Source organism: Caloenas nicobarica, chromosome 14 (assembly GCF_036013445.1).
Source record: "Caloenas nicobarica isolate bCalNic1 chromosome 14, bCalNic1.hap1, whole genome shotgun sequence".
Classification (NCBI taxonomy): Eukaryota; Metazoa; Chordata; class Aves; order Columbiformes; family Columbidae; genus Caloenas; species Caloenas nicobarica.
In genome coordinates, this window is record NC_088258.1 from 1,066,999 (window position 1) to 1,181,353 (window position 114,355).

General features: G+C 59.4%; 8 protein-coding genes across 9 annotated transcripts; 5 read left to right on the top strand and 3 right to left on the bottom strand.

Moving 5' to 3' along the window:
* Window positions 1–7,717: 7,717 nt before the first annotated feature.
* GRID2IP (Grid2 interacting protein) lies at window positions 7,718–44,142 on the bottom strand. Of its 2 annotated transcripts, XM_065645102.1 has the most exons (24): window positions 44,065–44,142; window positions 39,500–40,071; window positions 36,754–36,908; window positions 27,561–27,815; window positions 26,956–27,041; window positions 26,513–26,582; window positions 25,137–25,231; window positions 24,014–24,197; window positions 21,256–21,430; window positions 20,350–20,359; window positions 19,397–19,498; window positions 17,796–17,893; window positions 17,224–17,341; window positions 16,565–16,890; window positions 15,936–16,349; window positions 14,635–14,722; window positions 13,402–13,479; window positions 12,481–12,677; window positions 11,497–11,652; window positions 11,076–11,162; window positions 10,426–10,555; window positions 8,988–9,106; window positions 8,357–8,521; window positions 7,718–7,933 (listed from the first exon to the last, which is right to left on the bottom strand). In XM_065645102.1, the coding sequence occupies exons 2-24, from the start codon at window positions 40,061–40,063 to the stop codon at window positions 7,862–7,864; spliced, it is 3,744 nt and encodes a 1,247-aa protein (XP_065501174.1). In that variant the 5' UTR covers window positions 40,064–40,071; window positions 44,065–44,142; the 3' UTR covers window positions 7,718–7,861. The 2 variants fall into 2 exon arrangements, with proteins under 2 accessions (XP_065501174.1, XP_065501175.1); XM_065645103.1 differs by lacking the exons at window positions 36,754–36,908; window positions 39,500–40,071; window positions 44,065–44,142 and adding an exon at window positions 30,700–30,734.
* A 613-nt stretch (window positions 44,143–44,755) lies between these two features.
* ZDHHC4 (zinc finger DHHC-type palmitoyltransferase 4) lies at window positions 44,756–52,346 on the top strand. The gene is made up of 7 exons (XM_065645116.1): window positions 44,756–44,824; window positions 45,229–45,358; window positions 47,980–48,053; window positions 49,063–49,241; window positions 49,342–49,467; window positions 50,105–50,349; window positions 51,351–52,346. Exons 2-7 carry the CDS (start codon window positions 45,236–45,238, stop codon window positions 51,633–51,635), a joined length of 1,032 nt encoding a protein of 343 aa, XP_065501188.1. The 5' UTR covers window positions 44,756–44,824; window positions 45,229–45,235; the 3' UTR covers window positions 51,636–52,346.
* A 72-nt stretch (window positions 52,347–52,418) lies between these two features.
* On the bottom strand, window positions 52,419–60,612 carry E4F1 (E4F transcription factor 1). The gene is made up of 14 exons (XM_065645111.1): window positions 60,454–60,612; window positions 59,866–60,017; window positions 59,630–59,726; window positions 59,040–59,245; window positions 58,714–58,834; window positions 58,306–58,458; window positions 57,871–58,037; window positions 57,323–57,547; window positions 56,890–56,995; window positions 56,163–56,380; window positions 55,596–55,794; window positions 54,229–54,389; window positions 53,402–53,464; window positions 52,419–53,231 (listed from the first exon to the last, which is right to left on the bottom strand). The coding sequence occupies exons 1-14, from the start codon at window positions 60,608–60,610 to the stop codon at window positions 52,884–52,886; spliced, it is 2,373 nt and encodes a 790-aa protein (XP_065501183.1). The 5' UTR covers window positions 60,611–60,612; the 3' UTR covers window positions 52,419–52,883.
* A 490-nt stretch (window positions 60,613–61,102) lies between these two features.
* On the top strand, window positions 61,103–64,431 carry PGP (phosphoglycolate phosphatase). Its single transcript, XM_065645119.1, has 2 exons — window positions 61,103–61,743; window positions 62,187–64,431. The coding sequence occupies exons 1-2, from the start codon at window positions 61,119–61,121 to the stop codon at window positions 62,510–62,512; spliced, it is 951 nt and encodes a 316-aa protein (XP_065501191.1). The 5' UTR covers window positions 61,103–61,118; the 3' UTR covers window positions 62,513–64,431.
* Window positions 64,432–65,213: 782 nt separating this feature from the next.
* On the top strand, window positions 65,214–70,135 carry BRICD5 (BRICHOS domain containing 5). Its single transcript, XM_065644990.1, has 6 exons — window positions 65,214–65,349; window positions 66,904–67,007; window positions 67,595–67,747; window positions 68,334–68,441; window positions 69,439–69,592; window positions 70,041–70,135. Exons 1-6 carry the CDS (start codon window positions 65,214–65,216, stop codon window positions 70,133–70,135), a joined length of 750 nt encoding a protein of 249 aa, XP_065501062.1.
* A 253-nt stretch (window positions 70,136–70,388) lies between these two features.
* Window positions 70,389–75,854, bottom strand: MLST8 (MTOR associated protein, LST8 homolog). Its single transcript, XM_065645118.1, has 8 exons — window positions 75,584–75,854; window positions 75,396–75,447; window positions 75,157–75,319; window positions 74,988–75,063; window positions 72,446–72,598; window positions 72,161–72,285; window positions 71,549–71,712; window positions 70,389–71,053 (listed from the first exon to the last, which is right to left on the bottom strand). The coding sequence occupies exons 1-8, from the start codon at window positions 75,710–75,712 to the stop codon at window positions 70,935–70,937; spliced, it is 981 nt and encodes a 326-aa protein (XP_065501190.1). The 5' UTR covers window positions 75,713–75,854; the 3' UTR covers window positions 70,389–70,934.
* A 4,436-nt stretch (window positions 75,855–80,290) lies between these two features.
* LOC135994530 (hexosaminidase D-like) lies at window positions 80,291–83,846 on the top strand. The gene is made up of 13 exons (XM_065645115.1): window positions 80,291–80,400; window positions 80,542–80,779; window positions 80,929–81,038; window positions 81,352–81,439; window positions 81,512–81,676; window positions 81,772–81,955; window positions 82,159–82,230; window positions 82,322–82,526; window positions 82,605–82,687; window positions 82,920–82,998; window positions 83,187–83,288; window positions 83,411–83,500; window positions 83,592–83,846. Exons 1-13 carry the CDS (start codon window positions 80,306–80,308, stop codon window positions 83,773–83,775), a joined length of 1,695 nt encoding a protein of 564 aa, XP_065501187.1. The 5' UTR covers window positions 80,291–80,305; the 3' UTR covers window positions 83,776–83,846.
* Window positions 83,847–86,564: 2,718 nt separating this feature from the next.
* On the top strand, window positions 86,565–113,603 carry CASKIN1 (CASK interacting protein 1). The gene is made up of 20 exons (XM_065644994.1): window positions 86,565–86,658; window positions 99,746–99,797; window positions 101,564–101,661; window positions 101,778–101,923; window positions 102,006–102,101; window positions 102,306–102,436; window positions 102,509–102,617; window positions 102,838–102,946; window positions 103,065–103,159; window positions 103,231–103,348; window positions 106,933–107,040; window positions 107,180–107,298; window positions 108,243–108,330; window positions 109,708–109,805; window positions 109,986–110,096; window positions 110,188–110,289; window positions 110,782–110,920; window positions 110,998–112,505; window positions 112,557–113,100; window positions 113,203–113,603. Exons 1-20 carry the CDS (start codon window positions 86,565–86,567, stop codon window positions 113,601–113,603), a joined length of 4,266 nt encoding a protein of 1,421 aa, XP_065501066.1.
* Window positions 113,604–114,355: the final 752 nt, after the last annotated feature.

The following is a 114,355-nucleotide window of genomic DNA, read 5'->3' on the forward strand; positions in this document are numbered from 1 at the left end:
TGACCTCTTCCTTACAAGGGTTCTCAAAACCGTGGCAAACACTAGAGCTGAACAGCTCTCCTCTGGAGCGGTGAGGACGCTTCCCCAGGCTGAAGTGAGGAAAAGAACCTGTAAACTCAATCTTTCCGCTTGTTCGGTTGAATCCGGTGAAGTACAGCTGGATTCAAGCCAAAGTAAAATAATTTGAGGCCTGAACAGCCGTATTTTTCAGTATAACAGTGCGTATACAAAAGCTTTTAATGATATCTGCTTACCCACAGCCCAACTGCAAGGACAAACACGAAGTAGAGCACGAGGACAGCGATGTCGATGGACTCCAGCGTCTTCTGGGGAAACACGTCCCACGGGGGGGTCACAGAGGACGGGGCGGTGCCGGTGGGCTCCATGGTTTCTTACGCAGGCTGAGCGCTGCTTTGTCTTGATGCATATATCTGTTAAAAAATGGGTGACATGGTTAGGAGACCACGTGGCAGCACTGTGAAGGTGCTTATTGAACTGTTCAGGGGTTATCGGCTCTGTGGCTCTGGCTTTGGTGCTGCTCATGCCGGAGCTGCGGAGAAGGCTCTTGGCTCTGGCATTTGCCTTTGTCTGTGAGTCCCATTCCATGGTGGGAAGATGCTGTGAGCTGGTCGGATTTCCTTTGCGGTGGATAATTGTCTAACTGGTGGGGAAATTGGCACACAAGAGAGGATGTGTAAATAGCTGAAACAGCCAGAGGAAAGGACCGGGACGTGGCACAGCCGGGGATGACAGCCCGTGGGTCCCAGTGCGGCAGCACCGTGGGACTGGCCTTGGTGAGAAGCTGCCGCCAGAAACGTGCCCATGAGGAGCCGTCGCGATGCGAAGACACATGAGCTGCTCCAGTGACGGTGGCGTTTTCCTCCTTGGCCACGGTGAAAGCTGGAGCCTGGGTGCCGGGAGTGCCTGGGGCTCCTCCTGAGCGCGGCTCCACCAGGAACGGGTGCCGGCGCTGTCATCGAACAGAGGGACAGATGTACGGGGCAGCGGGGATGAGCAGCGGGTACCGCGGGCAGACGGTGCGGCCGCGTGGGACCAGCACCGAGGAGCCGGGGCTCTCTCCTGCACACCAGCCCGCAGGGGCATTTCATGCGGGTGAGATACCCATGTGCTTCCCACAGGAATAAAAACTCGTTTTCTTGTCCCAAAATGCCTGATGAGGCGACGTGGCAGCGCTGAGGGAGCCCTGCGAGGGCTGTCTGGAGCCCTCCGGAGCACCCCGCGGTGCCAAGCTGCTGCCCCGCAGCAGAAGGGGCGGGATAAAGTCCACCCAAGGAGGTTGGTCGGGTATCCAAATTAATGCAGTTCCTCCTCGTTTCCTCCTCCTCCCCTCGCCCAGGTTTGGCCCCGCGTTGCGAGCGGTACAGGAGGCGAGTGGCAGCCCCGGTGCGGCCGCGGCAGGGACAGGGCTGGCTCGGGTGGCCAGTGTTGGTCACTGGGGATTCCCGGGCCAGCACCTCAGTGCTGCGCTCCAGCCGCGGAGCAGGTTCGGGGTTATTTCTCTCACCCTCCTGAGCCGAGGAGACGGTTCCTCCGAGGAGGGGCAGAGCCGGCACTTGCCGTGGCCTCGCGGCCGCCCCAGCTCTGGGTCCAGCCCCGGTGTCACCAGGATAGCTGCGTTCGGTGTCTGCTGGTCCTTGTCCCCGTCCTGCCTCTGCAGCTGGCCAGGTCCCTTGGCCTCTCTTGCACTTGTAAAGCAACACTTATAAGCTCCCCACTGCAAAAATCTGGAGAAGGTGGGGCGAAGGATGGCCTGCACCAGCCCGGGGCTCCTGGCGTGGATGGTCGGACAACAAGTGGTTGAACAAGTTCTTCCTCTGCACGCAAAGCGCAGACCGAAACAGCCGCCCCATCCCTCAGTCGCGTGTTTCACAACCACCACCGGCTTCACCCCTTTGTCGATGTGTCGAGCTGCAGCTGGAACCTTCCCGTAGCAAACCTGTGGCCTGAAGAGTTCCCTGAGGGCACGGGGCTGCTCTGGGCACCGGGGACACCGCCGGCACTGCGAGCGCACACAGAGCAGAGGGAATGGAGTCCCACGTGCCGCGGATGCCGCGACGTCCCCTGCCGGGCACTGGTCGGGGGACAAGCCCTGCCCCATGTCCCGCTACGCCCCGTCCTGCAGCACAGGGCTGCCGGGCTCCTGCCTGTGCGAAGAGGTTGGACAATAAATAAGGAGATTTCCAGCGGCAGGTACCATCCCGTCACCCGCCTTCCACAGCTGGGGGTGCATCCAGCGTCATCATCACCATCAGCCTCCAGCACAAGACCTGAAGGTGGTACAGAGCCCTGTTCTGGTGGGGTGGCAGCGCCAGGCTGGGACCGGGGACTTGCAGCACCTTGGCGGAGCCTCTTCTGTGCCTTGTAAAGCTCCTGGATCCCACCGAGTTCCTTGGGAGCTTCTGCCTTGCGAGGATGCGTGACACGGACAATCAGATCAGTGCTGTCTTACCTCTTTAAGAGCCAATATATCTTGGCTGCTGCTGAGTTTTTACTGGCATGCTTTAACCTCTAACTAGGAAAAGAAAAATAGGGTGTGGTATGCCAGCCTTGGGAAGTTGCTAACCCCGCTCTAACTCCTGCTTTCTCTTTCCCAGCTAAGGTATCGCTGGTTCTTTCCATCCCGAGACCCTTCCCACCCCAGAGCCCACAGAGGGGATCAGTACCAGCTGTACAGCCAATGCTATGGGCTCCATACATTCCATCTCACATGGGATTCAGCCATGCACGTGGGAGAACCTTGTATCTGTCCCTGCAAAACGCATGCAGATCTGGGGCAGAGCTCTGCAGGCGTTTGTCATGCTTGTCAGTTAAAAAAAAAAAAAAGGGAAATGTGGAGGGGAAATTCCCAGGGCTGAATTCAGGTGCCTGGTTAAAGCTCCTCCTGTGGCTCCCGGGCCGAGGTGTGGTTGGCCATAAGGAAAAATGCAGCAGAGTCGGTTGCTCTGATTTCAGATCCTAACTCTGCCCCGGCCCAGTGGAAATTTTGCCCGTTTTGTGAATTCAGCTCACAGCCCGGTCTCTCTCGGTTCCTGGCACAGGCGGCAGCGCTTCCCTCGCCAGAGATTGTGCGGAGGGAACATCCGTGGCATTGAAATGAAGCTGCTGAAGCCAGCCCTTTATCAATGGTCCCGGCAGAGACGCAGCCCACGTGGCTCTTGAGCAACCCGTCCGGACTTTATCGCCCTAAATGCCTCCTCAACGGGGTTTTTTTAAAGCATTCCCAGGTCCGTCCACCTCCTAAAGACAGCGGGGCTGACACAGCCCGGCATCGCCCCGAACGCGCGGATCACCCGGGGATCCCCGACTCGAGGGAGAAGCCGAAAGGGAACTTACTGCGCTCAGCTGGGTCTCATTCTGCTCCTGCGCCGGGCACCACCGAGCCTCTGCCAACTGACAGGCAGCTTAAATATTGCCAGAGAATTGGGATTTGCCAGCGGAGCTGTTAACAGTGTCACAAGGAATGAGAAGGAATATTTATAGTCAAAGTTAAACTAATTGCCCGAAGTTACTCTTTCGGTCTCCTGTGGCTCTGGTGAGAAGTGTATTATTTTCATTATCAGGGCTCATGGGTCAAACTCCATGGAGTGCCATTCTCTTAAGCAATCTGCACAGCTAGAGAAGGGACAAGTAACAATAAAATATCTGTGCTGGTGTCCTCTCAGGCTGACAGCCTGTGACACGGGGGAGCTGACAGCCAGTCCTGTCTCTGTGCTTGTGCCTGAGCCTTACAAAGGGCAGAACCCGTCCGTGGGCTGGGTTCAGAACTCACTGCTGAGGCCGCAGGTTAATCCCAGAATCACGTCTGCTTCTGGGACCCAGCTGGAGGTTTTGCCTTCAGCATCATCTGTCTGAAAAACCCCACAGTGGAGTTAGCCATCTGAATTTTGCTGTGCAGGATCCCCTCAGCGCACGTTTCACCGGCGGGTTCTCGGGTCTCTGTGATGCCGGGGGGACGTCCCAGCAGCGCCCCTGGGGAACGCGGGTCCTGCATCACCGGCTGGTCCCCAGCCCATCTCTGAGCGCAGGTGCTGCGTCTGTCTCACTCGTCATTTCATGTTGCAACTAATTGTGCTGCTTTTACCAAAGGTTTTGTGAAACTTTCCCCCTTCTCTGACAATCTCAGCTCTCACTTCACTTTTGAGTTTTCTAGGTTGACAATGAAGGCAAGTTAAATAAAGGCACCCCAGAGCCTAAGAAACCAGAAAGCCAAGTAGGAAAACCCAGTATCTGTATTTTACCTCATTGTTTCACACTTGGCTCACAATTCTTACAGACATAACTAAAGGTCTTTGAATTTCGTGATTGGAGATGCTTTAATTTGTTCCACTAGAATTTGGGAAAGCCAGATTTTTCTGAATTATGTTAGAAGAATGCAGATCTTCTAGGGCTTCGAATTCAGCCTCCAGGTGCCTTGCGCTACCTCCCAGTCTGTGCCACTTTCTCCCGACTTCCAGCCCTTCCAGTCTGAAACTGAGACTCCTGTTTCTCTCTTTGGCATCTTTCATGGCACCTAGAAGATAATTACAGATCATGGCCCTTCAAATCCTTACCGAAGTACTTAGAGGGAGGGTTCATACGTGGTTCCACTTTGGCTTAGAGATGCCAGCCTGGTCCTATTTTGTCCCAGTCCACCAACTGGCACTGTGATTGTGCCTTCACCGTGACTTTACTCAAGCTCTCCATTTTCTCTTTGAGGGCTTGTTTCCCCCACTCCTTGCAGGCAAGAGTGAAAATCCTTAAATAATCTGAAATTTGCAACGCAAACTGGGATCTTCAGGGTGATGTTTGCCCGCCTCTGTCGGGATGGCCGTGGCGCAGCCCCCTCGCCGGGCAGTTCCCCGCGCTGCCCCTGGCTGCAGCCGAGCCGAGATCTCCTCTCCAAGGACGGGCTTTCCTGTGCAGACGGAGGCTGACACGGACATTCTGTTCAGGCTGGGCTGCGCAAGGCTGAAGGAGAGCACCCAGCTGGTACAGTGGTGCTGGGGAAGAATTACCTCCTGTTTGCGGTTGTCAAGAACCAGCAAAACAAGCGTGTGCAGTGACCGATGCCGATGTGTGCCCTTGTTTCTGAGCTGGTTTATGGACTCCAGCCCCGGCTGCGCTGGACCGAGCGCTGTGAGGTTCGACAGCCGCACCGGGCAGCTTGAGATCCCCAGGGCTGCAGAATCACAGAATCGTTTTGGTTGGAAAAGACCTTCAAGCTCATCGAGTCCAACTGTGAACCCAACCCTGGCACTAGCCCATGTCCCAGAGAACCTCATCTCCGAAGAGCCAGGCTTAATCGGCCAGGAGGGCGAAAGTAACATCAGGAGGGGTTCAAGGACTTTAAATGCACGTGCCCAGCGAGGGATTTCTACATGGAACACTTCTGTTAACTCTGTTCGGAGCTGTTTTACAGTCGCCGGTGCCGTGGCCTCCAGGGAGGACCCGGCGATTGAGCAGCTGCTGTAAACAAGCTAAACTACAACCAGGAAATCTGATACGAACCCGGCCCCTATCTATCCGCTGTTAGTGTGAAGGGAGATAAATTGCTCCAGGGACATAAACTCAACCTCAGCCAAGAATTCCTTTTCAGAGGGAAACAATTCACCGACTCACACGCTCACTAAATGTTTTCTTCTGAAGGCTGCAGAAAAATCCATACTATTTTAAGAATTTGCTGCTCATGTTCACCACACTGGCAGGCAAGCAGCTCTCTTCACAATTATGCAGTTATTTTCCCCATTGCAGCCCAAATCCCAGTCCAGATCCTGCATCTCCTGCAGGGGTAAAGGGCCGATATTCAGAAGTGCAGTTGCAGAAGTGTTGGATGCAGAATTCCTCACACCTTCACCTGCACCTCTTGTTCAAAGCAATTTCTGACAGAACACAGAGGTACTTGCAGTCAGGAGGCAGAAAGCAGTAGCTTTATTTTAGGAATAGCACATAGGCATTGGGTAGAGACTGAACTGTGAATATACATAGTCTTGTTATCAAATAATATAATCATATGTCAGAAGTTCTGGTTCTTTTAAAATATTCACATAAAAATACCAAAGGGATTGGAGTTCTAACTATTTTGGAAAGTTACAACATGTAGCAAAATCTATGTACAGCATTGTCACATTTGTAATGACAGTTTCAAAAGAACCTCCAGTGGTTTAAATATTTAATATGTTTTTGGGGAAAAAAAAAAAAAAAAAATCCACTGAATGCAATGTGCAACATCCAAAATGGAAAGAGGAGCAGAGCGAGCGTTGCCCTGTCACGGCCGTCGGGCCGGAGACAGGGCTGGACCGCGGGGAACACAGCGCTAGAAACTACCTGGCACTTAAAGCTGTATAAACTGAGAACACTTGTGAAAAATATACTTCACTTTCTACAGCGGGGGGTTAAAAAAAATACTGAAAACCGACGATTTGATGGTCATAAGGTCTCCCATAAATAATGCACCGGTCGGTGATCCTGTGTGTGAGCAGAGGCTGCGGGACGAGCTCGTGCTCTGGCAACGGCTGCTGCGGCGCGTCACGGCGCGGGATGCTGAGCGGGTCGGTTCGGAAGGCAACGGGTGCGTTTTGCACAGAGCGATGCTCCCCACGGTAACGCACGTGGGGTTGCTGCCGGAAAGCTCTCGGGCACCGTGTCGCCCGGAGGCGCGTGCGCGGGATGCTGCTAGCCCTTTTGTCCCAGGGACGTCCTGGAGGGAATGAAGCCACCTAAATAACGATCAGACGCTGCTGAAGGATGGATGTGCTCAATTCCAGAGTGCCCTGGGGATACTCGGCATGAACGACTGGTCACACAGTAACAAAGGAGGGCAAGGGATGTGTTTCTCGCTGGTCTCTGCGTGGCCTGGGGTGGCACTTGGGGCTGCAAAGGAGCCCCACTCATTTTTAGGCTACCAGGGGCTCTGTACCTTCCAAGGAGGCACCAAAATGCTCATGGATTTATGTCTCCTGGCGAGTTCAAATAAGCCTCGTGCTGCTGATGTTAAACTCTTGGGAAGATCTTGAGACCTGCCAGTCTCTACCCCACCATTCAGCAAAGCTGGCGGCCAGGAGGGACTCGGGGCTTTCCTCACCCTCCAGCGCAGCCGGGTGGGACCAGACTGGGTCCGGATTTGGGACCACACGGTCCCAGAAGCGTTCCGCAAGGTCCTATTGCTTTCCACCGGCACTGGCTGGCAAGGGCGGGGGATTAAAGCCTCCGGGCCACATCCAGCGCCGTCCACTCCACTGTTGTGGTCTGTTCGGGTGCAGCTCCAGCCCAGGTGCTCTGCCCAAGGGCAGGAGGGCTTGGAGAGGGAACCGGGAGGAGCTCAGCAGCATCGCTCCTCGGTGCTGGGGATCTGGAGACAGCCTCATCCCCCAGCTCCAACGCCGCATCCCCAGGGAGCCTGTGCCGGGGCTCTGACCCCAGCCCCGGGGCTGGCGGGACAAGCGGTGCCCCCTGGGGACAGCTGTGTCCTGCCAGGGCAGCCCCCTCACACAGGCACCAGCTGTGGGGACACGGGGACGGTCTCCAGCGACTGCTGGTGCCAGTTATACATGTTCTGGAAGCGTGGGAGAGTGGGGTTTTACCCAGGAGTGTCTGAAATCCTTTACTCAGCCATACGCTGGAAGTGGAGGATGCTAAGAAGCTGCTGTCAAGACCAGCATGGTGTTTACCTTCTCGTCCCTGTCCCCTCGCACCCACCCACCACCACCTGTGGTGCCTCTTCAGCGTCCAAACCGCCCGACCCCTCGGCCCGTGGTTCTGCTTGGTGGCAGCAGGTGACAGCAGCGTTATTTACAACCAAACTCAGGAGGAGCAAATTGCACTTTGTTGGCAATATGTTGTTGCACCCGGCGCTGCTGCGGCGTCACCAGGCGAGGGGGGACGTCACCCTGGGGCTGCGCTGGCTCTCACCCGCCTGCACGTCGCTGAGCGCCCGCTGCAGGAGAGAGCAAAGAGCAGGGGCTGAGGATCAGGCAGGGCAGCTGCTGTGGACAGGGAGGGCATTTCAATGCTGCTGGCCACTACAGACTCAATTCTTCGCCGGCTTCCCGCTGGACAAGCCCTGCCAGTCCCCGTGCCTGCTTTGTGCTGCCCAAACCCAGCCCTCGTTACCCGAGAACGTCCCACGATGACAACGGCTGCTTTACTCTCCACGGGGATGGTGCTTGGACCATCAACCCTCGTGTTGTCCTCCTGCACCGGCCAGCCAACTCGCATATTAGAAAAACTGCGCTTTACAGACACTGAGGTGCACGTGCTCACAAAAACCTCGTCTCAGTCCCACAGCTCAGATGCAAGTAAAACGCTTCACTGACATCTAACAGGAAACGCCTCGCTGGCTTTGCAAAATGCAACTCACCTCAAACTTGCTCATGAATTCTGCAAAAATGCCAAAGAAGGCTTCAGAAGTTGTCATTTTCGAGTCTTCCCCGAAGAAGGACAACACCTTGCTGAATTCCTCCATGGCCTTGTGCTGCAGGTCGTCCAGGGACCGCATGGCAGGCTGGGCGCTCTCCAGGAAGGACTGAGAGAAATGATTTAAGGGAAAACAGCCGCGCTGTGGGTCTGGCACAGATCAGAATCACTTCTACTTATCAAACGGCTGCGTTTCATCTCGGAGCTAAGGAAGGACCTGCTGCAAGTGCAGGTGAAGGGCACGAGCGAAGCGAGCCCGCTGGCACGCTCAGCCGTCCCCAGCAGCCCCTCTCGGGAAGGACGGACCCCGGAGAGCTTTCTGGCCTTGTGGCACTGGGTTTCTGCCACGCAGGGGCATGCGGACCGGTGGGCACCGCAAAAGCTGTTCTCCACGCCGGCTGGGAGCGAGTGGAGGGTGGAGGTTCCCCCTGCGCTCCCACCAAGTGCTCAGATGGTCCTTTCCCACGCGCCGGTCGCAGCCCTGCTGCTTGCCAAGGAGGCACAGCGGCAACCGAGTGGTTTTACTTCAGGGCAGGAAGTCGCATTGGTGTTTTGCCCCTTTGACAGAAGGATACGGTCATCACGATCGCAAATCTGTCCTCTGCGGTCGCTGGCATGTTGTGACAGGCCATCTGGATGTCACTGACGGTGGTGTGCAGGTCCTTGAGGTCGGCCGTCAGCGTCCTCTGATTCACTGCGTGGGAAGAGAGGATTCAACAGCCTGAGGAGACTTCGGGCTGGCTCGTTCCCCGCAGCAAAGCGAGGGCGGCGAGCACGGGCCACCGGTCAGGGCGGCTCAGGCTGTCTGCACAGCCCGTCCGTGGTGTCCAGGACGTGGGGGACAGCCAGACCTTCTGCTTGGCCCGAGCAGGGCCAAGAGATGCCAAGAACCTCAAAAGGAGCCTGTGCCAAGTGCAAGGAGCGTGCAGGACGCGGTGACACAGGGCAGTGATGGACACACGGGTCCTTGGGAAGGGGATGGAGTGTGCAGGATAAGGGATGATTTCCAGGCTGGCATCTCATCACAGCACCAGCGTTCAGAAGAGCGATGAGCAGGTCAGAGCCTTTGCTGTCCTGGGCGGCCAAGCCTTGGCTCTTGCCCAGGTGAGGGGAAGGGGAATCGCGGCATCTCCGAGGGGTTTGGGCTGCGTGCTGCAGCCGCGGCACCCTGGGTCTGTGTGAGAGCAAAGCTGGGCAGCCCTGGGTAGCACCTGGCCTGAAATTGGGTACAAACTGGCAGGATTTGGGCAGCAGGGAGTCTTCAGTGACAGCAGTGTTAGTTAACAGGCCAGATACAAAATCCAGCTGGGAAAGCTACAGGTACAGACCTTCACTGGGGCAAAGTTACATCTCCAGGCTTGAATTTTCTCCTGTATTTATCTGCTGTAGCACTAATTCCCAAGGGAATTACTGACAAACAACAGGGGATGATGTGCAGCAAGAACGCAGCCCATGCTTTGTGTGCAGCCAGCCTGTTGTGACACCATCAGCACAAGCAGGGGGTGACAGACCCAAGATCTATGTGACATTTTCTTTTATTGCAGCCAACAGAGCTGTCTGATCCTCAGTCAGCGTGCCGTACGTGCGGCTGGGCTGTGAACTCACGGGTGCTGCGCTCTGTGTCACCCGCGACGGCGGCGGCACCAACGCTGCACCTGGGATGGAGGGAGCAGAGCAGCTCCCGGCACCTTCCTCTTCTGTGCCACATTTGCACCAACAAGAGAGCTCTGAGCTTGGGAACCACTTCTTCAAGTCAGAAGGAAGGTTGGGGTCGGGGATAGAGCCCTGTCTGTGCGCTCCCATGTGCAGCAGCACGGGACGGGTGGGACCTCCCCTGTCACTAACCTCATCCCTTCCTACCCCCATCCTCTTGCTCAGGACCACTCCTCACTTGTTTGTGCTGCCATCCTGCTCCTGCCAATGTTGTGCAGCTCATGACTGATCCCAGACCCGTGCAGAACCAAAAGACAGTGCAAGGAGATGCAGAGCTTGCAGATGCCTTTGTCCATTTACCTTTGGCAGCAAGTGGCACTGTAGGGAGATCCTGGGCAAAGCCCAGGAGCTCAGGGAAATGTTGGCTGAGTGATTTGGCAAGAATGTGCAGGAAGGTGGATTTCCCATCGACAGTCTTGGTTGTGTTCAGCTGCGGCAAAGCAAAACAAGTAAGTAGATCCCTATGCAGGGGAGAGCGGGTTTCGCCAGGCACCACACACGCAGGGGCTCCCCTGTGCTGCTCGGCTCACCCTGCGTTCACGTGCGTGGCAATTCCCAGCCATGCCATGTGGATTAATGTTTAAATAGAACTTTTAATGTTTATACAGCGTGTTACACCCAGATCAGCGGCATGGAGACGCTAAGCAATGCCTCCCTGCCCCAGGGCAGGGCTGTCACCCCGTCCCCCACCGCCAGGACTCCCCCAGAGACCCACATGCGATACAGACCCTTGTTTTCTCCCCTTGCAGCCAGAACGCCGTGGGCTCTGGCAGCACCTGAGTGCAGGTATCACACTGAAGGAGCAGATCTCTCTGAGGTCAGGCCTGTGCACCATCCTGCCTCCCACCCCCGCTGCACGGGGAGCCTTGTACCAGCACACACCGTAAACCAGCACTCGGAGCCCCCGGCAGCGGTGCCTCCTGCCCGGGAACATGCGTGCTTTGCCTTACCTCCGTGAGAAAGTTGATTTTAAAGCCTGTTGTTTTGCTGGTCTTGGGCTGCCCATTGTTCAGATAGTTTCCCATCGCCAGCACAAACTGCGAAGAGAAACCTCAGTGAATGACCGGCCAGTGACCTCCAGCACTTATCCCATCTCCCATCACTTGTACCCACTTTTATGTCACAGAGCCCAATGATGTGGTAGGAGCAGAGGTAAGAAACCTCCCTCTGTCTACAGGACAGTGGGACAGTTTGCTTTTTTGGTGCCAGATCACTTCTGCTAAGGGGCCTCATACATGTGCTCATAGATTATCGTTAACAAAACCTTATCGGTTCATTCAGAGGATTAGATGAGCGGCTGCGCTGCCTGCAGTGCTCCCGTGGGTGCTGCAGACCGCGGTGGCTGTCACCAGAAGGAAGGGCTGTTCTCACCTCCAAGATCTTAGCCAGCTTCTTGCTGCTTTTCAGCTCCAGCGAGGCCTTGCAGATGCACTCGTAGCTGGCTTTGATCTCCTCTGTCTTCTCCTGCAGAGTGGTCTTAAAATGCAGGCTGCGCAAACGGATCTTGTATTCAGGTACTGACAACATCTGAGAACAACAGGAGGAGAAATTTACTGCTACCACCATCAGCTGTAAATCACCACTAGCTGTAATCCCTCCTATCTGGTGTTTTTCCTGGCATATTGCCCTGTACATGGAAGCAGTGGGCGCTTGTTAGCGCAGGTGACACTGTGGAGCAGCTGGGACGCGGCTGAGGCTCGCAGAGCATGGCCAGGTTGCTGCCATAGGATGGGAGGTTTCATGGCAACATCCCCAGTGACTTTGTTAACAGAAAGTAAGTCAGAGTTGGGCAAAGTCACTCTTACAGTGGAGTGAACATCGTGGTGTGCTTCGGCTGTAAAACAGCCACCGTGGGAGCTGCCAGACACCCCGGGCATCAGCCCGAGCGTTGCTCGCTGGTGGTCCCTGTGACCAGTGCCACCAGTTCTTCCCATAGAATCACAGAATCATCTTAGTTGGAAAAGACCCTCAAGATCATCAAGCCCAACCATTAACCCAGCCCTGGCACTGCCCCATGTCCTGAGAACCTCATGTCCGTCTGTCCAACCCCTCCAGGGATGGTGACTCCAGCACTGCCCTGGGCAGCCTGTTCCAATGCCCCACAGCCCTTTGGGGAAGAAATTGTTCCCCAGATCCAACCTCAACCTCCCCTGGTGCAACTTGAGGCCTTACCAGGGCAGGAAATTTTCTCTTCACACCTTTACCCCTGGCCCCAGGGAGGCAGCAGACTCTCCAGAGCAGACCAGGTCCTGCCTCCACTCTGCCCTGTGTTCCCTGCCCTCCAGCTCGCAGCAGGACGTCCTGGGGACACCAGGGACCTCCTCGCTCCCAGAGCACATCTCTGCCCGCAGGTACCTGCAGCACGAACTGGTCGGGCTCGCTGAGCTTGCCGGGGTTCTCCTTGTAGCTCTGGAAGCGCTGGACCTCCTCCCCGTCCGGGGCGTAGAGCAGGAGCTGCTTGATGTGGGAAGGCTCCAGCCGGTCCGTCTCCATCGTCATGAGGATCTGGCGCAGCTCCATGTGCGAGAGCTTGAGGTGGGCAATCAGGATGGCTGCGGGGAACGGGGGCACGTCACTGGGGAGGGGAGGAGGACCAGACCCCGGGGGTGGCTGCGCTGGGACAGCACGGGGCCAGGAGAGGAAGATCAATCTCTCCACAGTGAGTGGAGCAGACTTCTCCATGTGCCCACAGCGGCACAGGGTCAGCCCTGGGGGCAGGAAGGGTTTTCCTTCTCCAGGGCCCTGCAGAGGGTGCACAGGGACCCAGGGATCGCTCTGGTCCTGCAGAGCCCCCCAGGTATTGCACCATGTGCATCATATACATCACCAAGGCATCGTGCTAGGATGCTGGAAACGACCCCCAGTGCCTCCTCCCCTCCCACGTTCCCCATGGCCAGGGGCTCGCAAGGTCCCCCCGAGCCCCCACCCTCCATCCCAGCACAGCAGGTCCCGGAGAAGCAGCAGCGACCCCTCCCGGGGGCCCCGCACCCCTCTCTGCCCCATGGGGCTGTGCCAGCTCTTCCTCTCACCCTCCCAGGCCCATGAGCCACATCCCATCCCCGTCCGTCCTGTAAAACCTTCTTCTCCCCGCTGCCCGGGGCCGAGCCCAGCCCAGAGAGGCTGCAGGAACAGCCCAGACCAGCAAAGCTGTGCTGGGGTTGTGCCCATGGGATTGTGCTCATGGAGCCTCTTTCCTTTTACCTTTCCAGTTCTCTACATCCCCGGTCCCATTTCTGGGCTGGTTTTGGGGCTACGTTGACTGTGACATTTACTTACATGTGTTGTAGGCCTTTTTGTGGGACAAAATTTCTACCACGTCTTTCTTTTTAAAGTTTTCAGGCATGAGAGTTGGCTCTGGAAGAGAAACTGAAAGATTTAATCATGGGTAAGGACAGGCTCAGCTGGCTCCAGCAGGAAGAAAACTGTCCTGAAAACAGGGAAACCATGAATGAAAGAGAGGAGAAATGATGCTTTGCACACAGCAATGGCTCCGGGAATCCTTGAATTCTGCGATTCAAAGATCTCCTCAATGGAGGACTCAGTTGGAGCTGAAAAAGGTAAAACAAGAGGTGAAACACACAGAAAATCCCAGACACATCCCAAAAAAATATAGCCCCTGAGAAGAATCCCATTTAATCCCACTTCCACTGCCAACCCCACCTGTGTCTGCTCCTTGCAGGAGGGCTCAGACATCTCGCGGGCATTTTGCTTTTCCCAGTGTAAATGCAGCAGCTGCACTGCCCCACGGGACGGGACCGCCTCGCTGCCACCCCGAATGGCACCACCCCGGCCGGCACCGCCCGGCACCCCAGCCTGGACCCGCTCGCTGGGTTTGCAGCACCCAGAGCCCGGGGGCGGGGGGTCCTGGGGGGTGGGTCTGCAGGACACCCCAACTCAGGAGCCATGGGAAGGCTGTGCTGCCCTACGGACCCCACATGTGGGTCTTGGGGGAAAATAACTTAATATATGTATAAAAGGTGCTGCCTGTGATGCTCTCAATGGGCACAGGAATGTTTTCATGGCTTTTTCAGGGCTGAGTTCTCAAAGCAACTGAGCTGCAATTGGCTTCCTCGCTTGCAATGGCTGCTGCTGCTGCTGCTGCTGCCGACGCGGCTGAGCGCCCCGCTGCACAGACCGCAGCAAGCAGGGCACAAACCACTAAATATGGGGTGCGGGTTTGGGCTTCTGCTCATTGCACACCAGGCCGGGAAGCAGCACTGAGGACAACGGGGAGCGAAACCCTCCGGCTGAGTTTCACTGCCCTGATCGACTGAAATGCAGAGAGAAAACAGATAATGGCAGCGAAGAAAATTAAGGGAGATAGGGAAATAATCTCCACCTTAATGATCTGCTGTGCCACCAGTCACAAAATCCTGAGGATGCAAGAATTCTGTGCCGTGGGGTGATGGCAGGACCTGGCATCGCCTCGCTGCCCACCGAGCCCCAGTTCCTCCCAGTGCCGCGGTCTCTGGCCGGTACCAGGACCTGCTCTGTGGCTCAAGTACTTACTCGTAGGTTTCTGCGTCCCGAAGTGCAGCTCCAGGTCGAGGTATTTGACCATATCACTCAGCTTGTCATAGTCCGAGTCTTCCCCGAGCTGTGGGAGGAGGAAGAGTCAGGGGCTGTGGTGGCACAGGGGACAGCCCGACACTGCCCGTCCGCGCTCGGCCACCGTCACCCCGCACCACACTGAGGCCTGTGTCCCCACAGGGACCCCAGATGGGTTGGTGGCACCGTCCTGTAACTGGAGACTCGGCCACCATAAACCCTGTGCAGAAAGCAGAGCCTGGTGACCCGCTCACCTCTGGGGGGGGCAGTTTCTGCATGGGTCACTAAGCCCATCTGGTGGGATCCGTTCTCATTCCAGAAGAAAAGGAGGAAACCGGAGATTCGCCCCATCAGCATTTCCCTGCACCCTGCAGCTGGCGGCACTGCCCTGCGGGTTCATCTGACTCCTGCCACAGCTGGAGTCCTACAGAGCCCTGCTGCTCTTCACTTGCTGCTCGGCCGTGATTGCTTAAGTCAAGGACAAAGTGGGAATTCCACAAACTTCAGGGGTTTTTGCATACAAAAACATCACCAGGAAGAATCATCTTGTTCTCCAGAGTGCTGGGGAGAGGGACCTGCAGGATTCCAAGTGCTTGCTGCGGGGTGGGAGCCCGTGGGGCTGGAAGGTGATCCCACAGCTCCCCTCTGGCTGCTCAGGACACGAAGAACACGGCACGTCTGAACACAGGAGGTAAACTCCAGCGAGGCAGCTTCTCACTACCGAGACTCGAATCCACCTCCAGCATTCTGCATCTCCTCCAGCCCATGGTGCCCAAGGATTATCACATCCAGTCTCAGCCTCGCTTCTGCTTTCCCTCTCCGGTGTCCTCCCCTGCCTCCCTACTCTCCCCATGGCGCTGCTTTCAACCAGCCTCATGTTTTTTAAGTGACAAAGCATCTTACAGCTACAGAACGTGTGTGAAGGCAGCTCCTGCCTATGTCAACCCACAGAGCGCAGGAAAGCAAGCGCTCCGCAGCGCGCTGCAGGAAAAAAAACACATTTCAGGTGCTTTCCGGAGCCTCTTCTCATCCCAGCAGATTTGCTCCGAACAATTAAAGGGATGAAAATAAATATGAGGCTTTCTGTACCATGTCACCTTCAGAGTTCATGGAATGCGTGGCCCAACAAGAGGTGAGGACACGATGCTCCGGGAGGGGACAGGCCCCCCCGCACCCACAGACGTTCCCGCGCAGCCTCGGCAGCCGCTCCCCCAAGCGCGGTTTGGACCCTCATCCCCCGGCTCCCCGCTCGGGGGCCGTACCTGTCCCCAGATGGTCCCTTCCGAGTTCTCCACCTGCTCCCAGCGCAGCCTCTTGACGCTCATGTGGTTGGACTCGCTCCGGCGGTGCAGCAGCCCCCGGTGCAGGGGGGGGGCACAGGGCACCGGGGGAGGGGGCGGGGGGGGCGGCGGGGGCGGGATGGGGTGCAGGTGGCTGACAAGGGATTTGGGGGCAGGTGACGTGCTGGCCTTGGTGGCCTCTGCCTTGGTGGGGACGCTCTGGGGGTCATGGAACTGCAGGGGGGGTGGAGGTGGTGGGGGGCTGAGCGGTGGGGGGGGGATGTGATCTGAGAGTGTGGAGTAGGTGAGGGAGCTGCCCTCGTCGCTGCTGCTGATGTACTCGCTGCTGCTGACATCGTTGGTGACGTAGCTGCCCTGGTCATCGTGGAAACTCATCTGGGAGAGGGAGAGGCCAAAGGTGGCACCTCATCCTCCACCCAGCCAGCCCTGGGGGGGTCCTGCCCCAGAGCGGGGTGGCCCTTGTCCCCCTCCACCACCGCAGAGCCCCAGGACGTGTCCCCAGCAGCTCTGCCCGCATCCTGGTGAGATGCAGGCTGCGTGATGGGTGCTCCATGGCCAGCACAAAGACCATGCACCTGCAACACGCTCACCTCCTCATAGTCGTTCTCAGGAGTGAGGAAATCATCCACGATGGTGACCCGGTGTCCCAGCTGCTCACTGAGGGCGTCCAGGAACCGGTCGGTGTCGCGGCTGCGCGGGGGCCTGGAGAAGGTGAAGAGCTTCCTCCGCCGCGACAGCGGGCTGAGCGGGCAGCGGCGGTGCTGGGGGGACGGGGCCGGGCTGCTGTCCAGGCTGACGTAGGGGTTGGACTCAGTGCTGCTCGGGGAGGCCACGCTGCTGTGCAGGCGGTAGTAGCACTGCTGGGAGCCCAGAGCCTCGCTCGGCCACGAGATCCCCGACCCCGGCTTGCGAGCACCTGCGGGACAGAGCGATGCCCGGGGTATCCTGCACCGGCTGCTCCCCGGGGCCCCCCACCCGTGACGAGCCCCAGCGCCCCCCAAATGCCACGTGAGACGACGGTGCAGCCAGCAGAGAAGAGCACGGGAGGCCCGTGGGATTTGCCATCCCGCGCACTCCACTGCCCTCCTGCCGATGCAGCTTTGCAGGAGCCATCGCTGGGCTCCCACTGTCACTGCTTCATTATAAAATAGCACCAAGTGAAAGGTGTTTTCCCCTCTGTCTGCCTGGGCAGCACCGTCCGCCATCACCTGAGACCCCTCCAAAACTTCTGTGGGAAGCTGGCCCCTACCTGCAGCGTGTGGCAGCTCCGGGGCAGGGGGCGATGCTCTGTGCCGGGCAGCATTACCCATCTTGCCAGCAAAGCTGCCAATCAGGCGATTTTCTAACTCTGCATAGACAGCTGACATCTGGAAAAAAAAAAGGAAAAAAGAGCTGCTGTTGATGCCCGAATCGAGACAGGGCTTGTGGAGAACCCAGAGACCTGCAGCGTCCTGGGGACAGGACAGCCACGCCAGCCCCCAGGCTCTTACCCTTTACAGGAGGGCTTCACCCTAAGCCAAGGCTACCCTGCTTTTTCTGAAGCTCCCAAGAGCCTCTCCAAGGCTGCAGCAGACGCTGACAGACACCCGCTCTATTAAAGCTGACTAATTGCCCCGGGAAGCGATCTGGGTGACGAGCTCTGCGGCAGGGATGCTGTCAGCCACCAGCAGGTATTTATCCTTCCCCCATTCCCTTTTTTCCACTTTCCTGCATGAACATGAAAGGACTCAAGTTCTCCGCCCTCCCTGTGAACACGACGGTCCCGCACACATTGACCAAGTGCTTCCCAAGGCTCGTCCCCACAGCCCCAGGAGGTCGCACCATTTTGGGGTTGGGTGTCTCCGGGAGGGATGTGCCATCACCAGCCTGTCTCTCTCCAGGGATCAGGCGAACTGGGACCTCCACAGTGTCACTCTGACCTGCCGGGGAAGGAAGGTACAAACCAGTCAGGATCCCATCCCTCCAGCTCCAAAGGAAACCCCCTTTTTCCAGTTACATCCACGGAGAGCTTCTGCTCGGAGGTTAATGGCTGGAAGAACATTGTCTGCTTCTTATAATTTAATGGTTTGTGCAGGGAGGTGAATGAGGATGCGCCCCAGAGCCGCTCAGACTCGGCTTGAGGTTAACAAGAGAGGTCGCAGGCTCTGCTCTTTCCTCAGGGCAGCTGAGGACACGGCTGCTCCCTGCAGCTGGCAAACATCTGCCCGGGCCAGCGGCTCCCCGGCGAACGCAGCTGTCGGCCACTCTCCTGCTGCAATCACAGCCAGAAATGCTCCTCGGAGCCGGGTTAGAGAATCTTCCTTGGGGAAATGTCCTGGAGTTGACTGGCCCGACAGCCGGGGAGCACAGCGCTCCGGGGGGAAGCAGGGAGGAAGGTGCAGCCGAGGGGTGGGGAGGTCATGGGCAGAAGCTGTAAGTGCAGGTCGAGTGCCCCTCGCAATCAGCTAAGAGTGATGGAGGAATAATAATTATCACTTTCTGCAACTGCCTGCTCCTGAAAGGAGCTTGGAGCCAGGGGGGTCGGGCTCTGCTCCCCAGGAACAAGCGCCAGGACCAGAGGAAACGGCCTCAAGTTGCGCCAGGGGAGGTTGAGGTTGGATCTGGGGAACAATTTCTTCCCCAAAGGGCTGTGGGGCATTGGAACAGGCTGCCCAGGGCAGTGCTGGAGTCACCATCCCTGGAGGGGCTGGACAGACGGACATGAGGTTCTCAGGGACATGGGGCAGTGCCAGGGCTGGGGGAACGGTTGGACTCCATGATCTTAAAGGTCTTTTCTAGGCTGAACAATTCTGTGATTCCATGAATAAGCAGGATGCCTTGTCGCGCCATCCGGGAGAGGAGGACAAAGACCCGAAGGACTGAAAACACAACCAGCAAGCTGGGGTGCATCTGGAGGAGAGGGTTGGAGATCTGGGGGCTGTGGAAATCCCTGGGGCAATACAAGCTGGTTGGGATTTTCAGAGGAATGGGGAGATACGGGGCTTCTCTCTGAAAAGATGGTTTGTGCCCCGAGTGCAGTTCATTGGGAGTGTCAAAATGGCACTGAACCATGGTCACCTTCCTCACATGGATTCCACAAATGCTGCTTTCCCTGTCGATTTGGTGGTGTCCAAGAAAGTTCACAGCTGAAACTGTGCACCCCAGAAGGGAGCGCTCAGACCAGCATCAGTTCACGTCTGAGCAATGGACTGGAAACGACACCCAGCCTCAGCCTAAGTGGGTAATTATCGGAATGGCTCATTTCAACTGCTTGTGAAAATGGGGATTTCGAGTCACAGCCTCTGCGCTGGCTCTGTACCTGCGTCCCTCCCCACCACCCACGCTGAGGACCAGGTCGGGGTTTGTTTTGTGGCAGAGCAGATGTACAGCTCAGGCACAGCCCCCAGCCCCGCTCCCTGCAGCGGGACCCCCCGATCACCCACCTGCTGCCCCCCCCTCATCGGGGCGGGGGGTCCGCAGGCTCCCCCGGCACAGGGATGCTCCTCGGACGGAGCTGCGGTAGCGATCCTCCGCGTCCGGCTCGGCTGTGCGGAAAACACCCTCCGTCAGGCTCGGCCGGTGCGTGCCGGGCCCCGCGGCTCCCTGCTCCTCCTGCCTCACCCCTGGCACTCGCAGCTGCTCTCTGAGCCCTGCACTTGGCCGTGGCCCCGCGACAGCTGCCCGTCCCCCCCGCAACCCCCACACTGGGGCCAGAGAGCGGAGCAGGTCACAAACACAGGGCAGGGGATGGATGCCCAAAGATGAGACATGCAATTGCTTTTTCCAGCAGGATTGGCATCCACCAGCTCACGGTGCATGTGAAAGCCCAGCCCTGAGGCGGGCTGGCCCAGAGGGATGCAGCTCATACCTTCCTGCCCTCAGGGGACAAGGTGGGAGTGGGGACCAGCACCAAATGCTGCCTGGAAGAGACATTGTCTGACGGGCTGGTTCATGTGCAGTTTGGTGCGACAGCTCAGAGCGGCTCAGACCCACAGCAGGATGGAGATAGCGGAGCATCAGTCTCCGTGGTATTCAACAGACCAATGCTCAGACAGCCCGATACACACAAACATCTGAGATCACCACCGAGTTTGGAAGAAGCCCAGATGAAGGACTAACCCAAATTCAGAGATCTCTGGCCGTCACGCTTCCACGCATAGACACACACATAATGCACCAGAACAACCAGAACTTCACATGGTCGGAGAAAAGCTGAAAGGAGCCAGGGAACCGGGAACAACAGCCCCAAACGGTCTGGTCCCAGGAGATTCACTCCCGTGCTCTCCTCCTCTGCCAGGGCTGGAGACACCTGCCTTGGACTCCCGAAATACAGCTGCAAACTGCAAATACATCAGCTTCTCTCTGAGATTTTCTAAGGCTTATGAGCTAATTTAACGGTCTAAGTTCTTAGGAATATGCAACGTGTTAGGCGGGTTGAGCCGTGATTCTGCACACACAAAACCAAAAACTGAGAGTACAAATTAGGTGAGCAAATACCCAACAGGAGTACTTGCACCAGAACTTTGAGCTGTTTCTCTCTGTGAGGAGAAAGGCTGTGCTAAAACAACTGTGTTCCTCCAAAAGTCAACCAACACCTCTTTCATATGGTTCTACCTACAGAATCTAAAATAAACATAGCAACACAACATAGAAGAATTTGAAAGTAATTAAGAAGCCCAAATCCAAAGATTAAGACATTTCAGTCCAAATTTGCCCTCACTTTTCTGCTGCCTGACTGCAAAGCCCCTAATCCTCAGCAAACCACAGCTGGTTTTGGTGTTGCCGCAGCCCCGGTGATGGCGAGGGGGAGAACCCCCAACCGCCTGCCGGGTCCCTGCTCCCCAGCCTCCAACCACGGACACCTGCGCACACCTGGCTGCTGGGGACATCCCGAGGGACACTCCGTCACCGCTTATCTTCCCCCTCTGCTCTGAACGCTGCCCCTAAGCCATCCACGTCCTTTCCAAACCTCTAACGACCCAAGCAGCTTCCAAAAACCTTCGCTCCCAGAAGCATCACCTGTCCTCTCAGTGCAGAGTTTCCTTCCAAAACTCCACAGCTCCGTGGTGCACAAAAGATAACCTGCCTCCTGACGTTTACAGGTCAACCTCATTGGTAACAGGAGCCGGAATCTCCTGTGTGCTGCTCGACACCCCGCACGGCTACCAGCTCCGTGCAGGCAGCGTGCAGGCAGGAGCCAGGCAGGGCAGAGCTGCCTGCTCCCTCGTCACCCCAGCCTGCGCCCAGTGCCGCTGCCGAGGTCCCCAGGGACTGGTGGGACATGGTGTGTCCGTGCTGGAGCGCAGCGGTTTTTCCTCTCACCTGCCAAGGACTTGTAACCAAGAAACCTGGCAATCTTTTGGTGGCAGTGCTCCTGCTCTTCGTACGTCAGCAGCTGGTAGATAAACTGCCAAATGACTTGCTTGGCCGGTGTGTCCAGCACCGGATACACATCCACAATGAGAGTGTCAATATTCCTGCAAAATCGGAAAGAGAGGGCTGGCAGCGAGCGCATCCCTGCGGCACAGCCCCGCCACGCCGTGTCCAGGGCTCCGGCGCTTCCCTGCGTCCCAGCTGCTGGGTTTGGCTCCGAGTCCTTGGCACAAAGAGGTTATTTCGAAGCAGAGGTGCCGGGCTGCGAGCAGGGGACGGAGCCCTTTGGGACATGGAGATGTGCAGCTGGTGCTAACGGGGAGAGCAAATTCCCAGGGACCAGCAGCACCTGCCAGCCAGGTATAAAACCTGGTTCGTGAGTCCGCCAGGGCGTCTGGGGAGCAAGAGGGGCAAGGGAGCACTGGAAAGCAAAGAGAACCCTGGAAAGCCTGAATTTTAGCCAGCAGCAGGTAAGCAGGCTCAGGGAGAGAGGCAGTGGAGAGGGTGGCTGGGCTGGCAGCCTCAGCGGGCTGAAGGCTCGGCCTCGTTTTGTTCTGCGGTGCGTAGAGATGGTGAAAGGGCTGTTGCGAACAGCAGGGCTGAGCACCTGATTCGGGGAGGAGGATGAAGCAGCCTGGGGGAGGAGGGCTGTCCTGGGGAGGAGGGCTGAAGTCAGTGCTGAGAAACTGAGGCAGAGATGTTGGGTTAAAGCTCGTTGCAACTATTGCATCCTTAATGTAGCAGTAATAGTAAGAACTTCTTATAAGAGCTAGGAGGAAATTGCATATGTAGAACCAAACCTGTTGTCCTGCTGTTAGCTGAAGGGACCATCAGTGCCCTCCCAGGAGCAGGGGGAGCGAGGGGTGAAGAGGCTCAGAGGCTGCAAGGGCTCCATTAATGAAGTGTCCTGGGGACCTCGGAGGCCAGGAGGGATGAGAAGCAGCAGGAGCCATCCAGAGCCTGCCAGCAGCTACCTGCTAAGCTTTTCCCTAGTTTAGCGCTAATTTGCATTTCTCTTGGCTGTCAGGAGCCTGTTTCCCCTTCAGAAGAGTTAAAAGTTAAAGAGCTGCTGAGGCTGGCAGCTGCTCTGCCCTGCGAAGCCTCTGCTCCTACCAGCCAGTTTGTCATGTGCAAACTGCCTGGGGGACCAGAGCCCGGAATGAATGGGGGTGTCCTGACTCTGTCCCCTGCGTTTGCTGCTGGGAAATGCTGGTATCCGCATGCTGCAGCGGCAGGAAACATCAGCTGGATGTTTGGGGATTTCCCTCCTTGGCGGAGCAGTTAGAGGTCACAGCTGGCTCGTCTGGGACCGGCATGCAATTAGGTCATGAGGAATTATTGTTAAATGGAGCAGTGGCCTCTGTGTGGAGCCATCTGGGGCAGCTGGAGGCAGGAGGAGAGGGTGGGTATGTCCGTGTCCCTGCTGCACCACGCTCCCCACAGGCAGCAGTGACAGCCCCAGCTCAAACGCTGCTGGGAGACCGAGGAACATGTGCTGCCCTGCACTGGGACCTGGGGGTTGATTTGTGGTACTGGGGTTCCCATCCTTGTGCTGCTGAGCAAGAGCAAACACCCCGCTAGGCTGGGGTCGGCATCTCCCAGCTGCAGACCCCAGGGACTGGGTCTGCCCCACCAGCCGCGCCGGGGGCTGAACTGCCCAACTGCGCAGTCCTGCAGAAGTAGCGTGGTCTCGAGAGAGCACGGAGTGATGATTTCTGCGTTCCCAGGACAGTGTTAGTGATCATGGGGCCTCGAGAGGGTTCACTCAGCAGGTGCTGGGGGGATTTATGTGGCTGTGCCTCCCCAGCACCTGCCGGCACAGCAGCACCCAGGCTCCCCGCAGAGCATTTCCTTGTCAAACTGAGGATCTGGACCCCCTGATCTTTCAGTCTTTACACTGCAGGCTGCTCCACCGCTGCAGCAGGAGCTGGCCTGGGAGCTGGAGTTAGGTAATGGTTGGATGTGATGATATTAAGGGTCTCTTCCAACCAAAATGATGCTATGATCTGTGGCTCGTGGGGGACCTGGGCTCCCAAGAAGCAGCTGAGCAGCCTGGCTCAGTCAGCTCCGCAGGTGCAGGAAGAGGCAGAAGCATCTCCCAGTGTCAAGAGGGATGGCTTATTCACCACAGTGCAGAAAGGTTAAAGACCAAGGGCAGAAAACAAAGTCACTACTGAAAGCCGTGAGTCTGCCAGGGACTGGGTTTCAGCCCCTGCAGCAGGGCAGGGAGGATGCTCCACTGCAGGACGAGGGCTCTGCCAGTCACAGCCATTCCTGTGCTGCAGCCAAGATGCTGAGAAGGGAGAGAAGACAAGGATGAAAAGGGTGAGATTTACTGAAAGAGGTGAAACAGGATCTGTGGCCATCGGGCATGGCCAGACAGCAAGAGAGCTCATGCCCTGGGGGACCAGAGTTGTTTTATGAGGGTTTAAAGGTTGACCGAATTAACCTCAAAAGCCAATGAGTCTGCCCTGTCCTCAGGCAGGACACCTGGTGAGATGTGGGCACGTGCCCGCACGTACAGGGAAATACACAACTGGGGAAACTGGAGAACGTGATCCCAGCAGAGCTCGGTGCTGGCAGCCTCACCGCCGAGGGCTGCCGTCTGCTCAGAGACCGGCTCAGTCGTGGGCATCGCTACCAGGCCAGGCACCAGCATTGGAGGAACGGAGCTGCTAAGGAGTTACCGATGTTGGAAGAAGCCTTCCAGCGCTTTGCAGGTGGTGTAACGCTCGGGAGGAGTCAGCAGGTGCTCCAGCTGCTGCATGAAGGTCCTTCCTTGGATCTTGATGCTAGAGGGGAGAATCTCTGCAACCCACTGCAGGGAGGTGAGGGCAGAGGAGCTGCTTGGGGAGTCGGCAGAGTCAGAGTCTGCAAGGTGCGGGTAGAAAGAAAAAAGAAAATCCAACAGACAAAGGGTCTTAACTATGGGTTAGAAGGCTTGCGCCAAACCAAGGGTCGGCACTGGGGACAGCTTCACCTGTGCACAACCCCTGCTCTACAGAAATACAAATCCAGACATGATGATACAGACACCGTTACACCTAGAAAAGCAGATTTCAGTCACTGGAAGGCAGCAGGTGACAGGATGAAATAGCTCATCTGGAGCTGGGTCTGGCCCTGCCCTCCTCCTGCTCTGGAGCTTGTGGCTGGTCCAGTAGGTCCACAGTTTTGTTTTTAGGGCACATGCAAGTGAATTGGTAACATGGGGCTCCTGATGTGAAGCTCAGGGGACTCCACTGCTGCTCGGGAGGGACGAGACAGTCCCTGATCCTGCCCTACGTGTTGCAGAGCAGCACCCCGATAATGCACCGACCCTCCTGCCTTGGCACAGCTCTGGCAGCGCCACAGGGACCGAGCCCTGCCCTGGCTGCGGTCCTGCCACTGGAGTCCTGCTGACAGCCACCCGCATCGCCCAGGCACCCTCATCTCCCACTGCCTCGCTCACCAGCAGCAACCTGAATTATTCATAACAGCAGCAGTTATTCCAAACACCACAGTCCGTGCACAACCGCGGGATTTGCACAGCGACCATGGATACACAGGGTTGGATTACTGCGGTCAAGTACATGGCACAGGCTGCACGTGAATGACATTGGCAAGGGCTGTCAAGGACGATCATACAGGAGGATGAGCCCTTCTGGAGAGCAGCCAAGCCTGAGATCAAGCCTGATCCCAGCAAGCAGGCAGCAGTGAGCGGAGCAGCGTTGGGCTCCAGGCAGCACCTAAACCCTGCTGAGCCCGTGGCGGGTATTTGGCCATTCCCTCCTGTGTGGGCTTCTGCAGCTGCAGCCCCTCCTGCGCTCTTACCCTTGGAGACGCTGACGATCCCCTCTTCCACCACCAAGGTGGGCATCGCCCCGCTGCCCTGCAGCATCGCCACCACCTTGTCGTGGGAGCAGTTCCTGCGGGGACAGGAGAGCCGGCTCAGCGCTGCCAGGCTGCTGCCTGTGCGGGCAGCGGCTCTGGGCAAGCAGCGCTGACATGGAGCTCCCAGCCGGCTCTGTTTCTCTTGCAAAAAACCTCATCCTGCTGCTCGGAGCCAGGCAGCGCTGGGCCCTGCTGCAGTTCCCCTGACTCTGGATCTTTGCTTTGCTGTGTCTGTGCTGCTCAGAAAAGAGTCTCCCCAAGGGAGCGTGTGAATTGCACCCCGAGCCCTCCGCTGTACCCGCAGCACGGCACAGCCGCAGGACATCCCGCGGGCACCCTGCGGGGCCGTCCCTGCAGGCAAAGCCGGCGCTACTTCAAACTCAGATCCAGAAGATGAACTTCCAATCTAAGTGATACAGTGCTGCTGGTCTCTCCTCGCCTGTCCTAATTCTGCATGAAAAGAAAATGCAAGGTGGATGCAAAATGCTTTTTTTGTAGGTAAAAAAAAAAAAAAATCTTGGAGTGTCCTTGGAGAAGGGTACGGGCCAGGCTGGGCCAGCGCCTGCCAGAACGTGGGCTCAGAGGACAATCGACTCGGTCTGCTCTGTTTTCTGGCAATGCTGCATCAGCCAACAGTTTGCTGGATCAGCTGAAATGTGAGAACCTGAGCACTGACAGAAGCAGCATCAGATGTTTAATCTTTAAATATTCATCACTCTCTCCTACCGTGTAGCCTCTTCTAACCCTTTGCTCTTGCTTTTTGTGCAGAAAGACCAACCTGAGGCAATACAGGCTGCTACCACTGCCCAGCGAGATGCACGCTCAGCTCTGGTTTGATTGCTTTTGTTGGGCACAAATAATATATAGAAGAATTAACTTCTGTGTGGAAATGCAATTGCCTATGAGGGTTTTAAGCTTATGATCCCATTCTGGGAGCGATTTGTGGGCTGGCTCGTGTTCTGCTCCTCCCAAAAGCAGAAGCCCAGGTATGTTTAACACATACAACTTAGCCCACAGTGGCTCAAATCAGGGTCCGCGGTTGGGCTGCAATTGCAATGCTAGTTATATATAGTGTGTCGTGCATTACACATGGTTATTTGCACAGGGAAGTGAAAGAAGGAGCAGGGATGGAGCTGAAATACTGTTCTTAGAGCCATGTTTTTGTAAAGGAGGTGTCTGTACAGGGCAAAACCCCTTGTGCACCTCAGCAGACAGCTCTCGAGGACAGCCAGCTCTCGTCTCTGTTGCACGGGAGTGAACAAGTGAACATGCGCTTGGCCACCGCGCCCCCGGGACCCCTTTTGCAGAGCTCTTACCTCATGTCCAGCCCATTGAGGAACAGGATTCGGTCTCCAGCTTTGAGAGCAGCTTTCTCTGCCGGGCTCCCTGCACACACAGGGAACGAGACGGGCTTCAGCTGGGGGGCCCTGCTCGGGGGGGCTCCCCTGTGCGCAGGAGCAGCCCAGGGCAGGGACCCACTGGGGTGTTTGGGTGGGATGGGGCTGTTCACCGGACACAGGAAATTATTTCAGGCTATTCGTGGAACACAGACATGTTCTGCCTTTCGAAACAGGGAATGCATAAAGCCAAACTAAATTGTACCAAAGACACTAGTCATTCAGCTCAGGGAAACTCCATCACTGAGCCTTGTAAAAGTCACTTTTGCTATTTTCTAGCAAACAGCCAGCACTTAAAGTTGTGAGTTGAGACCAGAGATAAAGAAGTGTCTTTGAATCTTGGGGCTGGAGGTTTTTCTTACCTGGCAGAACAGACTCGATCCACACTGGGGCATGGCCGCGGAGTGTGAAGCCAAAGCTTCTGTTGCCTTTATAAACTCGCACAGTTCTGCAGGTTAAAAAAACAAAACAAAAAAAAAGGGAAATCAGAGCCCAACAAAGATTTGGTTCTTGTTCCCTTTCCCAGCCCCTCGAAGTCCCATTAGCTTGGGTATCCCCTGAGTGCCCAAGCCCCTGAGCGTGTCCTCTTGCTCTGCATTAATTACTGAATTCATAAATCCACCATCCAGTTCTTCAAATACAATGCATTTTTATAGTGGCCTTATATATTACATAGAACAAGAGAGACAATGTGTTTTAGGGGGTAAAGATCTTGTAGGCTGATGAGAGAGAAATTAAATTCAGCTAGGAAATTTTGGATGGAGCGTTTGGAAATCTCCCTGCTGGGAGTCTGATTGGAGTTGTTCCCCGCAGGGAGCTGGGGGAAGGCGACATTGCCAAGATCATTTACAACCAGAAAGCCTGTTGTAGGGACATCCCCTTTCCTAGTGCCTTTCCCTGGCATCGCTCCCCTGTGCCACCACCCACTGGCCACTGTGAACTCCAGGGCATCCAGGAGAGCAGGTACCTGCGGGCAGCCCCCGAGGCCACATTGCTGGTGAGGAGCGAGGTGGTTTTGCGCAGGCTCTTGCTGATCTCCTCGTGGCTGCGGGGCACGGAGCTGGCGCGGGTGGACACCAGCAGCCGCTCCTGGTGGTCCTCGCTCCGGCTGCGCCGCAGGCGGTTGCTGTGCTGCTGGCTCTTGGAGCGGCACAGCTTGCTGATCAGGCTCTGCGACACCACCTCGTCAAACCGCTGCCGGTGCTTCTTGGGGATGAAAATCCTGGGAAAGCGAGACAAGGGAGGGGAGTGAGGAGCGGGGCTGGGGGGGCTGTGGCCCAGAGCTCCGGATCCAGCTGTACCTGGAAAGGAAAGGTCAGAGCAGCCCAAACCCTTCCTGTGCTCTCAGCCTTTCTCGGGGCTGGGGACACCACGGGTGCTGGGGATGCTCTTCACACCTCCTGTCCCATCCCGAGCACGGCTCCATTGGGGTGAGGAGGTCAGACCCCTCCCGCCCCTTGGGAGATACTGGTGCTGTGGGGATGAGGACGGGCATGGGGACATGGCAGGCAAGGGGACATCAGTGGGAACTTGCTCCCTCTCAGGTCACCTCCCCTGTGCCTGGAGGGGCTGCTCTGCCAGCAGCCAAGTGGCTTTTGTGCCCCCCGGGACCCTGGGGGGATGCGCAGCGGGATCCTGGGGGATCGAGGAGGGTCCGTCTGCACCGCTCCCACACCGACCGGGAAATCGCCCTTGTGACACCAGGAAATGCTTTTTCTGTTCCTTTTCCTTCTCCCATCGCAACAGTGGGACACTGACATCCCCCTCACCTGCTCCTGCCCTCCCATTTGCACATTTGGGGGCTTCGAGAGGAGCTGTGATTTCCGAGTGTTTCTATAGCAACTCCTCCCCACACCCGGAAAGGCTGCCTGTGGCAGCTGCTTTTGCTCGTTAGACAATAACATTGTGAGGTTCATTAGTGCTCCTCACCTCGTGGTGCATGTGAATGCGCTCCCTAAATTAACATTACCACGAACCCCAACACTGCCGGCAGACGAGGGGTGTGAGCATCACTTCCAAACTGCCCGGGCACACATTCCCGGGGGGCAACAAACTCAGAACCCGTGTCAGAGAACCCGAAGCGACTTGCTCGGAGGGGCTGTGGCACCAGTGGCGCGGCTGTGACGATGGCAGCTGCTAACGACGCGTGGCCGGCGGGGCTGGGGCTGGCGGGGGCTCCTGCGGGTCTTCCCACGCCTTGGGCAGCTTCACCGAAGGAACCTGAAATCCTGGGTGAAGCCAGAGGAGAGGGAGGGGGAGGCTTCAAACCACAAATCTACTGGGACCGGGACGTCTCTGTTTCCCCCCAACAAAACGCAGAACTCAAAATAAGAGCTGATGCTCACACTGCGTAGGAGCAGGCAGATCGGCAGCCATCCCGAGGCTGACATATGCTCACGCAAAGCATTTAGTGATAATTTAAAACAAGTAACACATTGGTACAAATCACAGTCAATCTGTGATTAAGCAGCAACTGGAAAAGAGTGAAATCATGCTGATAAATAGCTGACCCAGCTGTCAGAGGCTCCTGCGGGAACGTGGGCTGTGACAGCACAGGGAGGACACGGCAGGACCCCCGGGCTGGGCTGCTCGTCCCCTCCCGCCCCGGAGAAATCCAGGTTCCTCGCAGGCAAAACGAGCACACTCCTATTTAAACTGGCCAAATTAAACTGGCCCCGCTCGTTCCAGCAGAGCTGTCCCACTTTGCACTGGCCGCGGCTTCGCCTGCAGGCAAACAAACCTCCAAGTTCTACAGCCAAGTGCGGTGAGCTCCATAACCAGGCACAGGACAGGCTTTAGGGGTTTCACCAGGGACTGACTCAGTGCTACAAGTAAAACGGTGTCTCATTAAGGAGAGGAGCTGAGTGACTACTAAAAATAATCCCATTAAAACATGCAAAATTGTTTCCTCCTGCAGAACCCTACGAGAGCATTTGCCATGTGGCCTCGGGGAGCGTGGGGTAGCCCCGTGCTGCCGTGGGGCTGGTTCCCCCGCGCTCCTCAACACCCTGCGGTTCAGCAGGTACTGACCTCCTAACTGTGTGTGCTCAGACCTCATCCTTAATGACAGCCCCACCAAAGGGAGCACATGGGATGTTGTTCGCGGTGACGCCGCAGCCTGTCCTCTGCTCCAGCACGATGCTGCCCTCACAACACGCTCCAGCACCGGCATCAGCACCGGCACCAGCCCGTTTCTGCAGCATCCTGCCATCCCATGGGATAAACCCGGCTTTGCCCATCAGTGTGGCACCGAGGAGCAGCATCCAGCTGGGATTTCCTCTCCCAGCAAACCCCACCGGGGAGTGGGGAGCACGGATGCGCCCACCCTGTTCAGGACAGACCCCTCCCCGCAGGCTGCCCATGGCAGGGCTGGGGACTGTGCAGCGCCGACCTCGAGCCTTCAGCTTCCTCTTCCTCCTCCCCATGTGCTCCAGGTCAGCCCTGGCACAGCTTGGCTCTGGGGCTCACATCGGATGGGGATGTTCAGCACATCTCGGTCCTTGTCACACTCACTATTTTTACAACTCCCGGGCGGGTCCCTCACAGCTCCGAGCTGTGTCCCACATGTGCAGCCTGCGCGGGCTGAGAGCCGTGTCCCCACCCAGCGCCCACAGAACCACCTTTCACGAGGGCGCACGTCCTGTGGCGGGCACCGAGGTCACCCGGACGCCCCCACCCTGAGCTGGGTGCTGGGACCCGCTGGTGCAGGATGCGGCCCCTCCGGTGGGGCAGCGGCGGGACGATGTGAAAGCAGCCCCAGGTTTGCTGCAAGGGGTCCCTGCTCCGCGCTCCATCGCACCCCCTGCACACCCCAAACCCCCGTCGAGTACCATGGAGACAAAGCAGAGCCAGACATGCTCCTCCCGCCTCTCCCCAGCCCTCCATCCCCAATTTTTCATCTGAGCTTTGCTTGACGCCCCCCACCAGCTCGCAGCTGCCGCGGTGGGCGCAGGCTGGTGGCACGGCCACACCAGTGGAGGGGACAGGGTACCCTCAGCTCAGAGAGGCAGGAGAGACACCGCGGGGAGGTCTGCCGGCGCGCGGGGCGTCCCCAGCACACCCAACGCCATGCACGACGCGCGGCGGCGCGGAGCAGAGACACGTACCGAAAATGCCGGGAGAAGCTCCGGTCCTTTCCCATTTGTCAGGGCGCGGCGGGAACAAAAGGAAGACGCTTCAGATCCTCATGCAGCTGAGGCTCAGCCCCGGCTCACGCCCACGACGCGGCCGGATCCAACAACCAAACCGTGTGCCAGCCGGTGCCCCCCGCCGCTCGGCACCCCCGCCGTGCGCGGGGACCGCGGCCAGATGGGCCGGCAAGATCTACCTGGGCTGAGCCCCTGCCGCCCCTCACCGCCCCGCCGCGCTCCCGGTCCCAGGCGGACGTTTTACCATCCACCCGGTGCCTTTTTTTAATCGATGGGGCTTGGGTGCCCGCGCTGCCCTCCCTGCTCCGCTCTGCCCGGCTCGCAGCACCGGAGCCTCTCGCTTTCCCTAAAAACTGCCGTCGCTGTAATTTCCAGCTGGAACGATCTCGTAACGGAAAGGAGGGCACGGCTCTGCGCCGAACTCCGGGGGGATGCCTCCCTGGTGCTAATTAGTTGACTTCTAAAGTGCTTCTGTTTAAATTGCATGCTGCTGTAATGGGTGAGAAACCTTAAAGGCGAACGGCGGCGGCGGCGGGTGCGCGGCTGCAGGTGGAGCCACCCGGGCTGCACCAGGACCAGGACAGAGTCCTGGGCCCAAACCTGCCCCCGAGCCACAGAGCACCATTTACCCTCAGGGCAGCACAGCAGCGCTTTGCATGAGGGATAGAAGATTTTTTTTAAATCTTCAATTTAAATAACGCCATCTTTAAACACAGCACAGGCGTTTGATGAAGAGGATGTGAAGCTTTCCAGAGCTGCCAACTTCAGGTGCAATCTCCAGGTAGCAAAGGAAGGAAAAATGAAAAATGTGTGGTTTAGCCCCAAAACAATTAGCAAAGACCTGACCTTGAGTCTATCAGTTTGCAGAAAAACACGTCCTGCGGTGGATTAAAACACTGAGCTACACTTGGGTCATGTCTGAACCGTGCTGTGCAACAGCTACCGGTGTGGAAAAGCACTTCTGCCCTGACAGCGGCTGCAATGCTAAAATTCACACAATTTTGGGAGAGAAAACTCTTGTACGGCTTTACCCACCTAACAGGACTTCTGCTCGTGAACCTGGACAGATTTTTGTCAAACCTCATCTACCTGCGTGCGTGGTCAGCAGGATATGATCCTATCATTCCATGATTCTGTGATTTTACGACTCACTCCAGCCTGGCAGTGAGCGCAGACCTGTGATTTTCACAGGGGCTGTTATCCTGTTATCCCCAGTAACGAGAAGCTCCGTAATCACTCATCCGGCTGCAGATGTTTTGCAGATGTTACCGTTGTTACCATTAATAGGATGGAAGGTGTTTTTCCAGCAGGGAGCACAGACACGGTGGGATGCAGTGGCCGCCCATCGGAGCCCGGAGCCCCTCGCAGCCCCTGCCTGGCCACCCCACTCATCCCCGGGGACAGCCCCAAACCCCCAGCCCCCGTGGCAGCTTTTGGGGAGGGTCACGCTCTCACGACACATCCCCGCGGCAGCTCTGGTGATGACTGGACCGTTCTGTGCCGGTGAGAGCCCCCGGAGCGGCTCCGCAGCCCGTGCCCAGCCGGGGTCACCTTCCCCACCCGCAGCCGCGCGCCGGGGCCTCGGTGGCTCTCACCTCTCTCTGTGTTTTCTTTAAGCTACTGGAAAACACTCAGACCAAGGAACTACTTCCCAAAATAAAAGTTGTGACTTCGTGGTGGTTGCAAGCGGGCCAGGCGATATAATCTGCATTACAGCCATAGCAACATTTGCCAAAAGAAATTAATCTGCTAACAGGAGATTTTGCACCGAGGCATTTTGGTCATGACCTATTTGAACTCAGCTGATAAAAAGGGAACTCTGCTCCCAGTTGTTTTCACTGCTGGCACGTTTGTTTGGGTTTTTTTCCTGCTGCCCTAATTCCCTTTTTTTGGGCAGTTGACCATATGTTGGGCTATCAGATTAGGGATTTTTTAAAGCGGAAGCAAACAAGAGCTGCTTTTCCTCCATCACCGTCCTGCCGTCCGCATGGTTTCACCACGGGCAGGACAGTGTCCATCTGCAGCTGCGGGTGCCGCAGCGGGAGCGATGCGGGTGGGGGGCGACCCGTGCTGCAAACCGCATCGGCACCCAGGGCTCGGAGAGCCCCCAGCCTCGCAGGAGCGGGTACGTGGGGGGAGGACAAGCGGGGAAGCAGCACAATCCATAACATACAAATCCTGATGGCTAAAATGAAATTTCTTATCCAGAGACAGTCACAGATGGCTGGAGTATTTTAATACGGGGACATGCCAAGCAATTTTATTGCCATGAAAAACAAGCTGAGACAAATAGATTGTGTCTGAAGCATTATTAAAATGAACTCGGTGGAATTTCTCCTGTAATAAGGGAACCCCTGATGGGCAGCAATTTTATCTTTGTCAGGGATCAAAAGTGTCTGCAATCAGAGTTGATCGCCTGGGGCTGGCCAGCTGCAGGCGTTGCTTTTCCCCCAGGAGCAAAGGGACCGTAACGAAAGCAGCAAAGTCACAAACTACCCCCAACTATTCACCCTGCAGCGGAGTGAAGCAGAACGTGACCTAAGGGAGACCCACAATGACACACAGCAGTCTGAACAGCCCCGGAGCAATCACCTAAGGAATTAATGTGGCTGGATGTGCTCCCGAGCACACGCGCTGCTCAAATCCAGGTTAACGGGATGATGTCCATGTCAGCATCACCGCCCGTGTTTTATGCCCCAGCTTGGGCAGCAGCGCAGGCCAGCGAGGAGGAAGGGCCCCGTGTTTCCATCGCTCCCCAGTTCTACTGCAAACAGATGTTTCAAAGCCAAACGCCGCTGCCGGGAGCCGGTGCAACGCTGGCACGGGCACCGCCGGTGCTGCCGCCGGCGCGGGGGGAACACATGGCGCGAAGGGCAACCGGTCTGCGGTGTTGCGCAAGTGCTAAACATGGGGGAGATCCCCCCCAAACTGCTCATCTCCAGGGGTGACTTTGCCCCCCCAAGTCTGGGGAAGAGCCGGCGGCTGCTGCATCGGCGCTGCAGAGCAGCTGGGGTGCGGAGCTGCACTGCTCCTCTGCCCTGCTTTGAGAACAGCTCCGAAACCAGAGCAGTGCCGAGAGGCCCCTGGGGCCCCCAGCCTGCCCAGAATAACCCGCTCCCCCCACGCTGGTGCGAGACACAGGCAGCCCCTGCACACGCGCTCGGCATGGTCGGGGGAGCAGACGAGTCAAACCCCACGGCTCCCCCGGGACTAGACCCGGGCTCTGGCATTTGCAGGTGATGGAGTAACACAAAGTAAGAGATTTCCCTCTCCCCGGCAGAGCTGTGATGCCCACGATTCCCTGACGAGAGCAACTCCAACGCAATCCAGACACTAAGAGTTAATTAACTTTTAGCACATCTCATTTTTGTGGTGCCGGGGGTTGCTAGATTCCAGAATTAAGCTGCTTTAAACCCATTCCCCTCCCAACCCCCTCGGCTCCCAGGAAAGGTCCCTTCGTTACTCACCCAAGACAGCTCATCTTTCCGCCTCGCCGCTGGATTTCACCATTCTTGAGCAGAACTACAATTGTGCACTTTCCTGCACACACCAGCCATATGGGCAGGGGATGGGAGCAGGGAGGACCTGGCGCAGCACGTGCGTTATCCCTGCTATCCACAACCAAACGGATGAAGGAAATGTCAGCAAATTAAAATCTGCAGGAGCTTAATTCTGGGCAAATGGGATGAAATCCATTTGAGCTAAAAAGAAAAAAAAAAAAAAAAAAGCACCAACGAACGCTGGAAAAAGCCCAGCCTGAGGACAGACGGGAGGAGGAGAGGTGTCTGCAGCCCTGGGTCTATCGGAGTGCTGAGTCGGGGGGTTTTGGGTTACGCGGCACCGCGGCACCTTGCAGGGGGCACGTTAAACCCCTGAGAGGGGACAGGCAGGGGAGGGAGGACAACCAGCAGCAGCAACGGCCCAAAAATAAATCCAGCTGTGCAGAGGGAAGATCCAGTCAGGCCAGCATGGGGGTCAGCAGCAGATGGGGACGTACCGGGGATGTACTGGCCACCCGGCTCTGCATGGCGGGGACCACGAGGTCACCCATGGTAGCTATCACCTTGCACCCCACAGCAGGGCTCGGCCAGGCTGCCGGCGTGGTGAACATTGGGGACCCTTGTCCCCAGCATCGCCCCCGGCATCCCTCCCTCGAGATGTGCGGGTATGCGGGACTGTCCCCGCATCTCGGGTGGAAACAGCCCCCAGGGACACGGGAGCTGGGCACAGCCCCGTGGGGACACCCGAGCTGGCCGGTGGGCACCACGTGTCCCCGAGCCTGTCCTCACACAGCTCCTCATGCCCACAGTGGGGTGGAAACCACCCACATGAACGCGCAGCACCCCTAACTCCAGAGCACCGGGAGCCACTCGTCACCTTTCAGTGAGTTACTAAAAGCGTTAAAAGCTCTTGTTCGGCAGCAAACCCCTGGGGTGGGAGACCCCAGGATAAGCACCTCATATCACACACGGCATCGCACACAGAGCTGCCCCCACCGCCCCAGCACCCCCACAGCTGGGAAACATGGTGTCCAAAGCACCTTTTTAAAATTTTCTTGACTTCATTAAGATTAGACAGGAAATCTTTTCCCTAAGCTAAATATTGCATTTCCATTAAACCAAGATTAGCTGCCTGATTTATGGCACCTCTTGCCCAGCCCTGGGGGCACAGGACCAATTCTGCGGGGGCAGGACAGCCCGGTCATGGGCACCCGGACAAGGTGGCTGCTGTGCAGGTGACAGTGCCCTCGCAGCCCAGCTCTGCAGGGCTCTGTGCCCATCCCTGCTCAGGTACGGGGGAGCCCATGGGGCCCCCGTGCAGCCACAGCAAAACAGGGGGATGTTGAGTGCCAAGGGCCAGGGATGTGCTGCCCCCATCCTCCCCACCGCAGGATCACTGCAGGCACAGCAAGGACCCCGGCACAGGGACGTTGTTATGGTAACCGTAATATCTTGCAATTCCACTGATTAAAGCAGGAATTGGAAAGCCAGGCCCGGAGCAGGGCCAGATGGAGACCTGATTCCCTAATGGCCACCATCTCAGCCTGGCCGTAATCCCCAGCACGTGTCCAGGCACCGGCATCAGCACCGTCCCGCAGTGCCAGCCCGCGCTGCAAGAAGAGCAGCGCACCGGCTGCACCGGCTGCACACCCACGGCACGGCTGCTCTGCCACGGGCTCAAGAGGTGTCGGGGACCCGCAGCCCGACTGGAGCATTGTCAGAGCATCCTGGGAAGGATGGCATGCTGCAGGCAGTGATGCAGCCTGTGACCCCAACAGAGACCCCTGTCCCCTCACCATCCCTGCCACCGGAGCTGCTGGCAGCCCTGGTCGACCCCTCGCTGGCTGCCAGCTCTCGCCATGCAGAGCTCAGTTTCTTTTCCGGCCAGGCTCTCGGAGAATCGCCAGCCATTCTGCAGCTAATCCCATCTCCCTTCAAAATGACAGCCAGAAATGGGAGCCACATAGAATCATCAAATCATTTCAGTTGGAAGAGACCCTCAAGATCGAGTCCAACCGTAACCCAACCCTGGCACCAACCCATGTCCCTGAGAACCTCATCTCCGTCTGTCCAGCCCCTCCAGGGATGGTGACTCCACCACTGCCCTGGGCAGCCTGTTCCAATGCCCGACAGCCCTTTCCGGGAAGAATCTTTTCCTAATACCCAATCTGAACCTTCCCTGGTGCTGCAGGCAGAGGTGCTGGCTCCGTGGGGCCGGTGGCCACCGCTCCTTGCAGGGACAGGGACAGCCGGCGGCTGGTGCAGTGCTGGCTGCTGGGGAGCTGCGTGTCCCCCATCCCACCCCAGGCAGGACAGTCACACAGGCTGCCGGGCACAGGGATGCTGGGCTGAGACCCCACCAAGCTCAGCTTGGCTGCTCCTTGGAAAGGGCTTTGGCATCTTCCCCATGGAACCTCCTGCCCCGCAGCAGCACCGCTCAGCCCTGCACGCTGCTCACCGACAGGCAGGCGGGTGCCTGTGGTTTAATGAGCACGGAGCTGGCACCCTGTACCTGATGTTGTCAATGAGGTGCTGGTGGGACTCCTGGGTGAGGACCATGCAGAGGGCGTAGGCCAAGTACTCCACCTTGCGCTCTGCCGCGTACTGCTTCAGGATGGTGAACACCTTCTCCTTCACCTCGGGCTGGTCACCGAGGATGTCATCCACCTGCAGCGAGGAGCCGGGACAGAGGAGAGAAGGGCCACTGAGTTAACTGTGTGTGTGCAGAAATGTGTCCGTCCCATTGCAGGACCCGGTCAGCCAGTGAGGAGGGAACCCACATGGGAAGGAAAGAGAAATTTCAGTCATCAGCCCATACACGCAGCACTGCTGGGGCTTCGCGCGTGTCCCTGGTGTCGCCATTAGAACCATTGCACTGGCAGCAGTGCTGTGACAGCAAACCCCGAAACTCCGCCGGGTGACAAGTGTCCCTGTAGGAGCTGGCATGGCTGGGGGGAGCCGGTGCATCAGCCTGGTGTCCTTTAGACAACACCGCGATGGGCTTTTGGAGCTGTTTGAGCCCCCAATCACTGCGGGATCTTGCTGGGCAGCTCTGCCTGGCCGTGAGCTCTGGGGGCTGCAGGGAAGCAGCGGGAGGGAGCATGGACGTGAGCCCTGGAAACAACATCTGCAGCCCCCAGCTGTCCTCTCCATCTGTGACAGCCTCGACAGGCAGACTAATTAGCTAATTACCACCCAGCCAATTACCCTGCATGGGACCCTCCTTATTAGCTGCTGCCCAGGCCAGGGGCTGTCCCTTGCCACAGGGCAGTGCTGGGTGGTGGGTGCTGCTGCCTTGCCTGCAGCTGGGCTGGGTGCAGCAAATACACATGGGATGCACAAAACTCCTTGTGACCACCCTGCAGTCCCTGCACATGGTGAGTTTCCCTGCAAGGTGATGGTTTTGTGCTGGCAGCAGTTTCAAGTGCTTCCCTCCAGCTCTGCAAGCACAGGGGGGAGCAGCAGCAGCGAGGGGAGCAGAGCCCCTGGCTCCTGCCCAGGGAAGGGGCAGAGCTGTTTGCTCCAGGTGCTCGTCCCCTTTGGCGGCTCCTGGGGTGGCTTTCGCTGGCACAGAGACCCCTGGCACAACCCCCCAGGTGCTGCTGGTTTGCACAGCTGCCACGCAAGTGCTGCAGGGGCTCCTGGCAGCACCAGCACTTCAAGGTTACCGAATCTGGGGCAGCCCCGGCAGCTGCGTCCCCCAGGCAAACAAGTGTGTTTTCAGTGCCAAGGTCCAGCACGGGAATGACAAAGCACATGGTGTTCCTGCTGGGATGAATCCCAGGATGCTGCTGTGACATTTTTGCCTGGGCTGAGACCGAAGGGCTTGGTGGGTGGGAATGGGGGGGTGCTGGCACCCTTCGTGTCGGTGCGGTCCTCAACAGGTCCCCGAGTGTGCAGGGAACAAGAGGAGATGCTGACCTGGAACCAAGAACCTGAGCACCTCCAGCACTTTTGGGAATGTCCCCAGGCTGCTGTCCCGGCTCCAGCCTTGGCCCTGTGGCCACCAAGTCTGTCTGCCAGGCAAGTGTGATTCAAACAGGGGCTTTGCCAAATAAATGAAGGTGGGAAAAGCTTCTGGATCCCAGGCTTGCAAGTGACCTGCGGGCAGTGGCAGCATGAAACGCCAAACCCCTGGCACCCTCCGACCTTGCCTGGTGACGGGTGGCAGGAGTGTCTGGGTGCTTGCAGTGCTGGCAGGACCGGAGCTGAGCTCCCAGGTAGATGAGGGGGTAAAGCACCCCCCACAAGGCTTTATTTTCTGCATCATGTAAAAAAAAGAAGACACTTAAAATATCTGTGCCACTAACTCCCTTTAGAGAGGCATTTGCCAGCCAGCCTGTGTCCCCAGCCAGCCTGCATCCCCAGCCAGGACCATCACCAGTGGCTGTGCTGGGAAGGGAGGTGGCAGAGGTCCTGAGGGCACTTAGAGCATCACGACCAGCTTGCTTGCTTCAAAAATGCTCTCCTGTGATCATCCAGGAAACGTTCCCATGGTTTAATGGGACTTCACGAGATGGAGGCAGTGCGGAACAACCTCTCATCTTCTTGTTAATCTCCTGTAATCAGTAGGTATCTGTTTTGTGTGCGGTGCTCTGCCTTATGAATCCAAACCTCAGTGTGTATTTGTGAATCTTTAATGTAAAAGCTGACTGAGGGGATTCGGCTGATACCCATGAATCTATTTATGGACATCTTGTTTCTTTATTAGCTCGGGATCAAAAAAACCCCACAAGCCTGGTTATTTTCATAACAGTATTTTAAAGGGCTACTTTGAAATGGAAATTAGAAAGATTAAAAAAACCCAACCATGATCAAATTTATAATTAGCATGAGGTGAGGTGTTTGGTAAACTACCCACTAGGCAGCCTTTAGGAATGCAATGAAGATGTAATCACATCAATGTTTTCCCTTTGCAGAGAAATAAGAGCTCAAATGTCTGTGGGATGACGTGCTCGAACTTGGAAGGGACATCCAGACAAGTGGGAGGGAGGGATCTGCCCCCGTGGGTTTCCACAGGTGCTTGTGGTGCAAAGGAATTAGTACTTCGGCTCATCCCTTGTCTTTGCAGCACCGTCTATCCCAGTAACCATCAGACTCTTCTCCTGGGCACTAAGCCCCCCAGCTGCACCCCAGCCCGCTGACCAAGCCAGGAACATCCCCCCCATCCCAGAGCTCTGCAAACACGGCAATCTGCAACCCGCCGTGTGCAGGGGGTGCCCAGAGCCCCGCACGCTCGCCCCATGCCCCGACCTTACCTTTTTGCTGAATTCCTGCGCTTTCTGCTTCCTCTCCTGCCGCACGGCCTCGGCGCTGGGGAAGGGGTCCCGCGGGCCCACCCCCCGCTGCGGCCGCAGCAGCCCCAGCCGCAGGGACCGCCCGTGGCAGGACCCCCCCAGCACAGCCACCGCCTCCCGCCCCGTCACCGGCGTCCCGTTGACCTCCAGCACCAAATCCCCCGGCTCCATCCCGCAGGCGGCGGCCGGCGAGCCCGGGCTGACACTGGCCACTCGCGGGGGGCTGCCGCCGGCCAGCTGGAAGCCGGAGCATCCCCGGGGAGCAGGGGGGATGTCGAGGTGCCGCAGGCGGGAGACCACCCCGATGCTGGGGGGCACGTTGGTGCAGCGGCGGGCCAGCCCGCGCAGAGCCTCGCAGCCCAGCGCGGTGACCGGCTGCCCCTCGATCTCCAGCACCTCGTCCCCCGGCCGCAGCCCCGCGGCCGCCGCACTGCTGCCCTCCTGCACCCACACGACGTAGCACGGACCCGTCCCGCTTATCTGGAAGCCAAAGGACTCGGGCCAGCCCTGGTTGGTTGTCGGCATGGCTGCAACTGCAAAAGAAGAGGGGAAAAAAGAAGGAATCGTGGTGGGTTTTCCATCCTTCGTGTCAGCTCCTGTAGATGCCACGTGGATCTTATCTGGTGGGGGGGAGTCTCGGTTGTGCTGCACCCCTCCACCATTGGAGAAAATGCCCCAAGAGGGACACTTTTCCTCTATATTTCCCTAAAAAATAGCTTTTATTCCTCTACCAGCAGGCTGCTGGCAGTGCCAGCGCCATTAGCAGTGAGGAAGCTGAGGTGGCCGGAGAGGTCGGGGCTGCAGCCGGTGCCAGGACCGCGGCCTCGCGCAGCTCTGGCCCCTCCTGCCAACCCCCAAGCCCCCTCCTGCCTGCTTAGGCACCTGCTTGTGTTGCTTTGTCTAGAAAAAAGCCAATTTCATTTCCCTGGCATGTCACATTAATGAACAGATCATCGAATGACTTAATGCAGCCTTATTTTAACCGGCTCTTCCCAATACTCAGTATTTTAGCAGCTTGCAAAATGACTGCAGATCCATTCGAATTTGCCAGATGCCCTCAGCTCTCCTGGGAACACTCCTTCTGCCCTCCCTGTCCTGTCCCCTGTATCATCACAGCCTCCTGAAATGCAAAGATGAGGATTTTCACAAGAAGTTGCTTGTGGTTCATTTGAAGGCTCAGGACCAGCTCCACAGCCGCTCAAGGAGAAATCGGGCACATCAGCCCTAAACATCTGCAGAAGTCGTCTTGGCCCAAGGTAAATTGGAGCAGCTGATCCGTGCAGCTCCCTTGGATGCCCTTTCAGCACCACCGATGTGTGTTTGCATTGTCCACTGACACTTGCTAAATCTGCGTGTAGATTTTCTCTTCGTTTAGTCTCAGCTGTCTGTGAAGATGCTTTTTACTCCCCTGTTTATTCCATCTGTGCTACTTAATGCACATTAAGCATCTACAAAAACGAAACGTAGACTATTTTACCTGGGCAAATTACCTTACGGAGACTATGAGGAATCAGAATCACTCAAAAAAACATCCTCACAAACGCACCTTGAGTCAAAATCTTGGTCAAAATTCAGTATCACTGAAAACCTTGTTTAATACCCTATTACAGGCCAGAGAGATGACAAGAACTTTTCTCATGCCCATTTTCAGCAGAGATAACATGGCCCAGCTTGCTCTGAGAGCAGAATCGTGAGGATGGGCTGGGAAAACAGCTGTACCGCAGAAATCTGTCTTAATAACCTGAGCCTGCTCTGCTGCTGCAAACAGCTACCAAGGCTGTATCACAGAGAGCGCTACGAGTGCCACTTTTGTAAGGAAATATTAAAAAGGACCAAACAATGTGCCGTAATGAACACTACAAGTGTAATAATCTTGTCCTCCTTTGTACAGCAGTGCTGATTTTAAATGCCACATTAAAATGAGGGATTATTGTTTTTACTCAAAGAGGAGACAAAGCTGTTGCCCACATTAACAGGTACAGAGGCCAAGGGCCGGAGGGGAAGCGTGAGGGTGAAGCACGGGGCGAGTCTGGCAGCAGTGGGATGGAATCCATGGGCAAGCGAACACCAGAGCATCCCTGGGGCTGCGGCGCTGGGAAGGCTCCAGCAAGAGCCCAGTAAGCACTGGGACGGCCCCAGCACTGCTGAGCTCCGCGGCAAAGCCCGGCCAAGCTGCGGCCAGCGCCTGCGGGAGCTGCATCGCCCCCTTCCACCTCGCGCTCCCAGCTCAAGCACTTACAGAAATCCGCAGCCATCCCGGTGGGCGCTCAGGGAGGCAGGTCTGTCCTGCTACGGGCTCGAAGCCTTCCCGGTTCTCCTCCATCACACCTGGAAGCGTCTCCCACTGCCCCACCGGGCTCTCGGAGGCATCTCCCCAGCTCCCCCGTCCTCACCACAGCCCCCGGGGTGCTGGGGCGGGCGAAACGCTGGCGGTGCCCTGGGCAGGGGGTGGCTGCACTGTCCTGGGTTCTCACTCCAGCCCTGCACCCTTCCAGCTGCTCCAAGTCAGCGCCAGGCACGCAGGAAGGTCTTTCTTGCCTTTTCCTTTCCTAATTAACTTTATTCCCATCGCAGAGGGACGCACGGACAGACTAGCGGCCGCACTCGACCTGGCTGAGTGTGGTGCTGACCTGAGCCTGCAGATCTGGGGGGAATTAGGAGCTGGAAGGAGGTAAAACAGATTAGTGCTGCAGAGGGAAATCCCTTATCACACAGGGAAAGGTGAAGAGACGCTGCTTTGCTCAGCTGGCCTGCTCCCAAACGGCAGCTGGGTGCATGGAGACCTCGCTGGCACCACCGCTGGAGACTTGGGTGAGAAACCAGAAATTTTGGGAGTATGTGTCTGCCAAACAATACAGGGTTTGCTGCAGGGATTTGGGTGCCAGGACCAACTCTGCGGGCACCAGGAGACCTCTGCCCAGCCAGGGGAGGAGGATTCTTGCAGCAGGGGCGGTGGAGGGTGTTTCACAGCAGAGACCCCCACGCTGCCACTGGCTGCTTGTTAAGCTGCTATTTGTGATTTTCTCCTCTGCTTCCTCAGCACTCAGGGATGCCAGGGCTTAGCATGCTAAGAGGTTTTAGGGTATTACACATCCTGCTGCAGCACCACGCAGCGAGCTCGTCCTCCCGCGGCACCGCACAGGCTGAGCCGCTGGCAGCGTTGGGCTGGGGGGGAAACACCCTCCCCGGCAAACCTGGCAGATGTGAGGTGGGATCGGGTGGAGCCTTGGGAAGAAAAGCTACAGGGGGTGCTGTGCCCACCCACGATGCGGTGGAGGGTCCTGTGGAGGGTCTTGCTCTCGCTCATGCCCTTGCTGACCCAGGGTTCGCGTTGTGGGGAGCACACTCTGCCCTCCCGTGCTGACACAGACGTGCATTCCTGCACTACGTCGGGGCATCTTCGCTGCTCACTGCCCAAACAGGCACGCAGAACTGTGATGGATATTCTTCTTTTTTCAGCAAGTTAAGTAAGTGGTTCCTTTCCCTCCATTTTTAAGTGACTCGAGTACTTTAAAACAGCGACAATGAACTTTAATCCCTGCAAGAAATTAGTAGTGGGATTCCAAGCTAATGAAAAGATTGTTTCCTTGCAGATTTCTGCTAGACGGTGATCAGACAAGGCTTGTCACTCATTTGCACAGCACTTGGATTCAATCAGCTTCATTTCTCTCAGACTCAGCCTCCTATTAAAGTATTTGCTGTCTGGTTTGTCCTTGAGCACCCAGGGCCTCCAAGGCCAGCGGGAGCGGATGGAGCTCGGTGCCGGTGCCTGGTTCAACGGCACTCGTTGCAGCTCCTGCCGATACCACCGGCAGCTCCACACCATGCGCAGGGACCGCGGCGCAAACCCTGCCTGTCTGCCCGCGATAAAACAAACTACCTCGCACCCATGGCCACTTCTGTGCTGCCAAACTCACTGGGTTACATCTGATGTCCCAGACAAACCTACAGCTCCACCCGGAGCAGGATAGAAATTGTGCTGTATCAATAGGAAGGGAAAAAATGGCTTTTTTCACAACATGCTTTGGGCTGCGCTCTGGACAGCTGTGCCCCAGCAATATTTTGGCTGCATATCTCCCTCCCAGGTTGAGGTTTGGTGCGCTGTGGGCTGAGAACATGCCAGGAAAAACAAGGTCCCCATCCTGAAACCCAACCTCGTCTCCTGCCGCTGCGTCTCCTGACCACACCAAATACTTTCCTCTTGGTGCCAAAGCACCCCAAGCATCCTGTGGACTTACCTGTGGTGTGTGAGATCCAGCCAGCGGCTGCCGGGGATCCCGAGCTAGCAAAACCATCACTGCAGGTTCAGAGCGTTTGGATCGGTTACCTGGAGGCAGCAACCACCCGAGTTTCTATGGCAAACTCTACCCGGGCGCCGTAACCCAATCAGCCGCTCATTAGCGGCGCTGCGGGGAGCACCGGCCGCGGGGCCGGTTTCAGTTGACACCGTCGCGTATGGAACCACCACGGGACTCGTGTCTCCGGTGGCTCCGGCCCCCCAGCCAGGGCTGAGATCCCAAACTCACCCGGTTCCTACAGCTCGGGGGACACGATGGGCAAGAGGCGGCTCCCTGGGAAAAGGGAACCTAACACCCAGAGCGCCTGCAGAACACAAAGGGATTTGGCTTTAGAGATTTCACCAAAGGCAACAAAGCTGGAGAAATTGTTGCAGATTCCCAAGAACGGCACAAGATGCGCCGCAGCAGCGTTAACAGACCCGCTGGAAACGAGAGAACAGCACGTGAACCGCACTCTGGCGGTACCGACTGCCCGGGACTGCCAGACCTCTCCACACAGCTCTGGGATTTAAAACAATGATTTAACTTTTATTTTTATTGCTTTAACCTTGGTTTTCTGCCGCGGAGGATGGAAGATGGCTGGAACGAACGGCTCCCCAGCAGCCCCAGCTCCCTGAGGAGGCCACGGCTGGTTTCTCGCGGGGTTGGAGCCGCTTCCCGGTGTGTGACCCCCCGGCAGCCCCGGCACCTGCTCCCGGCAGCCGGGGGAAGCGCCCGATCCCCGGGGCCGCTGGGCCCGGGCGGCAGCCGGCGGGAAACGCGCCGTCCTGGGCAACAGCCCCTCGGGCCGTGCTGTGCGGAGCAGACCCGCGGGCGGTGCTCCCGCCGTCCGTGCGGCTGTACCGGGACAGGCCCGCCCGAGGGGCCGCTCCCGCCGCGGCGGCCACTTCCGGGTGGCGCCAGGCGCTTCCGCCGCCGCAGATCGCCGAGCGACCGGGGCAGGGCTGGGGCGGGGCTCGGCGACCGATTAGCTGGCCTCGGGGCGGCGGTGAGCGTGACCCCTGCTGGCGGGGCGGGGGCGGCTCCCGGGCGGCTGAGGGGTCACCCCCCTGCTGCCCCCCCCGTGTCCCTGTCCCCCGGTGTCCCTCGGGCCCGACGGCCCGCAGGCCCCGACTGTTCCCCGGGCCCCCCAGGCTCCTGCTGCCGGAGGGTCGGGCGGCCTCTGGCCCGGCAGCGGCCTGCTCGGGCCGGCCCTGGGTGCGCGGGTTCGCGCCCGGGGTTGTCCCAGCGCGGAGCCCCCTGGCCTGGCGGGCACTCGGCTCCTCCGGCCCTGTCAGGGCGCTGGGCCGTGGAGAAATACACAGAAAATAGAAATAAATCCCGGGGGGCGGGCGGCTGTGCTGGCCGGGCCGGGCGCTGCGGGGGCACTGGCCGGGGGTTCTCCCGTTGCAGGGCGGGGATGGAGTTCCTGACGCTCTTCTCGGTGTACCTGGGCCTGCTTCTCGCCGCTCTCGCTCTGCTCGGCGCCTGCTCGGGGAGGAACGGCCGTGCCCGCGGCCCCGCGGCCAGCGGGGCGGGCCAGGTAAGGGGCGGCGTGTGCGGGGCTCTGCCTGGTGCCCCTGCGCCATTCATGGATATCTCCGCCATAAAAGCTGCTGGTGTATGTGGTTAGAGTGGTAGAATCATTTCAGTTGGAAGAGACCCTCAGGATCATCGAGTCCAACCATAACCTAACTCGAGCACTAACCCACGTCCCTAAGAACCTCTAAACATCTGTCCAACCCCTCCAGGGATGGCGACTCCAGCACTGCCCTGGGCAGCCTGTTCCAATGCCCCACAGCCCTTGGGGGAAGAAATTGTTCCCCAGATCCAACCTCAACCTCCCCTGGTGCAACTTGAGGCCGTTTCCTCCGGTCCTGGCGCTTGTTCCTGGGGAGCAGAGCCCGACCCCCCCTGGCTCCAAGCTCCTTTCAGGCAGGTCAGAGATCAGAAGGTCTCCCCTCAGCTCCTGTTCTCCAGCTGAACCCCCAGCTCCCTCAGCCGCTCCCATCACACTTGTGCTCGAGCCCCTCACCAGCTTCATCGCCCTCCGTCCACGATGACATGGTGTATTCTCTATTTCATCCTATTTTGATACCTCTCAGGTAACCGCTCATTGGGATTAGAAACAGAAATACTCTTCCTTTTGGCAGATGAAATCCTGCACAAGTGGGTGGTAAAAAAAGCATTTGCGTCTCCCAGCTCCTGCTCCTGCCTGTGCTGGTGCAGCTGCAGCCACCACAGGGTCGTGGTGGGGATGGAACTTCTCACGATGCTCAAAGTACATTGTTCAGTGGCACCGTAACACACCAGCTTTGAGAAATTAAATAATAGTGAGGCCCCAAGTGTTTGCAGTTTTGTGGTATTTGCTGCTCTCATGAAGAGGAGAAAGGAGGGGGGAGGTTCGTGGCTGAAAATAGAGAGAGAATTATAACTGGTAGCAAATGTTTTTGGGGAAGCTCTTTAATGTGAGTCTGTAATAATGCTACAGGCAGTTGTTTCCTAAGAAAGAGAGAGGAATGAAGAGCTTTAAAAGAGGATTAAGAGTTGGCATTTTATTGTAAAAACAGGGAATTAATTGAAAAGGCACTAGCTTATTTTTCTGTCTTTTGGGCTATTCTTGAATGAAGAAGTTAAAAAAAAAGTGTAGCATTCTTGGAAGTGAAAGAGTAAGAGAATTACAATTTAAATTGTAAATAATATTTAATGCTGTTTACATGAGTCTAAATGGACTTTGATCTTTATTACTAGTATTGTATTTTCTTTTCATTTTGCTTTATATAGACATGCAGATCACTGCACAGAGAAATTTATTATTTTCCCACATTTCTTAATAGCTGCTTCTATGAAACATGTGTAACAATCAGCGATTAAAATACTGCGGTGATGTAAAGTCACTGTCTGGAGAAGTGCCATTGAAACTATTACACATGAAATAAATATAGATAGTCCTAAATAGTTTCTCTAGGCACTGTATTTTAAATTTGTTTCTGACTGTAACCAATGAAGCATATAAGCTTGGAAGTGTGAAATTGTTTGACTGTGCTCCTGTAAGACCCTTTAAAGTATTTATTGTGAGCAATAGGAAATGATGAATTTGCACAGAGCGCAGCTGCTCCTGGCGCTGCGCAGCTCGGCTGCCGCCCCTGCTCTGGTGTCCGTGCTGCCGGTGGTTTGGTTGTGTTGTGTTCATTGTACAGGTCTCATTCTCTCCTCATTAACATACAGTTAACTTAAACCTGAATTTTGCAGTTGCACGCAGGTTGCTGTTCTGTCTGGTTTTGTGTTCCCTGCTGCAGTGCGCAGCCTCTTTCTAAAAAAACCTGTCACTTGAACTGTTGCTAGGCGGCATACCAGGGAAAAGAAAAATATTTAGCGTCTTCTCGGCTTTACATATGCTTTTTGCCTTCCGGTCTTTCACATCTGAGACAAGAAGCTCTCACTGCATATTTTCTTTCTGTGTCAGCTAGAAATAGGCTCAGCTGCTCGAGTTCTGCTGCGCGGATGGAGCCGCGTGTCACCACAGAGACCTGTCCCCTCCTGACCCGCAGCCTCACGCGGTCCCGCGCTCAGCGGCCACTGCTCAGGGTTCCCGTGACCGGGGACGGGCGGTTTTCGCCTTGCTTGTACCTCGCTGTGTTTGAAAGGGCAGTGGGACAGGCCGGCAGTTGTCAGACCGGCTCATAGCAATAGCTGAAGCAGCTGGATTTTTGGATTTTGGTGGGGTGTGTTTGGTTTTTAGTTGGGTTGTAGGTTTTCTTTTTTTCCTTTTTCTGGAGGATAGCAGGCTTTATCCCTTTGCTTAGCTCTGCTTACATCTGTCAGATGTTCTGATGAAGCATATTGTAGTTCAGGAATTGCTCAGTTCTATCCCCTGCTTAACCAGTTACCCAGTCTATAACCCGATATAAGCTCCTTATAACTTTCACACATTAACCCAGATACTTTTGTTTGTGCCTGTTGGGCTCCCGAGAATGTGGAACCTCACTCCCATTTTGAAAACCTTCTTAGGAGCTCAGGTGCCCCTGAAAACGAGCGTCCGCCCCAGTGACGTGGCTACAGATACAGAACCGAGGGATTAGGGGACTTGTGTTTTCATTTGAACTCTCCCCCAGGCAGAAGCCTTGTGCGGTTCAGCTAACACAGTGTTTTCATTTGCTTCAGGTGTTGTCCCTTGTAATCCCCACATGGCTCCGGAGGGTGACACAGAGGGCACTGCACAGGCTCTTCCACACCAGGTATTGCGCTTTTTTTTATGCTTCTGACATGATTTTTTACTAGCATTTCTGGTTACTATCGGTGACCTCCTGCCACCATCAGAGCTTTCAGTGTTATCCTTAGATATTCTCTCTTGGTGAGGGTGCTTGTCAGGGATTACAGATTCCCTTTAAGGTTTGCCACGCTGTTGTCTTCCTGTTCCTTGCTTATTGTTTAGAAGATGGTACCCTGAAATATTTGAACGTATTGACGAGAAAAAGATAATGTGTCTCAGTAGTTTCCAGTGTGACAGATGTAGGTCGCACTGGTAGGAGATTGTATCCACGAGAGAATTACAGCCGACTCTCTGGCAGCTGCAGATTGAGTTTTGACATTTATTTAGAACTCCTAGTAAAGGTCCAGCAAACGGATGTACAATGCAGAGGCCTGAAGTGAGTGAACGTTGCTCTCCAATGTGTGGCTGATCTGAGGATCTTTGCTGGGCAGCCAAAAACTGTTGCTCAGTGTGACACAGCCCAGACAAACCCGGGCGCCACACAGTTGTGCCGCTGGCCTTGCAGAAGCCACAGTCTGCAGCAGGTTGGAGCTGGTGTTCACCATCGCTGACCTCCTGCCGTGCTTATTTCATTAGCCTGCTTGTATTATTACAGTTGTTTTTAAGATTACCTTTTGCTCGGTTTCCTTTGCTTTCAGAGCAGCACAGCATGTGTCTTCTGGCAGAAGGTTTTGTGGCATATTTTGTCAGCACCAACGGTGCTTTGTACTTGACTCTGCTGTTGGAAAAAAAAATCCAAATGACATGACAATGCTGGAAGTGAATTTAGCTGGCATATTTAAAGGAGTGTATGTGGGAAGAAGGAGAAGCCCTTGAATGGAGAAAACACTATTAATATGCAATCCATGCTGGCCTGAAAACCTAAAAGAGGTGTCTCCTTGCGTTTGGAAAGTCTTTGCTGATGACCTCCGAGTGTACTTGACCTGCTAATCAGGATGCCGAGTATGAAATAGACTGTCCCCTTTCTGTTACAGAAGCCGCTTGTTTGTTGCGCTGCACGTGGCCTTGCAGGCCGCGGTGTTCGCGGAATACACCTGGGAGGTGTTTGTGTACTGCCGGGAGCTGCAGTTCCCGCTCCTGCTGCTCCTCCTGCCCTACGTGCTGCTGGCCGGGAGCGCCGGCGCCTTCCTGCTCTGCTCCCGCACCGACCCGGGTAAGCTCCCGCTGCTTAGGAGCTGCAGCTGCTAGAAAACAGAACCTAAAAAATGTTACAAACACCATTACTTTGACTGTTTTTCTTGTTTATTTCGCAGGTATAATAACAAAATCAAATCATGCATCCTTGGTTAAGATGTATGCGTATGATGGTGTGTTATTCCAGAAAGGCGTCACATGTCCTACATGCAACGTGGAGAAGCCAGCCAGATCAAAACATTGCAGTAAGGATCTCAACTGCCTTGAGAAGCGTAACTTTCCCAAATTAATTCTCCATCAATAACTACAGTTCACACGACATCTGTTCTCCAGCTCGATGCATATGGGACTGTGTTCGTTTTACTGGGGTCCCAGCTCACAGCGGCCCTTGGCCTGTCCATGGAAATGGTTTGCTGCTATTTCTTCTCACAGAAATGACAGTTCCGAGGGCATCATTTGGGGTCAGGAACAGGCAAGCTTTGGAGCATCTCAAAGTTAAATGAAAAATGATCCCCTGTCAAGACCTGAATTCAGGATTTTGGGTTTCTCTTGCAGAAATTTCTGTTATCATCTAAAATAAAGCTGGGAGCTACAAGCTCTACCTATCATATGCTTTGCTAGGCAGTGCTGTTGAAGAAACTAAAGTCTTTGAGCTGCAGCTTGGTGAAGAAGAGGAAATGAGATACATATCTTTGGTTTTTGTATTTTTTTTTTGTGATATGCAATTGAAATTAATGTATTTGCTTAAAAAGCTATGAGCTAAATCATTACCATAATTCCCAGATTTTTTCAGATGAAAAACTATCCCAAACTGTTTAAAAATCAAATTGGTTCATTGAAAACCCAAATAACCGAACTGTCTTGTCCCTCCCTCCTCGCCAGGTGTCTGCAGCGTGTGCGTGCATCGGTTCGATCACCACTGCGTGTGGGTCAACAACTGCGTGGGTGCGCTGAGCACGCGCTATTTCCTGCTGTACCTGTGCGCGCTGGCGGGCGCAGCCGCCACCGTCGCCGCCGTCACGGCCGCGTTCCTCACCCGAGTGGTGCTGCTCTCAGGGGTGATGCGCGGGAGCTACATCGATGAGCAGGGACAGGAGCGCGCTGTGGAGATTCTTTTCCTCGTTCAGGTAAGTTAACGCTCCGGGTTATTTGCTTATAAAAAGGTTTATCTCAGCCTTTGCTTTCAGGGATCTTCTAAGCCCACCTGTTCTCACAGGCAGGGTGTGGACAGACTGCAGGTTTTTTACCAACTTTACACAGCTGATTAAGTTTAGAAAACTGCCGTTGCAGAATATTTAAAAAGATGGGATTTTTCTCACAGTGCTTCATTCCACTCTCCCATCCTTTGGATTTCTGTCTCCAGGCTGCTGCCACTCAGCAGATCTGGTTCATAACGAATGGCTTTACATTCCAGTGACGAGCTGCTGCAGTCAGGTTTGAAAAAAAGGTACCTGGAGATGTTAAAGCAGGACCCTACTACCCTAGAAGTTAAGTACTTGAATATTCATTTTCTCTGAATGCAAAGGGTAACTGTGTCTCTCTAGCACTTGAGTCACTTGCATTTCAATCCCCTCCTCCCTTTCTGTAGCAGAGCAGTGAGGTGATCAGTAGTAAATGCTTTATCTTTTCCTCAGCCGAGACAACAGATGTTTCAGCCTTGGACTTTTTATAAAGGGATCTTGGTCAGGGAATGTTTGTGTTTCAGAAGAACCGTTACCACCCCCCAGGACTGGAATTTAACTCAGAAAAGAGCTGCTGAGCTGTATCATGTCAGCAAAACCTGAAGTTGTACCAGATTGTAGCCTCTTCATTTGGCAGTTTGTTTTCAGATCATCTGCATTAATTATTCTTTTAATTAAAAAAAACAAAACAAAACAAACCACAACAAAAACACAAACAAGCAATACATTCAGAGATAGATGGGTGTAGAAAATGCTCCCACATCCTAGCAAGGCTTGTGAGGAAATCCATTTCTGGAGATCTGCATGTTCCACTCCAAGGGCTGTGCCTGTGGTTCTGGGGCTGCACACTGACGTGTGTTTCAGCTGGCGCGTTGCAGGGGTCACATGCCACTGAGCAATTTAACGCTCCAGCTTTTTAATGAAGTTATTATTCTCTCTCTTTGCAGCACCTTTTCTTGACTTTTCCCAGAATTGTCTTCATGCTGGGGTTTGTTACTCTTCTCACGCTTGTACTGGGTGCGTATTCCTGCTTCAATCTGTACTTGGCCTTCACCAACCAGACCTCCAACGAGTGGTATAAATCCCGGAGATACGGGTGTTCCCACCATCAGGCATTGCAGCCTCATGACAGACAAGTTGGCTATAAAAATATTTATTCTAAAGGAGTCTGGATGAATTTAAAGGAAATCTTTAAGCCACCTACAGTGTTGGAAAGACAGAAGAAAACATGAAGATACTATTCTTTATCTGTGCATTTTAAAACTTTTTGTAAGACTACTTCAGCAGTGGCTTTGGTGCCCCAAACAACTTTTGTAAAAAGATCACTGTATTTCAATTAACTAATTGGAAACTGTGTTTTCATTAAGCCAACCAGTCTTCAGAACATCCAGTTTTTCTGAGTTTATCCGAACACAACTGGTACCAGTTGTGACAGTGGCCCCTGGGTCCTTTCAGACCCCATGGTGGTACTGAGGGAAGCTGGACCAGGGATGGGTTCAGTATGGAACACGTACACAAGGAACTTCTTTATTCTTACTGCTCTCTGTATGCCGCATTATACCACTGTGTAACAGGGAAACTGAGTTCTGTTCACAGCGGGAGCCTCAGCCACGAGACTTGTGTTTGTTTGGGGAAAGATAGCGTGTTTGACTCACCCAATAAGGGTTTCTTAAGCACAAGCCCTGTCCTCCTTCCAGAAATTCTTCTGTTTGGCTGATAATAGAGCAGAAATTGGGAAAATATAGTAAGAACTTTAAATAACTTTATTTTTAAAAATGTATTTATTTACATGCCAAATCTGTACAATAAGCAGTTAAAAATCCATATATAATTAAAAAAAAATCCTATACAGTATGGCTTTACACACCAACAGACCAGCTCTCAGAGTAGCCTGTGTGACATTGCGAGGGTATAGCGATGCATTCTGTCAGAGACCAGGACATAAGGCTACGTGTCCAGGATACAAAATAAAATAAAAAAAAATACTGCAGTACCATGCCTTAGGAGGACTAAAGTAGTGAGGTTAAAGGCATGAGAGTGGGAGTGGAGGTGACTGCACCCCAGAACTCCTTAGGTTTGGTTTGGTTGGTTTGAAATGCATATGATGGAGTCTCTTCTGAGACTCTACACACTTGCTCCACTTTCTGAATACTTTTAAATGCCAGAACACTCTGGCCTGTGGTCAGAGGTAAATGCTTCACAAAGGATCTTCCTTTATTTGAGGCAGCTGTACAAAATACTGAGACTGTCACTATGGGGTTTCGGTCACTTCCAGGGGTGTTTAACCACCGTTGTGTCCGTTTTAAATGGCAACATCTCAGGGCTGTACCGTCCTGTGAAGCCACTTACCTACAGAAGCATTCTTATTCTCTCCCTTGCTCTCTGAACAATTATAGCGGCAAACTTAGGGCTAATCAAACTCCCCAAACTGGAGAAAACCAGTGAGTGTTACATGAACATCTGTTGCGGGCCACATGCAGTTACACAATGACAGTCTGGACTTCCACCTCCCCCTCCTGGGAAGCGATCACAAACTCTCCCGCGTGTTCCATTATCTCAATGTCCTCGGACGCCACCATCGTCACCGTTGCTTCTTCGGTCTGGATGCCGCCCTCGGTGGTCAGCACCGCTCCCTCCCCGATGGCCGACGCCAGCGTCATCGCCACCTGCTCCGTGAGGCTCTCAGGGGTGGCGATGGTGATGGTGTCCCCAGCATCCGTGGGGACTTCGGAGTCTTCTGCCACGGTGACATTCTGGACTATGATCTGGTGACCGGAGTTTGCTTGATTTACTATTTGTTGCACGACCTTCATGATGTGGCTGTCGACCTACATGAGGAGAAATGAGGCCACGTTATTTCTCAGTGTCTCGTACTCTTCAACTTCAACTGGCTGAGCCAAGTCTTAGCAGGACTTAGTTTACTTAGCATGACTTTTAGACACTAGAAGTGATTTGTTTCATCTAGTCCCCAAAATAATAATTTATGTGGCTGCTTTACCTCATGTCTTGTTCCCTCTATGATTTCAGTAGCTTCGCTGGTCTCCATATCTTCAGTAGCAGTCTTGAAAGACAAAATACCATTATTCCATTTTTAGATTATTATCACAAAAATATTTTATTACCAAGATATAAGACACTAAGATCTTTTGTAAAAGTCTTTCTGTTTCCCCCATGATGCAGTAGCTACTCTAAAGACAAGTGCTCCTTGAACTTCCCTCCAAATGCCATTATCGAGAGCTACTTAAAAGTGAAGTGCTCACAAGTGACTGAAAGAACATCCTCTCAGCAGGACTTGGCCAACTGGTGGATTTTTCTCCCATTGGAGAACAATGGTGGCAGCACTAAAGGGACTCAAGAAATGAACTGTGTTGTTCTGCACAGATGAGTACTGGCTCTTCGACACAAGGGGGAGAAAGCAAAATGCAGAATTCATTGCTTTTGGCAGCCACAGCCAGTTAACAACAGCAGATATTATTTTGGACAAAATAAGCAAAAAAGAAATGGGAGGAAAGAACAGATAAAAGTTGAGGGAAAGCTGAACCAAGTTTGTGAGGACATAAAATCTGGCGTGATCAGTTCTCAGTCTGCCCTGCACTCTCATTTTCCTGCCTATGTTACGTGCAGAAGGTGAATCAGGTGCCCGGCACTCCTGGCAAACAAGATTAATCCAACTTATTCCTAGGGCCGCGTGGGCAGGGGTAGCATCGGATAGATCCTATTTTACCTTCTCCCAAAAGCCCAGAGGAGGAACACGCACTACTGCGGTTTTTACTGACAAAACAGGGAGCTGGGTTGGGCCCGAGGAGGCCATTTGCCCCACCTCACCTCGATAATGTACTCCTGCGTGTCCGCCACCACCGAGGAGAACTCCACCAGCACCGTGTGAGGATCTTCAGAAATGACCGTTGCAGCCAGGTTGTCGGCTGACTGACTTTCCTCGGACACTATCACTTCTTCCACCTCTTTCAAAGCAAGGAGACAGCCACCTGAATGGGATTCCAAAAATGCCAGAAAAATGGTGTTTGTCATAACCATCTCAAGCACGGGAGCACCTGCAGAAAACTGCGCAGCACAAACGAGACCCCTTTAACAGGACAGCACTGAGGAGGGACCAGCAGTCACCAAACAGGCTCTCACCCCCCAAAACAGGCCAAAGACCGGCCGAGAAGGGGCCTGCGTGACTGCAGACAACAGAGCTGAGCCTGGAGCAGAGCAACAGTCCGGGGCCGTTCAAAAAAACACACAAATGAATTCACATGCATAAAACTATACAGGATTTCAAAAGCCATATGTGAAGAACATACAGTAAGCCTTCAGGTGTATTTTAAGTCGTATATATTTTCTGCTTGTTCATTACATTTCAGGAAACTCTTTTCTATTTTTCCTTCAGTAAACTTGTTCTTTACAATCTCAATGCATCATCAACACTACCTGAAGAAGTTTGACAATCCATTCTTAGGAGCTAAAGGAGCAGCAGGTCCAGTACAACTAATCCGATCAAACAAGATTATCTGTGAGAACTTACTCTATTTAAAACACTTTCCTCGCACAACATCCACACTTTGTGTTTTTACAGGATTTCATAAAACCCCCAAATTAGTACAAATTTAATGCCAAAAAAAACCCAATTGGCAAGTTTAACCATAACAACATGTGTGCTGCATTGTAAGTTTTACAGTCTTCTCACCTCTTCCCCAACACAGAAATCAAGCTCTCTCCAGGATTACTTTGTGAAAACATTAATTTTCTCCCTCTTTGTGTATAGCTGTGGAACAGAACCACTTCACTTTGGGGCAGACTCCTGTACGGTGTGGAATTCGTCTTCCCCACCTCAGGGCAGCAGAGAGCACTTAAGCCAGAGGTTGGCGCAGAGAGCACAGCAGTCCTGCAGTTAATTCTTAATACAAACTCTGGTTTGCTTATCTTCCTCTTTATTTAGACGATCTAGACTTTATATTAGAACTGCTTTATGGCTGTTTGTTCAGCATGGCTTTTCGTCAGAAAGATCACAACAAAATATTCATTAATAGAGATGAAAACAAATATAATTCATCTCCTTCTGACACAACTGAAGTTGCAGTGGCCTTGGACAAAGGTCATCAGACCCACTCTGAAAATCTGCTGCAATTCAGCCAAAAAGCAGCTTGTCCACCCAAATCCCACAACAACGCGGACAAGCTTTGCCACCTCACCTTTGGTTTTTAGGTGCCTGTTGAGGGTGCCGTGCTCCGCAAACCCACGCCCACACTTGTAACACTTGAAAGGCTTTTCCCCAGTGTGGTGGCGGATGTGGCGCACCAGCGAGCCCTTCTCCCGAAATCCACGGCTGCAGTACTGGCAGACGTACGGCTTGTCCTCCAAATGCGTGCGGAAATGAACCTGCTGGGCGTTCTGTACAGAGAGAGGTGAGAGAAGAGCAGCTGAAGGGAAGGACAAACTCGAGCAGGCAGTATTTTAGCTTCCAGGGTAAAAGTCAACATCTCTGAGGACTTCTGCTCACATAAGACACTATAAATACTTGGGTTTATTATTTTTATGTAAATTTTCCACACACGAAGGAACAGTTTCTTCATAAATGTGAGGGGTTTACTAAGACTGTCCCTCTTTTCCTCACTGAAACAAAAGCTCCTTCTGGAGCTTCTGCTCTCACAAGAGGCAGGTGAGCTGGTGTTTGTTCTTTCAGGAGCAAACTCTCCTCCCAAACCCTGGCTCTGGAAAGGAAAATCTGGAGGCAAAAGCCTGTTGTGAGGGAGACCCACCTTTGTCTTGTACCGCTTGCCGCACTTGGGGCAGGAATACGGCCGCTCATCGGAATGCACCCTGCGATGCCCCTTCACGTGCGCAATGGTCTTGTAGAGCTTGCCACACTCTCCGCAGCGGAAACGCCGCTCGTTCACGTGCACTTCTTGGTGCTTTTTCAGCAGATAACCCTTAGTGAACTCTTTGCCGCACTCCTCACACTTAAAAGGCTTGTAATCTAGAGAGAGAAAGAGAGAGAGAGAACGCATAGCTGATACAGGACAAGCAGCAGTGGCAGGTATCTAGTATACGGTGCAACAACATTCTTACCTAAAAATTAACCCAGAGAAGGAGGGAAATTGTATTTTCAACAGTGTGTATGGGCTTGTCTCACTCATAAGTTAATTCTGCTCAAATGTTGCTCTTATGGCCTTTGGTGCCTTTCAAGCAGCAGTTCCAGCCTATTGACTTGTTCTGCCTCACTAACCTTTTTATTGGCCTTGTCACAAAATTCTGCTTTCAAGGATGCAGTGCCGGCCCTGAAACATGGCAACTTTTCCTTCTCTTAATATTTATTTCACTCAATCAAAGTCAGCCTTTCCATATCTGTGTGTTAAGCATCAATTATTTTTGCGTGGCTAATGGCCACATAAAGGCAAGGAACGTGAAACAAAAACCAAGCTGTACTACGCTTAGGATCCTAGTCAGGGTGCATTTTAGACAACAGCATAAGCAGTAAAACTTTACCTAAATGACTTTTGATGTGTGTTTCGAGCGAAGTAGCGTCACTGAAGGCTTCATTACAGTGAGGGCAAATGTAACTTTTGTACCCGTTTGTTCTTTCCGCATCTGTCTATCAGAAAGAAGATGGTAAAACATAAATGTTTTTATATTAGTGCGGACAGTAAGTGTTGCTAACCAAATTCCCAATGAAATACTCCAGCTTTGACAGGAAAGAGATCTATACTGTTAACAGGAGAGAGCGCGCATGCGTACTAACACTACACATAAAACACGCATGAAAAACAGAACTATACAAATGGACACAAAGACCTGGGCACAGGGAGAGATGCGCTGAGGATAACGTGCGGGGTGGTGAGGCTAACGCTGCCATCCACAACCGTGTGCAGGCACACAAAATAAGTAAAAAAATTAATCTATTGATGGAATACAAACATACAGACTCTGCTTGTTCCGCTTTGACACACTGTTCCCCACACGGCTCCTCTTCTGCTTCCACCACTTCACTTTCCAGCTCCTCGGCGGCAGCTGCAGCAGGCTCGTCGGGCCTGGGCGCCTCCTCCATCGCGACTCGCTCTATCACGATCCCCGAATTCCTCATGGCCTGGCGCAGCAGATTCTCACTGTTCACCTCCCCCTCACACAGCAGCTCCTCAGGATGCGACTGCAGAAGGAATGAACAGTCCAGTCATCGGAACAGCAAATAACACGGTCAGCCTTTTTTATAGCAACGTCGCTACGACATTGCTCTTTCTGGGGTGTCTGATGCTGAGATACAGGGTGAAAGATCAACAAGGGAATGGTCTTGGAGTGGGGAGGAAGAGGAGGTGAACAGCCAGAGGACAGAGCAGAGTTTGCATTTTATGTTCTCAGGTGAAACAGCAGATAATTAACCATTTACTTCCACCAGACAGATTTATTCTAAATACCTCAAAAGACTTCCTTGTGTAAAACATGTGAAGGGTGTTTAAGAGAAATGACACTCACATCTTGGTCCAGGGATTTCGCATCAACAACAGGAAGTTCCTGCATTTGGACGTGGACTTCGTGAAGAACGTTGCCTTTTGCGTCTGTCACGAGATGAATCACAGGTGAGGTCTCGATGGATTCACTCGCTATCGATGAAACGGTGTCTGTGGTCGAACTACAGGATCCTTCAAGAGCAGAATGAACCACCTGGTTACTGACACCCCTCCTCAATCTGCTGTACCAGATTCTCAAAACGTTCTTCGCAGCCAGCACCTGGCTACATGTGCTCCAGGTTAATAGTTTAGCTCTATAAATTACTTTTTCCTGTATTAAAGATAGAAACTGAATACCACAGCAATATTTCTTTCATAACTGAGAAAGAATTACAGTTCAAGTGCCAGCAGCGTGCTCGGTTTTACCAGATGTAAGGCGGGGACCAACAGCATCACTGACCTGTTGGCAAGTCATCTTTATTGACTACGATCTCTTTGTTCACGTTGAAGCGAATTTTTTCAGTACAAGGTGTCAGAGATTTCAGGTGCCGAGTCAAAGCTCCGGATTCCCGGAAGCTTTTCCCACATTTCTTGCACTTGTAAGGTCTTTCATCTGGAAACGTCAAGAATCAAACCAACAGCGTTAAAGTGACCATGGGCAGCGTTAGCTCTGTGTGACAGACGGCTCGCTGCTTCCCACAGCCCCAGAATGGGCTCATCCCGGGACCCCGCGCTGCCTCCCCGCACCCCAAACATGGGGAGCTCAGCTCAGCCAATGGAAAGCAGCAGGAAATCCCACGGGAAGGGAAGATGGGAAACCACAGCCAGCGCACACCAGCAACAAGGAACATTTGGAGAACTGCCTTACCAGTGTGACGCCGATGGTGTCGGATCAGAGAGCCTTTTGTCCTGAAGGAAGTCCCACAGAGTTTGCATTCGTAGTCCTTTCTGCTGCTGTGAGTGATCATGTGAGCTTTGAGGATGCTAGCCTACCGAAAGAATTTAATTTCAAAAGATGTCAAACCCTTCTGGAACATTTCAGTGGTAAAGAACAACAATGCTCCTTCTGAAAGCAGAACTTTCCTTTCAGAAATGTAGCACGCAGTAGAGAAGCACGTTGTTATTGACTCCTGAGGCGTCTTAGTTAACAGCAAACAAAATAACTACCCTAAATACAGCAGAAGTGACACTTACTGTTTTAAATGTCTTCTGGCATAATTCGCATACATATCGCCCTTCTTTGTTAACCAGCAGCTTAACCTTGATCAGCTCTGTGGAAATATCCTGCTCCTCATCGTCAGGGGTGCCCTGCTCTTCAGTGACTTCCCCATCGATGTGACCGTTTGGGTTTTCAAAGACGTGGTCTCCTGCAACAACGACTTCTTTGATGTGCCCGCTGCCTGGGAAAAGGAGAGGAAGTTTTGTTCTTTACAGAACAGCTTTACATGACTAAAGCGAGTGACTGTCTCAGCACTTCACACAGCAGGGAGGAGAAACAGTTACTTTAAACCTGGTCTTTCCACACTTTTCGCTATCACAGCAGAAATATGAAAATGGACACTTTGGGAATGGAGTTTTAAATCAAATTTCTGTTAACGCAGAGAGAATTGCCAAGCTGGCCTAGGGACTGTCCCAGCGCCCAGGGAACGCGCAGTGCCAGGTCCCAGCACTCAGCAGCACTGAGGTGTCACATACCAGGGACACCCCAGATCAAACCGGAGGCGATGCTGGGGGAGTGAACTGGTGCCAGCCCCGCCGGGGCACTGGGGGGTCTCGCAGCTCACCTACGATGGCTGAGGCGCTGCTGATCTCCTCTGCTATGGAAGACGCTTCCACAACTATATGAGCAACAGTTATCGACTCCTCGACAGATGGAACGACCTGCCATAACAGATAACATGTTGGCAGAAAGGTTTTAGTACCTTTAAAAACATTGGATTCCATTCTTTCCCGTCCAACCCAACAGACCGTTGCATCTTAATTATTTTGAGCTGCGGCTTGAGGAGAAGCCTGCTGTCACCTTTTGGACTTCTCGGCTGAGGAGCCCTGCTGACGCTGCGGCCAGAGCTTCTGGAGCTCGCTGGCAGACCTTCTGTAACTTGTGTTGCACGAATTCTTCCAGGGAGGTGAACTCTGCCTGGCAGCGCCCGCACTTGTGCACGTCATCTTCATCTGCCATGAAATCGGGGCACGGCTTTAGGAGAACGCGGCACCCACACCGAGCAGCGCTTACACCCAAAACTTGTGTTCCGCGCGTCCCCGGGAGCTCCGCGCCAGCGGTGGGGACCCGGGCGGGGAAGGACCCGGGGGGCGAATCCGGTACCGAGGCGGTTTCTGGAGCGGGGCGGGACGATCGGCCCGGGGCTCCGCGCCCGCAGCCCGGAGGAGGGACGGGGCGCACAGGGGCCCGGAGACCCCGGTGCCAGAGGCCTCCCCGGCCCCCGCTGACAGACCCGGCCCAGCCAGGACCCCCTCACCCCGCAGGGGCCGGTTCCGCCCCCCGGCCGGGCCCCCTCAGGCGCCTCCGCGGGCCCCCCCGGGCCCCGCTCTCCCCTCGGCTCCAGCCGGGGCCCTGTCGCGGCGGCACCGCCCGCCCCATGGCCGGTACCTTCCTCGCTGAAGGGCGCCGGGAGGCTGAGGAAGGCGGCGGGGCCGGCGGGGGTCGCGGCAGCACCGGAGCCCGCGGCCGCCGCCTCCCCGCGCTCCTGGGCCGCGGCTGCCGTAAGCCCCGCCGGCCCCGCGCTCGTTGCCATCGCGGCCTCCATGTCGCAACGAGCCGCACCGCCAAGATGGCGGCTTTACGGCCGTGTCGTCATAACAACGGGCCGCGTGCCGCGAGACGGGCCGCCGCGGGGGCTCGGCGGGGAACGCGGCCGCCGCGCGGGGGTTCCGGGGCCGCGCGCGGCCCGGGCGCCGTTGGGAGGCGCAGTCCCGGTGATCTCTGACCCCCGTGCCCGGACGGACCGGAGCCTAACGTGTTACCTAACGAGCCCCCGGGGCGGCTGGTCGGCCAATGGGTCGCGGAGCGCCTGGGGTGACCGCGCGCTTCTGGCCAATGGCAGCGCGCAGGGGGCGGGCCGGCGGGGCTGGAGACCAATGAGAGCGGAAGGAGCCCGCGGCCGCCGGTGGCGCCGTGCGGAACGACGGGACAGGCCGCCGGCTCCCGGCAGGGTGGGCGGGGCCGCCGCCGCCGCCCAATAGGAACGCGGGACGGGCGCGGCGCGGCCAATGGGAGCGGCCGGAGGGCGGGCACCCGGCTGAGGCGCGGCGGCGATGGCGGCCATGGCGGGCGGCGGGCCGCGCCGGTGCCGGCGGCTGGAGGCCGAGGCGGCCCGCGCCGTGCTGGGTGCCGCCGACACGCTGCTGTTCGACTGCGACGGCGTGCTGTGGCGGGGCGAGGCGGCGGTGGGCGGCGCGGCGGCGGCGCTGGGCCGGTTGGCGGCGGCGGGCAAGCGGCTGTGCTACGTGACCAACAACAGCAGCCGGACGCGCGCGGCCTACACCGAGAAGCTGCGGCGCTTGGGCTTCCCGCCCGCCGAGCCCCGGCACGTCTTCGGCTCGGCCTACTGCGCCGCCCGCTACCTCCGGCAGGCGCTGCCGCCCGGCGCCGCCGCCTACGTGCTGGGCAGCCCCGCGCTGGCGGCCGAGCTGGAGGCCGTGGGGGTCCCGCACCTGGGCCCCGGCCCCGCCGCCCTGCCCGGGCCCGCGCCCGCCGACTGGGCGCAGGCGCCGCTGGACCCCGCGGTGCGCGCCGTGCTGGTCGGGTTCGACGAGCACTTCAGCTACGCCAAGCTGTGCCAGGCCCTGCGCTACCTCCTGCGCGGCGGCCCCGGCTGCCTCCTCGTCGGCACCAACCGCGACCACCGCCTGCCGCTGGAGGGCGGCGCCGCCATCCCCGGTGCGCGGGGCGGGGGGCACGGGGGCGGCCGGCGGGGACCGGGAGGTGGCTCCGGCCCGGTCTGTCGCCCGTGGTGAAGCTGCTGGTTCTGGGGTCCTCCCAGGCCCAGCTCTGCATCTCAGGACAAGGGCACTGTCAGGCTTGTAGCTCGGTGTGGCAGCCCAGGCTTCCCCCTCCTCCCTGTGCTCCCGAAAGACGAACAACCCTTGTTGATCCTTTAGTGGGGATCAATGGTTCCTTTTTGATCTCAATGTGGGACGGGATTCCAGCCTCCCGGCAGGTTTTATACACTGCTTCTCTTGGAACTAACCTGTTCCTCTGCCTGTCCTGTCTGTAAAGCTGAGCCATTGTGCTTCCAAAGTACCGCGTGGTTTTGTACCGGCTCACGTGGATGCCGAGAGCTTTCTGCAGCCTCTAACCGGTGTTTTCTATTCCTTCCCTAGGGACTGGCTGCCTGGTGAAAGCTGTGGAGACGGCAGCCCAGCGCGAGGCATTCATCGTCGGAAAGCCCAACCGGTACATGTTTGATTGCGTGGCGAGCGAGTTCGACATCGACCCCACTCGCACCATCATGGTGGGCGACCGGCTGGACACAGACATCCTGATGGGCAACTCCTGCGGCCTCACCACGCTGCTCACGCTGACCGGCGTCACCACGCTGGATGAGGTGAAGGGCCACCAGGAGAGTGACTGTCCCGCCAGGCAGAGCCTGGTGCCCGATTACTACGTCGACAGCATCGCCGACCTCCTCCCTGCCCTGGGGGATTAATAGAGCCCAGCGCTGGCAGGCTCTACAGCGGTACCCCCAGGAGGGCCCCTCTTAGTCACCTTGTGACAGTTATGTACTCGCTAGGATCCCCCAGCGTTAGCAACCCTTCGCTTTTTAACCCTTCTGTTCCTCTCGATATGATTTTGTTTACACCTCAGTCTTTAAATGCACTTTGAAACAAAGAGGGCATTACAGTGTCACCCAAGTCTTAGCGGCTTGGGGCTTTTTTAAAAATTCTAAGCCACGCATCTATCCAAACGTTTGTGATGCTCGATGTCACGTTGTCCTCTAGACTGAGTTGAGGAAAGTAGAGCTGGTTGATCTGAGGAAAAGAACCCGAACCTTGCAGTGTGTCCTCACCTGGAAGGGCTGTGGCTCGTCCTGGTTTATTCAGGGAAATGACTCTTGAAGCGTGTCAGAATTTAGCGGCTGTGTTTGGAAACGCTTGCAGTCGTTGGCAGAATTTGTGTTTGGCCTTAGACTGATTGTGGTTTTTTTGCGTTTTTTGGTGTTGTTTTTATTTTGGATGGGGTCCTGTTTAGCAGCACAGCCCGCTGCAAGTGTGGTATCAGGTCACAGCAACCGAAATCCTTCTCCTTTATTCGACTGTTGCTAATTGCACTTGTGATGCAGATCAGGATGATTCCACTCACAAAACACAGTCAGTGTTTCCTGTATCCTGTGTTTGTCCAAGTCGTGGATGTATGTGTAAAGTACATGTACATACAAGAACTATCCTGATCCTAAATATATATCAGAATATATTTAAATTATAAATTTAACTATAGTATATGATAATGTATCTTGTTTCCTAGAAGGGAGGATAAGACGAATGTACTTCACTGATGACAGTAGGTTTAATTCTCCTAAATGTTTGCATTTGGTAATGCAAAAAGTCTGTAACCACATAGGACTGTCCCCCACTGCTGCTGCTTCCCAGAAATAACTGGGTGAGCACCAAGCTGGTTCTTCCCTCAGCGCCAGAGCAGCTGCTCGCCTAGGCTTTAGCTGCAGAATTAACGCTCAGTCCCAGGGCTGGATGTAGCACCCAGTACAGCTTCCCACCCAAATCACCCTGTCACCAGACAGGCACGTGCTTCCGTTAAACCCGGCGGGCGGTGGTGCCTCCCGCGGTGTCTGGCGCGGGGACCCGGCACCGTGGCTGCTCCGAGGAGCAGTTCTCGCTTGAGGGATGATTTCAGTTGGATCTGTGGGTGTGTTTGGGTGATGCACGGCTCAGATTTTCACGCTGGCCAAAGGCCACAGATGAAAGCTTTTGTGTTGCAGAATGAATTGAAAAAATATATATGCAAATAATATGCTTTTATTCTCTTGGTTCTGCTGCCAGCAGTCAAATTGAAACGCTGGCCTTCCTTCATCTCCTGCTGCTCAGCTGAGCCGCTCCGGCAGCACGGTGATGCCGTTTCCTTCCACTGGGACACCTGGTTTGTCCAGCAATAACCGTGCAGTTCGTGTTGTCTGTCGGTGTTACCCCAACATTAGCTGGATCTTGTAAAGGTGTTAATTTGTAACGCGGAACGGGTCATCTCTGCCCAGTTTCTGTCTCCAGCTGGAAGGGTGCACAGTCACAGGGAAATACTTTTACAGGTGGAACGTGATCTGGGTAACGTGGAAATGGACGTTAGGGGTTGACTGAATGGTGTGTTCTTTGGGTCAGTTCCTGTATCTGGTGCTTATCATTTCAAAATATATCAAGTATAAAGGCCAGGACAGGCCTTGGGCCTTGTCCGAGCAGCGCGTTGTCCCTGCGATTACCCGTCACCATATGGGGAACCGTTACCTCGATTCACATGTGCTGGAACGTGCTGGTGAAGGTGTCAATCACTTCAAAACTCTGTATCAGCTTCCAAACGGTTTTTAAGCCTCTACTTGAATTCACATTAAACTTAGAAACCTGCTTTCCCCTGGTGTTGTCATTTGTCATCTCCGTGAGCTGTGGTGCGGCTGTACTGTGTGGAGGTTCTGGGAGGGAGGGACGTGGTTTGTGCTTATAATTTTTACTCCTCACATGCAGAATTAGGGAAATAAATCCAAACCCTGCAGTACATTTATTTGGTTCAGGCACCCAGAGCTTTGCAGGGCTCTCGACATGGGCTGGGATTTGCTCCTCCAAGAGCACAGCACGGAATGCTTCCCGCTGTGCAAGAATCCTTCCACAAGGTTTTATAGACTCAAACAGCTCGGTTTGGAGTTACGGAGGGAAGAGGGTGAGGGTGAGTGGGAGGGCGTGACTCCTGCCCCCATGGTCAGAAACTCCAGGTGAGCTGCCCTCTTGGCTGTTCCATCACTCCAGGGCCATTTTTGACAGCAAAATGTCCACAATCTGTGTTTTCCCTTGGTAGAGACCCTGTGAGAGAATTCAGCTGAGCTCTCCCTTGCCTCCACTCCGCTGGTTCCAGCTCTCAGAAACACAAACCTCAGGGGCTCCTGGACTGCATAGGAAAACCACGCTCTGGCGACCTGATCCTCGCGGGATGTTTCTCGTTACAGGACGTGGGTTTAGCACGAGAGCAGCTTGGGCCATGGCGATGGTTTTGGGGCAGAGACCCTTTTCTGCAAGGTCCGTGGGTGGAACAGGAGCGGGTCTGTGCAGCCGGGGCTCACGGGGTGGCCGTCTGCGGGATCAGCGCTTCCCTCCAGCTCCGGCAGCAGAGTTCGTGTTGACATGTCGCAATAACCGATGACAGGGGCCGGCTGCCACTTTTCTCTGTTCATTGTGTCCCTTAATGAGACTCGGCTGGTCCTGCCGTCAGGCCTTGCCAGCCGCGAGGGCCACACAAAGCCCCCGATTGTCACCCCACTCCCGCCGGAGCCAGGTGAGCAGGAAGAGCGGTTCTGTGCGCTGACAGCACCGCTCGGCAGCCGGGGATTCACCCCTGTCCTTGCCTGGGTGACAGCTCTAAGGTTTCACCTCCCGCAGGTCCGAGCCGAGGAGCTGCTGGCCGGGAAGCCCCTCGGTGGCAGGGGACGCCTATTTAGGTATCACGGGGGCGCGTTTCGGGTTCCCAGGCGCATCAGGAGCCGGGGACGATGCAGAGCCCACGTGTGCTGGGGCAGCAGAGCTGCGGGAGCAAGGTCCTGGTCTGACGGGAGGATGGAGGGCAGGACCGGCCCCCGTGACACTGTCCCTGCTGTGAGTATCCCCGGTCCCCAGCGGTCACAGACCATCCCCGCTCTGTGCTGGCTCAATCCCTCCTGCGATGGGGCTGAGCTGCCCTTCCCGTGGCTCCTGGAAAGATTTTGTTCATCCCCAATCTCCGCACCCTGCAGTTCACCTCCCTGTAGAGCAGGTGACCCCATCAGCTGGATTTTCTTGTAAGTGCCTGGACTTACACAGCATAAATGACCGTGTAACCAGGCAGGGTCAGGTTTGAGATGCCCAAGCACCCGTTCGGGACGTGTGTGCATGCAGGAGCCGCAGCCTCCCAAGGGACAGGAGCCACTGGATTCTTCATTTGCACCTTTCCCACCCAGGGAATTTCTGTAGCTATTGTTCCTGCAGGGCTCGGGCTCTGTTGCATTCGATCGAGGCGTTTTCAGCTTTGCGCAGTTTTAACCTTGTCCAGACTTGCTGCTTTTCTAGTGGAATATATCTGGAAGTTACGTATTACCAAAAAAGATCAGTGACTGACCTGGGGGCTTGAAGATCCTGTTCTTGTGTGGCTGTAGCAAACCTAACTGTGGGCATTTACTGAATTTCTTTATGTGCTTCAAAGGATTGAGAATCAGTTTATTTTTTAAGTGTGGGCTGTACAATTGAGATTACTGAAAGCACATTCTTTCTGGTTTTATGTACCATCAAGTTAAATTTAATTGTTTCAGTGCAAGAGTTAAAGTGATTTTTGTATCAAGCCACTAGAAGTGCCCTGTGACTGCATGGAGAACAACTCACCAAGAAAATAAAATACAACCAAATATACGGAGGGAGGAGGAAGCAGGATCGCTCTGCATGGAGCCTGTTTCAGATGCTGGTGGTTCTCCTGGGGATTTCTGCTGGAAACCAAAACAATTTAATTTAATTGCCCCTGTTTGTGGAAACGTTCCCGCTCCAGCCCTTCCTTGGTGTGTTTGCAGCGCTCGCAGCGTTCGCTGCTCCCCCAGCGCAGCAGGAAGGTGCTGGGAGTGCTGGTTACTGGGATGTCGGGTCAGAAACTCCAGCACTGGGGGAGAAAAGTGACATTTTTGCTGGGCTGCTGTGATGTTCTGGCCATTCTGTGCTCAAACACCAGCAGTTTGCGCAGCGATTTCTGTCGTGAGCGGGAAGTGTGTCTTATGGTGAAGAATAACCAGGAGCAGGGTTGATTTTAACTGCGGTTCTTTCCTCCTTCTGCCTTGCTCCCAGGCCAGGGGGGTTGCAGGGTGCCTCCCAGCCCCACCCAGGACGTTCTGGATCATCGTCTCCCTTGCCGTGTTCTTTGCTGTTGTTGGCATCAGCATCCTGGGGATCCTCAGCTTCTCCCCCAGCCCTGCCCAGGTAAGAGACCCCCATCCAGGCAGGAAACCTCCTCGTGTCACAGCCCCTCAAGATCGAGTCCAACCATAACCCAGCCCAGCACTGCCCATGTCCCTGGGAACCTCATGTCCGTCTGTCCAGCCCCTCCAGGGATGGTGACTCCAGCACTGCCCTGGGCAGCCTGTTCCAATGCCCCACAGCCCTTTGGGGAAGAAATGGTTCCCCAGATCCAACCTCAACCTCCCCTGGCGCAACTTGAGGCCGTTTCCTCTGGTCCTGGCGCTTGTTCCTGGGGAGCAGAGCCCGACCCCCCTGGCTCCAAGCTCCTTTCAGGCAGGTCAGAGATCAGAAGGTCTCCCCTCAGCTCCTGTTCTCCAGCTGAACCCCCAGCTCCCTCAGCCGCTCCCATCACACTTGTGCTCCAGCCCCTCACCAGCTCCGCTCCCTCCTCTCAACTCGCTCCAGGTCGGAGTTCCCTTCTCTTGGGTGCTACACAATTCAGACAAGCCCCAGGGAGCAGCGAAGGGTGTGGGTGGGGTTGTTGATGGGGAGATGCCGTGCAGACCCTGAACAGCCGATGCCGGGTGCTTTCCCTGCTCTGTGCCCAGGCCGGTCCCCAGCTCCTGCGGCTGATGCTGCAGGGCCAGCACGACCCGCTGAGGAACCAGACGGCCCTGGTGGACACGGCCAGGAGCACCGTGACCTACTACATCACCTCGCAGAGCAACCACACCGCCGTGGTGCTGTATGACAGCAGGAACGTGAGTGGCTTGGGGTAATTAACCTGCTTTGTGGACGTGAGCAGGGGAGCCTGGGCTGTGGGGTGGGAGCAGGAGCTGCAGCCCAGGGAAAATACAACCGGCGACTGTTTGGTGCCTTTCATGCACCTGTAGTTAGGAAAGATAACGCACGGTGAAAGGAGGAATGTCCATTTTTTGGACTCAGCCTGGAGAACAGGAGCTGAGGGGAGACCTTCTGATCTCTGACCTGCCTGAAAGGAGCTGGGAGCCAGGGGGGGTCGGGCTCTGCTCCCCAGGAACAAGCGCCAGGACCAGAGGAAACGGCCTCAAGTTGTGCCAGGGGAGGTTGAGGTTGGATCTGGGGAACAATTTCTTCCCCAAAGGGCTGTGGGGCATTGGAACAGGCTGCCCAGGGCAGTGGTGGAGTCACCATCCCTGGAGGGTTGGACAGACGGACATGAGGTTCTCAGGACATGGGGCAGTGCCAGGGCTGGGGGAACGGTTGGACTCTATGACCTTGAGGGTCTTTTCCAACCAAAACAATTCCATGATTCCACGTCTGGGTTTGTGCCACTGCCAGCTGTAACGGGGACGATCTGTCTGGCAGGGCTACGTGTGCTACAAGCCGGGGGAGCAGCGCGCGTGCTACCTGCGCAGGATGGACGCCTGGGACCGCCAGACCCTCCCGACGCCCCTCGACACGTCCCAGCAGAGCGTGAGCAGCGGCCGCCCCGCGTTCTGTGCGACTGGCTGGGGAAGGGCTGGGTTGGTGCCTCGCTGGGCTCTGAGCACGTGAGCCCAGAGCAGCAACTCCCGGTTTTACCGATATTTTATCTTGTGAGAAACAGCAGAGTTGCGGGCTGGGGAAGGGGAACGTGTCCCAGGGAGGTGAATAGCAGGGCTCCCGCAGGACCCACTCCCACTGGGTTCTGTTACCTGCTCAAAATTCTGGGGAACAGAAAACAAAGCAGGTTTGTTAGTGATTCACAGGGGAAGAAGTTGGAGTAAATCACGTATACGGACCCTCTGAACAAAATGTTAACGAATGGACAAGGTGGGGGCAGATTCTGTTTCAAGAAGACAGAAAGCCCCATTTTTTGGTGCCCCTTCCATCTGCTCTCCGTTTCCTTGGGGGCTCCTTTCCCAGCTCCCCCAGTGCCCCCCCTGCCATGAGCAGGGACATCTGCACCAGCTCAGGTTGCTCAGAGCCCCGTCCAGCCTGGCCTGGGATGTCTCCAGGGATGGTTCAGCCACCACCTCTCTGGGAACCTGGGCCAGGCTCTCACCACCCTCAGGGGCAACGATTTCTTCGTCGTGTCTGGTCTGAATCTCCCTCCTTTAGTTTAAAACCATCACCCCTTGTCCTGTTGTCACAAGCCCTGCTACACAGTCTGTCCCCATCTTTCCTTTGACCCCCTCTGTAACGTGGGGCGGCAGCGCTGGGCAGCAGGTGCGGGTTGGACGGATGGTCCTCTGCCCACGGGCTGCGGTGGCACCTGGCACAACGGGCTGCTTTAGCTCCAGCCCTGAGGACAAAGCAGCCCGGGAGGAGCGTGTCCCCCGTCCCCAGCTGCAGGGCTCGTGAGGGGCCGCGGGCTGTCCCCGCTCCAGCATCACCCCCAGAAACCTGCCCGTGCTGCGGGACAGCGGCTGCTCCTGGGGCGCGACGGACAAAGTGGCCTGGGAGGAATTAACGGGGATGTTTCTTTCAGGCTGATGAGCTGCTGCGTCAGAATAACCAGACCCAGTACTACCAGGAGTTCCTGGGCATCCTGGCAGGGGAGCGGGTGGACCCCGAGAGCCTGGGGGAGCCTGTCCAGGCCCTGTGCGAGCAGACACCCATCTTCTGGGTCAGGAGAGGGGACGGTAAGTTGTGCGGGAGAGGGAAGCACGGTTGCCTCCAGTACCTCTAAGAGGAGCAGGCTCTGCTGTGCAAAACCTGCTGCACGTCCCGTCAGGGGCTGACAGGGACAGGTGTCCTCCCGTCCAAAACTGAACCATTGTTCAGCATCACTGAGTGCTGGCTCGTACCCACCACCTGCAGCGACCTGCGGGGCCGGCAGAGAATGAATCCACAGCCCCTTCCCGGGCAGCACAACACAGAGCACGCCCCTGCCGTGCTGCTGGCTGAACGCTTGTCACCTTCATCCTCACCACCAGCCGCCTGCGCAGCTCTCAGTCTGTTATCTTGCCCCAGCTTTAATGAGAAATGTCATTCCCCAAGGCTGTCCCCTTGTTGGGCTCCCCAGGGACGTGCCTCTGCGGGGCTGCAGCAGCGTTTGCTCACCCTGCTCTGTCCTGGCTCCTTTGGCAGGTCCAGGGAAGCAGCGGCTGATCTACCTTTGCATTGACATCTGTTTTCCAAGCAACATCTGTGTGTCTATCTGCTTCTATTATCTCCCCGAGTAAGTCCTACAGCTGCAGATACTCTCTCCCTGCCCCACACACTTGAACTGGGCTCCTGAGAAGCCTCTGATTTCATCAAGGAAGGTAACGGCTCCAGTCTCCCCCAAAGCTTCCTGCTGATTTCATGCTGCAGTTCAGGAGAGTTTAGAAAAACAACAGGACTCTGCTCAGTGCTGGCAGTACAGGCACCTTATTTGCAGCTGTGCTCAGGGCTGCACCTTGTCCGTAGGTATTAGGAGAACCAGGCCTAGACGAATCACGGGAGCAGCCAGTGTTTTATGGTTACACACCCTGTTCAACACAAGGTTATTAAATTTGTTGGGGGTGGTTGGCTTTGTACGAGTGCAGCTTTCCAAGTCGGTCTGTGAAATACACTTTGAATAAAGGGATTGCAAAATGAGACAACAGCTGCCTTTCCTCTCTCTGCTCAGCCTCTCCCACCCTTTAGAAAGGCTGATTATTCTTTTTCCCCCACTTTGGGGTACAAGAACACCACAGAGCTGTCAGCAGCCGCTGCCACAGGGATTCCTCCAGCTGAACTGCACCCGGCCGCCCTCAGCGCGATCGCGCCTCCCTCTCCCATCCCCTTTTGTCCAAGCATCTCCCTCCGAGGCCACATGCGTTGGGTGACGCTCTGCTGGGGTGACACCTGGTCTGGCTTCTGCCAGAGCCTGAGCCCTCTCACCAGAGGAGGGGACAGTGACAAGTGCGTGTCTGGGGCTCCAGAAAGGAGCTTCCCACTGTCAGACAAGGGAAAACGAGCAGGGGTCCTTTTCTTTCCTTTCCTGCCCACCCATGACCGTTATCCCAACACGCTGTCGTTGAACGCGAGGCAGACAACGGCTTTCTGGTGGCCACTGTATTCCCTCTTGATCTCTCCGGTCTCCACACACCACAGTCTGGCCAGGTTGTCAGAGGAGGCTGGAACAGAAAGTGAAGAGAGGAGTGGGATATATCACATTACCCTTTATACTTTTTAAAAATTATTATAAGACTTTCCTCTTGCTTCATTCAAGATGTTACTATGGCTGTTGATGACAGGTAAGGGATAGCAGAGCAAGCAGCTTAATGCATTTCTGTGTCACGTGAGGTTTTAGTTATTTTGGAGAGAAGTCACTGTGGAAGTGACAACCGGTATGTTTTGAAGGGACTGTCCTGCTGCAAGCACCGCGAGCAGCATTGCTACCAGGTGAAGGGAACTACCCACTGGGAGACCATCCCTCCGGTTCAAAGAGACGCCCTATTGCAGCACAGGCAAAATGCTCAAAGGAATGAGTAGGCTGGGCTGTGGGTGCGAGGCTGGGTGCTCTTTCCTTCCGTACTGGTGTACAGGGGTTTGGCAACGTCCCAGTTAGAGGAACTGGTAAGTGCCCAGCTCGTGCTGCTGCTGGGGGCAGGGGCGCAGCCGTGCCTCACCTGTGACGATGTACTGCGAGTCCCCGGAGAAGGCGCAGTCCCACATCCAGCCCCGAGACGTTTCCCCAGGGTTGTTGCTCTTAATGCTCAGCTCTGTCATCAGAGAGAAGTTTGAAGTCCTCCAGATCTTACAGGTCTGATCTGCAGAGCACGTAGCCAAGAGCCTGCAAGGAAGAGATGCGTGAGGGCAACTGTGTTAGTCACGCTGGGTTCCTGTTAACATGGTCTGGAACAGTAACAAACTGGAGACCTGCGTTCACCACAATCAGGTTGCTTTACACCTCCATTTTATGAGATTCAAGCCAAACAGGCTTGGTGAAGGAGCACACCCAGCTCACCACTTTGCTGCCAGAGATCAGCAATTCCATCCCAGCTGTAAGAACAGCTCGTGGCTGCAAAACTTCCCAAGATCACGGGGCACGAGGCTGGGATGCCGCTGCCAGCACCCCAGTCCCAGCGTGTCCCCTGTCCCGCTCCCCGCCGGGGGACCTGCAGGGCAGCGTGTCTGCCAACAGCTGGGGCACAGCTGGGGCACAGCTGGCGTACAGCTAGCGGCCCTGAAAGCCCCGTCTGTTCCCGTGGCAGGTCGGTGACGGGCTGGCAGGCACTCACGTGGAGTCGGGGCTGAACTTGCACTGCAGGGCGTAGCGGTTGTGCGCGGGGATCTTGGTCTTGGGGATCAGCTGCGTCACCTCCTCGCCAATGCCGCCCGTCAGGTTCCACACGTAGCAATTTCCCTGCAGCAAGAGAGGGGGCTCTGAGGCCTGGCTGGTGGTCGCCCCCCACAAAGCAGCCCGGACTTTCCCCCACCGCAGCACAGCAAAGCCGGGACGTGCAGATGTGCCTCTGCCCATGGGAGGCACAGCCCACCCCATGCTCAGGGCCACCAGAGCTCACCGAGCTGTTCACAGCCGCCATGTAACTGGCATCGGGGTCAATGTGAACCGAATTCACGGAAACTTCAGGCTCTGGAATCAGCTGCTCGTTGTGGTCCGTCTTCAGGTCCCAGATGTGAATGGCGCCGCTCTGATCACCCACAATTAGCTCAGCCTGCAAGAAAACAGCCGCCTGGTCTCCGAGAACCCCGCGAGCAGCAGCCCCGCGCCAGCGCCCAGGTCATGCCCGTGCAGCACCAGCTGGAACCCGGCTCTGGTTTGAAGCACCAGGGTCCTGTTCTGCCTCGCGATTCCCCAGCACGGGGCCGTTTCAGAGCTCCAGAGCCTGCTGACCGCCCCTGCACGCTGAGCGAGCCGGGCGCTGATCTCACGTTACACTCTGCGGAAACGCTGTTCGCCTCTACAGAAACGTTTGCTAATTTTATAAACCCCGGAGCAGACAGCAGCCGCCTGGTTTCCAGAACCGTTGCACAGCTACAGCTCCAGACAACATCCACAGAAGCCAAACGACTTTCAGCACGTCTGAGAAGGGGCATTAAGATGCGAGTTGGCCAGTGAACAACTGAAGCACTCGAGAATGTACAGATACCTGAAAAACACCAGCCTAAATGGGTTTTTCTCTCTCTCCCTTTCTCAGGGGAAGGACAAGAGCCAGCTGAAGGGCAGGAGTTCTGGCTCCCATCCCGCGCTCAGACCAGAAGACAATGCTGGCGGCTCTCCACGAGAACCAGGGCTTTTATCGACTGTTTTGCGCTGCCCATAATTTTAGCAGAATTCCTAGAGGAGATCAGGTCATCGGGCACAGCTAATCCCATACCTGTGAGCAACGGCTTGTTTCTGAGGAAGACAATCATCGCTCGATATATTTAGCTGACTGCACAGTGCAGAAGTGGCTTCTGGACGCCTCAATGCTGAGCCCCCTGTTAGGTCTAAGTGCACCTGCTAAAGCCGGCACAGCTTTACCCAGGCTGTGAGAAATCCCTCTCAATAACTGGATCAGCACCGCTGCAGCAGGGGATTGCAGAGTAATGAAGTTCTCTGAATAAATGCTGCCACCTTTGGGCTAATTAACTGTGTTCTGCTCACCACCCAACACTTCTGCAACTCGGCAGCATCTTGTTAGTGATTATTTCACACATAAGATGTATGTACAACAATAATATTCATTTTAACATAATACATTCTCACAGCACCGGTGCTATAGGAGCATGAACAGCATTTGGGTAAAGTCTGGTCCAAATACTTGATCTCAAATCTGGTCTGAAATTCTGGACTTCCAAAATTAAACCAAATTAAAACCAAATTAAACCAAAATTCAAAAAATTGAATGCACAAAGAAACATTTCTATTACTCTGCTTTTTATAAGGTTTGCTCTGCCACGTCTGCAATCAAACCCTGTAGCACTGTGCATACCAAACAGACCAGACGGGTTATTAACGCTGCAATGATAGGTACTGATTTCGCCGCCATCCCCTCTAACACACCACGCTCCCTTTCAGCCTGGTTTCCCGAGACTCAGCCATCCCTCCGGTCACCGACAGCTTCTGAACCCACTGGTGAACCTCAAGCAAGTCTGACCCAAGTCCTGAAGGTAATGGAGGCCATGGGCCCCGAGATGCTTTCTCTTGGCAGTGGTGCCACCCTCGAGCTTCCCAGCCCACGCCGCGCCACCGGTTCCACTCCCATCACATCCCTTGGTTATGCTTTTGGGACAGAGATGGCCCCAAAGGAGTGTCCCCCGTCCGGGACGAGAGGCCCTGCGCAGCCGCTCTGCTGTCTCCTTGCAACAGCCAGCAGGTATTTAGCACAAATGTGCCGGCTGGCAAATGAGCCCAGGGACAAAGCTGAGCTCACAGCACAGCCGCCTACACAGGCACAACATGAGCCTGTGGCTCCCGCACCACTGCTCCGGGGGGTTTGCTCCACCGCACAACGCGGCGGGGCCTTCCCGGGGCAGACAGACGGACAGGGTGTCTGTCGTGCCGGCTCCCGTGTCGGGTGGGCTCTGTTCCCAAAGCTCCCGGCGGCAGCAGCTTGGCGAGGGGTGCAGGAAGCGGCGGCTGCTCGTCCAGCAACGTCACCAAGAGCTTGCGGGTCTGCGCCACCAGGAAGGGCTCAAGGTTTTGCCTCGGGTTTTCCTTCCCTGCTCTTGTGGAAGGATCAAAGGAAGCACACCCTGTGATTAAAGGCCTCAGGTTGTGCCAGAGGAGGTTGAGGTTGGATCTGGGGAACAATTTCTTCCCCAAAGGGCTGTGGGGCATTGGAACAGGCTGCCCAGGGCAGTGCTGGAGTCACCATCCCAGAGGGGTTGGACAGACGGGGATGAGGTTCTCAGGGACATGGGGCAGTGCCGGGGCTGGGGTGACGGTTGGACTCGACGATCTGGAGGGTCTTTTCCAACCAAAAGGATTCTGCGATTCCCCAGCCAGCCCCCAGACTTTTTGCGGCGTCTGCCAGTACCAAACCCCACAGCCCGTCAGCTTCACCCAGAGGAGCCGCAGCAAAGCAGGAGCTGGGAGATCCCAGCGGAGCCGGTGCTCACCTGGTTGGGGTGCAGGCAGACACAGTTAATAGGAGCGTTCACCTGGAAAATCCGCTGGCACTGGAGGTTACGAGACCTGGAACAGTGAGGAAGGAATGTGTTTGAGAGTGTGCAGCCGGCTCCGCCGCCCCCGAGGTGCTACCGTGGGGGTCCCGCCGCCCGCGCCCACCGGAGGTCCCAGATGCGGGCCATGCAGTCCTCCCCGCCCGTGTACATCCAGCGCCCGTCCTCGTGGAAGCCCACCGACGTGATGTTCTTGCTCACACCGTCGTAGTTGATGACGGGGTTGGGGTTGTTGGAGTTGAGGTCGTACATGCGGATGTGCTGGTAGCCTGCAGCAAGGGCCGGGCAGGGGGTGAGCGACGTGCCCCGGCCCCGCCCGGTGTCCCCAGGGACCGGGGGGCTCACCTGCGGCAGCGATCATGCTGCGGTCCGGCGTGATCTCCAGCGCGTTCACCTGCTGCAGCGGCCCGTTAAGGTCGGTAAGCAGCAGCAGCAGCCGGGACCCGACGCAGACGCGCGGTGTGACCCCGAGCTAACGGTGCCCGGGGCGGCCCCCCCACACTGCCCCGCTCCGGTGCCGCGGGGAAGGATACGGAGTCCTGGTGCTGGACGGTGCGGGTGCAGATGCCGCTGTGCGCCTGCCAGAACCGCACCGTGTGGTCGTAGCCGGCCGTGGCCAGGATCACCGGGTCGCTGCCCACCGTGCCCTGCGCCGCGTTCATCCCGCCGCCGCACCGACCCGCCCGCGCTCGGCCTCACGCGTGGGCTCGTGCCCGCCCCGCGTGCTCGTGCTGCGGCGCGAGGGGACCCCGCGCCCCGCCTCCCCGCCCCGTTCTCTCCCGGTACCGGCAGCCGCGCCCGACACGGGGGACACGGCCCGTTCTGCGCATGCGCTCAGCCCCCGCCTCGGCGCGCAGCCGCTCCGGCCGCCGGCCGCGGGAGGGCGCATGCGCAGCAGGAGCGCGGTGGGCGATACCATGTGCAGAGAGGGGTGGGTGAGGCGGAACCACGGGGCAGCGGGAGGGGGGCGGGAGCCCGTTCCCAGTGGCGCCGCCAGGGGGCGCAGCGCCCAGCACCGGGAACAGGACACACACCGGGAACCGGGCACACACCGGGCACACACCGGACAGACACCGGGCACACACCGGGAAACGGACACACACCGGGCACACACCGGGCACACACCGGGAAACGGACACATACCGGGCACCGGGCACGCAACGGGCACCGGGCACACGCGGGACATAAAACGGGCACGAGGCACACACCGGGCACACACCGGACACCGGGCACACACCGGGCGCGGGCCGCGGAGTGGTCCCAGGGCCGCCCTTCGGGCCGGTGCCGCCCGAGGCAGAGCGGGCGGCGGCTCCGCACTGTGCCCGTGTCCCCCGCCGTGCGGGTGTCGCACCGGGGCGTGTGGCACGGTCCCCGCCCTGCCGGTGCCGCCCCGCTGTGCACGGCGGCCGGCGGGAGCCGGAGCATCCCTCCCCGCTCGCCGTTCGGCTTCGGCCCCGCATCGCAGTGCCCGCGGCACCGGCACCGCCCGGGCCCTTTAAGAGCGGCGGCGGCGGCGGCGACTGCGGCCCGTGCCCGCGCCCGGCCGTGCCCGCGGCGGGCCCGCACCTGCCGGTAAGGGCTGGGGGAGCGGGGATGCTCGGGGCCACCGGGGGAGCGGGGATGCAAGGGTGCCCGGTGCCGCAGGGATGCCCGGGGGGTGCAGGGATGCCCGGTGCCGCAGCGGGGACCGGCGCAGCAGGGGTGCCCGGTGCCGCAGGGATGCCCGGGGGAGCGCTGGGGTACCGGGTGCCGCAGGGGTGCCCGGTGCCGCAGCGGGGACCGTGGCCGCAGGGGTGCCCAGTGAAGCCTGCAGAGTGCTGTGGGCTGCAGGGGTGCTCGAGGAGTGCCCGGGCCCCGGGGGGCCGTGGGGTGCCCCAGGCTTGCGGGTGCTGCCCCGGCAGTGCAGTGGGCTGGGGGGGTGCAGAAAAGCCCCCCATGCCCAGGGGCTGCCCCGTGTGTGCCCTAGCGCCCCGGGGGGGACAGGGGCTGTATCTGCCTGGCAGCCCCCTCCTGCTGCTGCGGGGGCTGTAGCCCCGTGGGGGGGGTTCATAGCCTCCCCACGTATTAGACCACAGCTGTGGGGCTGTGACGCGTGGGCCCCGTCGAGGGGCAGCTCATCCCGTGGGTGGGTGCAAGGGATGGGGTGGCCTCGGCTGGGCTGGTGAGGAAGGCTCTGGAAGCGTGTGAGCTTGTGCACGTGAGTGTGCACATGAGCATGCACGGTGCAGTGTCACTCATCCCATGGCGGCACCACTGGGTTTGGCATGGCAACGGCTGGGGGCCGCCGGAGCAGGGTGGTGGGCAGCCAAGCGGCGTCCAAACCTGGCAGCAGTGCCCGAAACCCTTGCTGCCAGCCCACAGGGGCAGCTGGGTGCACTCACCTCCATCCTCCCCATGGCCCCTCTCTCTCCAGGCTCAGGTTTGGGTTTGCTTCCGTTCTCCTCTCCTCTGGGCTCAGGAAGGTAAGTGGGAAGCTGGGCTTGTTTTGGGGAGCTGCAAGCAAAACCCACATGGGCTGCGTGGAGGCAGGGAGGGGGGTGCGGGTCCAGCCCCCTCCTCGCACAGCGGCTGCTGAGAGCGGTGAGCCAGGCTGGCCAGTTGCGAGGAGCCGTGGGCTCTTAGCAGCCTCATGGGGACTGTGCCAGTGCCGTCCCCAAAGGGCTGGCAGAGGAAGATGTCACATTAATGAATATTGCAAGTGCTAGTGGCGAAATGCCGTGTTACAGGGGCAGCATCAATCAGCTGAGCCCTCGCTGCAGAGGGATCTCCGTTGGCACATGGGCACAGAGCGGCGGCTGCCCCTCCGCCACCCCTGGGTGCTGCACCCCATCCCCGGCGTGTGCCCATCCCGCCCGCCCGTGCCTGGGCTGTGCCAGGGAGGCTCAAACCCTGGCAACCTGTTCTCTATTTAAATAAGATAAGATGTTTTAAAACTGCCAAATCTTGGCGAGCTGACAGCATCTCTAAATATTTATCCCTGTTCTGATCGGGCACTGTGTTCCCATGACAGCGCCGTAAGCACTTTGCATATTTATGGTCTTCCTGGGTGCTGGGCTCCCTGTGCCTGCCTGCCCTGTGCCCAGGGGCCCCTGACCCTCCTCCTGTGTCCCCCTGTGCCTTCCTGCACACCCAGTGGAGGTGATTCCGGGCCAGCAGCCATCCCCAGCTTGGCACATCCCTGCCAGGCTGTGCTGGCATTGCCGGGAGCATCCAGGGCTGGGTAGGATGGGAACACGGCGGGGACAGGCAGGGAGTGGGTGCTGTTTGTCCCCTGCAGCACAGGATGTGCAGCACCAAGCACGAGTGATCTCGTCCATGCAGGGACATGAGCGCAGGGGACGGCATGGGCATGACTTGCCTAAAGCAGGCTCCTGCTCTGCCTCCTGCACACGAGCACCGCGGCACTGGGTCCCCGTGGGTACCGGGCATCGGGGACAGAGCAGATCCCTCCCGCACGGTGCTGCCCGTGCCCTGGCCTTGCTGGGGCCTTGTGCTCTGGGGACAGCACGTCCCCCGCTGGCTCTGCAGGACGTGCCAGGAGTCCCAGCCGCCGTGCCTGCCCTGTGCCCCATTGCAGCATACACGGGAATGTGTTGGGAAGGATTAGGGCTGCATCTAGAAAAAGGGCTAATTCCAAACCAGAGGCGCAGGGCGGCTCAGCACGGCTGTCCCTTGGTGCCACCACTCTGGCAGCACAAAAAAAACCCTCACAATCAGTTGAGCTGCTTGAGTGCTGGCAGCAGCCAAAATCTGCTTTTCGTTCCCCAAATCTGGCAAATCTGAATTTAACCCTAAACTTCAGTGTGTTTGGGTGGCAAGTCACTGAAAGGGTTGGTGACAGCTGCCCTGGTGCTCACAGAGGCTGAGGGCCAGAGATGTTGATGTGCTGCAGCATCCCTGCCTCACCACATGCACCAGGGTTGGCAAAATAGGAGAAAAAGGGGCAGAAATGATGCTTGAGCTTCTTGTGTGCGGCTTCCAGGAGGGCTCATGCTGCCTTCTGCCTGTTTGCCGTGAGGCCCATGCTGTCCACAGCAGGGTTGCTCTGGGCTCCTGGGGTGGGAGCAGGTGTCACCGTGGGTCCCTTGTCACCAGAGAGCAGTGCTGTGGGCGAGGGGCAGCCCCGAGAGGGCTGCAGGAGCAGGGACACAGGGTGCGCATGGTGTCCCCCGCACAGTGCTTTTCCTGGAGGCTGCGTTGGGGCTGCAGAGGTCAGTGGTTCCCCGGGGCTCACGGGACTGGTGTCCCCCATCACGGTGTCCCCCATCACAGTGTCCGCGATGCAGGGTCTGGCCTGGCTGATCATCTCCCGCTGCAGCTGCGGTCCCACGGTGTCAGGGCTGGTCACACACCAGTGGGTACAAATCTCTGCACAATCCCTCGAGTTGTGACCTTGGTGGGGGAGCAGGGAAGGGGCAGCCGCCGCCTCCTGCCCTGCAGAGGCTGCCTTTGGTTTCGGCTCATTTTCATCTGAATTGGTAAATCCCCGTCTCAGGAGTTCTCAAAATTGGTTTAGGAAAATAAGGCTTCAAATGAATTTTATGAGCGTTAATTGTGACAACTCTGACATGAGCTCCTCCCTGCACCCCATGTGGCCTGTCCTATATGTCCCGCGAGGGATCAAACATGGGTTTAACCAGGCCAGCTGCCCCGGCATGGCACAGCGCGGGGTGCCGGGGGGTTCTTAGCTGCCACCTGTGCCCCGCGGCACCCATGGCTGTGCCGATGCCCATCCCTGGAGCAGCCCAGTGCCAGCATGTGCCCTGGTGGTCCCTGTCACCTCTCCTGCATCTGCAGGGGGGTCACCTCCCATGCCTGGCCAGCCCCAGCTGCACCATGCCTGCTGCGTGATGCCAGCCCACCCAGCCACCCTGTGACACAGCCCTGCTCCCAGAGGTGACCCAGCGTCTCGAGGGGATCCCCCGGCAGGGACCCTGCAGCCCCTGCCCTGTTTGCTCCTGCGCTGGCGGAGCCCACGGTGGCTGCGCCCTTGCGGACAGAGGCGAAGGCAGGTCTGGCCACCAGCCCCGGTGCGGGGGCACAGGAGGTGGGAGGGACACAGGGTACACTGTGCATGTCCCCTCCTGTGACCAGGGTGGCGGGAGGGGTCTCCCGTGTCCCCTTTCTCTGGGTCTTGTGCTACCCTGGTCAGGGCAACTGGGCACGGTATGTGGGGCTGCGTGGGGTCACCTGCGCTCGGGGTCACCTGCGCTGGGGGTCCTGCATGGCTGGACCTCCATGTGTGCCCTGCAGGGATGGCCTTCCAGCGGAGCCACCGGCTGAACCTGCTGCGCCTCATCGCGCTGCTCCTCGTGGCCTTGGCTGGCATCAAGTTCCTCTTCGGCGACAGGTGAGGTGACAGCAGGACCCCAGGGGTGGGGTCGGGGTCTCTGCGGATCCCCTGGGTTGCGCCCACGCTGGGCCAGGTGCTGGGGGGCAGCTGGTGTCCCCGCACCCCGTGGCAGCCCCAGCCCTGCTCTTCTCCGTGCAGCTTCACCCTGGAGCTGCACAAGCACGTCAGCAAGGACAGCGGGTTCTGGGGGGACGCAGGTGACACTGGCCAGGATGCTGGCCCCCGGAGCCAGGCTCTCGAGGAAACTGTGGTGAAGATAATGGCTCCGAGGCAAAAGACTGGGCAGCAGGTCCCCAGGGACATCAGTGCCACCGAGATGAGGTTGGTCCACCTGGACCTCAAGGGAGCTGCGCCCAGAGTCTCCTACCTGGAGCAGGTGAGGATGCCCGGGGAGGGGCAGGAGGTGCTGGGGAGGGACGTGCGAGGGGGCAGAGGCAGAGCCAGGCTGGACCCGCTGGCTGTCCCCACTGGGCCCTGGGGACCGTGCCATCCCCGCTGGCTGAGCCTGTCCTGCCCGCCCCGCAGGTGTTCCCTCTCCTGTCCCAGCTGGGAGCCAACGGCATCCTCATCGAGTACGAGGACATGTTCCCTTTCAAGGGCGAGCTGGAAATCCTCAAGTCCCCATATGCATACAGGTGAGCGGGTCTGTGCTGGGCTGGCCGGGCGCTCGGTGTGGCCCTGGCAGGTCCCGGTGTGCCGGGGCTGGGTGTCACCCGCCTGGCCCCGTGCCCACGATAACTGTGGTCAGAGTCCCAGGCCGTGCCACCAACAGACCAGCTCCCTGCCCCGCTGGGTCAATATTTGTGTCCCTATAGTGTAGTCCACACAGGCGTGGGGTGGCCGGGGTTACACAGGCAGGGTGCTGGAGGAGGAAGAGGAGGAGGGAGTGCCCCCACGCTCTGCCCTGTGCCCTGGCGTCCTTTGGTGAGCTTGTCCCTGCCCTCCCAGCGAGGAGGACATTGAGCGGATCCAGCAGCTGGCGGAGCTCCACAAGCTGGAGGTGGTTCCCCTGGTGCAGACCTTTGGACACGTGGAGGTAGGGGATCCTCATCCCGCATCCCTTTGGCCCATGGCCTGGAAACCCGCCCTGACGGCTCCTCCTGTGCAGTTCATCCTCAAACATGAGAAGTACCAGCACCTGCGGGAGGTTGAGCGCTTCCCCAACAGCTTCAACCCCCATGTCCCTGAAACCCTGGCCCTGCTCAAGAACATCTTGTCGCAGGTGATAGAGAGGCACAGACGTTCCACCTGGATCCACATCGGTGCAGATGAGGTGGGCAATGGGCCAGGCGGGGACCCCAGCACTCACCCCAGGTGCCAGGCGTGCTCCCAGGGGTGCTGAGCATCCCCTTTTTCCCCCAAATCCAGGTCTTCCATCTCGGGGAGGGGATGGACTCCAAGAACTGGATGAGCCGCAACAAGGGCGACACGGGCACCATGTACCTGAAGCACATCAAGGAGGTGCTGGGCTTCATTGCCACGCAGTACTGGGGGCTGCGGGTGCTCATGTGGGATGACATGCTGAGGAAGATCAGCGTGGGAGCCCTGCGGGGTGAGAGGATCGGGACAGCAGCGCTGGCACCCAAACCAGGGGTCTCGGCAGCGCCCATCTGCATGACCATCCTGACCCGGTGCCTGGCAGAAGCCCATGCGTGGCCCTGTGGGGACACAGGGCTCAGGGGAGCAGGAGGAGCCCCAGGCATCCTCCTGCCACTGGCACCGGTGCCCATGTCCCCATCCCTGCTCCCCCCCCAGAGTCTGGGATAGCAAAGCACGTCTCACCCGTGGTGTGGTTCTATGCACCCGACTTCGAGGCTGAGCAGATCGGTAAGGCGGCGTGCCGGGCTCCAGGAGCTGGCGGGGGGGACACTGAGCCGCCAAGCTCTCTCACTGGTGGCTTGTGCCTGTCCTGTTGCAGAGCCATTCCTCGCCAAGTACGCAGAGAGCGGCTTCGAGGCGGTATGGTTCGCCAGCGCCTTCAAGGGCACCACGGGACCAGCGCAGGCCTGGCCCCCCCTGAGCTACCACCTGAAAAACCACCTGAGCTGGCTGAAGGTGACACAGGCGCTGCCGCGGCTGGCCCCGCTGCGCTGCCAGGGCATCGTCCTCACCGGCTGGCAGAGGTGAGGGGCGGTGAGACCCCTGCCCTACCCGGTGCCCACGGCGCAGGAGGCGATGGCGTGGCTGGCCCCGCTCCGCAGGTACGATCACTACTCGGTGCTGTGTGAGCTCCTGCCCGTTGGCATCCCCTCGCTGGCCGTCTGCCTGCAGACCCTGGTGAATGGTGAGCAGCTGCCGGCACCGGGATAACTGTTGTGGATGGGCTTGTCCCCTGTGTCCCCACCCCACGGGCAGCCGCTGCCTGGGAGACCCTGTCCTGTAGGCAGGGAAGGGCATGGGGGGAGGCAGAGGCAGGAGAGCTTCAGCTCCCCCGGTTTGGAGGGGGTGAAGCCAGGGGCAAGTGCCTGAGGGTGGGGTGGCCTGGGCCTCTCTGTCCCTCTCCTTGCCCTCCCCAGGGGGATTCACAGAAGAGACGAAGAGGAAGGTCCTGGAGGCGCTGGGCTTCCAGAGCTTGCAGCTGGAGCAGAGCACGTGGTGCGTGGCACAGCCCGGCCGTGGCGGGGATGCTCTGGAGGGGAGTGCGGGATTAGTTACCCAAATACCCCGGTCCCAGACCCGCTGGGGGTGAGGGTGGGTGCCCTCCAGCCGCACAGGGTGCTGGGGTTTACCCTGCCCAGTGCACCCCAGGTGTGGGGCTCTCACGTCCTCCTCCCTGTCCCCAGCGAGGGCAGGGGCACGTTCCCCGGTGCAGAGATCTACCACATGGTGGAGCAGGTCAACGGCCACCTGAAGGAAAGCATCCTCAAAGCCCTGGAGGAGGAGAGGTAACAGGTGGTGGGAGGCAGTGGGGTTGGCTGTTCCAGCCACAGGGCTGGGGCACAAGACCTGCCTGGCGTGCAGCTCCCCATCCCCAGGTGGCCCCCACACGCCCCTCTCCCCTCCCCAGCGCCATCAAGGGCTGGTTCAGCCCCTATCACCGCAAGCACCAGTTTGGCAACCCCCGCAACATGGAGACCTTTGGCAGCAAGGTGCTCAAGTACGTGGTGCTGGGTGCTGGGAGGGGTCCAGGGCTCAGCTCTGGGGTCCCTCGCAGGAAGGAGCTGGACCCCCTGCTCTCCCCCCACCAGGCTCCACGAGGACTGGGAGAGCTTCGTCCGTGACCTGCATGGCCAGCTGGAGAGGGTCTACTTCCCCGACACGGTGGAGGAGTGGATGGAGGAGAATGTCAACCCTTACCTGGACCAGCTGCGGGACCTGGTGCGGGACTACCAGGCCATCATCCACCTCAACGCCAGGCCCAAGGTGACATAGTGGCCGTGGCCCCCCGAGGTCCCACTGCCCCCCAAGGGTGGGTTTCAGGTGCCACCGTTGCGTGTCTGTGTGCTGGTGACTGCGTCACCACCGTTGGTTTGTACTGTACAGAGAGCTCCCGCGCACCCCGCTTCCACAATAAAGTATTTTTGTAGATGTTGCTGGTGCTGGAGGGGGCCGCAGCTCTGCCCCCCGTGCAGGTGGGGGGGAGCTGGGGCTGGTGCGAGGGACAGGTCTGTCCCGCAGCCAGCCTGCGCCCGTCGCTCCTGCTCTGCTGGAGATGCGGGGGTTGGCAGCCGCCGGGCAGAGCCGTGACACAGGGCAGGGAGAGGGCAGCCCATGCCCTGCGGTGCTGCCAGCCCATGGGGACACCCGTGTGCCTCGTGCTGGCCTCAGGGGCGGCCGTGCCCTCCCTGCGGGGTGGGGTCCCTCTCAGCGCGGGTGCTGGGTGCTGCGCGGCACTGGGCGAGGGCTGGCAGCCAGGATGGGACAGCGCATGGGGAGGGTGCGGGAGGCCCTGCCAGGCTCCACCAGCACCCCGGCTGCTTTCGGCAGCAGCCGCCACTGTGAGCCCCTGATGGCTTAGAAGGGGGCGAGCACAGTGCTTGCTTCCTGCGGTAGCTGAGCCCTTCTCCAAACGCTGCTTTCAACTCTTCCTTCCTCTCCTTTAATCCAGCGGCCGGGGCCCCCGCGCTCCCAGGCATGTCCTGCCTCCCGTACCCAGGCAGGGGCCTCTGCTGCGCTCCTCGCCTGCGGCCATGGCAGGGGACACCGGACACCCCCGCGTGGGGCCAGCCCTGACGCAGCCGGTGGTGCCTCCGGCTCCTGAAGCGAGGGTTTCCACGTGCCTGCTCCTCCCAACCCTGCAGCCGGGGGAGGCAAAGCCAAAACCCTCCTCGTGCCCACAGCTCTCCCCATTCGGGGCGCTGCTTTCAGCTCGGTGTGCGCAGGGCCACGACACAGACATTTCACTGCACATTCTTCTGCTCTGCAAAGACCAACTCGACTTGGCAAGAGCCCGGAGGGAGCCGCAGAAATGTGAGGCGGCCTGGAGCTCCTTCTGCAAAAGCCTGGCCCGGGCAGGGGAGGAGGGACGGGGGCTGTGCACCCCACTCAGCCCCACACAGCCCCGCTGCCCTGGGTCCTGGCTCAGTCACAAAGGTCCTGGTGCCAGCGAGGCCATCGGGGCCAGGGCTGCCCCATCCCGTGTCGGTGCTGGATCCTCGTGTGCTGGCACTGCGTGCGGGAGCCCAGCAGGAGAGAGGACCCTTGTTGAGAAGCTTCATTTCTTACCAAGCGGTGGCAGATGCAAGGGAAGCCCCCGACCCACCTGGGCCCCTGAGCACGTGTGGAGCCCCAGCCCCCAGCCCAGGGAGACCCACGGCGGCTCAGGCCCCCCATGCAGCCACACAGCGCCAGGCTGTGGGATTAGAGGGCAGATTAGACAGCGTTTCGTGCTGGCAACCCAAATGTCCTGGATTGGAAAGTGGGGGTGGGGAAAGGAGATAGACCCTGCTGTCCCTGAGCGGGGGTCAGCCTGGAGCTGGGGGCTATGGAGGAAATTGAGGGCTACGGAGGTCACCCTTGGGATCCAGCTCAAGGGGCATTGGGGAGGAGGTTGGTTCATGTTTGTCTGGCGTTTGCTTGGTACCCTCTATCTTCCCCTCTGCCACAGGCACTCACCCGGGTCTGCAACTGCCTGTCCCCATACCCTGCAGTGACCATGCGGGTACCAGCCTTCTGGGTGCCCCAGCGCTGGTTTGCTGGAGCCGGGACCTCCACAAGGCTTTTAGACCACAACGCATCTAGGAGAGCAGAAGTTTGGGCACAGTTTTGTGCGGGTCATGGCTGTGCTCTGCACTGGCTGGGCATCATTAGCACATCGTCTTGTCCATCGCTGGCCCCATTTCCCATCTGGTTTGTCAGCATCCTCACGCTCAGCACCACCAGGCACCCTCCCACACCTTTCACGTCTCAGTCGTTTAAGCCATAAAAAAGTGTAAGGGGACGAATGTCACTGGCCATTGTGTCTACCAAAGTGGAAAATTAGGCAGTAATAAGGGCTTTATTTAAAGAAATTGAAAAGCTGCTCCAGCCTGGTTCCCATTATCAGCCAACACCGGCTGATAATCGGTGACTGCAATGGCCAGGCGGAGCGGCGGGACGGGGACCAGTGAAGGGCACCCAGGAGTGGGGCTGGGGAGCACGGGGTGCCCCGGGTGGGTGCTGGGACCTCGGCTGCAGCTCCCAGCCCCATCTCCTCTCCGCCGGGGGGCACCGCTGCCCCCGGGATCCTCCCGAGGAAGAAGAGGCCGGGAGCAGCCTTGCTCCCCACACTCCCCTCCGGCTGCCGGGGCCGCTGAGACCCGCCGGCTCGTTACACGCCACAGCTGCGCAGCGGCGGCGGCTCCCGCCGGGGCGTCCCCCGGGCCCCGGCACCTTCCTCCGCACCGGGAAGGGGGATCCCCGTGCTCCGCCCGCAGGCACCGGCACGGCCCCCGCCCCCTCGTCCTCCCCCTCCCCCGGCGCTGCCGGTGCGCCCCCTCCTCCCGGAACTCCCCCCGCTCCGCTCCCGGTGCGGCCCCCCCGCCCCGCCGCGCCCCGCCCCGCCCCGGGCGCCCGCCGCCGCCGCCGCCGCCGCCCCCGCCTCCGGAGCGGGCTGGGCGGGGGGGCCCGCGCCGTGCCGAGCCGCGCCGAGCCGAGCCGAGCCGAGCCGCCCGCCCCTCGCCGCGCCGCGGAGGATGCTCGGGCCGTGAGCCCGCAGCCGGCAGCCCCGGCGCCGCGGAGCCATGGGCAAGGACCAGGAGCTGGTGCAGGCGGTGAAGGCGGAGGACATCGCGGCCGTGCAGAAGCTGCTGCAGAGGCCCAAGCCCGGCAAAGCCAGTGAGTGCCGCTGCGGCGGGGCCGGGCCGGGAGCACCGCGGGGGGTGGGGGGGCACGAACCGGCATCGCGGCGGCTCGGGGCCCGCATCCCGCCCGCCGCTCCCGGGGCTCGGCCGGGATGCCTCCCTGCGCCCTGCTCGGCCCCGGAGCATCCCCGGCCCTCCTCCGGCGCGGCGCGGGCGGGCGGGGGCCGTAGACGTGCCGGGGACCCCCGGCGGCGTCCCGGGCAGCGGGGGGGGGCGGCCCGGCGGGGAGGGCACTGGCGGCGGCGGAGCATCGCCGGGCTCTGAGCGGCTGCTCGGCGCTTCACAGGGTCGCCCCGGTGCAACCCCCCGCGCGGCCGGGCTGCCCTTGCCCTGCGCCCGGGAGCGGCTCCCGAGCCCCCCGGGAGCCCTCGGGCCAGTGCAGCCGCGGGGCTGGGGCTGGGCATGGGCACGGGGAGGGCAGGGGCTGCGGCCCGGCAGAGCTGGGGGCATCTGCGTGTGCGTGGAGTGTGCGTGCACGGACCGTGCATGTGTGCACCGGAGCTGCCGGTGCCCACACACGTTTGCGTGTGTCTGTGCGCGTGTACACGCATGCTGGGCGTGCGTGTGTGTGCCTGTGTTTGGGTGCGTGGCTGTGTTTGTGTATCGGTGTGTACCCTGGCATATGTGTGTTTGGATGTGGCTGTGTTGGTGTTTCTCCGTGTGGGGGTGTTTGGATGCAGCTCCCTGGGTATCTCCCTGTGTGCATCTCTGCGGCTGGGTTTGCACATCTCTCTGTGTGTGTCCAGATCCAGACATGAGGCTGCAGGGGTGCCCGCGTGTCTCCGTGTGTGTATTTGTGTGTGTATGTGTGTGTAGCTCCGTGAGTATCTGCTCTCTGTATGATTTAACTGCTCTGTTGAGGCGTTCCACCCGGGACTGAATTATTCATGGTGCTGATGCAGCCGCAGGTTTCAGGCCTGGTGCGCAGGGCCAACCTGAGGGGCTGGGGACCAGGCCTGGGCATGGGCAGGGACCATGGGGAATGCTCGTGTGACATTGGGTCACCGGGCACACAGCCCCTTTGCCACCCTACCCTGAGTCCCATCCCTCCCTCCCGGGGCCCAGCGCTCCCTGAATGTGGGCACCCCCGTGTCCCTGGAGCCGTGCAGAGCTCGTGCGCTGTCCCCATCTTTGGTTGCACAGGTGTGTTCCAGGCCAAATAGGGCCAGCATGGTGTCCCCATGTCCTGGTGTGGAGCAGGGCCGGTGTGGCATCCTGCCTGTCCCTGCTGTAGTGCAGGGCTGGCACAGCATCCACCATGTCCCTGGTGCCATGTAGGGCCGGCATGTGGTCCCTTGTGCCATGCAGAGCTGGTGTGGTGCCCCCTGCGTCCTCGTGCCAGGCAGGACCGGTGTGGTGTCCTCCGTGTCCCCAGTGCCATCGTTGCTGTCTCTGCCAGTGGCCTGTGCAGGGAGAGCAGAGGGTGCAGCTCAGAGCCCCCTTCATCCCAAGCTGCTCCAGGGGCTGCTGCTTCTATGGCCTCTCAGAGTGACGTGAGAGGACCAGGGGGGACAGCACTATCCCCTGCACACCCTCTCCCATCCTGCTGGCCCGAGCGGACAGCTGGTGTTGCTGTGGCAACGGCCAGCGGTGCCGGAGTGCCACCACCTCCTCCTGCATCCCTCTCCTTCCCAGCGCTGCTCTGCTGCATCTCCCGCCCCGGCCGCTCTCCCACTGCAAAGCCCTCCAGCACCGGGCTCTGCTGGGCAGGTGGCTGGGGGGGCGGCGGTGCTCCCTGTGCTGCGTGCGTGGACAAGAGACACCCAGCAAAGCTGAGCCCACCCGGCCTGGTGCTGGGGAGATTCCTGCTGTGGGCCTGGATGCTCGCTCCATGCCCTGGCTGGGCTGCGCATCTCTGGCTCTGCCGGAGCCCCCAGTGCCAGTGCTGGGCTGCTCCGGTGCCGTTACCCCCCAGGACCCGACTCTCCTGCCCGGCAGCAGGGCTGTGTGTGCGGCAGCGGGTGCCACACTCCTGGCCTGGGGTGCACAGCAGAGGGTGGCAAAGAGCTAAGTGGGGGCTGTCCCCATGCTGTAGCCTCCCCACGTCCCCCTGTCCCCTCCGCATGCCGGTCCCACGCGTGCCTCCAGCACTCCCCGCACTGCGCAGCACCAGGAAGATTTGTAACTTAGCTCTGTTATCTGGATAATATCCTATTCATGTGGGGTTTAATAAATGAGATTTTAGAAATCCCTGCGTGAATTAACACGGGTTGCTATGGCGACGTGGGGCCCGATTTAGCGTGTGGAGTATGAGTTTGTGGGGCCCGGGCCGGCCGCAGCGCGCACTGTGCTCGCTTCCCGGGCATTCATAATTGATGAGGTTGTCTGAAAGTTACGCAAATCAGATGCAGGGATTTGGCAGCAAACTCTTTCCCTCCCTGTCCCCTCCTCCCCGGTGCTACCTCGAAGAATTGTAGTGACTTGGCGTTTTCCCCTCGGCTTGGGCACCATGGGATGGGACGGGGCTCCAGGGCATCCCCAGCGGGGTCTGCGCCCGCCGCGCTGTCCCTGTCCTGGGCAGCCGGGACTTTGGGCAGCGGGAGATGGGGCTGTGCTGTGCCATGCAGGGGAACCATGGTTCATCAGCCGTGGTGTGCTGGAGTGAGTGGGCCCCTTCCTTGTGAGGCCGGTGCTGCCGACAGCTCGTCCGCTTTGGAAACGGCTTCTGCACGGCGCCCACTGGTGCCACGGGAAGAACTTTGGGCTGAGAACCTTCTGTCCCGGCTTCTCCTCCCACTGAGCTGAGGGGCTTTGGAAAGTGTTTCCAGCTTCGTGCAGCACAGGAGATGCCCTAGCACATGGCCCCGTGGCAGGGGCCGGCTGCAGCCTGGCTGTGCCGGGGTGAGCCGGGGCTGTGTCCCGTGGGGCTGCGCTGCCCATCCGTGCCTGGTCCTCAGTGCTGTCCTGGTTGCCGAGGCTGCCATCGGGGCTCGTGTCCTCGTGTGCCACTGGAGCTCTGGGTACCTCGCTCTGGGACGCCGGGGGCTGGGGGAGCCACGCTGCCTGGCTGGGCTTGGGAGCTGGTCACAGGACCCCACACCCGCTACTCCCCATTATGTGGGTAACCCAGCCCCACTGCCCCAGGGCGCGGGTGCTGAGGGGCGGACAGCTCTCGGGGTGCCCCTGCCCGGGGTGGGAGTGCCCCATTCCCATGCTGTCACCTGCGCAGGGCTCTGCGTCCTGCCCCGTGTGTCACTAACAGCAGCCCCAGCATTTTGGAGCTTATTCCAGCCAGCCCTGATCCTGCTGCTATGCCCGGGGAGGGACCCCAGCCCCACGGGCACCACCGGCACTGCGCTGGCCCCACGGCTGCCTGCGGCCATGCTGCTCCTGGCTTGGGGCTGTGCAGGGCTGCTACAGGTGAAAAGAGCAGGGCAGGAGCCAAGCAGCTCCTCGGAGGAGTGTGCATGGTGCAGGCAGCATGGGCATCAGGGGAGGGACCCCAAAGCTCAGCAAACACCCCCAGGCTTGTCACCTTCTGGGGTGCTGCCGTCCCATGGAGACCCATCCTGGGATGCGAGTGGAGCTGCAGCAGCCGGGTGGCATCTCTGCTTTGCCAGTGCTCTGGGATGCGGGGGCAGCAGGGGACAGGAGCCAGACCCCTTGGGGACACAGGGTCCCCACCGGGGCCTTGCTGGCTGCCTCCTCCCTCCAGTGCGTCCTCCTGCGCGGTGGCCAGTTAATTCTAGGGTTTTTTGCCTGCATTTGATTGCATTAATAATGTCCTCTGATAACAGTATTTAATAAAACCAGGCTAATATGGTGCAGTTAGGAAATGTCTTTGACATTTTACAATTCAATTTCCATGCAGTAAGAGGCAGGGCAGCTGCAAATCCAATTGTGGTGCAGTGCCCAGAGTGCATGTGGCCGGCAGCCGCCGGAGCTGCCCGGTTCCCCCGGTTCCCTCTGGCCGCCTCTAATGGTTCCTGCTGCCGTTCCCCGGCCATGGGTGCTGGGACAGCCCCCTCCTTGCTGCACGGGAAGCCCGGGCTGGGGGGGACGGTGCTTGCTGGGACACCGGAACCCTTAGGTGCTACCGGCCTCTGGACCCATCAGTGCCAGGCAGAAGGAAGGGGCTGCAGGACTGGATGCTGTGGGGGCTGCAAAGGGGAGCTGAGCCTCCCCACATCCCCCATCCCATGGCTGGGTGCTGCTCACATGGCCCCCCCAATCCCCTCGGTGCAGATTAAGGGGTGAAACGCCAAGGGGATGGGCTGGGGTGTGCAGGACGATGCTGGCACAGGGCGATGGCAGCACGGGGGGATGTGGGTGCATCCCGACCACTGCGCAGGGCCTGAGGGCCATCCGGGACGGTGCTGGGGCCGAGCAGCTCCTGCTGCTACCGCTGTGCTTGACGGTGTGTCGGCCAATCTCTTATAAACTTCTTTTTGGGGTTTCTAGCCTGCATGTGAAACCTCGCTCCCAGCAGGACTTGGCAGGCGGGCGCAGGCTGGCGCGTGCCAAGTTTTCTTCCAGAGGGGGATTATTACTCAGCCCGGGGTGATGTCTCGTTGTTTTACATTTTCTTGCCTCTTTATCTGGCTGGGGCTGTGGGTGCAAACCCTTCTCTGCCACTCCCCCACCCCGGCACAGCTCCCACTTTGGGGCCAGCCATGGGGTCCCTACCCAGCGGGGATGCTGCAGAGGATCCCGGGGCTGTTGGTCACCACCTCCAAGAAGCAACGGGGCCAACGGCTCTGCTCGCAGCTCAAGGCTCCCTCGCTGGCCTGGATTTCCTCGCGGCAGTCCCAAATTCACTTGGCTTGACACCAATTAGCCTTTTGCTGGTGGCGGGCAGCCCCCCGTGCCCAGGGCTCTCCCGGGGTGCTGGCTCTGGCTGCTCCCCACACGAGGACCTTGCTGCCGGACACCGCTGTGCCATGCGCCGTGGCGGGGTGATGCTCCCCAGGGGTGGCTGGGACGTGGCAGTGCCAGGTTGCGCCCAAGGGTGACAGTGCCAAGGGGGTTTGGGGTGCTGGTGGTGCAGCAGGACCGGGTGCTGCAGGCGCGATCCCCCCTCCACAGCCACCTCTTTCCCCACCAGCCCAGTGCGGTTTGGTTTCCAGTAGCCAGGCTGGCGTCTGGCTCCTCTCCCCTGCTCCGCTGTGCTCCCTTTAACCCTTCCCTCCCCTTCCCAGCCACAGGAAAGGCTGCGATCAGCCCCCTTCCCGGCTTGGTGTGCCGGGTGCCCCCAGCCCCTTCCTGCTCCCCCTGTGCCCACAGGGCCCGTTGGTGGCTGCGCGGCCCCGCAGTGGTGATGCCCATGGGTGGTGGCTTCGTGGCATTGTGCCAGGTGCTGAAGCTGTGGTGGGTCCTTGGTTAATGTTGGCCCCGGGTACATGGTGGGTGGGAACTGCAGGGTGAGCGGTGGAAGGGACCGCGTGGCTCTGGGGTGATGCTTGGGGCTGTGCCCGAGCGTGTCTGCCATGGCTTTCCCTCCTGGTGCCGGTGGAGGAGCCGTGTGTGCCGCTGGGCACTGCCGAGGCTGGCACTGCTGGCACCCTGAAGAGCCGTGGCTGGGGAGCCTGTGGCCACGAACCCGCTGCGTGCTGCCCTCGACAGCCAGTGGCTAAAGGTGCCGGTCACAAGTGTTCAGATGCTGTCACAAGAGCATGGAAGAACTAATTTGCTGGTATTTAATGGTTGATGCTGCTGGGCCAGGCTCCCATGGGCGAGGGAAAGCAAAACCTGCTGGGGAGCACCCGGCCTCATGCTGGCTGGTGTGGGTGCTGCTGCTCCATCACTGCTTTGTTCCCCGGCTGGGTCTGAGCGTGCTGTGAGGACGGGCTGTGCCAGGCCGGTTGCTGAGCCGGCGTGCAGCGCTGGCACCAGCCTCTGCCCCGGGTGACCATCCTGGAGTACCTGCGGGACTCCAGCTCCTGGTCCCCTCTCCCTGGAGGGATGGGGACCAGCGCAGCCTGGTCAGTGTATCAGCAATCGTGCCGGCAGACTGACTTTTTGTGCCAGGCTGAGAGGGATCTTTAAGCCGTAATGAAATGTTAATAGTATTTTTCAACTCAATACGGGAGTAGAAAATGAGGTGTTTAACACTGGGCTCCGCAGCGACAGGAGCAATCAGCCTGAGAAATGGGAAGCCAGGGATGCAGTGCTGGTCTCGGCACAGCCTGACAGCCCCGTGCTGCCAGGCCTGCTCCGGTGATGGATGGATGCCGGTGCCCAGCACGAGCCACCCGGCTAGGGGAGCGCGGCGCTGGGATGGTGCGGGAGAGCGGCTGGCGGGGTAGTGCCAAATCTGCCTGGGTCTCCTTGGGTCCTGCCGGCAAGGTCACTGCTGGCCGCATGGTGAGAGCCGAGCAGATCGAGGGGGTTTTGGGGCTGGGGTGCCCTGGGGTGCAGCAGACTGGTGGGACCCCGACTCTGTGCCCTGCTGTGACCTGGAACAGCTGGTGGTGGAGCAGGTGGGGGCTGGTGCCCACGCAGCTGCCATGGGCACAGCCCCGGCGCTGCTCCTCTGAGCACCGTGCCCACCGGCAGCTGGCCGCTCCGCACCAGCGCGGCTCTGCCAGCGTGCATCCGTGTGCCCCTCAGCATCTGCGTGCATCCGTGTGCGCCTCTGCATCCCTGTGTCCCTCTGCATCCAGTGCATCTGTGTGTGTGTCCATCCGTGTGTGCATCCGTGTGTGTGTGTGCATCCATGTGCATGCATCTGCCTCTGTGTACCCGTGCATGTTGTGTGCCTCTGTACATCCACGTGCATGCGTGTGCATCTGCCCTGTGCATCCGTGCGCCCGCGCTGTCTGTGCTGGCCGCTTCGGCAGCGCCTGCTCTGCGGCCTGGCGTGGGGCTCGGCGCTGGGGACGCCTCTCGGCAGCAGTGGCGGCAGCAGCCGGCTGATCCTTTCCAGATGTGGCTGCCGGGAGCCCAGCTCTGCGCCGCCTCCTCGCCGAGGCCCCTGTAGGTTTTTGGTCGGTGGCTGCCGGAGCCGCTGGAGCAGACAAAGCAGCCGCCTGCCCGGCTCCTGCATTGCAGCTGGGCTGTTTACGGCGCGCTCCTCGCGGCCCTGCAGCTCCGCGACAGCTCTTCTCCCGGCTGTCCCTGCTCCGGCATGTGCAGAGCCTGCGGCTGGCTCTGGTTGAGCCCAGGGTCCTGGCAGGTGGTCCCACACTGCTCCTGCCAGCCCCCGACCAGTGCCCACTGTGCTGGGGACACTGGGGACACTGGGACAGGTCCTGCCCTTCCCTTCCCTGGCAGCGCTGCCAGGCCCTCAGAGGTGATGTGATGCCTCCAGCCAGGCTCCCGGTGCTCAGGGCCATTGCATGGCATCGCCTGGCTGCACATCCCTGCACTGCCTGTCTGTCCCCGCAGTGACTGCAGCGTCACCAAGCTGCCACCATGCACCAGCACGTGTGGGAGCGCTGGGAGAAGGCGAACCAGGCTGTTACGTGGACGAGGACAAATGATGGCACTAAAGACACCATCTTCAAAATAGATCCCAGGGCTCGTTTTATCCATATGTGGTGCAGGAGCTTTAGAGCCCAGCGCTGCAGCAGCGCCTGTTGTCTCATTATTTGTCTGAGCCGTCTGCATGCACATGCATGAACATGTGTGCACACGTGTGCAGCTGCTCTGTGTGTGCCAGGGAGCTTCCCGCCACTTCCCAGCCGTGTCTGGGCTGCGGCTGGGTTTGTGGGAGATGATAGCAACTGTTTGTTGGTTAATGATGCTTAAGATACACAAACTACTGGTCCCTCCCTGCAGGACAGTGTGGCTGAGATCCATGCTTCCCGGCCTCAAGGAGGAGATGGGGAGGACGGGACTGGGGCTGGGCAGGATCGTCTCTGCCCCAGGGGAAGGCGAGTGGTGCCACCATCTGCCCCTCTTTGCTCCCACGTCCTGGGCACCCTCTGCCTGGCCACCAAGGCTGCGCAGTGCTGGCTTTGCTGGGATGCAGTCGCAGGGATGGATGGACGGACACAGGCTGGTACTAACCCCAAGCAGCCACATCTTGTCCCCCACCACAGCAGCCTGACCGTGTCGCGCTGACTCCTTCCAGCCAGGGTGATTACTGAAAATTACCTGTTTGCCGCCGCCCCGGCGCGGGGAGAGCGGACTGGCAATTAAGGCTCCATGGAAGCCGCACCAACACGCATTTCCGCGGAGGCAAGGGTGGGCGTTCGGCTGGCACCGGGCCGGCAGCAACGGGCACAATGGGGCTGGTGCAATGCTGGGTGTTGGTGCTGCGGGGCTGAGCGCGGCACCTCATGTCCCAGTGGTGGGGCTGGAGCTGATGTGTTGCTGCCCTGCCCGCACCCCTGCCCGCACCCCTGCCCGTCCCTGCTGCAGCTTCCCCCGGGTTGCACAGGGCCAAGTCACCGGCATCCTTCGTGTGGCAGAGCAGCGCAGCACTGGGTGTTATTCAGGGCTCAGCAGGTTTGCCAGCAGCCGGGCATGGGCAGGAGCTGCGGGGATGTTGCAGGCAGTGACCCCACGCTGGGAGGGGTCTGCAGACCCGGGGGGCTCCATGACTGAGCCCCAAACTGGGACTGGGGGATCTCCATCATACTGGGATCTGGGGCTGCCCCAGGGCAATCTGGCTGATGGTGAACAGTTCTGCCGGGCTCCGTGGCACTGCGTGGCAAAGGTCAGGTGAGGCTGCAGCTCGGCGATGCAAGAGAGTGGGGATGCTCACGTTAGCCACTGGCAAGCACTGCTGCCCAGCTTGGCACTGGTGTGGTGCTGGGTCCCCTGAACAGCTCCAGCCCCAGGTTTTTGGTGGGTCAGCTCTACCTTAGATGCACCCGTATCCCCCATCCCTGCTGGCTCCGGCAGCCCACAGGGTCAGCCCCTGGGATCAAAAAGTTTCCTTTTTTTAAAAAAAACCCGAATCAGAGCAGAGTCCCCGCTGCCTCTTGAGAGCTGCATTTAAGTTGGTTGCTCCTGGCCTCAGGGGACAGCCCTGTGCTGCGGCAGCACCGTGACTCAGGCTGCCATGGCCTATTGATGCTGAAACACGGGTTTCTCTGCTCCCCGGGGAGGCTTCGTGCAAGGGCCGGCGTCCCGAGCGCCAGCACGTGTCCTGGGCACAGGCCCAGCGTCCCCCAGAAGTGCCCTGGGCTTTGGGCTTGTGATGGGCACCAGGGCACCCAGCTGTGGGTGTCCAGCTGTGATGGGAATGGGTGTCCGGCTGTGATGGGAATGGGTGTCCAGCTGTGACAGGCAGTTGTTACCCGGCCCTAACGGTCAGTGGGGTGTCCAGATGTGGTGGGGAATGGGTGTCTAGATGTGATGGGCAGTTGGTATCCAGCTTTGATGAGTGATGGGGGTGTCCAGCTGTTGTAAGCAGTGAGTGTCCAGCTGTGATGGTCACTGGAGTTTCCAGCTGTGGTGGGTGGCTGTTATCCAGCTGTGACGGGTGTCCAGATGCAGTGGACACTGGAGTGTCCAGCTGTGGTAAGCATTGTGTGTCCAGCTGTGACAGGCAGTTTTTATACAGCTGTGATGGGCAGTGGGCTATCCAGCTGTTGTGACCAGTCACTATCCAGCTGTTGTGGGCAGCAGTCATCCAGCTGTGAAGGGCCCTGCGCTGCAATGACCTGGTCCCATCTCTGCCACCTCTTTGCCCCAGGCAATCCCTTCCCACATGGCCCTGCGAGCTCCCCGGTGCATTATTTATAGAGTCCAAATCGATCAGAAGACGATAACGGCTTCATTAGCATCTGAACATCACGCTGGCCTCGGCGCTTGACACGACCTTGGCTGCAGGAGTACAAGCCTTTCGCTGTCTGACAGCGGCAAGGACCAGCTCCCCAGTGTCCCTGCTGTCACTGGGGTTGCTCTGGCCACATCCCTGGGTCCCCATGGCAGCACGTGTGTGGCCACTCACTCTGCCCACACATATGCCCCCATGGGGCCCCCAAAGCGTGGACCCCATCCACGCTGCGAAGAATAAGACTTGCAGCGCCTGTTGTTTGCGTGGCACTCGTCAGCAAGGATATAATTAAGAGCAGCTATTTTGGATGCTTCCTTTATCCGGCAGCTCACGGCGATGCCGCTGCAGGGTCCTCCCCGCCTTCCCCGAAATAGGTGCTTGGCTTTGCCTTGAATGTGTTCTCTATGGGTGTCATCCTGTCTGTGGGTCCTGGGGTCCCCGTTGTGCTTGAGGGGGACGCGCAGGGGTCCTGCTGCCCTCGTGGACTGCGGAGGGGGGATGTGGCAGGGCTGGAGGGGAGGAGGATCACTGCAGTGGGGTGATGGAAGGAATGGGGAAGAGGACTTGGGGGGTTGCCCCCGCTCATTCACTGCTGCTGCCAAGCTGGAATGGGGAGGCAGCGACGGCTTTCCCCTCATTAAGTAGATGTTGATTTAGCGGAGGCTGGAGCCATCTGCTCGGAGCAGCCATGCGCTCCCTGCGAGGCGGCGCGGCGCTGCCGGGGGGTGCTGGGCGAGGATGTGCTTCGTCAGCGGGGGCTTGGCCGGCAGCCCCCGCGCCCCGGCCGGGCATCGATCGCTGTTGGCGCTGTGCTGGCTGTGGATGCAGGGGGCTGGCACTCCGAAACGGCCGCTACGTGGCCCCGCTGCTGGGAAGGGAGAGGGGACACCGAGGGGTCCCATCGCATGGGGCTGCGGCCTCGAACACGGGTGCAGGGGAGGGGTTGGAGCAGCTGGGCATGGGGTTCTCCCCGTTGCACTTGCCAGAATGCCCAGAGCAGTGACCGTGGGGGTGCAGGGGTTCCGGGTGAGGCACAGCCAGACCCTGGGGTTGTGCACCGTGGCTCCCCCGTGCACGCCCGGTCCTGCACGTGCCGCAGCTCATGCATCGCCTGCCGTCGCGGTGCCCGTTGGGGCCGTGGCCGCTGCAGGGTGGCACGTGGCAGGGGAGGACGGGGCCAGCGAGGAGCTCGCTGCCCTCGCTGCACGCAGAGCGCCAGCCTGAACTCAAGCGTGCATTTAACTACTGCAGTCCTCGTGTTTAAGGAAAGGCATTTCTGGGAGTAGCGGCGGGGCTGCGCTCCCCGTGGCAGTGTTTACTCGCGACAGACGCTGTTTATCGCTGGTGTCCGTGACTGTGGCTCCCACTGCACCTAAAGACCTTTTCCCGGCAGCTCCTGAAGCCGTATCAGGGTCTGAGCTCGTCGGTTTTAACCAAAGTCAAACCGCTGCACGGCTGGAAGTCACTGACTAAGCACTTGGCACAAGCCTTGATGGAAGCGCTAAACAGATTTTGGCAGCCATGACCTCTCCTGCAGGTGCAGGGAGGAGAGATTCGCTGCTATGGTGTGTTCGGCTGCTGCCGCTTTGACCGCTGCCGGCATGCACCCGGGGATCGGCATCGCAGGGTTCGGTGGTAACACCGATGGCACCACCGCAGCACCCGCGACACCGATCCCCGGGGCACTGCCCCATCCCAGCCCCTCGCTGGGAGCAACCCGTGGGAAAGGCTGTGCACTGCAGACCTGCTGACACCCGTCCGTCCATCTGCGAGGACCGGTTAGCCAAAGCGGGGCCCGTCTCGGGGCTGGAGATGGAAGCCAGTGCCGGGCATGGTGCCGCTCCTGCGCCCACCAGCTCCTTTTGTCCGCTGACCATTTGCATCCCTGGGGGTGGCTCGGCCCCCTGCTCCTGGGAGCTGCTTCTTGGCACTGTGCGGCAGCGGAAGCGGCCCCGGGCTCCTCTCCACCGGCTCTGAACGGCACCTTTGTTGGGGACGCTGGCAGCAGCTCGGGGCTGGCGAGGACCCACTCAGCCCCGGCCGCTGCGCTTGGCCCTGGTGCCGGGGGCTCTGTCCACCAGCAACCTCCAGCCCTTCCCGGGGGACACTGGGGTGGGATTTGGGGGGCTGTTCCCCAGGTCTGGCCACCCCAATTTGTTGCTGGGATGGTTTGTTAATGTGTTAGATGAACAGCATGGGCTGCCAGGGTGAGGGAGGCTGCGCCGTCATGGGGGGCTCAGGCTGGTGGCGTTTTGTTTGCTGGAAGGAGGGTGAGCGCGGCTGGCTGTGGGGACCCTGCGGTTCCCCTGAGGACCCCGCGGTGCCCCTTCTTGTCCCACAGCCACCCTGTGGCACCGCGTGCCGGGAGGAGTGGCTGGGGACCTGGTGGATGGGGGCCGATCGTCGTGCTGTTCGGAAGCCGAATAACTGAATATTGCACTGGGATGCTGACAAGGGGACACAGTGCAGGGGCAGCGAGCGAGGCTGGGGCATGCGAGGAGCACCCCTCTGGTCCCACGTGTCTCTTCCCTGCCTGAGGTCACCCCTGCCAGCCAGCTTCTCCCAGCGAATGCTTGTCCCCAGCACGGTTCCTGCCGGGTGCAGATGCCACCTCTCCTCCCCAGCAGCCCGAGCAGCCTTTCTTGCATTATTCCCCGTAGGCTGGGGCTGCGCTGGTGCCAGGTCGCTGTGGTGGGCACAGGGGCTGCTGTGTGTGTCCCCAGCCCAGGGCTCTGCCACGCTGCAGCCGCGCTCCTCTTCCTCCTGCTCCAGCTCCCTGCTGTGAGGAAGAGCAGGGTTGCTGGAAAGCCTGAGTGGCATTTTTCGGTTAAATCTTATGTAAATCTGGCTTCGTCCTTCTTCGCGCTGCTAATTGGATTGCCCCAGGGCGGTTTATTTTCCCACGCAGGCCAGTGTGGAGTGGGAGTGGGGCAGAGCGGGTGGGGGGCTGCAGGGACAGGGGCCGTGCAGGGGCCGGGGGAGTGTGCTGAGCCCCCCACTCTGCGGAAGCCGCCCGGCCCGGCGGCTCAGTGCGGTGCTGGGCTCCCCGCGGACGTGCTGGGACCCCAGCGAGGCAGAGGAGCCAGGGAGGGAACCCCCGGCAAACCCACCGCATCCCGCGGGGACCCTGGTGCCAAGCGATACCCTCGGGCTCTCACGCCACCAGTGGAGAACCCCCACCCCAAACCCTCCTGCCTGCAGCTGCCCACAGGCTCGAGCAGCCCGTCATGGAGCCATGCTGCACCCCGGGCTGCAGAGCTGCCGGGAGCAGAAACCTCGCTGGGGAGTGAAACCTGGGGGTGCAGCCGCGTCACCTCCCCGGCACCCCAGATCCCCACCCCAGCCATCTCCCGCCCCGCTCTAACATGCTGTCCCCTTCCCTCCCTGCCAGAGCTCCTCGGATCGGCCAAGAAAGTCAATGTCAACTTCCAAGACACCGATGGGTGAGTGTGGGGGGTGTGCATGTTCGGGGGTGTGTGTGCGGCACAGGCTGCAGCGAGCGGGGGTCTCGTGTGTCCTCACGTGCATGCTGGGCTCTCCAGAGCAATGCAGTCGAGTTGCCGGAATCTGGCCAGGCCAGGGCTCTCACCCCGTTAGCCAGCCCGGCTGAACCGGTGGGCTCACAGCCACAGGCATTGGGGGAGGTGGGAGGGCTGAAAGGCAGAGGAAAGGCAGCCGGAGCCCCGAGGAGGAGGGGGCTGCGGTGGGACAGGCAGTGGTGCATGCGGGGCTGGGCAGCAGCACCCCCTGTGCCCCCAGGGTGGCAGGACACTGCGCAGGGTGGCAGGACACGGGGCTGGGCAGCAGCGGCTTGTCCCTGGGGACAGCTCTGCCGCGGCCATGGAAATGGAACGAGAGTGGAAAGTGGAGGGGTCAGACGGGGCCAGGGAGCGCCCTGGGGACATGCAGCCGCAGCAGCCTGGGTCCCTCCGCATCCTGGCCCCCGAGCAGGGCCCTGGTACCGCAGCAGCGGCAGCAGGAATCCCCCAGTACCTGCCGGTGCATTGGCTCTGCCAGCCTGCGCGTGTGCACATGTGTGTGTGCAAGCGTGCAGCTCAGCGTGCGTGTGCACGCAAGCGTGTCTGTGCACATGCGTGCGCAGTGGCGGGAGTGTGTGGGCACGCCAGCCAGCGGCACGGCAGCTGCGCGGGGCTGCCTGCGCGGGCAGGGCCTGGAGGGTGCAATGTAGGCAGGGGCTGGAGGGTGCAATGTGGGCAGGGTGAGGGGATGGAGCTCCCCATAGAGCCCCTGGTGCAGTGGCTGCCAGAGCCAGCGGGTCACTGTGCATCGCGGCAGGGCTGGGGCGGCAGCCGAGAGCTGCAGGCAGAGCCCCTGCTCATGCCCTGCCTGCAGCTGCCTGCGGCTCCCGGCTGGCCTGGCAGGTGCAGGAGCAGCCCTGTGACAGGGGAGCGATCTCCAGGCTCCAGCGCTGCTCCTGGAATGGATCATCCCCTGGGAATGTGCAGGGCAGAGCTGGGCTGCAGCCCGCGTGTGCTCCGCTTTGCTGCCGGTGTGCTGTACCAGCTCAGCCAGCCCCAGTGCCGTGCCTCACTTTCCCCATCTCTGCTGTGCTTACTGGCTCCTGGGCTAGTGGGCACCGTGCTGGTGACCCCACGCTTGCCCGGGGGACGGTGTCCTGCACGGTGTGTGGCCTTTACGGCCGGCTGGGCCGTGCTGGGGGAAGCCCCCGAGGCAGCCCGGGGGAGGGCTGTGATTTGCACCATCTTGAGCAGATTTGAGCAGGGTGCTGGAGCGGAAAATGTTGACATTTCCCAGGCAGACGTTGGGGATCGGCCTCCTGTGCGAGCTGTCTGCTCACATCGCCGCTCCCCGCCGGGGATCACAGGCGGCAGCTCCACGGGGAGCGTGGTGGCCATGGGGCAGCCTGGTCCCCTGCGCCACTGCCGCCGTTGTGCTGCTGGCGCCAGGCTGGGGGAAGGGGGTCAGTGGGAAGGGCAGCTCCCTGGCACTCCCACCCTCGGTGGGACCCCCCTGCCTGCCCTGCCCCTCACCTCCAGTCTCACGGGGTCACAGCATCCCCAGGGACCGTTTCACCTGCATCCCTCTCACTCTAGCATCCCCAGAGCAGAGGCGATGCCCTGGGGTGCTGCAGTGGGTGCAGGTGTGAGGCTGCACTGCTGGGCTGGGGCTGGTGGAGCTGGAGCGGGGACGGGGATGTGGGACCCCTGACACCACGGCCGGTCCCCAGGTTCTCAGCTCTGCACCATGCGGCGCTCAACGGCAACACAGAGCTCATCTCGCTGCTGCTGGAGGCGCAGGCTGCGGTGGACATCAAGGACAACAAAGGTGAGTCCCAGCATCGAGGCCGCGGTCCCCCGCCCCTCTGCAGGCTCTGGCCAAGCGTGTCAGCATGCCGGGGGGTGACAGCGTGCCTGGGGGGCTGATGGTGTGCCCGTCTGCAGGCATGCGGCCTCTGCACTACGCAGCTTGGCAAGGCAAGAAGGAGCCCATGAAAATGGTGCTGAAAGCGGGTTCCTCCGTGAACATCCCGTCGGACGAGGGCCAGATCCCCCTGCACCTGGCAGCGCAGCACGGCCACTACGACGTGGTACGGGGGGGCCGGCGGCGGTGCCGGGGGGGCTCCGCTGCCATCCCTGCCCTCACCGAGCTGGGGTGTCGCTTCTCCACAGTCAGAGATGCTCCTGCAGCACCAGTCCAACCCCTGCATCATGGACAATTCGGGGAAGACACCCCTGGACCTGGCATGCGAGTTTGGCCGAGTCGGGGTAAGCCCTTACAGCACCAGGAACCCCCAAGAGGAAGACTGGGAGGGGACGGGGGACACAGCGAGGTCCCTGCGGGTGCTGGAGCAGCCCGGGGGGCACAGGGCAGCCCCAGGGCTGGCAGTGGGGATGAGGGGCAGAGCAGGGGGGCAGGCAGGCGGCCGAGCCCCCCCCGCAGCCCTGCTCCGTCTGTGTTTGCTGAGCCAGGTGGTCCAACTGCTCCTGAACAGCAACATGTGCGCGGCGCTGCTGGAGCCCAAGCCGGGGGACGCCACCGACCCCAACGGCACCAGCCCCCTGCACCTCGCCGCCAAGAACGGCCACATCGACATCATCCGGTGGGTGCCGGGGGCAGGGTGGGCAGCGCCGGCGTCTCCCCCCATCTTCACTGACCCCCCGTCTGCCAGCAGGCTCCTGCTGCAGGCTGGCATCGACATCAACCGGCAAACCAAGGCGGGCACGGCGCTGCACGAGGCGGCCTTGTGCGGCAAGACGGACGTGGTGCGGCTGCTGCTGGATGTAAGGGCCCCCCCGGTCCCCTAGACACCCCCAGCCCAAGGAGGGGCTGCGGGAAGGGAGGGACCTGGGTGCTGCGGAGCAGCATGTGCAGCTCTCCTGGGGATGGGTTGGTCCTGGGGGACACAGGCGGTGAGCTGTGCCCCCGGCTGCCGGGCTGGGGGGCCTGGGGGGTGGCGGGGCGGGGGCAGCCTCCTCCCAAGCCCTCTCCATGCCATTGCAGAGCGGGATCAACGCCCACGTCAGGAACACCTACAACCAGACTGCTCTGGACATCGTCAACCAGTTCACCACCAGCCAGGCCAGCAAGGAGATCAAGCAGATGCTGCGGGGTAGGGGGGGCCTGAGGGGCACAGGGCGGCTGTGCCGGCGCTGGGCGGGATGCTGGGCGGGGGGTGACAGCCCCCGCGGGGTTGGGTGGCCGGCGACGCTCCCGCTCTGTCCCCGCAGACGCCTCGGCCGCTCTGCAGGTCCGGGCCATAAAAGATTATTGCAACAATTATGACCTGACCAGCCTCAACGTCAAAGCCGGGGATGTCATCACCGTGAGTGCGGCTGGGGGGGCCGGGGGGACCCCGCTGGCGTCACCGTCCCCTGACCCAGCTGCTGCCCACAGGTGCTGGAGCAGCACGCGGACGGGCGCTGGAAGGGCTGCATCCACGACAACCGCACCGGCAACGACCGCGTGGGCTACTTCCCCTCCAGCCTCGTCGAGGCCATAAGCAAACGAACAGGCAAATAATCCCCCCCCTTTGCCTCCCCCCATGGGGCTGCTCCCGAACCTGCAGCCCCAGGGAGCCCCGGTTCGGTCTGGGAGGTCGGGGTGCAGCTGGTGAAGCCAAACTGGGTGATGCCCCTGTTGTGCTTGTGGGGTCAGTGTCCCCGTTATGTGCATGGGGACAGTGCCTCCGAGTATGTGGGGTTGGTGTCCCCATCGTGCATGCGGGGTCAATGTCTCTGTCATATGCATGGGGATGGTGCCCCCATTGTGCTTGTGGGGCTGGCGCCCCCATCATGTGTGCGGGGTCAGTTTCCCCGTTGTGCCTGTGGGGTCGGTGCCCCCCTGGTGCAGGAGGGGGTCGGTGCTGGCAGCCCCGTGGTGCTCGGGGGCAGCCCCAGGGCTGGCGTTGGGCTGGGGGTGGCATTTGCAATGCCAGAAAGTTGATGCATGGGGAGAGCTGGGGTGTCACCGTGGTTTGGGGGTGATGGTGCAGCAGTGGGGCCAGGAGACCTGGTGCTTGGGGTCTGAGCCAGGGACTCAGTGGTACCAGTGCCAGGGACCCAGCGCTGCCCTGCGGGGACCCTCTCCCTGGCCAGGGGCCGTCTCAGGGGTGGGACCCTGCTCCCCTGTCCTGCAGCTGCCTGTCCCTGTCCCCATCCCCATCCCCGTAGACCCAAGGGGTGCGCGGTCCCCCAGGACAGCCCATGGCTGTGCCCGCTGCCAGCGCAGTGCCATGGGGCCGGTGCCTCTGCGGCAGTGTTGGAAGGTCCCACATCGACCGACTCACTCCATCCCAGCTCTGTGTGATATGAGGGGCAGCCACGTCACTTGGGCATGGGCAGGGAACGGTGGTGCTGGCACAAGACCCCAGGGGAGCGGCGGCACAAGCGCCTGCCAGTGCCAGGCACTGCTGCGCCAGCCGCAGGGGCTGCGGAGGTGCCACCATGTTGTGTGCTGGTACCTTGGGGACGAGGTCCCTGGCTCCCGAGGTGCAGCCGGTGTCACAGCGGTGTCGAGCAGGCTGTGGGGTGTTGGTGCCGTTCCCTGGCAGCAGCGGGGCGGCAGCGTGGAGCACAGGTGGTGGCAGCACCGGGGCTTGGCCAGGCAGGCACGGGGGTGCTGGTGCTGCAGCCCCCTCCTCCCGGGACGCCTTCGCAGGGAGCAGGACCCCCGGCTGCGCGGCTGGGGCAGCCCCCCAGCTGCAGGAGACCCCCGGCTGCCGCTGCCCCGAGCGTGGGGCTGCCCCATGTCCGTGGGTCTGTGGGATGTGCCCCTGGCCGTACCCTGCGCTGAGCTCCCGCTGCTGCTCCTCGGCTCGGCTCCACATCGGTTGGGTCTCGGTTCTGGCTTCTCCATGTTCCTTTGGTTGCTTTTTTTTGTTTGTTTGCTGCTTTTTTCCCTTTCTTTTTTCTTTTTTTTTTCTTTTTTGTTCTTTTTTTTTTTTTTTTTTTTTTGGTGGCACTGAGCGTGTCTCTATTATTTTGATTCTTTTCATTTTGTCTCTTGTTATGTTTTATTATCAGGTTCATGGGAGACTGTAACAATCCCCCAACAGTACCAAAAGATCCCGCTCCCGGCTTACGGGGCTGCTGTGCTAAACGGTGACGCCTCGTCCCATCCGTCCCATTCCCTGCCTCCACCTCCACCTCCACCACCACATTCCCATCAGACTCTTTTCAGTTCCTTTGGCTATCGCAGGCTCTCCCCTAGCAGTGCCGACGAGCCGCGGGATGCACAAGGTAGTTCACCGCTCGCTTCGTGCCCTCCATGGATTTCTTGCTTTTCCTTTAACGTGTGTATCGAGTCTTTTTCTTTCTGCTCGGCCTCTCCCCGCTTTGCCGTGGTGGGTTTGCACGCGGGTGCGTGCAGGCGGGTGCGTGTATGTGCATGCAGGCGGGTGCATGCGTGTGCATGCTGCAGGCGTGTGCGGTGCGTGCACATGTGCATGCCGGTGCCCCCTCCCCTGCACACCCTCTCCTGCAGCGCTGTCTGGCCCCCGGCACATCCCACCCTCCCCACCCTGCTGTCCCCAGGGCTGCGGGCAGTGCTGTGCTGCACTGTCCACGCTCTGCCCATGTCCCTGCTCTGTCCAGACGCGTGGGGACCCCCAGAAACGCTCTCCAGGCTCAGTGCGGGGGGCAGGCCTGGGCAGTGCAGTGCCCGACTGGGAGCTGTGGGAAGCGAATGTGGGTGCAGGGACCCTCTGCAGCCTCCCCACAGGGTGTTCAACACCCGGCGAGTGGCTCTGAGCGGGTCGGAGCTGCGCTGGCAGGGGGAAGGGCTGTGGTGCCGGGTGTGCGTTCCTGAGGGATGTACCGTGGGGACCATCCCCGTGGCACAGCTGGGTGATGGATGCTGCAGCTCGACGTGTTGGGAGTGCCCGGAGAGCAGAGTTTGGCTGGGAGGGTTGCAGGGGTGCAGCCCATACCCTGCACACGGGGGCTGCCACTGGCTGTTGGGGGCCGGGGGTCTTTGCATGGGCCCCGGTGACAGCAGCGCAGAAGGCTGTGTTGGGGGAGCACTGGGCTCACCACACTGGCGATGAGGGAGCAAAACCTTTCCCTGGGGCTTTCTCTCCCCGTGGGGTTGCACAGAGCCCGGTGCCTGCCCGGGCAGCGCGGGCTGCTCTTGGTGTGACCGTGGCAGGCACGGCGTGGGGACATCCCAGCCTGATTGTGGTGTGGCCGTTGTTTCCCCCTCCAGTGGTGAATTTATCATCTTGCACCATCCGCTCCCCACTATGGCCCAGCCGCTAATGGGACGAGTGACTTAATGAATGAACCGGCGCGGGCAGCGGCGGGGTGGCGATGGCCGTACGCGGTGGCCGTGGCGGGGCCGGGCTCCTCAGTGGCTGCGGCAGCGCCGGGCGCGTGGGGCTGTTTGTCCATCTCACCCCATGCTGTTTGAAACCCCGGGCTCAGCGCTGGGTGATAATGGTGCCAGTTGGGACAGCCAGTGGGGTAAGCCGGTGACGGAGCCGTGCTTCGGGGTGACCCTTGGTGCTGGGTCCTCTTACCTGCTGCTGTGTCACCCACGTGTCGCCGGCTGCCATGGGCCACCCTGGTGTGTGTGGGGTGACTGGACCCACGCAGCCCCTGTGTCCTCCCCCAGACGGGTGCAGGCAGCTGCAGGGGCACAGCCAGCACCGTCTTGGCCAGGGGACAGTGGGATGGGGACCCTGGTCCCCACTGCCCGAGTCTGCCCGGCTCCCTTTGCTCCCCTGCTGTGGGTTGTGTCCCTGTCCTGCTCCACACAGGGACGCCACGGTCCCTGTCCCCTGCTGGGCTGAGCCGGGACACTGGCACGTCCCACCACAGGTCTGTCCCTGGCTGGCGGCAGGGAGGGGGCCCTGCAGGACGGTCTCCTGGGGCTGGTCACTGTCACTCCCTGCTTGGGGCTGGGGACAGGCCCCCGGGACAGCGCTGGCATCCCTGGGCACAGCCGTGGCCGGGGACCCCACACCTTGGCTGGGGGGTTTCCCCATGTCCGGCAGCGATGGCCCCTGGGCTATGGTCACCTCTGCCCGTGCCACAGCGATGCAGCCCGAGCGCGGGGCCACCCACGCCTGACGGCTGCTCTCTCTGCTCTGCCACCAAGGGTCCCGCGGGGCCGACATGAGCCCGTCCCACCTCTCGCCGTCGCAGGGCGGATCGGCAGCGCCAGCCCCCACGGAGGAGATCTGGGTGCTGCGGAAACCCTTTGCAGGTACAGCGGGTGTGCTGCTGGGACCCTCCCTGTCCCCAGGGGGCACGGACCGGGATGTGGCGGTGGCTCTGGCGGGGCACGGCCACACCATGGTGTCCCCAGGCTCGGTGCCCTGACGGCATCTCCCCTCTCTGCGCAGGTGGTGACCGCAGCAGCCTGGGCAGCACGGGCAGCGTGGCCTCGGCCCGCAGCTCGGGGAGCGGGCAGAGCGCGGGCAGCGGGGCGCACGCCCTGCACGCCGGCTCCGAAGGTGTCAAGGTAAGGCGAGCCCAAGGTGGCCGTGCCAGCCGGTGGTGGCACTCGGTTCTAGTCCCGGCACTTGCCCTGGGACAGGTGTTTGCTGCCTTGGCAGCTGCCCCCAGCCCCTGCTGACGTTGATGCTTGGCTGGGTGCTGTGAACTCCTGCTGGCACCCAGCGTGCCACCAGCTGCGGCTGTCACCGGTGGTGGCCACCAGCTGGACCCTGGCTGCTCCTGGGCCTGGGCAGGGGCTCCTGCAGGGCCGGGCAGGGGCTGTCCATGTGGGCAGGGTCCAGCTGAGGCTGCATCGTGTCTCTGCTGCCGCTCGCAGGGTGCATCGCACTACACTGCACATCACACTGCACCGCACCGCATGCTGCCACAGCATGCTGCTGTCCGTAGCGCCACACTGCACAGAGCGTCTGCCGGCTGCTGCAAACACAGCCCACTGCACAGCCCTGCCTGCACTGCACGCTGCAGAGTGCCCGCTGCACAGCCCTGCCTGCACTGCATGCTGCAGAGTGCCCACTGCAGGATCCTGCCTGCACATCACCCCCAGTACCTTGTGCGCTGCCCACAGCAGCCGGGGTGCCCTGTCCCCCATAAGCCCCTGGCACCCTGCCCACATTACACGGGAGCAGGCTGGGTATTGGGGTCTGCATGTCCCCCAGCCAAGCACCGTGCTGATGGCCAGAGAGGCTCTGCCTTGCCGGCGGGGGGTGTCAGCCTGCGCCAGGCTGGATTCGGGGTGCTGCGGTGCCGCAGGCTCCGGCCGCCTGCAAAGCACCATCTGTGCCGCTCTCGCTCTGCCCGCCACAGCCCCAATCTGCTGCCCCCTCCCTGCCCACCCTCACCCGGGCTGGTGGCGAGGCCGCCGCAGCACCCGCAGCACCTGCAGCATGCACCCCCCGCTCGCCCGCCTCACTCCTGCCTGCTCTCCCCCCTTGCCGGGGTGTTTTTCAGCTGCTGGCAACCGTCCTTTCCCAGAAGGCTTCTGCGCAAGAGTCTGCCGTGGGCGATGGGCCGGCCAAGGCGCAGGACATCCCCGCAGGTGCGTGCCGCCGGTTCCGGAGCAGGAGCAGCCCTGGCCCTGCCGCGGGCGAGCCGCGGATCCAGGCACTTGTCTTTTTTGGTTTTTTTATTGCTGCGGCACCCATCGCCTGAAGAAAAAACGTGTGGGTAAAAAATGACTCTCTCGCCTTTCGGCTGCTGCCAGGCCTTCTCCTGCCTCGGTTAGTGGGGGCCCCGCGGGGGGCGGGGGGCAGCGTGGGCGGGCGGGGGGCGGCAGCGCTCCTCCCCGGCCCCTTCCCTTCCCTGGCCCCCCGCCAGCCCTGCCGAGCCCGGGCCCCTCGTCACCATCAGCACCATTGGGGGCTGCGGGCAGGGGCTGCCCTGGCAGGGGGGCACGGCCGCTTGGCGGGGGAGGCACACGCTGGGGGGGCAGACGGGAGATGCTCACAGGAGGAGGATGCACATGGGGGGATGAACGTGCCGGGGGATGCCCGGGCTGCGGAGCTGCACACGCAAGGGGGATGGAAACCCGGGGATGGGGGGGCACACACAGAGAGGGGTGCACACACAGAGGGGGGTGCACACAGGGTGGGGAGATGCACACGTTGCTGGGGGGATGCACACGCAGAAGGGCTGCACATGCAAGTGGGCTGCAGCCATGCGGGAGCTGCACATGGCAGAGGGATGCACATGTGAGGGTGCCCACGCAAGTGGGATGCAGATGCCAGAAGGATGCGCGCACAGGGAGGGTGCACACACACAGCAGGGGGGGATGCACACACATGGGGTGCACACACACACACAGAAGATGCACTTGCCGGGGGGGAGAGGGCTGCTCGTGCTGGTTCTGGTCAGAAATATGAGGCAGAAATTTCCGGGCAGCCCTTGTCACCCCCAGGCAGCTCATGCCAGCCCTGCCCTCCCCAGCCTGCCCTCGCTGTGGGGGACGAGCCCCATCCTGGGCTGGTGGCACAGCTGGAGGAGCGGGGACAAGGGGCTTTGGACAGTGGGACCCCTCTGGCTGCTGCCATGGGGAGGTAGGCATGGGATGCCCAGGGTGAGCACCCCTGGCACCCATGAGCTGTGTGTGCTGCGGTGGAGGGCCGGGTGCCCTGCAGAGCCCCGTGCCAGCCTGGGTGGCCTTGCTGGTACCCAGTGACAGGGGCTGTGCTCTGTCCAGCAGTGCCCGGGCACTGTGCCCTGCATCCCCCGTGCATCCCGGGGGAGCAGACCCTGTGTTCAGGGCACCCTGGGGTACTCTGGGCTGCTGTCCCTCCCCCATGCCCGCCCTGGCGCTGCCAACCCAGGGGCTGTGGCTTTGCCGTCCCCCCGCGGGGCAAGGGCTCGGCCCCCTCTCCCTCGTTCGCAGCCCTGGGGTGCACAGCCCCAGCCCTGCTGACCGCAGCCTCTCCGGCAGGTTCATCGCGGTCGCAGAGTGTGGCCAGCTCCCCGTACGCCCCCCCGCCCCCCGCCGAGCCCCAGCTGAAGAAGATGGAGCCGCCATCGGAGGGAAAGGTGAGTGGGGAGCGCCGGGCTGGTGCTGGGGGGGACGGGGACCCCCCTACCCCCACAGTCACGGTTGTCTCGGCAGCCCCGTGCTGTGCCCACCGCAGCGGGCAGGGCTCTGGGTGCTGACGCAGTGGCAGCCGCGTGTCCCTGTCCCCTTCCCCTGAGCTGTGCCGTCCCCCTCCGCAGAGCTCGGAGGCCGTGTACCAGTGGCTCTGCAAGTTCCAGCTGCAGCTGTACGCGCCCAACTTCATCAATGCCGGCTACGACATCACCACCATTAGCCGGATGACGCCGGAGGTGAGGCCGCGGGGACGCCAGGGCTGGCTGGTGCCTTAGGGAGGGGGGCATGTCCAGGGCAGGGTCGCTCTGACCCCTCTCTCTGGCCCAGGACCTCACGGCCATCGGTGTCACCAAGCCGGGACACAGGAAGAAAATCGCCTCCGAGATCAACAATCTCAACATCCCTGAGTGGCTGCCAGAGTACAAGCCGGTAAGGGCTGCGCGGGGCTGGGGACACCGGCGCCACATCTGGGGTGGCACTGGGGACCCAGCTGTGCTGGGAGTCTGGTGGCTGGTCCCCACCGCCACATCCCCTCCAGGGAGCGGTGGCACACAGGGGACGAGGGCGGGAGGTGGCTCACGGCTCCCAGATGGCACCTGCATCCTGCAGTCCTGCAGCTGCACGTGTCCCCTCCTGACAGCCCAGGGACTGTCAGACTGGTGCCGGCTGTCACCACGTGGATGTGACACCATGTGTCCCCAACCCCCCTCCTGCCCCATCGGCTGGGCATGGCAAGGGGCTTCCCCTGGGCACAGGGCTGGGACTGTGGAGCACAGGGGCAGTGTGGGGACACAGGGACGCCTTGGGGCTGTCCCCCAGCAGGGTGGGATCACCTGCGTGGCACGGGGGCTGCGGTGCCAGCAGTGCCAGGGCCAGACCGTGCTGCCAGCCGGCACCGAGCTGTGCCCCGTGTCCCCGCAGGCCAACCTGGCGCTGTGGCTCTCCATGATCGGGCTGTCCCAGTACTACAAGGTGCTGGTGGAGAACGGCTACGAGAACATCGACTTCATCACTGACATCACCTGGGAAGACCTGCAGGAGATCGGCATCACCAAGCTGGGTAAGGTCCCGTGCCACGGCACCGGCTGCAGCAGCCCCTGCCGCCACGGTGACACTGATGCCCTGTGCTGTCCCCAGGCCACCAAAAGAAGCTGATGCTGGCGGTGAAGAAGCTGGCGGAGCTGCAGCGTGCCGAGCTGGGCAAGTACGAGCCGGGCACGCTGAAGAGGAAGGCGGCAGCGTGCCCCGAGGTGCTGGCCATCGAGTCCCCCCCGCCAGAGCCACCCGAGTGCCAGTCACCCAAGATGACCACGTTCCAGGACAGCGAGCTCAGCAGCGAGCTGCAGGTGGCCATGACGGGTGAAGCTCCTGAGGAGCCCCCCGAGAAAGCGGCGAACCCCCCAGCCCCTGGCTACCGCTCGCCCCCGGGGCTGGGCAGCCGCGCCAGGCAGATGAGCAGCTCCCAGGAGCTGCTGGGGGACGGCCCCAGGGCCCCCCCCGCCGCCGCCATCTCCAAGAGCCAGGAGTACCTGGCGGAGGGGGCTGGCGAGGGCCCCCCCGCACCGCCCAAGGAGGGGCGCCCACCCCGGCACGGCCACCCCGTCAAACGTGCCAGCGTGCCGCCGGTGCCCGGCAAGCCCCGGCAGCCCTTCCCACCCTCCGCCGGGCACCTGACGCCACCGCAGACCCCTGGCAAGCCGCGGCCCCCCTCCCCGCAGGGCCCGTCGGTGCCCCACGCCACCGCCAAAGTGAAGCCCACCCCACAGCTGCTGCCACCGGGCGAGCGCCCCGCGTCCCCCCGCTCCCTGCCCCAGTCGCCCACCCACCGCGGCTTCGCCTACGTCCTGCCGCAGCCCGCCGAGGGCGAGGGGGCACCCCCGGGGGTGCCCGTCCTGCCCGTCTCGGTGCCGGTGCTGTGCCTGCCGGCGGCAGGCGAGGGCGAGGAGGAGCCGGGGCGGCCGAAGAAGCGGGCGCACAGCCTGAACCGCTACGCCGCCTCCGACAGCGAGCAGGAGCGGGACGAGCTGCTGGTGCCGGACGCAGGGCCCTACGCCACCGTCCAGCGGCGCGTGGGCCGCAGCCACTCGGTGCGGGCACCCGCCGGCGGTGACAAGAACGTCAACCGCAGCCAGTCCTTCGCCGTGCGCCCCAAGAAGAAGGGGCCCCCGCCGCCCCCTCCGAAGCGCTCCAGCTCTGCCATCTCCAGCGCCGGCATGGCTGAGGACTTCCCCAAGGAGGGCGAGGGAGAGGCGGCCCCCGCTGGGCCCCCCACCGCCGAGGGGGAGAGCCGCCGGGAGCAGCGGCGCGCCAGCGACCTGGGCGGCAGCGTGGACACGGGCAGCGCCGGCAGCGTGCGCAGCATCGCGGCCATGCTGGAGATGTCCTCCATCGGCGGCGGGGCCCGGGCGCTGGCGCTGCAGAAGCCACATGGGGCCAGCGGGCCGGCCAAGGTGCCCGACGGCTACTACCTGCAGCCGGGGGCTCCCCCAGGCAGCCCTGAGCGTGCCCGCGTGGCCACCATCCTGGCCACCGTCAAGCACAAGGAGGCCATCGGGCTGGACGGGGAGGTGGTGAACCGGCGCCGGACCATCAGCGGCCCCGTCACCGGGCTGGTGGCGGCTGCCCGCCGCGAGCGTGCCGACAGTGTGCGGTCAGACGCGGGTGCCGACAGCTCTGGAGAGCGGCTGCGGGTGGAGCGCGGCGGCTCTCCGGACACCATCCCCTTCGCCGAGGACGGCAACCTCACCATCAAGCAGCGACCGCGGCCCCTGGGACCGGCCCGGGGGGAGGTGGGCGAGGGGCTGTCCCCAGCCCACCGCCACGGGGACCTGGCCAAGGTGGAGGCCAGTGCCACGCTGAAGCGGCGGATCCGGGCCCGGCAGAGCCAGCAGGATGGCGTCCGCTTCATCCTCACCGAGTCTGACACCGTCAAGCGCCGGCCCAAGACCAAGGAGAAGGAGCCGGCGCTGGAGCCAGCCCTGCTCGCCGTCTACCAGAACGGCACCGGCACCGTCAAGCGGCGGCCGGCCTCCGAGCTGAGCGGGGCCGAGCCGCCCCCCACCCTGCCGCCCGCTGCCCGCCCCGATGGCCCTGACTATACCCCGCCACCCACCGAGCCCAAGAAACCCTTCAAGCCACCGGTGTCCCCCAAGCCTGTGCTGACACAGCCACCCCAGAAGGTGCCCGGGCCACCGGCGCCCATCCCCAAAAAGGTGCCCATCCCAAGCCCCGGCAGCCCAGGTAGGTGCCCCGCGGCCCCCCAGGACGGGAGCTCCCCGGGGCGGACACCGGCCGTCCCGACCGTCCCCACCACCCTTGTGCCCCTCTCCCTTCTCTCTGCAGAGGTGAAGCGAGTCCACGGCACGCCGCCCCCGGTGTCTCCCAAGCCTGTGCCGCCCCCCACGGCGCCCAAGCCCCCCAAGCCCCACGCCGCCATCCAGTCGGTGAGCGCCGGCTCCACGCCGGCCCCGTCGCCCGCCCGGCAGCTGGGTGCCGGCACCGCCAAGCCCTCCAGCACGCCGCCCTCGCTCTGCTCCAGCCCGGCCAAGCCCCTCTCGCCCGGTGCGCAGCCCCAGCAGGTACCGGTGAAGCCGCCGCGCTCGGCCATCGCCGGCCCCTCCGTCGACACCGCCGGCCCCGAGCTGGCGCAGCAGAAGCTGGAGGAGACGAGCGCGTCCCTGGCCGCCGCGCTGCAGGCTGTGGAGGAGAAGATCAAGCAGGAGGACAGTCAGACGGCAGAGTAAGGGGACACGGGGCGGGCGGCCGTTGCGGGGGGCAGGGGGCTGTGCGGGGCCACCGACCTGCATGGGGACGGGGGAACCAGGAGCCCGCGAGCGTTGTGGGTAGGGGGTCAGGCTGTGCCGCCACAACGGGAGCCACAGGTGACCCTGGGGGACACTTTGCCAGAGAATCATGGGGCCCTGGCTGGAGCTGTCCTGGGGAGGTGACAGTGAGGGACACTGTGCCGGAGCAGCACGGGCAGGAGGACCTGGGTGTGTGGGTGCACTGGGGGCTGACTTGGAGAGGGGACACGGTGCTGGAGCATCGTGGGGCTGGGACATCGGTGGCCGTGCAGTGGCACGGGGTCTGCGCTGGGGAGGTGACACTGGGGACACCGTGCTGAGCACTGCAGGGCAGAGGAGGGAGGAGGGTCGTGGCGTGGGGCAGAGGGGACCGTGCGGTGCCACCACGCTGCCCTGTCCCCACAGCTCGGCCGTGGAGTCGAAGAGCACCGTGAGCATCCTGGATGACATTGGCAGCATGTTCGACGACCTGGCGGACCAGCTGGACGCCATGCTGGAGTGAGGGGCGTCAGGGCCCCCCGAACCTCAGGGCTTACGTGGGCACAAGGGCACAACGATCCACGACCCCCGGCCCCGCCGCCCTCCTCCCGTCCCCTCTGTACAGCTGTCCCCTCCCGGACATCCCGTCCCTCGGGGTTTGCACAAAGAAGAAGATACCTCAGGATTGTGCTCACGGACTCGGCGTCGGCTCT

Excerpts from the sequence above, each read along its gene's own strand:
- GRID2IP (XM_065645102.1), bottom strand. The coding sequence starts at position 40,063 with ATGCCGACAACCAACCAGGGCTGGCCCGAGTCCTTTGGCTTCCAGATA. Across the intron at positions 24,198-25,136 it reads GATCGTCAGCGTCTCCAAGG|ACTCTGACTCTGCCGACTCC; the intron begins GTAAGAGCGCAG and ends CGCACCTTGCAG. Across the intron at positions 16,891-17,223 it reads GGAGCTGCCACACGCTGCAG|GTGCTCGCAAGCCGGGGTCG; the intron begins GTAGGGGCCAGC and ends TCTGTCCCGCAG.
- ZDHHC4 (XM_065645116.1), top strand. The coding sequence starts at position 45,236 with ATGGAGTTCCTGACGCTCTTCTCGGTGTACCTGGGCCTGCTTCTCGCC. Across the intron at positions 45,359-47,979 it reads CGGCCAGCGGGGCGGGCCAG|GTGTTGTCCCTTGTAATCCC; the intron begins GTAAGGGGCGGC and ends CATTTGCTTCAG. Across the intron at positions 49,468-50,104 it reads AGCCAGATCAAAACATTGCA|GTGTCTGCAGCGTGTGCGTG; the intron begins GTAAGGATCTCA and ends CCTCCTCGCCAG.
- E4F1 (XM_065645111.1), bottom strand. The coding sequence starts at position 60,610 with ATGGAGGCCGCGATGGCAACGAGCGCGGGGCCGGCGGGGCTTACGGCA. Across the intron at positions 59,727-59,865 it reads TCAGCCGAGAAGTCCAAAAG|GTCGTTCCATCTGTCGAGGA; the intron begins GTGACAGCAGGC and ends CTGTTATGGCAG. Across the intron at positions 53,232-53,401 it reads TAGAGGGAACAAGACATGAG|GTCGACAGCCACATCATGAA; the intron begins GTAAAGCAGCCA and ends CTCCTCATGTAG.
- PGP (XM_065645119.1), top strand. The coding sequence starts at position 61,119 with ATGGCGGCCATGGCGGGCGGCGGGCCGCGCCGGTGCCGGCGGCTGGAG. Across the intron at positions 61,744-62,186 it reads GGGCGGCGCCGCCATCCCCG|GGACTGGCTGCCTGGTGAAA; the intron begins GTGCGCGGGGCG and ends TTCCTTCCCTAG.
- BRICD5 (XM_065644990.1), top strand. The coding sequence starts at position 65,214 with ATGACAGGGGCCGGCTGCCACTTTTCTCTGTTCATTGTGTCCCTTAAT. Across the intron at positions 67,748-68,333 it reads TGCTGTATGACAGCAGGAAC|GGCTACGTGTGCTACAAGCC; the intron begins GTGAGTGGCTTG and ends TCTGTCTGGCAG. Across the intron at positions 69,593-70,040 it reads CTGGGTCAGGAGAGGGGACG|GTCCAGGGAAGCAGCGGCTG; the intron begins GTAAGTTGTGCG and ends CTCCTTTGGCAG.
- MLST8 (XM_065645118.1), bottom strand. The coding sequence starts at position 75,712 with ATGAACGCGGCGCAGGGCACGGTGGGCAGCGACCCGGTGATCCTGGCC. Across the intron at positions 72,599-74,987 it reads TCTGCCTGCACCCCAACCAG|GCTGAGCTAATTGTGGGTGA; the intron begins GTGAGCACCGGC and ends GTTTTCTTGCAG. Across the intron at positions 72,286-72,445 it reads TGGCGGCTGTGAACAGCTCG|GGAAATTGCTACGTGTGGAA; the intron begins GTGAGCTCTGGT and ends CTCTTGCTGCAG.
- LOC135994530 (XM_065645115.1), top strand. The coding sequence starts at position 80,306 with ATGGCCTTCCAGCGGAGCCACCGGCTGAACCTGCTGCGCCTCATCGCG. Across the intron at positions 80,401-80,541 it reads AAGTTCCTCTTCGGCGACAG|CTTCACCCTGGAGCTGCACA; the intron begins GTGAGGTGACAG and ends TTCTCCGTGCAG. Across the intron at positions 82,688-82,919 it reads CCTGCAGACCCTGGTGAATG|GGGGATTCACAGAAGAGACG; the intron begins GTGAGCAGCTGC and ends TGCCCTCCCCAG.
- CASKIN1 (XM_065644994.1), top strand. The coding sequence starts at position 86,565 with ATGGGCAAGGACCAGGAGCTGGTGCAGGCGGTGAAGGCGGAGGACATC. Across the intron at positions 107,299-108,242 it reads CCGGCTCCGAAGGTGTCAAG|CTGCTGGCAACCGTCCTTTC; the intron begins GTAAGGCGAGCC and ends GGTGTTTTTCAG. Across the intron at positions 108,331-109,707 it reads GGCGCAGGACATCCCCGCAG|GTTCATCGCGGTCGCAGAGT; the intron begins GTGCGTGCCGCC and ends CCTCTCCGGCAG.